Raw genomic sequence first — 127093 nt, forward strand, 5'->3', positions numbered from 1 at the left:
TGCGAAGTTGCGCTGCAGTCTTCGACCGCCTACCGTGACGGTGCACAACACCAAGAGGAGCACAAGGCATGGCACCTAACTGCGTCACAGCCGACACTGGCACAGCAACTGACTGTCCTATTCACATACTGGTTCTGTAAAGGAAAAAAATCATCATTAGTGCAATAGATGTGTGAATATGACCCTCTGCTCACCGTTTTCTTCCATAGGCTTCAACCGCTGAGGCTGAATATGAGATGGCGACATCCTCCGGTGTACATCCTCTGATGGACCTTGCGACAATGGAGGACAGACACATTATCCTAACCTACAGATTTGATCGGGCCACAATCCAAGAGCTGTGTGCCCAATTGGAGCCAGACCTGATGTCAGCTATCCGCCAGCCCACAGGTATCCCCCCTCTAGTGCAGGTCCTGGCAGTGCTCCATTTCCTGACAATTGGTTCCTTCCAAACAACAGTGGCCATGGCATCAGGGATGTCTCAGCCAGTGTTCTGCAATTTGTTGGCCAGAGTGTTGTCAGCCCTGCTGAAACACATGCGCAGCTACATCGTATTCTCCCAGGTGGAGGATTTGGCCACAGTGAAAGCTGACTTTTACGCCCTGGGACATATTCCCAACATCATTGGTGCCATTGATGGTACACGTGTGGCATTTGTCCCCCTCCCCCCCAGAGAAATGACCAAGTTTACATGAACAGAAAAAGCTATCACTCTATGAATGTGCAGATGGTGTGTTTGTCAGACCAGTACATCTCTCATGTGAATGCCAAACATCCTGGCTCTGTGCATGACACCTTTATCTTGAGGAATAGCAGCATCCCATATGTGATTGGCCAACTCCAGAGGCACTGGGTGTGGCTAATAGGTGAGCCCAAGGTCCCCACACAGTATAAGTAGGTGTCTGGGTATGGGGTTGTCCCTAAGGGTTAGTGTGTGTCTAACAGGTATCCCTCGATATTTGCAGGTGACTCTGGTTACCCCAACCTCTCATGGCTACTGACCCCAGTGAGGAATGCCAGGACAAGGGCAGAGGAACGTTACAATGAGGCACATGGGCGTTCAAGGAGGATTATTGAAAGGACCTGTGGCCTCCTGAAAGCCAGGTTCCGGTGCCTCCATCTGACAGGTGGATCCCTGTACTACTCACCCAAGAAGATGTGTCAGATCATCATTGCATGTTGATGTTGCACAACCTGGCCTTGAGACGGCAGGTGCCTTTTCTGCAGGAAAATGAGCCTGAAAAAGGTCTTGTGGCAGCGGTGGAGCCTGTGGACAGTGAGGAAGAGGAGGCAGAGGAAGAAGATGTTGACATCAGAAGTAATATCATACAGCAGTACTTCCAGTGACACACAGGTAAGACAATGTAACTTCACTTAACTTTTCAGTTTTCTGTTGGACATTGTACATGGCAGCTTGATTTCCCTATGTCTATGGTCACTTACTGTACCCTTTGGCATCTCTATTTTCAGACCTCTGTGTCCCACTCTGGCTCCTGCTATGTGTACTGCTGCCCACCAAAGGGCATTCCAAAGTATATTTAACTGTACATATGACTTGCAATGCTTTGATAATGTAGACTTTCCAAAGTATATTTAACTGTACATATGTCTTGCAATGCTTTGATAATGTAGAACTAATACATATTTCAATCATTTGACAGACTCTAGATTTGTATTTGTTTCAAGGGTGTTTATTTAAGTGCTCATACGTAGAGGGGTGTGTGCAATGGGCTGGGGTGATGGTGGGGGAAAGTCCAGTGTAGAGTTCAGTCTCTTGGTATCACAGGTGCATTGTCCAATGGGGCATAGGAAGGGGAGTAATGGCAGTTCAAGTTGGACAGGGTGACAGAGTGGGACAGAAGGGTGACAATAAGGAGAGTCTTATTTCCTGGCGGGGATCTTGGCAATGTTCTCTGGCTTCTGCCTGGATCGCAGGGACCGTTTGTGGGGTGGTTCTCCTTCTGCAGGGAGTGGGGTGCTGGTGGCCTGTTGGTCTTGTGGTGGGGCCTCCTGTCCACTAGTGCCAGCAGAGGTGGAGGGCTGTTCTTCAGTGTGGCTAGTGTCAGGGGCCCGTTGTTGTGCCACTGCCTCCCTCATGGTCTTGCCCATGTCAGGTAGCACCCCCGCAATGGTGACCAGGATGGTGTAGATGTTTTTGAGGTCCTCACTGATCCCCTGGTACTGTCCCTCCTGCAGTCGCTGGGCCTCCTGCAACTTGCACAGTATCTGGCCCATGGTCTCCTGGGAATGGTGGTATGCTCTCAGGATGTTGGAGAGTGCCTCCTGGAGAGTGGGTTCCCTGGGCCTGTCCTCCCCCTGTCGCACAGCAGTCTTCTCAGCTTCCCTGTTGTCCTGTGCCTCTGTCCCCTGAACCGTGTGCCCACTGCCACTGACCCCAGGTCCCTGATCGTCCAAGGTTTGTGGGGTTGCCAAGGGTCCCTGTAGTGGTGGACACACTACTGATTGACGTGTCCTGGAAACAGTGGCATGGGCCTTCTGGGTGGGTGCTGTGCTGGTGTTTTCTGAGGGGGTGAGGCCATGTGGTGGGTTGGGACTCTGGCAGGGTAACCGACTGTCCAGGCGTCCCTGATGGACCAGGTTGGTCACCGTGATCCAGGCATGCAGAGCTGCTGTCGTCACTGTGGGCCTCTTCTGCGGGGGGAATGGATGTAGCTGGCACTTCCTCTCCGGTGACGATGAGTAGGGGTCCTTTGAGGATGCAAAAGCAGTGTTATTGTATCTGCGTGTACCATCTTGTGCATGGGTGTGTTTCCCTGTATGATTGTGATTTCCCTGTCAGCTTTGCCTTGTGTGTGTGGTGATTTTGTGGGCTGGGTGAGTCTCTCTACTGGGCATGCTGTGGTGATGGGTGTCCATGCAGGTCTGTGATGGGGGTCCATGCATTGGTGTTACATGCAGTGCTGGGTACTGGGATGGGTGGGTTGTGATGGTGGGGTGTATGTGAGGTGGTGGGGTGATGGGGGTGAGGGTGAGGGTAGGGGTATGGATTGGCATGCAGGTAGGGGGGGATATAATAGTAAAGATTTGACTTACCAGAGTTCTCCTGCTACTCCTGCAAGGCCCTCAGGATGCAGTATTGCCAAGACTTGCTCCTCCCATGTTGTTAGTTGTGGGGGAGGAGGTGGGAGTCCACCGCCAGTCCTCTGTACGGCTACCTGGTGTCTTGCACCCACGGAATGTACCTTCCCTTGTAGGTTCCACCTCTTCCTGATATCATCCCTAGTTCTGGGGTGCTGTCCTGCGGCGTTGACCCTGTCCACGATCCTCCGCCATAGCTCCATCTTCCTTTCAATGGACGTCTGCTGCAGCTGTGATCCAAATAGCTGTGGCTCTTCCTGGATGATTTCCTCCACCATGAACCTTAGCTCCTCCACTGAAAATCTGGGGTGTCTTTTGAGTGCCATGGATGTGGTATGTGTGAGGATGTGTGGGGTGATGTGAAGGGTGTTGTGTTTTGAGGTGCGTGGATGGTGTATGGGTGCTGATGTATTGTGCTTGCTATCTTTTTTTTTGCTGTAAGGGGTGGTGGGTAATGTGGGTGTGTGTTTTATAGTGGTGTGGGTGTGTGGGTATGGTGTGTATGTGTGTCAGGTTTGTGTAGTATGAATTGTCCAATGTGGGGGTGTCTTGTAAGTGTGTGTGTATTTTGAGCGCGACGGTGTGTACCGCCAATGGTTTACCGCGGTTGAAAGAACGCCGCAGTGATTCATGGGTCGTGATACTGTGGGCGTATGCCTGTTGGCCTAACGGTGTGGGTTTTGGTACTGCCAGTTTATCACTGACCTTTGGTCTGGCGGACGTGTGTGGGTGTCTGTATAGTGGCAGATTTCTTAGTGTGGGTCATAATACCCGTAGCGGAATACCGCCGCTGTCACGGTATGTTGGCGGGCGTCGGCACATCGGTAGGTGGCACTTACCGCCAGGGTTGTAATGAGGGCCTATAAGTAGGAGAGTGTGATACCCCCAAAACGTTGTCATCTGTTATGCAGCCAGATGGGCTGTGTGAGGAGGAGAAGCCCTCTAAGCAGCGGTGGCTGGTGACTGATGAAAAGGTTGGGGCGTAAAAGTCATCTCCGAATTTCACGAAGTGGAACCAATGGATCCAACAAGGTTTCAAGCTGAAGGTCAATGTCTTCACATTCATTATGCAGGCACATTTATGCTATTGGTCTATACACTACCATAAACCCACAACATAACTCTGAAGTTTTGGAACAAGCAATATTGAACAGCTTGCATAGGTAAATGATGGATAACTTTTATTCCTTTATCATACTTAACCCATTTATTACATGACTAAGGGGGTCATTCTGACCCTGGCGGTCCAAGACCGCCAGGGCCACGAATGACGGAAGCACCGCCAACAGGCTGGCGGTGCTTCCAAGCCCATTCTGACTGCGGCGGTAAAGCCGCGGTCAGAAAACCGGGGCAGGCGGTTTCCCGCCGTTTTTGCCCCGGCTGGGACCCCCTTACCGTCAGCCTGTTTCTGGCGGTTTTCACCGCCAGGAAGAGGCTGACAGTAAGGGGTGTCCTGGGGCCCCCTAACAGGGCCCCATGAAGCTTTTCACTGGTTGCGTAGCAGACAGTGAAAAGCGCGACGGGTGCAACTGCACCCGTCGCACTGCCGCAACACCGCCGGCTCCATTCGGAGCCGGCTCCTGTGTTGCGGCCCCCATTCCCGCTGGGCCGGCCGGCGCTAACTTGGCCCAGCGGGAATGTCGGAATGAGGGAAGCGGTATTTTGGCCGCATGGCGGCCAAATGCCGGTTCCCGCCTGACGGGCGGCTACCGCCGCCCACCAGGGTTGGAATGAGGGCCTATGTGAGGGCATGCAGGCTATGACCAGCTTGGTGTGTGGAATAGGTTTCTCCAGGCACGCTCCTAAGTTCAGTCCACAGAGACCCTCCTAGCATATGGGGTTGCCAATTCAGTCTGGCGCATGGGCTGCAGGCCGATCGGTGCGGGATGGAATCCTCATACCTCGCACAGGGAGTCCCCTCATCAGGGCTCCCTTCTGGACCTCGCTCACTCCAGCTCCCTCCCCTTCCTCACAGGCACACCAGTCTAGGGGGGCAGGCGCAGGTGCGGGTGCTCAGGCTCCAGGGCAGGTGATCTCAGTTTCCCTAGATGAGGCTCCCTCACCCAGCAGGGAGACAAGCAGACTTGTGCCTTTAGTCCTGGTCACAGCCAGAGGTCTTGCAGACAGAGGGGGTTCCTCCTTAGGGGTAGAGGGGCATTGACCTACTACCTTGGTCACCTTCCACCTTGGAACTAAAGCAGTCTTCTTTGAACATTTAAATATTAAGTGAAAATATACAATTCATGTTTGGCAGGCCTTCTTACTGCAGGAAGTCTGGGCTGTAATCACTTGTATTGTTATTGTGGACGGAGGGGACATGGCTGATGTCCCAGAGATCTTCAGCGCTGTGTAATTAAAGTGCATGTGACAGACTGACCGACCTGTGGACTCGGCCAGCCTGACATCTTCAGGATTGTGAGTTTGAATCCACTGTGTGTTGATGGCGGGGTTGGGGCAGCAAATACATCTCTCCTTACTTTGCTTGGGCACTGGGATGCTTCGTCCTGCCAATCCTGATGCAGCTCTCATGCAATTTCATACAATAAACTTCATACAAGCTGCGTCGGCATTGGCTCATTGCGCAAAGCAACTTCCCCAAGCTCGAGAAATGTGGACCGAGACAGTATGGGAGCGGGAAGAGCACATTTATAGTCGTGGCTTTATTTTGAAGTGTACAATGATTTCATTATTGGCTGCCAGGGATTTCTTCATTCAGCTAGTAGGCGCGAGCCAGGAAGATGCCTGCTAAGAGGCCCATGCAGACATCTGAGATGTCTGTCCCTAGCACTTACCTCAGTTTAATGCTACACTAAAGTGGCACTATAGACAAGGAAGCTACTGCTGCAGGAATAAGGAAGCACAAAATGGGTGTTTTAAACAGCTGATTCGGACAGCCCGGTACAAAAAACAGCGTGGAAACATACATGTTGCAAAATCCCTTTAATATGAACGTGTCCACATTTAATAACCAATTATTTTGTTAACTTCAACGTATCATAATCCTAAATTAAACAATGGTGATGAGATGCTTATAGCTCACAGACTCAGAAAGTCTTTATTTACCTAAGGCATTTTGTTCCAAGGGACAGAAAATAATCTGCACACTGCAGAAGGAAACAAGATTCTTTCAGAACTCTACAACAGAAGTAAAGTGCTCATTTCAGAGGTAAAGGCAACCTTTTAATATTTCTGTATGAGGCTATGTGCATTTTAATTCTTACACATGTCACAAACCTTTCCTAGTTGTAGCTGGCTTTAGTCTGTGGTCTTAGGATGTAATAATTACACCGGCTTTTAGAGTATTAGAGTATGGACAATCTGCTCACACTATACTTGTAACGGGTATGCAAAGAACATGCAAGTGAAATGACACTACCATAGTCATGTAATAAATGGGTTAAGTATGATAAAGGAATAAAAGTTATCCATCATTTACCTATTCAAGCTGTTCGACATTGCTCGTTCCAAAATTTCAGAGTTATGTTGTGGGTTTATGGTAGTGTATAGACCAATAGCATAAATGTGCCTCCATAATGAATGTGAGGACATTGACCTTCAGCCTGAAACCTTCTTGGTTCCACTTGGTGAAATTCGAAGATGACTTTTACTCCCCAACCTTTTCATCAGTCACCAGCCGCCGCTGCTTAGAGAGCTTCTCCTCCTCACACAGCCCCAATGGCTGCACGACAGATGAAAACTTCTTGAGGTCTCACACTCCCCTACTTATAGTCTTTTTCTAGGCACAAGATGTAGTTTAGTGTCTGGATCTTTTAAGTTTTAGGTTGGGGTTATGCTTCTTTGAAGTGGACATCTTTCCCCTTCCTTCTTCCTCCTGAAGGACATCTGACGCAGCCAGCAGGAGTCTGAGGCTGATTAACCCACAACACGATACATGGGAGTGACCAGAGTTCACACCTGGATGTCAACCACAGTGATATATGCATCAAAAGGCTAATCCTGGGCCCTCAATCAATCAATTGGTCATTTTGAGAGGTCCCAACTTACCCATAGAGTCTCAGGAAGCTGTCAGGTATGTCCTCAGCGTTCGGTCGAAGAGCCCTGTGTTGAGGTCCTTCTTGAGTTGAGGTAGCGATGGAGACTGTCTGAAGTGAAGAGGTAAGGTGTTCCAACATTTTGCCGCAAGGTAGTTGATGATCTTCCTCCAGCTGAGGGCTCTTTATGCAAGGCCCAGTGGAGAGCAACTACTGGGAGGAGCGGAGAGGTCTGGGATGGGAGTACCAGGTGATGCGGTGGTTGAGGTTGCTGGGTCCAAGGTTGTGGAGGACCCTGTAGGCATGTACGAAGAGTTTGAAATTGATCCTCTTCTCGATGGGGAGCCAGTGTACTTCTCTCAGGTGTCCTGTGATGTGTTCTCGAATGGGGAAGTTGAGGACGAGCCTGGCGTGGCATTCTGGATTTGTTTGAGCTTGCTCAGGTTCTTCTTGGTTGTTCCGCAATAGAGGGAGTTGCTGTAGTCAAGTCTGCTTGTGATCAGGGCGTGTGTCATGGTTTTGCTGCAGGCGCTTGGGATCGATCTGAAGATCTTCCGTAGGACTCGGAGGGTGTGGAAACAGGTGGATTTGACAGAGTTGAGCTGTCTTGTCATGGTAAGCGCTGAGTCGAGGACAGCACTGAGGTTGCGTGCGTGGTCTATGGGGGTGGGGTGAGCAGCCAAGTGTTGAAGGCCACCAGGAGTCATCCCAGGCTGAGGAGATGTGTCCCAGAATGAGGATCTCGGTCTTGTCAGAGTTCAGCTTAAGGCAACTATCCTTAATCCAGGTGGTGGCTGCTTCCATCCCGTCTTGGAAGTTCTTCTTGGCCGTGGAGGGGTTTTCAGTCAGGGAGATGATCGGCTGGTTGTCATCAGCTTAGGAGACAATGTTCAGATGACTGGAGTGAGCAGGGCTATGTAGATGTTGAACAGCGTGGGTTCAACGAGGATCCTTGAGGTACTCTACAGCTGACCTCTGTAGATCTGACAGGTGTGGTGGGAGCCTGACTCTCTGCGTTCTGCCTGTCAGGAAGAAGTGTATCCATCGAAGGGTCTTGCGCGTATGCCTGTTGTGTGGAGTCTGGTGCATAGGGTGCGGTGGGACACTGTGTCAAAGGCAGCCGATAGGTCTAGTAGAAGTCATCAAGGAGAAAGCCAGTGTCATCTGTGGCGGCGAGGAGGGCGGTCTCGGTGCTGTGATTAGTGATTAGTACATCGCCCTCAGCCACATTCTTTATGATTCCCTTATGAGATGTGTTCAGGTCCCTTCCTTGTGTTCTGTCTTTGAATCCAAGAGCCCTTTAAAATGCACATGGAGACCCTGGCTCCCCCATCCTCCAGTGCTTGTCCCACACAGCTTACAGGAATGCGGCTATGCACAAATCTGTCTGGGGGATTTTCGAAAGTGGGTTATTGGCAAGAGCAACGAGGTACCTACACTTAGCAATAGGCCACAGCCCCCCACTAGGTCCAGTAAAGGTTTCAATAAATTAATCCTTGCTCAACCCTTGGTAGCTTGGCCCACGAGCAGTTAGGCTTTACTTGGGAGCTGGTGTGCAAAGCATTTAATATCAACAAAACAGTGGATAAGTGTAGAAAAGTACCATCTTGCCTGGCATGTTACCCCCATATTTCACTGTATATATGTTGTTTTAGTCTATGTGTCACTGGGTCCCTGCCAGGCAGGGCCCCAGTGCTCATAAGTATGTGCCCTGTATGTGTTCCCTGTGTGATGCCTAACTGTCTCACTGAGGCTCTGCTAACCAGAACCTCAGTGGTTAAGCTCTCTCTGCTTTACAAATTTGTCACTTACAGGCTAGTGACTAAATTTACCAATTCACATTGGCATACTGGTACACCCATATAATTCCCTAGTATATGGTACTGAGGTACCCAGGGTATTGGGGCTCCAGGAGATCCCTATGGGCTGCAGCATTTCTTTTGCCACCCATAGGGAGCTCTGACAATTCTTACACAGGCCTTCCACTGCAGCCTGTGTGAAATAACGTCCACGTTATTTCACAGCCATTTACCACTGCACTTAAGTAACTTATAAGTCACCTATATGTCTAACCTTCACCTGGTGAAGGTTGGGTGCAAAATTACTTAGTGTGTGGGCACCCTGGCACTAGCCAAGGTGCCCTCACATCGTTCAGGGCAAATTCCCCAGACTTTGTGAGTGCGGCGACACCATTACACGCGTGCACTATACATAGGTCACTACCTATGTATAGCGTCACAATGGTAACTCCGAACATGGCCATGTAACATGTCTAAGATCATGGAATTGTCCCCCCAATACCATTCTGGTATTGGGGGGACAATTCCATGAATCCCGGGTCTCTAGCACAGTACCCGGGTACTGCCAAACTGCCTTTCCGGGGTCTCCACTGCAGCTGCTGCTGCTGCGAACCCCTCAGACAGGTTTCTGCCCTCCTGGGGTCCAGGCAGCCCTGGCCCAGGAAGGCAGAACAAAGGATTTCCTCTGAGAGAGGGTGTAACACCCTCTCCCTTTGGAAATAGGTGTCAGGGCTGGGGAGGAGTAGCCTCCCCCAGCCTCTGGAAATGCTTTGATGGGCACAGATGGTGCCCATCTCTGCATAAGCCAGTCTACACCGGTTTAGGGATACCCCAGCCCTGCTCTGGCACGAAAGTGGACAAAGGAAAGGGGAGTGACCTCTCCCCTGACTCGCACCTCCCAGGGGAGGTGCCCAGAGCTCCTCCAGTGTGTCCCAGACCTCTGCCATCTTGGAAACAGAGGTGTTTGTGGCACACTGGACTGCTCTGAGTGACCAATGCCAGCAGGTGACGTCAGAGGCTCCTTCTGATAGGCTCTTACCTCTCTTGGTAGCCAATCCTCCTTCCTTGGTAGCCAAACCTCCTTTTCTGGCTATTTAGGGTCTCTGCTTTGGGGAATTCCTTAGATAACGAATGCAAGAGCTCACCAGAGTTCCTCTGCATCTCCCTCTTCACCTTCTACCAAAGGATCGACCGCTGACTGCTCAGGACGCCTGCAAAACCGCAACAAATTAGCAAGACGACTACTAGCAACCTTGTATCGCCTCATCCTGCCGGCTTTCTCGACTGTTTCCAGGTGGTGCATGCTCTGGGGGCAGCCTGCCTCCTCCCTGCACCAGGAGCTCTGAAGAAATCTCCTGTGGGTCGACGGAATCTTCCCCCTGCAACCGCAGGCACCAAAAGACTGCATCACTGGTCCTCTGGGTCCCCTCTCAGCACGACGAGCGTGGTCCCTGGAACTCAGCAACCCTGTCCAAGTGAGTCCCACAGTCCAGTGACTCTTCAGTCTAAGCTTGGTGGAGGTAAGTCTTTGCCTCCCCACGCTAGACTGCCTTGCTGGGTACTGCGTGATTTGCAGCTGCTCCGGCTCCTGTGCACTCTTCCAGGATTTCCTTCGTGCACAGCTAAGCCTGGGACCCCACAATCTATCCTGCAGTTCACAACCTTCTGAGTTGTTCTCCAGAGTCGTGGGACTCCCTTTTGTGACTTCGCGTGGACTCTGGTTCACTTTCCTTCCAAGTGCCTGTTCAGGTACTTCTGCGGGTGCTTCCTGCTTCTGTGAGGGCTCCCTGAGTTGCTGGGCGCCCCCTCTGTCTCCTCCTCCAAGTGCCGACATCCTGGTCCCTCCTGGGCCACAGCAGCACCCAAAAACCTCTACCGCGACCCTTGCAGCTAGCAAGGCTTGTTTGGGGTCTTTCTGCAAGCTTCATCATGACGTGGGACGTCCGTCTTCCAAAGGAGAAGTCCCTAGCTCTCTTCTTTCGTGCAGAACTCCAAGCTTCTTCCATCCAGTGGCAGCTTCCTTGCACCCTCAGCTGGCATTTCCTAGGCTCCTGCCCACTCTCGACACTGTCGCGACTATTGGACTTGGTCCCCTTGTCTTACAGGTACTCAGGTCCGGAAATCCACTGCTGTTGCATTGCTGGTGTTTGTTCTTCCTGCAGAATCCCCCTATCACGACTTCTGTGCTCTCTGGGGGTAGTAGGTGCACTTTACAACTACCTTTCAGGGTCTTGGGGTGGGCTATTTTTCTAACCCTCACTGTTTTCTTACAGTCCCAGCGACCCTCTACAAGCTCACATAGGTTTGGGGTCCATTCGTGGTTCGCATTCCACTTTTGGAGTATATGGTTTGTGTTGCCCCTATACCTATGTACTCCTATTGCAATCTACTGTAATTCTACACTGTTTGCATTACTTTTCTTTCTATTACTTACCTAATTTTGGTTTGTGTACATATATCTTGTGTATATAACTTATCCTCATACTGAGGGTACTCACTGAGATACTTTTGGCATATTGTCATAAAAATAAAGTACCTTTATTTTTAATGCTTCTGTGTATTGTGTTTTCTTATGATATTGTGCATATGACACCAGTGGTATAGTAGGAGCTTTATATGTCTCCTAGTTCAGCCTAAGCTGCTTTGCCATAGCTACCTTCTATCAGCCTAAGCTGCTAGAAACACCTCTTCTACACTAATAAGGGATAACTGGACCTGGCACAAGGTGTAAGTACCTCTGGTACCCACTACAAGCCAGGCCAGCCTCATACAATAAGTAAAACTCAACACACAATAAAAATCAGATACCAATTTATAAACATAGGAGATATTTTTATCTTCAAAATGACACCAAAATGCCAAATATCTAATGTAGGGAAGCAGAGCTATTACTTTGTAAAGATTAAAAGTAAAACTAGCGCTTAGAAGCAAATAACACTCAAAGGGTCGCACTAGACTGGGACAAAGTACAGAGTTCAAGTCACCCATGATGTAACGCTGTTACACCTGCTTTCAGAAATGTTTCTTGATTCAGGAAAGTGGTCCACAGAACCAGCCAAGGGTTCAGAGGCTCTGGTTTGCCTCTTGAGGAATACAACTCCCACAAAGCACCTCTTCAACTTATGGAGTGTTTTACAGCAGTTGCTTCAAACTTCTGGATCTTCTTTGAGAGGTCCTTTTGGGTCCCTGAGTGTCCACAAACTTGATCCAAGTTTCCAGAAGCTCTGACTTGCTCCTTGGGAGTTGGGACTATAATTTCCAGAATGCACCTGGTCAGAATCCTCAAATGGCCACTCAGCGCTGGTCAGGTGGGCTCTTCTTGCAGGACTTGATGCAGGGGACTCTGGCCAGCTCATTTGTACCTGTCGCTTACAGGTAGTCTGCTTCTGGAGTTGCACAAGCAGGGCAAAGTTATTTTCTTGGTGAAGCCCAAAGTATGCAGCTGGTGCAGTCCTTGTGAGTGCAGTTCTTCAGGTGTAGACCAGGGATTCAGCAGGGCAGTGCTTCTTCTCCAGTATCTTTTTTTCCAGCAGGGATCTGAATTGTGGGGCAGCTCTGCCATATTTATCCTTGCCCTCCAGTGGCATGGGCAGTGCAGTTGCCCCCAGGGGCATGGGCAGTGCAGTTGCCCCCAGGGGCCCCACGACACCCGTTCCCGCCATCCTGTTTCTGGCAGGAACATGATGGCGGGAAGGGGGTCGGAAGTCCCATGGCGGCGCCGCCATGGAGGATTCCCTGGGCCAGGGGTAAACCGGCGGGAAACCGCCGGTTGCCCTTTTCTGACCGCGGCTTTACCGCCGCGGTCAGAATGGCCCAGGAAGCACCGCCAGCCTGTTGGCGGTGCTTCCGCGGTCCCCGGCCCTGGCAGTCATGGACCGCCAGGGTCGGAATGACCCCCTTAATTTGATATATGTATCTCCTCTTTGTCAGAAATAAGACTTATTTTAAAATAACGTTTTCCAATATTAGCCTATGGAGCCCTTTGGCTACAATGGGGAAAACATATGTGGCTGTTTTTCTCCCCACCAAAACATATTTTATAAAGTCTCTGCTTCTATTTCCACTGCACCCAACCATTAGAGCACCTATGGCAGACCTTAGGGGTGACTTAGATGAAAAAATAAGGTAGTTTGAGACTTTGGAGATACTGTTAATTCCAAGGTCGAATTTGGGGATCATTTTAACTTAAAAGCAGCCAGCAAGGCAGGCCTGCCTTTACAATGACACTGGACACCACAGCAGTGCATTTATGGGTGCATTAACTATACAGGGGTCCCTAAATCTACATGCCCTACCATGTACTAGGGACTTGCAGGAAGGATGTCAGATCCCAGTATAATTAGGTCTAATTTGCATATGCCATTTTAAACAGAGCATTGGCCCTGGGACTAGTTAGAAGTGCCCAGGGCACAGTCGGAATCAGAAAACACCAGTATCAGCTAAAACTGGAGGCAAAAGTGAGGGGGCTTCTGCAGTCACCCAGTTTTCCCACAGAGGATTCCTCTACTCCTCGTATTTTCACCAGGCAGGCCTGGGCTTCACAAAACGGAACCCAAGGTCCTCCATTTAATGTACCATTGCAGGTACTTGTGCACTCAGTGTGCGATCACAGCACACTCAGTACTGTTATCCCCATGTATTATGCCACCGCTAACATACCAACATGCAGCTCACACACTCTGTGCACACTGTTCAGTACTGTAGTGTCTATGTATTGTACCACAGTGTGTTATTTTAAAACCGCACACAGCCTCTCCACACATTTACCATGTGCACACTGTACCACACCACAAACCTGCGAGAGATACCCTAAATCGCCTAAAGAGACAGGGTCTGCTTACATCCAAAAAGAAAAGAAATTCCCTTTTGTACGTCTATTTTGAATGGGATTAAGTTTCCTCCCTAAAAGCAAACAGAAATGCACCAAAACATCAATTTATTAACTTTGAAACCATATAGTAACACCTAATTTCAAAAACAAAACTCTATACTGCTGTGTACAATAGGATACTTGTTTTTATTGTATAGTCCATATATATATAGTTTACACAAATCAGTCACAAATGTAAAAACCCATCACACATTTTAATTTACATATACATTTCTTATACCACACATCAAACTTTCGTGTAGTGTGTTTTTTGCGAGCACACACGCACTCAGCACATGTTTCTACTACGCGTGCACTTCCACATCAACCAGATGTAGGGCAGAGGAGAGTAAACCACACAGCAGCAGAACTTTTAAAAAGGTGAATGAGCCTGTAGCCCGCACTCCAGTGGCAGGGGAAAACAAGGACCTCTTCACTACTAGTGATCACTACACGGTATGTGGCCACCACCGTGCTTGTGCTGAGTATCTCCAGGTGGAAGTGGGAGCCTTCCACCACTATGAGGGTAGCTCTTTTGGCACCCCTCCCAGTCCAACAAGACCACAATATGTGAGGTAGGTCTATTTTATGGTGCACATGCATGATCCGTGTTCACCCATGACAAAAAGAAAATAAGCATTAGAGATCCAGACAACACAGTCGGGCACTCAGGGCAGTGGTAGACGTCGCTCACCGTACAGAGGACCTTTCTGCCCCCCACGGAGTGAAATTACAGCTGCAGGTTGTTTGTAACTTGACAGATTCATGTGTCATGAGGGTGGGACAAGTAAACCTGTGTCTATCTGCAGTTGGGTCATGTCACAGTCTGATATGCCATTGGTAGTAAGAGATTCTTCTGTCAATCTTTGTAGGAGTACAGTCGATGCCAGAAAAATATTGAGACGCGAGCCAGTCCCATGGACGCACAAGGTAAATATATTGGGCCTGATTACAACTTTGAAGGAGGTGTTAATCCGTCCCAAAAGTGACGGTAAAGTGACGGATATACCACCAGCCATATTACGAGTCCATTATATCCTATGGAACTCGTAATACGGCTGGTGGTATATCCGTCACTTTACCGTCACTTTTGGGACGGATTAACACCTCCTCCAAAGTTGTAATCAGGCCCATTGTCTCTTTCCGTTGGGTGTAGCATCCTCTATGGGTTTAATAGTGTACGGTCAGCCATGATATCTTGAAGTAAATATCTCTCTTTGGTCATGTCTAATTCTCGTCTCCCTGATCTATCCATCAGGGGTCCCAGGACCATAATGCAGTCTCCTCCTGTTTGCAGCTTTGTGATACCTACAGCATATAAGATTCCTGACAGGTCAGATAGGAAACCTTACTTGTCACCAAGTGGCACTTAAACAGACCCAATTACAAGACCCAGTCCCTGTACTTTAATAATGAACAACACCAGGTGTCTCTTGGGATCTGACTGTTTGATCCCACAGACAGAGATTCACTGACTATGGTAGCCTCCACTAACCTAATAAAAGGTATCACCAGATAGTGCTTTATATTATATTGTTTAAAAACATAACATTGTACCCCAGAATATATGATTGTAATTTTTATAATTGAAATGCATAAACCCCAAAAGCACATTTAAGTATTTCATATTACAAAGAACATATGAACCAAAGAAAATAACCTTAAACACACCACCCGAAATGTTACTCATGATCTACAACTAGAATTTAACCAAAAGTAAGAATGAAACATGCCCTAAATAAAAAAGTAAACTTAAATATAATGATATTGAAGCAAACAAACACAACGTCCAGTATATAAGAGCCCGTAGACTGTTGAGTGCCAGAAGTTCCAAATGTATTTGTTGGATCCATTCTGTGAATAGAATTCTACACAAACATTGGCATTTATTCTTACATTAAATTTGGCATATACCACCGCAGATGTACCAGCATATGACCACTCGTTTACGATACGAGAATGTATAATGAGCATTACTTAGGAGTATTTTGACTTTGGTTTAGTCACAGTTCGGGATGCGCGATTACTAGAGCATGGCTACCAATTCTGCATAGTTAAAAACCAAATATACATCTGATCCAACTCCAAGAAACCTATGTTGTTTAAGTGTGATTTACATATAACAAGATAACATGCCCCTACTATTAACTTTTGGATTCCAAAAATAATTTATGAAAATAAATAATGAAATTCAGTTACTCATTGCACCTATATGTGAAAATATCTGGTGGGTTTGCAGCTTTATAAAAGCCTCTACAAGGTGATTAGAGGCTGAAAGTGACCAAGATGGACAGACCCTGGAACCACTTTTAATGCTATATAGTGACTGCCCATCTCCACCCTTTGATAGCTCAATGGGTAGAGCAGAGGACTGTAGGGGAAGAACTGACATCCTCAGGTTGTGGTTCAAATCTGACTCCCCGGGCGTTTACAAAGTCTGCTCTTTTCCCTCTGCTTTCCAATCCCAAGCAGCTCCTTTCTCAGCTACTCGGAAACTTTGGCTTTTCCTGCCTTCTCTCCTCCCTTCCCCTTTTCAGTCCGGCTCCCTCCTCCAGTTGGGGTGGGTGGGGGTAGAGTCTCCCCTAAGTCTCTTTGTGCAATCCCCCCCCAAATCAGACAGAGATGGGGGCCCCTGGGCTGAAGAGCCGGTGCCCCCCAAGCCCGGCTGAAGCAGCCCCGGAGCTGCTTGTTGTGAGTGTGGAAAGGTGATGCTGCTGGGAGCGCTGCTGAGAGCGTCTCCTGGGAGGTGAGAAGGTTGTTGTGAAGTGTTGAGGAGCAGTGGGTTGTGTGTGTGTTTTGTGTGCAGTGAGACTGTGTGTTTGTTGAGCCTGTGGCCCTCTGTGTTGGTGTGAAGCAGCTGTGAAATGTGAAGGATCAGGCACTGGTGAGGACAGAGCGGGGAGAAGGACAAGACGAGGAGCTACACAGCAAAACTCACCTACCTGCTTCTCATTAGTATAGTGGTCAGTATCCCCGCCTGCCACGTTGGAGACCGGGGCTATTCTCCAACGACTGGCAGTCTGTCCCCCAGGAGTATTGGGGGGAGGAAGCACAGTCCAGATGACGGGGCTGTGTTTTGGGCTACATCCACTAAAGGATGTAGCCCAAGAGTTATATAGCCGCCATGTTACAGGGATAGCCACCATTTTGTGTAAGAACACACAGTGGCAGCCTTGTTCAGGAGTCCATGACGAGTTCCTTAGCGGAGTCCATGAAGAGTTCCCTTGCAAGAGTTGGCTTAGCGATGTCTTCCGCAGACGAGAAGGTCAAGGAGGTCATGCGGCTGTTAGCCAAGGCCAGCAGGTGAGCACCCCGCGTAGGTTGGTGACAGTCTCACTGGGGGGAGTTGCCTGACACAGTAGGGCCCGTTCCGCCAGCCTGAGGAGTCACGACAGAAGCACGGAACATAACTACAGGAAGGACTCGGTCAGGTTATCAAAGAGCGATGGAGTGTCACCCCCAGGGGGGAGGGGAAAGTGTCACGTGAGGCGGTGGGCACAAGTGATACCAGGTCCCTGGGACAGGACAGGGGCTAGGAGGAGCCCAGAGGCAGATATGGCGCGGAAGCACCAGGGTGCGGATGCGAAGATATGGATATGGATTATATGAAGGATAGTCCAGAGGAAGGGGAGATTGTAAAAGGAAAGAGTGATAAAGAGGAAGGGCAAGGGAAGGCGGGGTGAGGGGTGTAGCTAATGTTGTTTGTCATAGTATTTTTCAAGGCAAAGGGAAGCAACGGCAGGCAGCCACAAACGGCCTCACGGGCACTGGCAAGGTGGCAGGCTTTGGAGTGGGTGCCGACCTTGAGGCCAGGTAAGCAAAAGCAAAGCGGGAATTGAGACCAAAAAGGAAGTGAGGTTGGATGTGGGGGAGCCTTGATGAGATACGACTCAGGCATGGTACTTACCTCAGGGACACAGGTGTGGGTCCTGATAACAAAGGCGAAGAGGAGATTTTGTGGGTACAGGATTCGGAAGCACAGACAGAGGGCCAAAAGGACGAGGGGAATTCTGCTGAGGGAACGAAGGGCAAGGAAGTAAGGAAAGAGGGAGCAGAGCAGGGAATAGACAGAAAAGAAAGTAAGGAGGTTATAGTGAAAAAACTCCCAAATATGGGGGCTACAAAACCTTTGGGGGCACATTTGATGCCAACTACGAAGGAAAAGATTTGCAAGGGAGAATTTGTGGAGGTACTGAAATTGTTACACGGAGAGGTAATGGCAAAGGAAGGCTCGAAAGAAGAGGAATTTGAACTGGTGAAACACCCAGGGGTGCCAGTGACCATAGAACTATGACTTCAGCTTTTCTTACATACACAATGTTCTGCTAAAATATATGGATGTTATTAGGAAGGCACAGATTCCATTTGGTGGGAACTCATGGGCTCAGTATGATGAGGAGGTCAGGGAGAGAATGGTAGCTGACCCAGAAGTTAAATAGGAGGAAATAGATACGGGTTTGTGGCAGCAGACAATGGGCCTAGCAAAGTTTGGCAAGACGGTGTTTGCAGCCAGTGGCCTGCCTATACAGCCCTTTCAGCAGCTTCCCACCCAGGGTGGGGTGGGCTGGAGTCAGGAACCAAAACACAAGGAGGGATCTTGGGGGCATGTTGGGACTTCAATAAAGTACTCCGCACGAGAGAGTACTGCAAGTTTCGACATGAGTGCTCCAAGTGCGGGGATAGGCACGCATTGGTGCAGTGGTATGGCAACCAGGGGACAGCTCAAGCGGGGCAATACAACAGTGGGGGACAGCAGCTGCCTGCCACACGGGGATGGCAGCAGGGAATTCAGGGGAGCTTTGTGGGGGGGAAGCCAGGGCCTTGGAGGTAGGGGCTCTTACGCCGGTTAAAATACACAGGCTATGCTACTGGTTGCAGCTGTACCCTAAAGGGGTGAAGGCTGCACAGTTGGCGGAAGGGTTTACATGGAGTTTCAGGATGGGCTACGAGGGACAGAGGCAGAGGCGCTGGGCTGAGAATTTAAAATCTGCCAAGACATATCCACAGGTGATGAGGGGAAATCTAGCAAAAGAGGTAGCTGAAGTTAGGATGGCAGGACCTTTTCAGGATTGGCCAATGGACCAACTTATTATTTCTCCCATTGGAGTGGTACCCAAAAAAGAAAAAGGACAGTTCTGGGTGATACAATATTTATCCTGGCCAGAAGGACAGTCTCTCAATGACTTCATCCCGGGGGAAGTGGCAGGTGTTTCATATTCATCAGTAGACGTGGCAATGGCATTAGTGGAGCAGGCAGGACGAGGGGCACGGATGGCAAAATGTGATATCAAGTCAGCTTTTCGGTTGCTCCCGGTACATCCGGATGCTTTCCAGTTGTTAGGTACACAATTTGAAGGCATGTGGTATGTAGATAAGGCCCTTGCCTATGGGGTGCACGATATCATATGCCTTGTTTGAGCTCTTCAGTTCTTTTTGGGAGTGGCTGTTTACGTATAACACGGGCCACAAGAAAGTCACGCATTACCTGGATGATTTCTTCTTTGTCACACCTTAAGGTTCAATGGGCTGCCAGAGGTTGCTGGGCAGCTTTCAAGAGCTCATGGAAGATGTAGGAGTGCCTTTGGAACTGGAGGAGACAGTGGATCCTGCCACCTCCATTTCTTTTTTGGGGATCAAGTTGGATTCCCTGATTATGGAAGCCCGATTGCCACTAGACAAGAAAGTAGCGATGAATTTGTTGTTGGACAGGATGTTGGCTAGACAGAAGGTCACAGTTAAGGAGGTGCAAGCTCTACTGGGCCACCTGAACTTTGCGTGTAGGGTAGTCAGAGCAGGCAGAACTTTTTGCAGGAGATTAGGGCTGGCATTGTCAGGATTGTCTTTGCCTTATCATCACCTGATTCTATCAGCGGGTGTGAAAGAGGACCTGCGCATGTGGCGCGTGTTCTTGGAAACTTTCAATAGCATCCTGATGGGTACTATGCTGGAAATGGAGTGGGAGGCACAGAAATCTTTGGATGCCTCGGGTGGCATTGGTTTTGGTATCTATTGGCAAGGCAAATGGTGCGCAGCGAAGTGGCCAACGGGGTGGAAAAAGGGAGGATGGAGTATTGCCTTTCTGGGGCTCTTCCCGCTGGTGGTAGCAATTAAATTGTGGAGCCCCTTATTGCAGCATGAGAGGGTTCTTTTTCATGTGGATAATTTGACAGTAGTACAAGTGGTGAATAGGCAGTTAGCCAGGGATCCACAGGTTCTGAAACTGCTGACAGTGTTTGTCTCAGCGTTTTTTGCACTATGAAATCATGTTTAAAGCAAAGCACGTGCCTGGGCTGGACAATGACATTGCAAATGCTTTGTCTCATTCACAGTGGGAGAGATTCCAAGTGCTAGCCATGGACAAGGACATGCAACGGAGTCACATGCCACAGCATTTTTGGAATGTAGGCGAGAAAGGATGCTGCAGCTGGTGGTAGGGTAATTGGCGCGGTCGACAAGGAAGGCGTATAAGCTGGCCTGGAGGGAATTCATCGGGTCAGGGGCGGTCATAGGGGAAAGGGGTAGTGACAGAGTAGAAGATGTAGTACAATTCATTTTAAAATTGATAGGGAAAGGGCAGTTAAAGGTGACTATTGCAGGTAAATTAGTGGGCATAGCTTTCATGGGTAAACTATTATGGGGCTATGCACCATCAGCGGGAGAGCTGGGTGCTCGTATTTTGGAAGGATGGATAAAGGAACAAGGTCTGGCAGGCAAGGAGGCCCTTGAATTTAGAAGTGTTGAAAGGGGTGCTGCAAAAGTTGGCACAGATTTGTTATACAGAGCAGGAACACATACTTTTTGCGACATTGATGGTGTGGATGTTTTTTGGGGCATTTCGTGTGTCAGAACTGCTGGGTTCCAAACGAAACAAGGGGCTGCTATGGGAGGAGGTTTTCATGCAAACCCAGGGGGTGGCAATTTTCCTGAGGCCTTCCAAGACAGATCAGAGGGCGCAAGGAGTGCATGTATTGCTGCCAGAGCAAGAGCATAGTGGGGTTTGCCCCCGGCAGTGGTGTTTGAGGTTGAGGAGGCTATAGTCTGAGAAGGTAGGGGCAGTTTTCATGCACATGGACGGCAAGAGGGTAACAGCCTTCCAACTGTTGAGCATATTGAGAAAAGCTATAGCATGCATGGGGTTGCAACCTAGGGATTTTGGGACCCATTCCTTTTGGATAGGAGCAGCGACGGAAGCAGGGCGGCGGGTGGTCTAGGGAGGGAATAAAGCAGTTGCGAAGATGGTCTTCCGAGTGCTTTCAGAGACATGTGCGTTAGATTCTAAGTAGAGGCATGATCAGACAAGGCTTGCCGTTAACATTTGCTTCTTTTGTAGGTTCCATGCCGGGTCCCCTGTTGTCAAAATTAAGCATGTGGATTAAGGGGCATTCTTTCGTCAGGAGGACGGAGCAAGAAGCCAGGAAATCGGATGCAGTCAATTTGGGACTGAGTAAAACATGTGGGGGGGGGGTCACATGGCATGGTAAGGGGGGGCATGAGGTGGAAGGAATTGCTGCCAACATTGGTTATGTTACAAAGGGGGGGCGGTGTGCTCTGATATCTTGATAGTGCACTTTGGGTAAAATGACTTAGTGCAGGAGAAAGGTTTGGCACTGGTGGAATGGATGAAGAGAGACTTGTTGGAGATAAAGCAGCAGTGGGCAGGTTGTTTTTCAGTGTGGATGGAGTTTATATCTAGGAGACGTTGGAGGGGGGCATACAAGCCAGCAGCGATAGATAGGGCCCGCAGGAAGCTGAACAGGGAGATGAGGCGTTTTTGTAGGGAGCGAGAGGTAGGTTGCATTGTGCACTCGGATATACGATATGATGCTGTGCAATTTTTTCATGCGGACGGGGGGCATCTGTTAAGATTTGGCATGAGGCTGTACTTGCTGGAGATTAGGGAGTTTATAGCAAGGACGCTGAGAGGAGTAGTGTAGGGGGGCAGAAAAAGGTAAAGGATCCTGTTTTTCAGGGGGCGAGTGCCCAGAAGGTTGGAGGGCCCTCTACAGAAGGTCAGTGGAGTTTACAGAGGGGAACCAGGCCCTAAGAAAGGAGGAAACAAGTTAGAAACAGAAAGAGAGCAGGGATTAGGGTTATTTACACAGGAAGTTGGCATTTACGAATAGGCATGAGTTAAAGGTTAAGCAGGGAAGTTCAAGTGTTAGGAATAACAGAAGGTATTTGGACATTGGGTAATTTGCAAGGTTAAAGTGAAGGGTAATGTTTTAGGGGTGGTGGGGTAGGTGGCAGGCAGATGTTGGCTGTATAGTGAGGTATATAGGCCCTCATTCCAACCCTGGCGGTCATGGACCGCCAGGGTGGAGGGACACGGAAGCACCACCAACAGGCTGGCGGTGCTTCCAGGGCCATTCTGACCGCGGCGGTAAAGCCGCGGTCAGAAAAGGGGATCCGGCGGTTTTCCGCTGGATTTCCGCTGGATTTCCGCTGGCCCGGAGAATCCTCCATGGCGGCGCTGCTTGCAGCGCCGCCATGGGGATTCCGACCCCCTTCCCGCCAGCCTGTTTCTGGCGGTTTACACCGCCAGAAACAGGATGGCGGGAACGGGTGTCGTGGGGCCCCTGGGGGCCCCTGCACTGCCCATGCCACTGGCATGGGCAGTGCAGGGGCCCCCTAACAGGGCCCCAGCATGATTTTCACTGTCTGAATAGCAGGCAGTGAAAATCGCGACGGGTGCAACTGCACCCGTCGCACCCCTGCAACACCGCAGGCTCCGTTTGGAGCCGGCCTCTGTGTTGCAGGGCCTTTCCCGCTGGGCCAGCGGGCGCTCCTTTGGTGGGCGCCCGCCGGCCCAGCGGGAAAGCCAGAATGGCCGCCGCGGTCTTTTGACCGCGGAGCGGCCAAATGACGGTAACCGCATGGCGGGCGGCTACCGCCGCCCGCCGCGGTCAGAATGACCGCCATAGTTTTGTAAGGCGGGACGCCAAGGGCTGAATTGTGATATGCACCTGTTTCAATAGAGGCCTTTTGCACACAAAAGATGAGTAGTGGTCTGTCTGGGCTCATTTCACCCAACTGAAGCTTTTTTTGTTTTCAAAAGTATTCTTATTTTATATATTCTATATGCTGCTTATAATATAATAATGTGCAGCATTGCGTGTTTATTTCAGAAGTGTTTTAGTTTAGTATATTTTTAATACAACCTATGTTGAAATAATACTGACTAGTTCCTGTTTCAGTTGGTGAACTCCCCATGACAGCCAATGTAAGAATTAAGGCATATTTAGTATTAAAGTCTGCAAGGTGTTTAGAAATCCAACAAGTTTTGGAAATAATTCAAGTTTTGGGAAAGACTTTATACCAATTTATAGTAAGCCGTTGATGACTTTTCTTGAAAATAAAAGTCATGGACCAGTTCACTGCCATCTTGCTTGCTGACCACTTGATATTTGATTTAATCTTATTACAAGAATTTTGTTTTACTATTGATGGAATTTTAGGAATACACGAGAACTGTTATTTAGGAAAAAACACTTTACTGTGTGTTAAATAAATTATATCGTCAAGGACCAGTCAGTGTGGATAAACACGGTTCCCTTTACAAAGTCATGCATAGCTACTAATCACCAAATTAAATTTCACTGTGCTCTTTCTTGGGTCTTGCTGTGTCTTCAAGACCTTTTGTTTTGCAACAGTGCTTACAGGCTGCCAATTACTTACCATTGCTTGACTGAATTGTCACTCTTATATGCTTGCTCCTTACTGGTCAGCTACCCTAGGCTTCCCTCCTCTTTGTGTATTTGTCCCTCCCCTGGAGCATAGACCTTGTGGACCATGTGTCTATCCAATGATCATGTTTTAGGCACTGTTTGTTCTTTATGTTTAATCACCCTAGCATAGTGTGTCTTTTTCAACTGGCTCCCTCGTGTACTCCTCCCCCTTCCTTCTTCCTGTTAGTTGCCCACATCTGTCACCTGGCCTTCCCTCATCTGTGTTGTTGCTCGCCCCCAACCACCTTACCCCCTCCCTTGTATGTGTTGTTGCTTGACCCAACCCACCCTCCCTTGTCCATTTTGCTGCTTGACCTCAACAGCACTGCCTCACTACCTCATCTGTATTGTTGCTTGCCCCCACCTGCCCTCCCTCACTTGTCCATGTTGTTGCTTGCCCCCACCCGCCCTCGCTTGTCCATGTTGTTGCTTGCCCCCACCCGCCCGACCTTGTCCATGTTGTTGCTTGATCCCACCAACTCCTGATCTCTCGCCTTTGTTGTTGCTTGGCCCCAGTCTCCCTCCTTCGTCCATGTGGTTGTTTGCCCCTACACTCTCTCCCTCCCTAATCCATGTTGTTGCTTGCCCCATCATCTGTGTTGTTTCTTTCCCCACAGCCCTCGCTCTTCTGTGTTCTTGCTTGCCCCCACCAACTTCAACAAAATAACTCTTTATGATGTGGACACCCCTGGTAGCTTCATGGCACTTTTTCCTTCCCACGCCCACTGCATCTTTTTGTTGCCTCCTCTGTCCCCTGCGTTGCCTCCCTCCTACCTTCATGTTGCTTCTCACACAACTCTCCTTCCGCCAGAAATAAAAAAGCGCTATGACTTGTCCAGCAGTGGCCACGTCATACAGTTCTTTTTTACTTTCAGCCATGCTGCACGGAAGCCGCGCTGCTGCACAACATGGCTAAACATTGGAAAGCCAATAGGTCTAGTTTTACAGACAAGACCTATTCTCTTTGCCAATGCTTATTTTTTATGATGTCTGCTTATGTTTTGAGGGTTATTGTGGCCTATTTAAACTGCAACACAATGCATTATGCACCCTAAATAACTGACATCCTGAGCCTGGCGTTGAACGAAGAATTATTTTATGCAAAGATAAAACTTTTCTTCTCCGGGCTGATTTAATGACTCTTTTAATCACCTTTAGTCCTACTGTAAGGAGCCTGAGGTCTCAGGGGAGTTACTGCCCTCCTACAGGGAGCACTGAGAGAAGCTGCAGTCCACCTGCAAGGAAGCTTGAGAAGAGCTCCTGAACCTTCTGCATGGAACCCCTAAACAAGCAGTGTCTCCTGAGAAGTTCTGCTGTCCTCCAGCAGCAACCCCAGAGAAAAGCAGCAAAGCCTAAGAGGAGCAGAGGTCCTTCCACAGGGAACCCCGAGAAGCACTACTGCCCTCCCGCAAGGGGCTCCTACATGAGGGGCCCCTCAGAATAGCTGCTGTCTTTAGTGTCGGACTGAGAACCCAAAGCAACCCTGGCAACCTTTGTCAGACCAGTCCCCATAGGATGCATAACTACAATTGGGCTTGAAAAGGCTCTTCCCCTAAGAAAATTTGGCAATACAATGTCAAAAACTGTGCATTCTACAACACATTTTTCATTATACATTCAAGTGTATTAGTTTTTGAAGCATAGTAAATGATGACCTTACAGTGCACCAGGATACACCAATCTTTATTGGGGGTCCTCAGCGATACCCTCTAACAGTGCCCATCATCTCCCAATAGCCGCTCTCTCAGTTTCATTTGTTTTATAGCACCTCTCTTACCAACATGGGGTGTCGGAGCACTTTACATAATACACACAAACAGAAACAATGAATCAAAATTGTGTGTAAATCTGTGTGTAGAAAATGTTACGTAAGACAAAGGGGGCTGCAAGGTGCCGGATTCAAGTCATCCATATTGGTGGGCAGGGCCAGATGGGATCACATTTAGGCTTGGGCACTCCCAAAAAAAGCGGCATACATTCCCAGATCGTCCTGTTCATTGCTTAGTCTCATTGGATTAATCTTTAGAGAAAGGTTAAGTTAAGCATTTGAAAGCTGACAGAGCCAGTAAAGTTGGTGTAAACTAGAAGCACTGTAGTTTGGCCAGGCTGGTGAGGTGAGATTAAATGGCCACAATCTCGTATCTGGCTAGGGTTCCCACCTGGCTGTTTTTTTACCAGCGTGACCAGTATTTTTATGTCGTAGCTGGTATGCAAATGAAAGCCAAAGCTGGTATTTTTAATTCTCGTCATTACGTACTTTATCAGCAAATGTAATGAAAAACCACATTAAACATTTTTCTTAAAGGTGGGGTCACCTAGGCAAAGGCAGAGAAGCCATTTTAAAAAGGAATATGGATGTCTTATATAAAGAGTCCTCATTATTTATCATGGCTTTGGCCTTTGCAGAATCTGGAGGTTTATTTTTTATTTGTGTAGTTTTACACACCGTGACCTCGGCCCAAAAGTAATGGAGCGTTTTGCAAGAGCACTAGTTACATAACACAAGACAAATTCATTTTTCTTTAGGCCTCGGTAAATTAATTGATTTGCCCATGCTAGCTCGCCTGGTCCACAGTAAGTAAACTTACAAGGGGAAGCGTATAGGTCGATGAACCTTTTGAATCGCATGGAGTATCCTAGTCATGCGGTGAATACTAATCCATTAATCAACATTAATAAATCAATGTCAACATTCAATAACTAAGAACAAACCTTAACTAATAAAAATAGCCATCACTCTCAGGAAAAGATTAATAGTTTTTATTCCCTATTGTTACAATTCTAATCAAAAACCTTTATTTGGCATTATTATTAATCAAGCTTTATTAATCATTATGGAAACAATACTCATCAAAGAATCACAAATAATCAAAGCAAACATTAAGCTAATAATTTCTCACCCATTTATGTAGGAATTCAGCAAAGCAATTTCGTCAGTCAATAGTCACCGTCAATGTTATCCCTGTCAGCCTACCTAACCAAGATTAGCATCAGCATGTGGGTCTTCATGTGAAAACAATTTGGATAAAACATTAATTTGGAAAACTCTATCTAAATGAGAAATTCTGTAAAACAGCGCAGTTGGTACCTAGAAGAAAAGGCAAAAGTTAATCAGTCGCACCATTATAGCTACCTAACCAAGATGGGCCAGCAATGAGTCAGTCTTCGTCTCCAGGTCATCAGAAGTCAGCAAAGTATCAGGATCACAGAATGAAAGCCCAATTATCAGCACTTCGGACAGCGTCTCCGGACGTCATCAACTTTCTCCTCTCCGCTCTGATTTCGCTCCCCTTGCCATGACTTTTTATTAGGGTCTCTCAGTCCATCCCACTAACTGCTAATTGGCCAACCTTATCAGAAGTTATGACTCTAACCTATAGTTTTTGTTTACCGCATCTACTCTTCTACTTAGGTCTTAAGTTCCATTAATTTGATTGGTTCATCTGTTGATGAGAACATCATCCGGCTCTTCAGGTAATGAAATTGTTTCACGTGAGTCTTTGGTCAGTGGTTCCATTGTTCAAGTCCTGGGAAAGTGCATTTAGCCTACACTACACATAATTGTATCAAATTGCCTTCATCATCTCCTGTCCACTGGTACATTTGCAGAATGTTCTAGCAGAGCCATCTGAACTCTGCGCAGTTCAAGGTCCTTTGCTCCGGTTACCAGTCCTCACAAGCCTTGTCGCGTCTTCACGTTATAAGCAGGCAAGGCCCAGCAAAACCAGGCCTTTAGTTCAGCTAAGTTAAGAATGCAAATTAACACAAAATATAGGTTATACCTCTAAGTATGACATATTAAGACAATTTACATGAATATTTCTCATTATTCAGCATCACATTAATCATTAGCATATCTGCTCCATCAGTCCCTCCTCTGATGACTAAATATGTCATCACACCTTTCTTTGTCAACATTTCATAGATTGGTTTCAGCTATGTTTTGGCTTCTTCTTCTTGTATTTTCTGTATAAATTCTTCTCCTGGGTTGTTCCTCCCTCCTCTGATCATTTTTACCCCTTTTTAATTTCACTTTTTGCCACATTTTACACGTACCCCATAGTCCTAATATAATAACAATCACAATTAATATTCCTTGGACAATTTTCCATAGTATCCCACTCCAAATTTGACTAAAACAATTTCCCACAGTAAAAAATCAATTTCCAACCTTTTCCCAAACTCCTGGTTCCTTCAATTCTTTCAAATCCTTGCTTGCATTAGTTAAGTTAGTAAGTAAATCTTTTATCTCTTTATTGTTTTCAGGGATATACGAACAACAGTGACGAGCATTAATCATTTTACAGACTCCTCCGTCTTTCGCTAATTTTATATCCTAAGCGGCCTATTTTGAAGCGCCATAGCCCTATCCGCAGCTAGTTCAGTGTTTAATAAAAGTATTGCTCCTGTAAAGTTTGTTAGCATCTTATCCACAATAGTAGACAATTTTCGTATCTTGTTTGCATTTAATATAACTCCTACAGAAGGAATTATTGCCCCAAAAATATCCCCTACAATTGCAGAGGCGGTTTCTCTTTTTCGTCGTATTTGGTGTAATTCAGTCACTTTTGGTATCTTCTTTAAATCAGCTATCTGATAGATCTTAGGGAAAACTATTCCCAAATACCATGTTCCATACCATCCTCTAGGAAGATGGAAATAGGCATTAAGTCCACAAATATAACAAATCCCAGGAATCACAGGGTCTGCACCATTCAGCATAAACGTCCGCTTACTCTGAAACAAGAACACATGTCTACATTCACTCGTTCCCACAAACAAAGTGTCCGTGCGTGATTTTGGCCTATATATACAAAGCTTTCCTACATGTAATGCATCTAAAGCTAATTTCCCTTGTGTTTTAATAGCAGTATAAGCATAATCATTTTCATAAGTTCTTTTCTCTAGCCCTTTTTCCAATTTCTCCTTTAATGCTTTTCTCCTATCATCAGTGTGCCCTATAAAGCTCTTTTCCATTGGTGTTAGTAAGCAGGTTAAATTATTATGATACGCATAAGCCGTTCCAAAGGTTAGGGTTGGCTCAAAGAATCCTCTAACTAATACTATATCATGCTGCTTAGCTATCTTACTCAAATATCTAATAATAGGAACAAAGGAAAACACCACATCGTGGTTAGAATAAAAATATTGAATATACTCTTGGTTATAGAATCGGGTTAGTAGCAAGCTACAAGTTATGACATAAGTTAGAGGTAAACTATGGTACGTAACCCCTTCTTCCACAGAGGAAGGAATTTGCATACACACAGCACAATTCTTCGCATCCATCGTCTCTACATACTCGCTCAACAACCGATAGAAAACATTAGAAGACAGCTCTCCTCTTGCATTAGTATAGTCATGCAAATATTTTTCATCTAATTTGAACCTTTCTAAAGCTGTTAGTGTGGTAGTCTCATGAACAGGAATAATAACAACTTCTTTCATTTCATGAACAGACATTCCTACAATCATTATTATAAACATTATTCTACACATAATTGCCATTCCAACACTCAAATATCTACAATACCTAACATTTCTAATGTTATTATTTAATTCAGCCATGATCTGTAAAGAATCAGAAAACCAGAATAACTCTTAAGTAAGGTGCAACAGAAAAATTGAAAATTGAAAAATCCAAAATATACTTCTTTCTCACGGTTCAGATTCATACGCAAGAACTCTTTTTCTGCCTTTGTCAAATCGGTTAGCAGCTTGTCACATTCAGATTTTCGGATGTCATATCAGGTTATCAGTGTATCTTCCGGTTTTTATTTCAACAGTCTTCTCCTCTTTTACTCCTTCAGGTTACCTCAACAACTCAGTCTATTGATTCCCTTCAGGTTGCATCAAAGTACTGACTCAGAACTTCTCTGTCAAAGCAAAAGGACATAAACTCGTTTGCCATTCACTTGTTGCTGCATATGCCCACTCAGGACCTGCGTATCTTCGACTTGCTACTCTCTTTCTTTTCAACTTTCGTTTTCCTGCTAACTCTCCTTCACTTAGTTCGTCTTTTCTTGTAGTGTCTATTTCCTCCTCTATTGTCTCATTTATAACCAAGTCTTTCTTCTTGCCTATTTGAGATTCAGGCCAGTTGTGTCCTTTTCTTGCTCCTTCTGTCAATAATCTTTTTAAGATCGAACTTTTCTCTTTTCCTTTATCTGTGGTGTTTTCTTTTGATGGACCTGCAACGGGTTCTGGAGGACTCTTATCACTTTGGCTTTGATCTGCCTCAGCTCTTTCCCCCTCAGGGTCTGGCACTTGGGGTCTTTGTGCTTTACCACTGTCTGCATCTGGGTGAACCTCCCCTGTGCTTGAGTCTCCAGTCACCCTTGTTGGATTAAGCTCTTGCTCTGTTTCTTGTGCTCCTACACTTTCGTCTCTTACTGGTGTAACTGATCCATCTTCCACCAGCTCTGGGTCAACTTCAGGTTCAGCCTGCTCCGGCTCAGGTTCAGGAAGAACCACTTGCTTTGCTGCTGTTGGTGCTCTCAACAACACTTCTTCATGGTCTTGGGGACTCACCACTCTCTTGGTATGGCTCGCGTGTATCCGGCAAACCGGCACATTTCACAGCTGTTGTAGTTGTCAACACCACTTGGTATGGATCCTTCCATCGTGGCTCTAGACAAGTCTTTCGCACATGCTTTTTGATCACGACGCAATCTCCAGCTCTCAAGTTATGACCTGGGTCATGGATGGGTGGCAGTGTAACAGCTTGTACCTGCTGAGAGAAAGATCGAACCACATCAGCCAGCCCTTTGCAGTAGTCCAATACCATATCATCTCTAATATTGACAAGAGCATTTGCTGGTATTGCTGGCAACCTCATTGCTCTACCCATGAGAATCTCATGTGGAGACAGTCCTGTTTTTCTGTCAGGGATATTTTGCATAGACATCAACACCAAAGGCAATGCATATCGCCATTTCAGGTTTGTTGCAGCACACATTTTGGCAATTCTTGACTTCAAGGTACAATTCATTTGCTCTACAAGTCCTGATGCTTCTGGGCGGTAACTGCAGTGTAGCTTCTGTTCACTGTTTAATGCTGCACATAAGAGTTTAATCACTTTGTTATTGAAGTGCGTTCCTCTATCTAATTCTAAAGAGATTGGAAATCCGAACCTTGGTATTAATTCTCCAAGCAATAGTTTTGCAACTGTGAGACTGTCATTCCTACGTGTGGAGTATGCTTCAATCCAATGACTAAACACGCACACAATCACCAACACGTACTTCAGTCCACCACATGCAGGCATCTCAATAAAATCCAACTGCATTCTGCTGAATGGTCCTCCTGCTCTTCCAATGTGGCTCAATTTCACCACTGTCTCTTTTCCCACATTTAGTTGCTGACAAATCACACACCTCTGTGGCATACTGCTTCTGCTGCTTGCCTAAATTTTGGATTAAACCACTCAACTTTGAACAACCTGACCATGGCATCTCTTCCAATGTGTGCCTGACCCTGGTAATACTGGGCCATCTGAGTCAATAAACTGTTTCATCTGGTCTTTGTACACATTTTAATTTCGACCAAAGCTTTTTCTCTTCCTTGTCTGCATTTTCTTGCAATGTTTTTAACTCTTCTAAAGTGACAATTATTTTCAAAGCAAAACTTGCACAATTTGTCTCTTCTTCTGGCATTAGTTCCCACTTATCCTTGAATGATATACAGTTCAATGCACAAAACCTTGCGACTTGATACACATATCCATTTCTCAAAGAACCTGGAAGCCATGAAGCCTCTAAGGTACCTGTAATGGTGCACACAGCATATCCTGCTCTCAGTGTGCCGGTTCCGTCTCTGAGACATGAACCATCAACAAAGAGAATTTGATTATTTTCTTCTAAACGTGTGTCCCTAATGTCAGGCCTTGGTTTTGTGCACAATTTAGCCACCTCAAGACAATCATGTTCAATATCCTCCTCTGTTTCAATGTCAACAGTATAACTTGGAAGTAATTTTGCTGGATTCAACACTGTACATCTTTTTAATGTTACATTTGGAGCACCCAAGATGCTCGTCTCATACCTTGTCAGTCTGGCCCCCGTCAAATTTTGTGTTTTCGTCCTTGTCAGTAAAATCTCAACAGAATGTGGTACCATTACCGTTACAGGGTATCCCATGACCACCCCTTCACATTGGGAAAGACTTTGACCAACTGCGGCTACTGCACGCAGACAACCTGGTAAAGCTGCTGCAACCGGGTCCAAGGTAGCTGAAAAATAGGCTACTGGGTGATAAGCACCTCCATGGACCTGTGTCAAAACAGACAAAGAACAAGCATCACGTTCATGGCAGAACAATGTGAAAGGCTTTGTGTAATCAGGCATTCCCAACACCGGGGCTCCTCACAAACTCTCTCTCAATTCAGTAAATGCCCTCATCTGGTCCTCATCTAAAATAATGGGATCTGTAACTCCTTTGTGAGTCAACTGCTGTAGGGGTTTGGCTATCTCAGCAAAATTTGGAATCCACTGTCTACAGTACCCCCCCCCCATTCCCAGAAACATTCTAACATCTTTTTGGGAAGTCGGGGGACTTCTCTGCAGAATCATTGTTATCCTTTCTCTGGAGATTCTTCTCAACCCTTTCTCAATCTGATGGCCCAAATATTTGACTGACTTTTGACAATACTGTAACATCACAGGTGAGACTTTATGGCCAAATTCTCCCAAATGGTTCAACAGGGCAATCGAGTAATGCTTACACTCGTCCCTTGTTTTGGACGCAATCAATAAATCATCAATGTACTGCACTAGAGTCGATTGGCAGGGCAATTCCAATGACTCCAGATTCTTTTTCAGGATCTGATTGAACAGGGATGGTGACTCCGTGTACCCTTGTGGAAGCCTGCACCAGCTGTAGACTCTGTCTAAGAATTTGAAACTGAAAAGAAACTGACTATCCTCATGAAGTGGTACAGAAAAGAAAGCTTGTGACAAGTCAACCACTGTGAACGACTCTGCATCGCAAGGTATCTGAAACAGTATCACTGCTGGATTGGGCACAATCGGACAACACTTAACCACCATGTCGTTCATTTTTCGCAAGTCCTGGACAACCCGTACCTTCCCAGATGGCTTTTTCAAGCCCATTATCGCTGAATTACATGGGCTGCTCAACACTTCTTTGAAGACCCCTTGCTTCAGAAAATCTCCGATTATTTGTGCCACCTTCATCAAAACATCCTGCGCCATGTTATGCTGAGGAAGCTGTGAAAATTCAACATTCGGTTTCAAAGTAATTTTGATCGGTTCCACTCCCTTAATCAGACCCACTTCCTTTCCTGTCAAGCCCCAGACTTTTTCCTTTACAGTTCCCTGTAAATCTGCATGCAATTCTTTCACGGTAAACATGGGGAAAAATTCACGCAATGAGTATTCTTCATAAGCATTATTGAGCACCATTGCAGATGCCTGTTCTTCCTCATCATCACTATTTGTTTGGACTTCTATCCCTGCATCTGTACAATTTATAGAGCATTTGGTTTTGCACAAGTCTCTACCTAATAAGGACACGTGGCTTGAATCACACACCACAAATCTATACAGTCCCAAGTAATTTCCAATTTTAACCTGCACTGGTTCCGTGATGGGGTTTGTCAACTGTCTATTCTCTACTCCCACAACTTGAACTGTCCTGCCTGAAAGAGGTAAATTTGTTACTTCTATGCTCCTTACTGTAGAGCGCGTAGCTCCTGTATCAACTAAGAATGAAACCTTGTGACCCATCACCTTTCCCTTTCCAAAAGGCCCTCTCTGATCTACTTCTAGGGAAGCAGCAAGTATACAGGCTCCTTCATCTGAACCGTCACTCATCCATTCTTCGTTTATTTCATCCTCTCTGTGAAATGGGAACTGGTGTACTGTGTTATTACTATTGTTTTGTCTTTGACCCATGACCTGTTGAGTAAGCATAACCTGTTGCTGTTCCATCGGTGCTTGGGGTAATTGCATTTGCTGTCTAGGTACCATAGAAACCTGCTGCTGTACCAGTGATAGTGGAGAGAATTGTGCACGAGGCACCTGCATCTGCTGTACGGGAAAGAAATTCTGTCCTCGATTCTGAGTATTAGGAACTATGCCCCTCATTTTCGGGACCTTCACAGTTTGAAATTTACTGACGTCACCTTGCTGAACCACTCCATCCTGCACCATCAATGGGCACTCCCGCTTCCAGTGTCCCATGTTTCCGCACAAATGACACAGTAAAAAAAATGTCATGCCCTGCACATCATTCTGAACAACCACAGTTCCCAAATTTGGACCGCGCATCATATCCATTCCACGCCCTCTACCCCTTACTTGAGGTTGAAACATGACAGCTCTCTGTTGCGGCGGCATCAGCAGCACTAAAGCTCCTTGCGCTCCTGTTTGAGCTGCCTTGATCTGCATCACCATCACTTTTTCTTTCAATTTCTTTTGTTTCAATTCAATCTCATCCCTCCAGTATTTAGCATATTGCAACACCTCGTCAATCGGTTTTGCCTGCCAGCAAATTAAATGACTCTTAATCATCTGTCCCACTTCTGGTCTCAACCCTTCGACAAAAGCTGAACACAAAATGCAATATGTCTTTTGGCTCAATTGTTTCCTTACCACTGTACTCCTTGAAAGCTTTCAACAATCTCTCGTAGTAAGTATGTATTGACTCTCTAGACTCTTGGATGGTTCTATCAATCTGCTGCCAATCAATGTTTTTGGGAGAGATTCTAGTCTTCAAGAACTCAATCACCTTGTAATAATTCTTCATTACCTCGGGTGACGGAGCTCCTGTGACCTTGTCTGTCTCTGGTTCACTCCTTGGCCAGTCTACTGCCCTCTTACACTCGACCCATAGGTCACCTGGAACAACTATCTCCAGTAATGTGTTCAAGTCTTCCCACAAACATTTGGAAAGCTTCACAAATCTCTCAGTCTGTTGATACCACTCAATTAGCTTCTCCCTCAACTTGGGATAATCATTTGTGAAAGATAGTATGTCACTCCTGTGCCACGGTACATGAACAAATTGACCCCCTGGGATTTCCCTCATTGGCAGCATTTTGACTGATTCCCCTTTGTCAACTCCTTCCGCCCCTTCTTGAGAATTTTGTTTCCGTTTCTCTTTTTTCTTGGTCCATCTACCTTCCCACTTCTCTAATGCTCTCCAAATCTGTGCACTCTGCAACAAATCTCTCAAGCGTGCCTTCATCCCAGCTGATCTCATGTGTTCAAAATCCTTTGCTTCAAAATCTAGTCTGTTACTTCGCCTTAGATGCTTCCTCATCTTGAGGTCAATGTCATGTTTCTCTGCTAATTCCGCTAGTTTGTGATGTATTTTTCCCGTCTCTTTTGTAATTCTTGGGCATAAATATCTCAGCTCTTCCTCCGTGTAAGACTCTAGTCGGTTCAGCCCCATTGTTCCTTCAACTAACTCATTTGCTTCTATATTTAATCCCACTCGATTTATTTGGTCTTCACCTTATGATACATTCTGAGGAGTATTTAGACTACATAGCCAATTATTCAATTGTTGAGCTGTTAACCCTTGCAATGAGATGTTACTTGCATTCGGGGCTGAAAACTGTTGTGCCACTGTACCTGAAGCTTGCGGCGTCAGAAGTCTCAGATTCTGACTTGCATTTGAGACATTTACTGCATCTGGAAATGGTACAAGAGGACTAAGATTCATAGAAGGTCTAGGTTCATTGGAAGCCTGTCCTGTAGACGATGTCAATTGCGCAGAACCTCCCACTCCCCTTCTCACAAGACTCTGTGACATGTCATTCTGTTCTCCTATCTCTGATTTCTTTTGTGCATATAGGGGTACCGCTGGACCGACAGTAATCGGTAGCGGTATTGCATCTGGGGCTGCTCTAGCACCTGCACCTTGTGTGAGTGCTGCTCCCATTGCCTGGTTCATAACTGGTGTGAGATCAGTTTGTGTTCCTGTCAGTGGTGTCAATTTTAGCAAACCCTGCGCTTGGGCTGAAGGTAACAACATTGGTGTCGGGTCTGTCTGAATCAACATTGGCTTCGGAAGCACCTGCTCCCTCTGCACCATGATATTTGGCACAGTCTCAAGAACTGGTACATCTGGATACATTCTCTGTACTGAAGGTGGATGCATTTGTGCCTGAGCTACAGTACTAGCTCCTGCAATAGGTGTACTCTGTACTACCCCTGGCAATTGTCCGCCTTCTGCCTGCACAGCTCCCTCAGCTCCCTGGGGTTGTGCAGGAGTAGCCAGAGGGGCTGCAGCATTAGTACCCGGACCCCCTGCATAAGTTGTTGAAGGAGGAGGTCTGTCTCTTAACAACTGCGTAATGATATCCTCAAAGTCTGAATCATCATCATCTACATAGGGCTTTTTCCTTTTCTTCTTTCCTCCACTCTCTTCTTCCTTAGCACGATCTCCTTTTTCTGCCTCGTCCCCCTCTGTAATGGCAGGGAACATTTTAATCTCCTGCATTGTTGCCATTCTCCATCTCTTTTGCTCCCAATCCCATCTAGCTTCTGCTAATGATTTTTCCACTTTGCTCACTCTTCTATTAAACTTCAGCTCCTGCTGCTGTCTGGCCACTAGCTCCCAGACTGCTAAAGCCTCGAACTGTGCTGGTCTCGGTAATGGCTTCATATCATATAGGGACATTTGCAATTGATCCAAAGCTCTCAGATTAAATGTTCTGTGTTCCGGAAACGCTAAAGTCCCTTGATTTTTCATCAACTTGCTCCATTGCTTTAACCAAAGACACGGTGCTACACCTCGCTCTGCCATCACAAAATAAGCTGGAGAATCCTCTGGGGGGGTCAGCTCCCCCACTGATGCCTTAATGTATGTATCGCCCCTCATTGCACTCTTAAATGCCTTGAAAAACGTATTTTTGCCAGTTCTTGTTTACGTTTGATTCAACAAATGAAATTACTTTTACTCCCAAGATTCCCTTCACCTGCTTACTCGACCAATTGCCTCTTACAGACGGCTGCCAATCCGGTCGTGGCTCTTCTTACTAACTGACCTATCCCAGCGCAGCACACTCTGACGTCACACTCACACACAGCGGCTGACAAAGTCTTGCGGCTCGTCCTCCTCAACTCGATTCACTCAACTAATGCAATTTATTTGTGAGCTCCTTTACCAACCAATAACTAAAACAAACCTGCTGGTTTACTACAGGAAGGGACACAATCGCTTCAGGGACCTTACAGATTTTTCAATTAATGGCTCTTTTGGCTCATCTTTTGGCTATTCCTCTTTCTCGATCCCCCTGTATTCGCAAGCAAAATTCGACCCGCAAATTTTACTCTCAACTGATCAATGGGTCTGTCCTGGTGCACATAGGACTCTCCAAATCTCAGTCGAAACTTCTTTTGCTCAATTATCGCACACACAGACTTGTTGATCACGCCAGATCAACCTATTAAACCAGACAGATTACAACATATAACCAAGTGTCTCCTACACCTGTCAACCTACTCCGGAGTCTTAGACCACGCAGGGCCGTACATCACCAACAACAATGTGGATAATTTTTTAGCACAAAGCGCCACTCACATATGAAGTTCGACGACTTCCCTACTCTCACACTGTGGAGTACGCACACTCCTACTAACCTTGACTGGAGTATGCAGACTCCCTACTTTACCTCACGTACATCACAATTCACCTGTGATTTGCTTAAGCCTTGTGCAAGCACAACCTACCACTTTCATACTACCTCAAAATACGCCAAGAACATACCCAACCTACTAACAGGATCCAGGATCTGGGAAAGTCATTTCTGGGCTTAAGGGGACATCATCTTTGCTACTATTGTCATTTCAGAAAAATAAAATTCAAACCTCATAAAATACAAACAACTAATCCTGACTTAAACTACTACCATAACCAGTAATTACCACATAACTGTCCTTCAAGGAAACTAACCATCAAACTGCTACCAAAAACTGCTAGCGCCCCTGGTCCTTAGTAAGTAAACTTACAAGGGGACGCATATAGGTCGATGAACCTTTTGAATCGCATGGAGTATCCTAGTCATGCGGTGAATACTAATCCATTAATCAACATTAATAAATCAATGTCAGCATTCAATAACTAAGAACAAACCTTAACTAACAAAAATAACCGTCACTCACAGGAAAAGACTAATAGTTTTTATTCCCTATTGTTACAATTCTAATCAAAAACCTTAATTTGGCATTATTAATAATCAAGCTTTATTAATCATTACGGAAACACTACTCATCAAAGAATCACAAATAATCAAAGCAAACATTAAGCTAATAATTTCTCAACCATTTATGTAGTAATTCAGCAAAGCAATTTTGTCAGTCAATTGTCACCGTCAATGTTAACCCTGTCAGCCTACATAACCATGATTAGCATCAGCATGTGGGTCTTCATGCAAAAACAATTTGGATAAAACATGAATTTGGAAAACTCTATCTAAATGAGAAATTCTGTAAAACAGCGCAGTGGGCAGAAAAGGCAAAAGTTAATCAGTCGCATTATTATAGCTACTTATCCAAGATGGGTCAGCAACGAGTCAGTCTTCGTCTCCAGGTCATCAGAAGTCAGCAAAGTATCAGGCTCGCAGGATGTAAGCCCAATTATCAGCACTTCGGACAGCGTCTCCGGACGTCATCAACTTTTGCCTCTCCACTCTGATTTTGCTCCCCTTGTCATGACTTTTTATTAGGGTCTCTCAGTCCATTCCACTAATTGCTAATTGGTCAATGTTGGACCTGGCTTTTTGACAGGGACATCCCCAAACTTTTTGCCTCCTTCCTCCTATTTGTTCTGACCTGTTGTTGTTGGCTTTTGACCTCTGGGCACTTTACCACTGCTAACCAGTGCTAAAGTGCATATGCTCTCTGTGTAAATTGTACTACTGATTGGTTTATCCATGATTGACTATTTAATCTACTTGTAAGTCCCTGGTAGAGTGCACTACATGTGCCTAGGGCAGGTAGATTAAATGCTACTAGTGGGCCTGCAGCACTGGTCGTGCCACCCACCTCAGTAGCCCCTTAACCCTGTCTCAGGCCTGCCATTGCAAGGCCTGTGTGTGCAGTTTCACTGCCACTTCGACTTGGCATTTAAAAGTACTTGCCAAGCCTAGAACTCCCCTTTTACTACATATAAGTCTAATGTTGCCCTAGGTAACCCCTAGAGCAGGGTGCTGTGTAGGTAAAAGGCAGGACATGTACCTGTGTAGTTATATGTCCTGGTAGTGTAAAACTCCTAAATTCGTTTTTTACACTACTGTGAGGCCTGCTCCTTTCATAGGCTAACATTGGGGCTGCCCTCATACAATGTTGAAGTGGCAGCTGCTGATCTGAAAGGAGCAGGAAGGTCATATTTAGTATGGCCAGAATGGTAATACAAAATCCTGCTGACTGGTGAAGTCGGATTTAATATTACTATTCTAGAAATGCCACTTTTAGAAAGTGAGCATTTCTTTGCACTAAAATCTTGTTGTGCCCTTCAATCCACGTCTGGCTAGGTTTAGTTGACAGCTCCTTGTGCATTTACTCAGACACACCCCAAACACAGGGTACTCAGCCTCACTTGCATACATCTGCATTTTGAATGGGTCTTCCTGGGCTGGGAGGGTGGAGGGCCTGCCCTCACACAAAGGACTGCCACACCCCCTACTGGGACTCTGGCAGACAGGATTGAACTGAAAGGGGGCTTGGTGCATTTCTTAGAGACTCTTTGAAGTCACCCCCACTTCAAAGGCACAACTTAGTATAAAACAGGGCCTCTGCCCTACCTCATCAGACACTTGCTGGAGAAGAAACCTGAACCAGAAACTACATACTGCCAAGAAGAACTGCCTGGCTGCTCAAAGGACTCACCTGTCTGCTTTTCTACAAAGGACTGCTGCCTTGCTGTTGGCCTGCTGCCTTGCTGAACTCTTGTCTGGCTGTAAAAGTGCTCTCCAAGGGCTTAGATAGAGCTTGCCTCCTGTTCCCTGAAGTCTCAGGACCAAAAAGACTTCTCTCTTCCTCTTGGACGCTCCGTGCGCCGAACTTTTCGACGCACAGCTTGTTCCACGGCAAGAAAAACGCCGCACACCGACGCTGATCAACGCGACATCTTCGGGACGACCGAAACTTTGACGCACGGCCTCGCAAGGACAACGCCGCCCGACTTCCCGGGAGAAATCGACGCGACGCCTGCCGTGAGATCAAAACTTTGACACACGGCCTCACAAGGACAACGCCGCCCGACTCCACAGGAGAAATCAACGGGACGCCTGCCGTGTGATCGAAACTTTGACGCACGGCCCCGCAGAACGACGCGCAGCCGGAAAACAAGCAGGAAAATCCACGCACAGACCCGGGACATCTGGTAATCCCCGCGACCCACAGAAAGAGACTGTCCGCGCGCCGGAAAACTACGCTCGACTTCCCCGCGTGGAAAATAACGACGCAAGTCCGTGTGTGCTGGGGAGAAATCAATGCACACACCCTTTTTCCACGCATCTCTTCCTTTGTGGCCCTCTGAGGAGATTTTCCACCAGAAACCAGGTACTTTGTGTTTGTACGAGACTCTGTTTACTTTCTAAAGACTTAAGACACTTTATATCACTTTTCAGTGATATCTTTACAAATTCATATTGCAACTTTGATCGTTTTGACCTGAAGATACCCAGATAAATATTATATATTTTTCTAAACACTGTGTGGTGTATTTTTGTGGTGTTATGCTATGGTGTTGTATGATTTATTGCACAAATGCTTTACACATTGCCTTCTAAGTTAAGCCTGACTGCTCGTGCCAAGCTACCGGAGGGTGAGCACAGGCTGATTTTGGATTGTGTGTGACTTACCCTGACTAGAGTGAGGGTTCTTGCTTGGACAGAGGGCAACCTGACTGCCAACCAAAAACCCCATTTCTAACAGTCAACCTTATCATAAGTTATGACTCTAACCTATAGTTTTTGTTTACCGCATCTACACGTCTACTTAGGTCTTAAGTTCCATTAATTTGATTGGTTCATCTGTTGATGAGAACATCATCCGGCTCTTCAGGTAACTAAATTGTTGCACATGAGTCTTTGGTCAGTGCTTCCATTGTTCAAGTCCTGGGAAAGTGCATTTAGCCTATGCTACACATAATTGTATCAAATTGCCTTCATCATCTCCTGTCCGCTGGTACATTTGCAGAATGTTCTAGCAGAGCCATCTGAACTCTGCGCAGTTCAAGGTCCTTTACTCTGGTTACCAGTCCTCACAAGCCTTGTTGCGTCTTCACGTTATAAGCAGGCAAGGCCCAACAAAACCAGGCCTTTAGTTCAGCTAAGTTAAGAATGCGAATTAACACAAAACATAGGTTATACCTCCAAGTATGACATATTAATACAATTTACATGAATATTTCTAATTATTTAGCATCTTGTTAATACACATGGTGATCACTCCCAGTGGGCACATTTTGCTTACACACGTTATTTTCAAATATTTGTTTCTTTATTGAATTTTCTTATTAATAAACACACATTAATCATTAGAAATTTCTTACATTAGCATATCTGCTCCATCACCCACAATCACAGAGTGTTGAGTGGATGCTGGGACTTGAAAGTAGTTTACAGCCTCTCCTATTTTCTCTCTGGGAAAGTCCTCACAGTGTGGCCTACGGAAATGTACTCCTCTCACCAGGGCCTGAAGGCCACTGGGTGCAGGGGTGAAAACATCTGGCCCTCTGCATACACCCTCCTCTCCTGCTCACCAAGGCCAGAATGTCTTGCCCCAGAGGGGAGGCATCAGACACATGGAGGCTCCTTGAGGTGAGACTGGCCCAAGAGCCAGAGTTACACCTGACCCCAAGCCTGGCTAGGGTGGATGGAAACATGGCCGAGATGAATACACCTTACAGTGGCCTGGCAGGGGCCTGCCAGACTTTAAGGCTCTGTGGGCTGGGTGACCCTGCAGCACCGGCCCATTGCCCAGCTCTCAACTGTCCATCTTCCCAACCCGACCCTGCTGCTAGGCATTTTTGAAGAGTGCTTGGTCTGAAGGAGCATAAACTCAGGATTCAGAATGTAACACAGTGGTTAGGATTGACTTAACGAATCATTAATTTCTACCAAACAAACCCTTTTTAGCAAAACTAGGATAATCAAAGACTGGAAAAAAAACATAACTTTCTAACATGTACCATGCAATTTGCATGCAGCTCTTTGATGGCGGTTGATAGCCCACTATGCTAGATTATAATTGAAACTTATCAGATAGATGTGCAGTACCAAAAGGATCTCTGTGATAAAAGCAGTAACCCGCTGAGCAATGCACTTAAAAATCAGTTCTGTAATTTGCATAGAACAAGTTCTTTGCAGCCAGTATATTAACCCTCTGAGCTACCTTAGATGAGTCAAAACCACCACTAGACAAAACTCCAATCTGTCTCCAGCAGGCACATTAATCACCAGAGTTATCTTGGAACTTTAATTGTTGCCTGAAAACTGATGGATATACAAGGGAATCTGCAATGCTTATAAAACTGCTTTACTACTACAAAACCAGCCCCCAGTAACAAAAGCGGCCTTCGCCCTTTCAGCCTCCCAGGGAAACTCCCAATGCCTGGTACAGCCAGTTCGGCCTAGGCTGTCTTTCCGCAGAGAGCCTTGAGTGAAGCTTAAATGGTCCTTCAGGGAGTCCTGATAACAGCAGCTTCACTGCTGCAAGGGGCCTTGAGAAGATCTGCTGTCCTCCTGCAAGGATCCCAGACAAGATCTGCTCTCCTCTTGCATGGATCCCTGAGAAGCTCTGATGTCCCCAAACAGAAATCCCTGAGAAGATCTGCTGTCCCCCTGCAAGGATCTCTGAGAATATCTGCTGTCTTCCTGCGGGGATCCCTGAGAAGCTCTGCTGTCCTCCTGCTGGGATCACCGAGAAGATCTTCTGTCCTCCTGCAGGGATCACTGAGAAGATCTGCTCTCCTGCAGGGAGTATGAGAAGATCTGCTGTCCTCTTGCAGGGATCCCTGAACAGATCTGAAGTCCTCCAACAGGGACCCCTGAGAAGATCTGCTGTTCTCCTGGAGGGACCCTGAGAAGATCTGCTCTCCTACAGGGAGTATGAGAAGATCTGCTGTCCTCCGGGAAGGTGCTCAGCACTCTTTACCCCGAGGACTGGCACTTCCCTCCTAGAACGGTACTTCTATTTTTCGTGGTGAGCAGTTCTACGTCTAGCCGTGTGATGTTCACTTCTAAGTGTTGTACCAGCTCGCACCACGGTCACCTTCTGTCTTCAGTGCCACTAAATGCAGCTTTTAGAGATTGGTACTGAGCGGGCACTTTTCTACACTGAGAGGTGAGTTAAGTTGTGCTAACCAAGAGACGACAACTCAGTGGTAGTACTGGTTATTGATGTATTTACCTTTCAGCATTGAAGAGCGTTACCACAGTCTGCCCTTCTGGAAACCTAGAGAGGTTGCAATCTATGCAGTTTGCAGTGAGTCACTGTGCATCACCCTCTGAGTGAAGTGTATCTTCTATGTCTAGGCAGGTTTTCTTTCTGTTGGTAAACACTAGTGTTAGTATTATGAGGACATTTTCAAGTATGTTGGTAGGTGGAAATGAACAAATATAAAACTACACCCTTTGCACACTGCATACGCTGACCGTAGTGGGTCTGTGTGAAATAAGGCAGCTCCATCACTGTGATCACGCTCCCTGGTGGTCTAGTGGTTAGGATTCGGCGCTCTCACCGCCGCGGCCCGGGTTCGATTCCCGGTCAGGGAAGATGTTATTTTATATTTTTCTGACAAACCAATTTGCTTCTAATTATAAAACTATGCGTGCTATCACTTCTAATTATTTATTTTTCTTAAAAAGATACCAGCAAATATGTTAAATTCCGAAGAGTGACTCAAATGACAAAAGGAGACCTGGTTGATGAGAAATACGATCTCCAGAAGGGGGGGTGTGTTTACGTTTATGCAGGTATTTCTTTTCGCTACAAAAACGTACAGACACATTCTGGCAAGTGAAATGTTTTCCACGTGACATCTCTTGTAAGCAGACTAAGGGCCAGATGTAGAAAAGTGTTTGCGCCTCGCAAACGGCGAGAAACGCCGTTTGCGAGGCGCAAAAGCCTCTCCGCTATGCAGAAATGCATTTTGCGAGTCGGATCCGACTCGCAAAATGCATTTCCGACTCACAAATAGGAAGGGGTGTTCCCTTCCTATTTGCGACTCGCAATGCTAGGCAATTTCATTTGCGACCGCAAAAGCGGTCGCAAATGAAATCGCAGTTACCATCCACTTGAAATGGATGGTAACCCAGTCGCAAACGGGAAGGGGTCCCCAGGGGACCCCTTCCCCTTTGTGAATGGAAAAAAATAATATTTTTAGGACCACTGCCTGCTCTGAAAAATACCGAAACAAAAGGTTTCGTTTTTTTTTCTAAGTGCAGCTCGTTTTCCTTTAAGGAAAACGGGCTGCAGATAAAAAAAAAAAACTGCTTTATTAAAAAGCAGTCACGGACATGGTGGTCTGCTGTCTCCAGCAGGCCACCATCCCCGTGGGTGCCCATACTCGCAATGGGGTCGCAAACTGCGACCCACCTAATTAATATTAATGAGGTGGGTCTTTGCGACCCCATTGCGAGTTGCAGAAGGTGTCTGAGACACCTTTCTGCATAGCAAATTGCGACTTGCAATTTGCGAGTCGCACGGACTCGCAAATTGCAAGTCGCAATTTGCTATTTTGCTATTTTGCTACATCTGGCCCTAAGTCACTGGGACCAGCTGCTGCTGCCTCTCTCCATCACCGGTAAAGTTCACCCCAGAGGTACATAACACCCCCTCTTAAGCCTTGAAGATTGCAGCGGGGCGAGGGCCCCCGTGAGGCCGAAGAGGGGACTGAATACTCCGAAGGTGCTTGTCTGCAGTAGTGTCCCGTCGGCGCCGTGACGCACCGTGTGATTTGGGGCACATTCAGTGCCAAGCTCCGGTCAGGGCGGGGTGTGAGTTGTCCGCCCGCCACACTCCATGCCCCCCGTATGGAGGGGTGTGACTGTGGCACTGGTGCCAGGAGCAGTGGCATGGTGCAGGTTGGTGCACAGCGCTCCCCCGATGCGGGTCATGTCTGCGGGGCACAGAGCGGGCAGGGCGGCCTCTGGGGGCCGTGGGGCTCGCAGGGGGCATCCTCGGTTCTACCAGTGACCTAGCGGGACAACCTCTCACTTTCTTCAATGTGAGCTGGCACCAACCCTGGGGCACAGCTGGCTCCATAGCTCAGGGGTTAGAACACTGGTCTTTTAAACCAGGGGTCGTGAGTTCAAATCTCACTGGGGCCTTCAACTCTTTTCTATTTGCACACAACTGTTTTTAGCTTCAGCTTCCCGTAGAGCTATCAAAGGCCAGTATGTAGACCATACAATAAACTTACAGTGGGCTTAGAACCAGCCCACTGCTTACCACTGGATGGCTCTCCTGCCACTCACATTTGCTTGCCTCCTATTGGATTGCTTGCGTCTTCCTGTCTTTTTCGCTTTCATGGAGCACACCTGTTTACCATGCTTTTGATTGGGTAACTTGTCTCCTTCTATTGTTGGCATTTTGGAGACTACGTTTTTTCTTATCCATTAATGTAGATTTTCCTAGTAAATTTATGAAGGAAAGTCTTAATTTTATTAAAGACACGGAGGCGAGTAGTATGCTTTTCTTTTCTTATTTAATTAAACAGCAGCTGTAGTGAAGGACTACAATTCCCATAAGGCAACAAAAAAGTGGCCAATGGGAACCAAGAACTAGTCACAGTAACACACCAATCACCGACAGAGTAGCCCTATAATACATATCTTGACTGAGAACAGCCCTCATTTCTTATGCAAGCTTAAGAGGTAAACAGTGGAATAATAGTACAACAGATACATAGGGGGTTATTACAACTTTGGAGGAGGTGTTAATCCGTCCCAAAAGTGACAGTAAAGTGACGGATATACCACCAGCAGTATTACGAGTCCATTATATCCTATGGAATTCGTAATACGGCTGGTGGTATATCCGTCACTTTACCGTCACTTTTGGGACAGATTAACACCTCCTCCAAAGTTGTAATAACCCCCATAATGCCATGAACACCGACAAAAGTTCTTGAACCACAGTCAAAAGTCCAGATATGGAACGTGGAAGATCTTGAACCCTGGGATCCTGAAACTTGGAATCGAACGCCGTAGGAGAGGCGGTACCAGAAATGTGGTGGTGAACGTTGAAATCCTTAAGAGGAAGTTTGTGGAGTCGAAGATGTTGCTGGGAGGGAACAAAAATAATAAGCATTAGAATTTGTAGAGGCGGGATAATACTCGCCTCCGTGTCTTTAATAAAATTAAGGCTTTCCTTCACAAATTTACTAGGAAAATCTACATTTTATGACAAGACCGGAGGCTCCTATTATGCTATTTTAAAGCAAATCAGTAATATCTAGAGAAACATGGTGAACAGGCTGGCAATAAAACATTCTGAATACATTATCATTAGACCAGTCATCCGATCTGAGAATGTCCTCCAGATGGGAGGCAGCCCAAAAAGCTTTGGAAGCCATAGCTCCCCTAGCGGAATGAGCCCCGAAAGCGGACGTAACAAGACCTGCCAGGTTCATAATCCATCTGACCCATCAAGCTAGAGTAGGAGAGGATACAGGTTTGTAAGGCTTCCTGAAAGAAATTAGGAGTTGTGACGAGGAAGAAGTCCTCAAATCGGATGTCTGATTCTCATAGACCTTTAAACACTGGCCAACCCATAATTTGGGGTGGTCTGGAAAATAAGGATAAAAGACTGAGGAAAGACCAGTTTTTGTACATCCGTGAACATTGAATAGAACACCTGTTGGAGTAAAAGACCGTGCTGTAATATCTAGTGCTCTAACATCAGAAAGACGTTTAAAAGAAACGAGGCACAACAACATGGCTAGCTTGGCCGATAATCTTTTGAGAGGTAGCAACTCATTGTCCGGCCAAGACGAAAACAAATTAAAGACAACATTTACATCCCATAAAGAACTGTATTTAGGTTTAGGTGGATTATAAAATTTTACTCCCTTTAATAGGCGACATACCAAAGGATGCTCTCCGATTGATTTTCCGTTGCTGAAAATGTGTGAAGAAGATATAGCAGACCTACATGAGTTAATAGTACGATAAGTCTTACCTTTGCTAGCTTCTGCTGCAAGAAAATTGACTAGGAAAGTTACATCTGCTGTAATGGGATCAATGTGTTTTCCCAGACACCAGCTATGCCAGAGAGACCAAGCTGATTTATACACCTTTTTTGTTCCAGGAGCCCAGGGAAGCTTGATGAAGTTTGAAGCCTCTGCCAAAATAGAAGGGAAAGAGTGGGATTCCCTGATATTTTCCATACTGAAAGGGTTAGGAGATTGTCTAGGATGAGGGGATGAGGAAGACCGAGGGGGCTGGAGAGTAGATCTGGGAAGGAAGGGATAAGAAACGGGGATTCGATTGATAGTTCCAGAAGAGTGGGAAACAATACTTGAGACTGCCAAAAAGGGAGCAACGAGGACTAATGTAGCCCGTTGACGACGAACCTGCACTAGCAGACGCGCAATCAACATGAAAGGAGGGAAGGCATAGTTGAGGGAGGTTGACCAATCCTGAGAAAAAGCATCGAAGGCTAACGCTGAGGGATCCGGGCACCAGCTGAAGAACTGCGGCAGTTGCGCATAGAGGCGGGACGCGAACAGATCTACGTGAAAAGGCCCCCATCTGTGGAAGATGGATTGTAAAACATTGCGATGAAGTTTCCAGTCGCTTGAGTCTCGAAAATGACGAGAATGCCAATCTGCCACCGTATTTTGATAGCCTGGTAAGTATTCTGCTTGGACTGAAATTTTGTATTGAAGACAAAAATCCCAAAACCCTTTCGCTAATTCCGCTAAAGGTTTGGACTTTGTTCCTCCTAAATGGTTTATGTAACGAACCGCTGAAATGTTGTCCATTCTGAGCAGAATTGAACAACAAACTTTGGGGGTCATTCGGACCCTGGCGGTAAAATCCGCCAGGGCCGGGGACCGCGGATGCACCGCCAACAGGCTGGCGGTGCATCCCTGGGCATTCTGACCGCGGCGGTACAGCCGCGGTCAGAAACGGGAAACCGGCGGTGTACCGCCGGTTTCCCGCTGCCCTGGGGAATCCTCCACGGCGGCGCAGCTTGCTGCGCCGCCATGGGGATTCCGACCCCCTTACCGCCATCCTGTTCCTGGCGGTTTTGGCCGCCAGGAACAGGATGGCGGTAAGGGGTGTTGTGGGGCCCCTGGGGGCCCCTGCAGTGCCCATGCCAATGGCATGGGCACTGCAGGGGCCCCCGTAACAGGGCCCCACCAAGATTTTCAGTGTCTGCCATGCAGACACAAAAAATCGCGACGGGTGCAACTGCACCCGTCGCACCCTTTCCACTCCGCCGGCTCCATTCGGAGCCGGCATCCTCGTGGAAGGGGGTTTCCCGCTGGACGGGCGGGCGGCCTTCTGGCGGTCGCCCGCCCGCCCAGCGGGAAACTCAGAATAACCGCGGCGGTCTTCTGACCGCGCAGCGGTATTCTGGCGGCTCCCGCCGGCCCTGCAGTTACCGCGGCCGGCGGGAGTCAGAATGACCCCCTTTGTCTCTTGCAAGGCTTTTGATCGCAAAGGACCCGGCAAGCATCTCTAAACAATTTATGTGCAACTTGGACTCCTCTAGAGACCATGTGCCTCCAGTCGAGATTGGACCACACCGGGCTCCCCAACCCAGCAGACTTCCATCTGATTCTAATACAAGATCTGAGGCTGACGCAAAATAGTCCTGCCGTTCCAAGCGTCTAAATGGTCTATCCACCACTGCAATTCTGTACATAAGTCTTGATCAAGGATAACAGGATCCGAATAAGCCAACTCTTTTCGAAGATGACAAATCTTTAGTCTTTGGAGAGCTCGATAATGTAATGGGCCTGGGAAGATGGCCTGAATTGAAGAGGATAGAAGGCCTACAATTCTTGCTAGGGACCTGATGGAAAGGCGAGAACTGCGTAAGGTCTGAAGAATTTCTCATTTGATAGACTTTATTTTTTCCGAAGGAAGAAGAAAAATGGCAGACACAGAATCCACTAGGAAACCTAAGAACTCGATTCTTTGGACTGGAATCAGGGAAGATTTCTCGTTGTTAATAATAAAACCTAGATCGGATAGAAGCGAAGAGGTTACATGAACGTGATGGAGGAGGGTTGAGTGATTTTGGTTCATAAGGAGGATGTCATCTAGGTAGATAATTAGTCTGACTCCCTGAGCTCTGAGGGAGGCTACTACTGGTTTCATAAGTTTTGTGAAACACCAAGGGGCGGAAGACAGGCCGAACGGAAGGGACGAAAAGTGATACATTTGACCGTGCCATTGGAACTGCAAAAACTTTCTTGAAGTTGGATGCATGGGCACAGTTGAGATAAGCATCCTGGAGATCTAAACAAACCATCCAATCGCCTTGAAGAAGAGAATCCCTGAGATGTAGGATGGTTTCCATCTTGAAGTGACGGTAAATAAAAAATTGGTTGAAGGATTTGAGATTGATCACCGGACGCATCTTCTTGTTTTTCATCTGAACTAGAAAAACCGAACTGACAAACCCCGAAGGATTGAGGGAAAAGGGACAATAGCTCGCTTTTGGAGAAGAGATTGAATTTCCATGGAGATCGTGTTTTCCATTTCCAATGAGAACTGGGGCGGATGAGGGAAGTTTGCCTGAAAAGGCTCTGAACAAAGCTCTATAGTGTAGCCCTGAACTCAGTGCTTAATTTGTGCTTGTTGTTTCCGGTGCTGAGCACCGGCACTTATTTGTGAGGGCCGGGGCTTACTCTTATGCCTCAAGCATTTGCTTCGAGCAAAAGACACGTATGGGAAAGACGGAAGAAGGAAAAACTAAAAAGCATCATAAAGGGAGAAAGTAGAAAGTTGCAGGATGAGCTGAAGGGGCAGGGGTGGCCGTAAATGGGTTTAAGAGGCCCGAGATGGCTTCAGGATTATGCTGCCTCAGTGTTCAGTGCTGGCAGATTTAATTACAGCAGCCACGTGTTTAAGAAAAGGGCTTTGAGCACCGGCACCTCCAAATTTACAAATTAAGCACTGCCTGAACTGTGTTCAATACCCAGGGATCTACTGTGAGAGACTGCCATTTTGGAAGGAAAAAAGCAAGGTGACCTCCCACCGGAATAATAATGGAATGACTTACCGGGTTGGGAAGAGAAACGGGAGCCTCTGCCGCCCCTGCTCCTGAATCCTCGGTTCTTCTGAGGGTAAAACTGAGGTTTGTATTCCTGGTAAGCGCTGGCGTAGGCACCACGGGAAACTTGGTTGCTGTATGATCGGCGGGCAAAGCGGTTCCTGCCTCTGCCGGCCCTGGAGAAACCCCGACTGGAAAACACCTTTTTTAAAGATTGCTGGGCTTTGTCCAGGGAAGCGAGCGTGGCCACATATTTACTGAGTTCTTTGATGAACGAGTCTCCAAATAGGCATCCTTCCGCTTTGACTCCCGGGTCTGAGGTTGCCAGGCTGACGAGCTTAGGATCCAACTTGAGTAACAATCCTTTCCTATGCTCGTGGGTTATGGCGCAATTAGCGTTCCCTAATAAACAAACGGCCCGTTGTACCCACATGACAATTCAACAGGATCAAGGATAGCATTGTCCAAGCGGGCTGCCTCTACCATATCAAAAATAAGTGATAAGGGACCCACCACATCCAAAAGTTTATCCTGGCAGGTAGACCAGGCCTTGTCAACTCCCTTTCGAGGGTCCTTTCCGAATTTGGAAAAGAAGGTAATGAGGGAAGTGTCTATAACAGGAGCAGTTGTAATCTTTGAAGGAAGGGAAGGACGGGGATACTCCGACCTGAGCTTTGACCTGACCTGTTTGTCAAGGGGAGAGCGTAATTTAGAGGTCAGATATTCTGCCACATGATCCGCAGGCAACCACTTGGTAGAGAGCGGGTGCTGAATGTCATTGGGATCAAACATGGGTTCACCCTCAGAGTCAAAAACCCTACTTGTTTTGGAACCCAAAAGGGTTTGTGCCTTCACTTTTTTAGGAGGAGGAGAAGAGACGGAGTCTCTATTGTCTTTGTCGGAAAGATCCGAATCCGGATAATTGTAATGCGCATCATCATCATCAGTGTCCAACATTTTACAAATTACAATGGGCGTAATGTGTTTTGTTTTGGTTGCACATTTTTTTGATGATTTTTTTTAAAAGTATCCCCTCCTTTAAGGGAGGCTTTTGAGGAACTGCTTCCTCCGCCTTGTGTGAGGAATCCTCACTATTTAAAAGCGTTGTTTTATTTTTTTTAATTCCCCGACGCTCTCTGCTTTCCCCCGCAGAGTGGGCCAACATCGTCTTAGACATTAATTGTACAACTGAATTCCCTAATGTCTTTGATAATCTATCAATAGAAGCACAGACTGCTTGTTCCACTGAAGACTGGATAAAATAATTGAGATTTTCCCTAATTATTTCTTCCTCCTCCGTGGCAGCATGGGAAAATGGGGAGCTATCCATATTAAGCAGTATTTATAGGTATAAACTGGCTGGAGTAGAGAATGGTGCTGACAGGTTAATTTTTTTCTTCAGGCCGGCTGGAGAGACTAAACTCCGCCTCTGGGCGGGGAAACCAGGCACCAGGAAATGAACTGCAGGGAATAGACAGCCCCTTAGAAGCCGTCAGAAGGTCCGGGTGATCAAAAACCGGAACCGGCAGCCCGAAAAGGAGCAGGAAACACTTTATTTATCTGTGAGGCAGAGAAACACGAATTCTGACTGTTCAGCGCGATCGCCGTGTAAAATGGTGGTCGCGCTGAGGAAGAAACGGAAGAAAACTAACGTTGGGCAGCGCACGGCGGGGAAACAAATTGCGGCTACAAGCCTACTGAACAAGGGAAATGAAGCACGATGCGATAACGCGCGTAGAACCTACAGCAAACAAGCGAGGAACCGCTGCTGACACATACCATGCATACAATTTACTGTATAGTGAATAAAGAAACAAATACTTATCTTGACTGCGAGCAGCAAGAAAAGAGGGCTGTTCTCAGTCAAGATAAGTATTATAGGGCTACTCTGTCGGTGATTGGTGTGTTACTATGACTACTTCTTGGTTCCCATTGGCCACTTTTTTCGTTGCCTCATGTGAATTGTAGCTCTTGACTGCAGCTGCTGTTTAATTAAATAAGAAAAGAAAAGCATAATAGGAGCCTCCGGTCTTGTCATAAACTTACTCTATGAGAGTGCATGCGTTTTCATGCCCTATCATGTGCTGAGCTCCCATTACATACCCGCCCCCAGGTGCTTCCCTCTTGCAGGTTCCCTGCCTTCTGACATTGCTCCCCCACCCTCTTGACCTTTTTCAATAAGTTTTCTTTCTATTTTTAATTTGTATGTTCTTTGACAGCTAAACAGCTGTTTTTTGCTGCCGGGCTACTCAGTATTTAAAACAGCTTTTACACAAATAACATCCAACCGATATGCAATAGTTCTTTTCAATTTTATTACAAGTCCGGAGGCTCATATTATACAGTCTTTTCTTGCTTTAATTATACAGCAGCCAAGCAAGAACTACGCTTCCCAGAGAAACAAACATAAGAACTATACGATGATATCACAATGGTAACAGCTATTAGAACATCAAGTGACACAATAATTATGTTGACTGTGAGTGACAAGTCCTCTTTTCTTGCTGCTCACAGTCAAGTTAAGCACTTTTCATCCCTCCTTTTCTAAATCTTTTTTCATTGTACATATTGGGGCTCTATGTTATAATCATTCTTACTGTTCGTGCACGTACATTTTTTCTTTCTGCATTCGCGAGCTCAACGTCACGCACTCCCTGGGTTTCTCCCTCCTGCTCATGTCTCATAATGGTCATTAATCTGCCGTTACGGGCCGCTAGGCACAGCTGTTCCTCTTCGTGATGCCTATTCACTTCACATCCCAACCAGTGGCGGCTCCTCCGCTATGGCGGAGGAGCGTCGCCCCCGCCAGCAGCAACTACTGCAAATCCTTCCTCTAACAAGGAAAGGATAATAAACCAGGTAAAAGAGGCGGGGCATGTGGGATGAAGAGCACTGAGGGGAGTGCACTGTGCACTCTCCTCAAAGTGCATTTGTGTTTGGCCGGCCGTCTCGGGCCGACCAAACATACATGCGCAGTGTGCTCTCTCCAGCCTGGCACTATGTTGCCGGGCTGAGAGAGCAGGCACAGGCTCCCAGTCTGCCTGGGAGCACCCTGGCTGGGCACTTCCAGCCAATCCTAATGCTGCTTTGAGCAGAGTCAGGATTGCCGAATGGCAGGCTCGGAGCCTGTGCCTGACTTGTCTAGTGCGGAGACGACGGAGGATCTGCGGTGCGGAGGTAAGTTTTTTTTTTATTTCAATTTTTTTATGTTATAAATGCCCACTTTTGTCCCCCCGCGCACCTCCCTGTAACCCCCGCGAGCCGTGACTGATCCTAACCCATGTTTGCTTCCTCTGCCTCCGCGCATCCTCCCTGATGCTCCGGTCGAAGTCTTCAGACACGGAGTCTTTGAGGTGGAGCCTTCCCTGTGGTGTGGCTTCTCTTTCCTCACCTTCAATCCACAATACCATTTGTCATTAGCTTTTGCTACCCTCCCCTTTCTCTGTATCCACGCCCTTCCTGCATAGCCCTAATATGCTTATACTCATCTCTAAATTTGGTAAAAACCCTAAAAAAGGAGTGGGGAGAGCGTGATCTAATTTCCAGGATAGGATGTTGGATTTGGTGGGTCCTCTCACCAGAGTTTTGGATTTGGTGGAAGAGGCCAGGAAGGAAGACTCTTTGGTTGACCCAGTCACTCTTTCTAATTTGGCCCAACGGGCGATTTGCATTCTGGGGAATGCAGATGCTCACATCTCTGGAAAAAAAAAAGAACCTCCTGCTGAAAATCAACCCTAAACTTGGTTCTTTGCCTTCCAAAGAAGAAGGTCGTGTTGTGGAGTCAGGAAATGAAAGAACGACACAACTCTGTTTGGCAAATAATATGAGCATTTATGAATGACGGCCGGGAGGGCAGCGCAGCTCAGTGACTGATACTGCACTCCACTTTGTCATCACAAACAACATCTTTTATAGTCTCTAAGGGCCAGATGTAGCAAAAATAAAAATTGCGACTCGCATTTTGCGAGTTGATGCGACTCGCAAAATGCGAGTCGCAAATTGGAATGCCAGAAAAAAAAGCGATCCGATTTTGCGACTCGCAGCCGGACTCGCAACGCTGTGTGCGAGTCCGCAGTTTGCGAGGTCGCTGTTTGCGAGTGTGCAAAAACGAACTCGCAATTAGCGAGTGGGTGTCGCAAATTGCGAATACCTTCAAAATTGCTTGCAGATGCAGCAGAACACTCCAGAAAGCATACCAGAACACCCTGGAAACACTTCCTGGCACATGATGATGACATCACAGCCAGGAAGTTAACAAATACACCTGGGAGGAGGGCTCAACAATGAGCAGTGTCTCTGCCACTCACAGTAGGGTGCTGAGGAGTGGTAGGCACAGCACCATGGACGCAGCAGGGACCAGCCAGGCTGGCAGGAGGGGCAGGAGATCATAGATAACAGCCAGGACAGATTCATGTGGCACATGGCGTTAATGTGCCACATGACTGGTTGGCATTTTCCTGCCCATGGACAATTTCAACTTGTATATAGTTTCTTCATGACATTAATAAAACAGTTATTTTTGTTCCACTTAACAAATGGTTAATAGGTGAGTATGGTGGGAGTTGACACGTACCGTCCAGAATATTGCGTTGCAATGTGGTCCCGTCTCAGTCTGCCTTGATTAGCTAGACTCCTATCCCCATGATGGCGATGTGGTTGTTCTTGCTCTTCATCATCAGGATCTGGGTCTGCAGGGGTGAGAGGTAGCCCACGTCGGGTGGCTATGTTGTGGAGGATGGCGCATGCGACCACAATTTCGAAAGCGGTAATGGGGGTGTATTGGAGGGCGCCTCCACTGCGGTGGAGGCATCTGAATCTTGCCTTCAGCAGTCCGAAGGTGCGCTCGATCAGGTTCCTGGTCCTTTTATGCGCACTGTTGTATTGCCTCTCTGAATCATTGCTGGGTGTTAAAAATGGAGTCATGATCCATGGCCTTAGAGCATATGCACTGTCACCTGTTGGGCACAAAAGTACACTGTTAGTAAGTCCAGATAGTCGTGCACAGTGACCTGTGTGTATGTCTGCAAGGTGTATGCAGCTCTACCTAGGAGGTATCCGTCTCCAAACTCCCCACGTTCCAGGCGTTGATGTATCCCACTATGTCTAAAAATGTATGAGTCATGGGTACTGCCTGGAAACTTAGCTACGATGTCCGTGATGACGTAATGGGCATCACAAACAACCTGTATGTTGAGTGAGTGGGTACACTTTCTGTTGCGGAAAATATGTTCCAGATTAGCGGGGGGCATATTTGAATGTGTGTCCCATCTACACATCCAATGACATGGGGGAAGTGGGCAATGCGGTAAAGGTCCAGCTTGGTGCTGTTAATTTCTGCCTCATTCCTTGGTAAGTATATGAACTGAGACCTGTGCGCTACTAAGGCATCTAGGAATGCCCTGAGGAACCTTGACACTGCACTTTGGGATACCCCACCTGCCACGGCAATGACCCCCTGATAGCTCCCTGAGGCCAAGAGGTGCAGTGCGCATAGTACTTGCACATGCGTAGGGATGGCGCAGCCACGCAGAGTCTTGTGTTCTAGCTGTGGTTTTAGTAAATCTATTAATTCTAGTATGGCTGCGCTGCTAAGGCATTATTTATCATAGATCTCCTCTTCAGTTTGCTGGAAAAGGGTCTGCCTTGTTCTATATATCTTCTCCTGTCTGTGGCCCCTCCTCCTCCTCTGCTGGGCTGCGTAGACTCTCCTCCTCACTGCTATCAGGTATATCTCCGCCATCTTGAGTGACCCAGATGCCTTCTGGGTCTCCTTTTATACTTTGGTAATGGTTACCACCTGCTCTGAGTTAGTGGTAAATGGGACATGCAAACTGGGCTTTTTGCGACTAGTCGCAATTTGCGAGTTGCAATTGCATAAGGTTTGCGACTCGCAAATTGCGACTTGCAATTTGCGGGTCGCAAAATGGGGTCGCAACGGATGCGACTCTCAAACGGGTCCCATCGCTTTTTGCGAATCGGAAATTGGCTTTTTGCATCCCATTTCCGATTTTGCACTGTCGCAAATTGCGAATCGGCCCGTTTGCGAGTCGCAAACGTTTGCTACATCTGGCCCTAAATGCCTTGCCTGCGTCTTATCATTAGCCATGCATATTGTTTTACGTGCTTGCTTGGTACATTGTTATCTCTACTTACGTTAGCACAAAGCCACATTTCTCCTTGGGAAAGCATCTAATTACACATTTACAGAAAAGTGAAGGTTACACATCTGTCATGGACACATTTGCTAATAAACCACAGTGCCTTTTGATCTCACGTTCTGAACCCTATCAGTGCGTCCTTCCTCAGCTAACTCCGCGCTTGGAAACATTTCTGTCTATCCTCCCTTGCACAGCTGCTGGCCTTCATGCATCAAAGCTTATCGTGTTCCTTTACCAAAATCACCATGGTGTACACTTTCCCTTGTGAACGTGGATCGGAATGTGCGCCCTCACTGTGCGTGTGTTATCAAGTTATGGCTTAAGCTTTCAATGGACTTCTACTTCCAGCTGCATTATGAATAAATGTTTCTGCTTGTCTCTGTCCTTGCACCCCGCATCCTATCCTGGGCTCTCTATTTGGACATCATGAACATTCTAGGCCTGTATTCTTTTCTGATCATGTACGATTCTGCACATTTTTCTCCTAATTCATGCATTAGCAAAAGTGGGCCTTCTCCTTTTTCCATATTTACAGTAACATTCCCCTTTTAGTTGAACTTTCAACTACTTCCCCACTTTCCCTGCTACATACATTCATTAGTGTGTATACGTTGTCCTCGTCCTCCTGCACTTTCCTGACCCCCTAATAGTGAACATCCCACTCAACTTCTGGCTAACCCTCTTACAGAATCCTACCACTACATTTTTTAAGAGGGCTTGGTCTGCAGGAGCATAAACTCAAGATTCTGAATGTTACACAGTGGTTAGGATTGACTTTGCGAATAATTTATTTCTACCAAACAAACCTTTTTTTATCAAAACTAGGATAATCAAAGACTGGAAAAAAAACATAACTTTCTAACATGTACCATGCAATTTGCATGCTGCTCTTTGATGGCGGTTGATAGCCCACTGTGCTAGACTATAATTGTAACTTATCAGCTGTGCAGTACTAAAAAGATCTCTGTGATAAAAGCAGTAACCCACCGAGCAATGCACTTAAAATTCTATTCTGTAATTTGCATAGTACAAGTTCTTTGCAGCCGGTATAGTAACCCTCTGAGCTACCTTAGATGAGTAAAAACCGCCACTAGACAAAACTCCAATCTGTCTCCAGCAGGCACATTAATCACCAGAGTTATCTTAGAACTTTAATTGTTGCCTGAAAACTGATGGCTATACAAGGGAATCTGCAATGCTTATAAAACTGCTTCACTACTACAAAACCAGCCCCCAGTAACAAAAGCGACCTCCGCCCTTTCAGCCTCCCAGGGAAACTCCCAATGCCTGGTACAGCCAGTTCGGCCTTGGCTGTCTTTCCGCAGAGAGCCTTGAGTGAAGCTTAAATGGTCCTGCAGGGAGTCCTGATAACAGCAGCTTCACTTCTGCATGGGGCCTTGAGAAGATCTGCTGTCCTCCTACAAGGATCCCAGACAAGATCTGCTGTCCTCTTGCATGGATCCCTGAGTAGCTCTGATGTCCCCATGCAGAAATCCCTGAGAAGATCTGCTGTCCCCCTGCAAGGATCTCTGAGAATATCTGCTGTCATCCTGCTGGGATCCCTGAGAAGATCTGCTGTCATCCTGCTGGGATCCCTGAGAAGATCTGCTCTCCTGCTGGAAGTATGAGAAGATCTGAAGTCCTCCTGCGGGGATCCCTGAGAAGATCTGCTGTTCTCCCGGAGGGACCCTGAGAAGATCTGCTCTCCTGCGGGAAGTATGAGAAGATCTGCTGTCCTCCTGCGGGGATCCCTGAGAAGATCTGCTGTTTTCCTGGAGGGACCCTGAGAAGATCTGCTCTCCTGCGGGGAGTACGAGAAGATCTGCTGTCCTCCAGGAAGGTGCTCAGCACTCTTTACCCCGAGGACTGGCACTCCCCTCCTTGAACGGTACTTCTATTTTTCGTGGTGAGCAGTTCTACGTCTAGCCGTGTGATGTTCACTTCTAAGTGTTGTACCAGCTCGCACCACGGTCACCTTCTGTCTTCAGTGCCACTAAATGCAGCTTTTAGAGATTGTAATGAGCGGGCACTTTTCTACAGTGAGAGATGAGTTAAGTTTTGGTAACAAAGAGATGACAACTCAGTGGTATTACTGGTTATTGATGTATTTACCTTTCAGCATTGAAGTGCGTTACCACAGTCTGCCCTTCTGGAAACCTAGAGAGGTTGCAATCTATGCAGTTTGCAGTGAGTCACTGTGCATCACCCTCTGAGTGAAGTGTATCTTCTATGTCTAGGCAGGTTTTCTTTCCGTTGGTAACCAGTAGTGTTAGTATTATGAGGACATTTTCAACCATGAGGTGGAAAACAACAAATATACAACGACACCCTTTGCACACTGCACGCACTGATAGTCGTGCATCTGTGTCAAATAATACAGCGCTGTCACTATGCACGCTCCCTGGTGGTCTAGTGGTTAGGATTCGGCGCTCTCACCGCCGCGGCCCGGGTTCGATTCCCGGTCAGGGAAAATTGCTTTTTCTGACATTAAACCAATTTGCTTCAAATTATAAAATTATGCGTGTCATCACTATTTTTGTTAAAAAGATACCAGCAAATATGTTACATTCCGAAGAGTGACTCACATGACAAAAGGAGACCTGGTTGATAAGAAATACGATCTCCAGAGGGGGCGGGGGGGGGGTGTTTACGTTTACGCAGGTATTACTTTTCGCTACAAAAACGTACAGACACATTTTCGCGAGTGAAATGTTTTTCGCGTAACATCTCTTGAAAAGAGACTGAGTCACCGGGAGCAGCTCCTGCTGCCTCTCTCCATCACCGGTAAAGTTCGCCGGAGGTACATGACACCCCCGCTTAAGCCGTGCAGGTTGCAGCGGGCGAGCGCCCCCGTGAGGCCGAAGAGGGGACTGAGTACTCCGCAGGTGCTTGTCTGCAGCGGTGTCCCGTCGGCGCCGCGACGCACCGTGTGATCCTGGGCACATTCAGTGCAAGCTCCGGCCAGGGCGGGGTGTGAGTTGTCCGCCGCCGCACTCCGTGCCCCCCGTATGGAGGGGTGTGACTGGCACCGGTGCCAGGAGCAGGGGCACGGTGCAGGTTGGTGCCCAGCGCTCCCCTGATGCGGGTCATGTCTGCGGGGCACAGAGCGGGCAGGGGCCTCTGGGGGCCGTGGGGCTCGCGGGGGGGGGCATCCTCGGTTCTACCAGGGACCTGGCGGGACACCCTCTCACTTCCTGTAATGTGAGCTGGCACCGACCCTGGGCACAGCGGGCTCCATAGCTCAGGGGTTAGAGCACTGGTCTTGTAAACCAGGGGTCGCGAGTTCAAATCTCGCTGGGGCCTTCAGCGCTTTTCTATTTGCCCACGACTGTATTTAGCTTCAGCTTCCCGTAAGACATGTTTTCAAACTGGGGGGCTAGGGGTCTCGAGTGATCACAGGTGGGGCGCCAGGCTCTGGCCCAAAGAAGCATTAAACTTATAACAGTGTTTTGTTTTGGGCAGAAACATGTTTTTTGCATTTTTAAAAAGGGAACAGTACTTAACTGCAATGTTCAAATACCTCTTGACATATTTACACATTGCCCTCTGTATAAAATATTTGTGATAAATTCTGAAGGGGAGGGCAGTGATTTTTATTTTTCAGTTGGGGGGGGGGGAGGGGGGGATGCGGCATTAACATTTTTGGAGACCACTGCCCTAAAACAATCTGTAGTCAAAGGCCCTATGTAGACCACGCCATAAATTTACAGTGGATTAGATCCACCCCACTGCTTACCACTGGATGGCTTTATTGCCACTCACATTCACTTGCCTCCTATTGGATTTCCTGCTTCCTGTCTTTTTTCCTTTCCTGGACCACACCTCTTCACCATACTTTTGATTGGCTTACTTGTATCCGTCTATCGCTGGCATGTAGGAAACTACTTTTTTTCTCTTTCATGGATTACTCCATGAGGGTGCATGTATTTTCTTGCTCTATCATGTGCCGAGCTTCCATTAAATACCAGCCCCCACCTTTTGCCATTGCTCCCCACACCTCCTGACCTTTCAATAAGTTTTTTATTTAATTTTTTATCTGAATGTTTCTGGACAGATAGACAGCTGCTTTTTGCTGCCAGGCTGCTCAGTATTTCAAAAAGAGCTTTTACACTAACAACATATTTTGTATTTACCAATCCAAGTGGCACCTGCCATCTCAAAATTGTAAATATAAGCAAGCATTGGCAAAGCCAATAAGTTTCGCCTTTGTTTTTTTATTTCTAAGTGAATTGTAAAATATTTGAAAAATGATATATTCATTTTTGTTTCAAATTTGATAAACCGTTAATAGCTTATCAAATTTTGAAACAAACATTATTATAAAATTTTTGTAATATTTGTATTCCAGTTAGATAGAACAGAGAAACAAACGCAAAACTTATTGCCATGACGCGAAGAAGAAAGAGAACCAGCTCTCCGTATTGTAGTACCGATACACTTTAAGTGCTCTCAGTTCGTGCCTCCCTGTATCGTAGTACTGACACACTTTAAGTGCTCTCAGTACGCAGCTCCCTGTATCGTAGTACTCACACACTTTTAGTGCCCTCAATATGTGGGTCCCTGTATTGTAGTACCAATACATTTTAAGTGCCGTCAATACGCAACTCCATGTACTGTAGTACCTTGTACTACTGATACCCTTTAAGTGCCCACAATACGCGCCAGAACATGAGAAAGAGAGCGAGACAGAGAGACAGAGAAAGGGGTGTAGGTAGAAGTAGGTGTAGAGGTAGGTAGAGGTACAGGTAGATGTTGGTGAAGGTAGGTGTAGGTAGATGTAGGTAGAGGTGGAGGTAGAGGTAGGTTTAGATGTAGGTAAGGTAGGTAGAGGTAGGTAGGGGTATAGGTAGGTGCAGATAGAGGTAGAGGTAGGGAGAGGTAGTTGTAGGTAGAGGTAGGTCTAGGTAGAGGTAGGTGTCAGTGTAGATAGAGGTAGGTGCAGGTAGAGGTAGATGAAGGTAGGGGTAGGTAGAGGAAGGTGTAGGGAGAGATAAGTGTAGGTAGAGGTAGGTGTAGGCAGTGGTAATTGTAGGTAGAGGCAGATAGCGGTAGGTGTAGGTAGAGGTAGGTGTCTGTGTGGGTAGAGGTAGTAGTAGGTAGAGGTAGATATAGGTGAAGGTAGAGGTAGGCGAAGGTAGAGGTAGGTGTAAGTAAAGGAAGGAGTAGGTAGAGGTAGGTGTAGAGGTAGGTGTAGGTAGAGGTAGGTGTTGGTAGAGGTAGGTGTTGGTACAGGTAGGCGTAGGTACAGGTAGGTGTAGGTAAAGGGTATTGGTAGAATTAGATGTTGGTAGAGATAGGTGTATGTAGAGGTAGGTGTAGGTACAGGTAGGTGTAAGTAAAGGTAAAGGGTATTGGTAGAATTAGATGGTGGTAGAGGTAGGTGTTGGTAGAGGTAGGTGTAGATGTAGGTAGAGGTAGAAGTAGGTGTCAGTGTAGGTAGAGGTAGGTGTAGGTTGAGGTAGGTATAGGTATAGGTAAAGGTAGATGTAGGTGTAGGTAGAGGTAGATGTAGGTAGAGGTACATATAGAGGTAGGTAGAGGCAGAGGTAGGTGTAGGTACAGGTAGGTGGAGGTAGAGGTAGGTATAAGTGTAGGTATAGGTAGGTAGAGGTAAGTGTAGGTAGAAGTAGAGGTAGGTGTAGGCAGAGATAGAGGTAGATGTAGGAGTAGGTATAGGTAGGTATAGGTGTATGTAGAGGTAGCTGTATGTAGAGATAGAGGTAGATGTAGGAGTAGGTTGAGGTAGAGGTAGGTATAGGTGTAGGTAGAGGTAGGTGTAGGTGTAGGTAGAGGTAGGTGTTGGTAGAAGTAGGTGTGGGTAGAAGAGGAGGTGAGCAGAAGTAGAGGTAGGTGTATGTAAAGTAAGGTGTAGGTAGAGGTAGGTTTAAGTAGAGGTCTGTGTAGGTAGAGTTAGAGGTAGGTGTAGGTAGAGGTAGGTATATGTAGGTATAGGTATGTGGAGGCAGAGGCAGGTGTAGGTAGAGGTAGAGAGAGGTAGAGGTAGAGAGATGAGTGCAGACATGAAAGAAACTGACAAGAAACAGCGGCATGCCCAAACAACATACCACCATGGAGCCCGATGCTCAATAAAAAAAAAAGAAGTACCTTCAATGTGGTAGCTAGAGGGGAAGGACACTGGCCTGGGTCTAATGGGAAGTGACTGGAAAGAGTACTTGGTCCAGAGGCAAGCCCACGGCAGAGAAGACAAATAACACAACAGGAAGTGAAGCAGGACTATGTGTACGAGAAGTTCTGCTGTCCCCCGGGAAGGTGCTCAGCACTCTTTACCCTGAGGACTGGCACTTCCCTCCTAGAACGGTACTTCTATTTTTCGTGATGAGCAGTCCTACATCTAGCCGTGTGATGTTCACTTCTAAGTGTTGTACCAGCTCGCACCACGGTCACCTTCTGTCTTCAGTGCCACTAAATGCAGCTTTTAAACATTGGTGATGAGTGGGCACTTTTGTACACTGAGAGGTGAGTTAAGTTGTGCTAACCAAGAGACGACAACTCAGTGGTAGTACTGGTTATTGATGTATTTACCTTTCAGCATTGAAGTGCATTACCACAGTCTGCCCTTCTGGAAACCTAGAGAGGTTGCAATCTATGCAGTTTGCAGTGAGTCACTCTGCATTAACCGTCTGAGTGAAGTGTATCTTCTATGTCTAGGCAGGTCTTCTCTCCGTTGGTAACCAGTAGCGTTAGTATTATGAGGGAATTTTCAAGTATGAGGTGGAAAACAACAAACATAAAACTACACCCTTTTCACACTGCATGCACTGATGGTCGGGCATCTGTGTCAAACAAAACAGCTCTGAGGCTGTGAGCACGCTCCCTGGTGGTCTAGTGGTTAGGATTCGGCGCTCTCACCGCCGCGGCCCGGGTTCGATTCCCGGTCAGGGAAGATATTTTTCTGACAAACCAATTTGCTTCAAATTATAAAACTATGCGTGCTATCACTTCTAATTATTTATTTTTGTTAAAAAGATACCAGCAAATATGTTACATTCCGAAGAGTGACTCACATGACAAAAGGAGACCTGGTTGATAAGAAATACGATCTCCAGAGGGGGCGGGGGGGGGTGTTTACGTTTACGCAGGTATTACTTTTCGCTACAAAAACGTACAGACACATTTCCGCGAGTGAAATGTTTTTCGCGTGACATCTCTTGAAAAGAGACTGAGTCACCGGGAGCAGCTCCTGCTGCCTCTCTCCATCACCGGTAAAGTTCGCCGGAGGTACATGACACCCCCGCTTAAGCCGTGCAGGTTGCAGCGGGCGAGCGCCCCCGTGAGGCGGAAGAGGGGACTGAGTACTCCGCAGGTGCTTGTCTGCAGCGGTGTCCCGTCGGCGCCGCGACGCACCGTGTGATCCTGGGCACATTCAGTGCAAGCTCCGGCCAGGGCGGGGTGTGAGTTGTCCGCCGCCGCACTCCGTGCCCCCCGCATGGAGGGGTGTGACTGGCACCGGTGCCAGGAGCAGGGGCACGGCGCAGGTTGGTGCCCAGCGCTCCCCTGATGCGGGTCATGTCTGCGGGGCACAGAGCGGGCAGGGGGCTCTGGGGGCCGTGGGGCTCGCGGGGACCCTCGGTTCTACCAGGGACCTGGCGGGACACCCTCTCACTTCCTGTAATGTGAGCTGGCACCGACCCTGGGCACAGCGGGCTCCATAGCTCAGGGGTTAGAGCACTGGTCTTGTAAACCAGGGGTCGCGAGTTCAAATCTCGCTGGAGCCTTTCATTTATGCACAGGGCTGTTTTTTAGATTTAGCTTTCCACAGAGCTATCTGTAGGTGAAATCCCTATGTAGACCATGCAATAAACTTACAGTGGACTTAGAACCAGCCCACTGCTAATCACTGGATGGCTCTCCTGCCGCTCACATCCCCTTGCTTCTTACTGGATTGTTTGCTTTCCTCTTCCTGTCTTCTTCCTTTTCCTGGACCACACCCCTTTACCATGGTTTTGAGTGGCTAACTTATATCCTTCTATTGCTGGCATGTAGGAAACTACTTTTTTCCTTAAATATTCCAGTTTTTTCTTGCCTTCTCATGTGCTAACCTTCCATTATACCAGGCCCCACCTGCTTCCCTCTTACCGGTTTCTCACCTCCTGCCAATGCTTCCCCAACCCTCTTGACCTCTCAATAAATTTTTTATTTTATTTTTAACTGTAATGTTTTTCGACACCTAAACAGCTGCCTTTTCCTGCCGGGCTGCTCAGTATTTCAAAAAGAGCGTTTACACAAATAACATATTTTTTGTTTACCAATCCAAGTGGCATCTGCCATCTTAAAATGGTAAACAGAAAAAAAAGAAACTGCTCTAGCGTCATTCAGCTTGCCTGCACTTACTAAATGATGTTGCCACCGGGGCCGACCCTCTCATCGCAACCTTTCTCTCTTTTTTTGCTGACGTTGCACATGAAAAACACATTAGCAAAGTCAATAGGCCAACCAAGCGCGGCCTATTGGCTTTGCCAATGCTTGTTGCATTTTGTTTTTGAACCGTGTTGCCAACGCAAATTTAATTGCACTCCAAAAAGCAAAAAAGGCAGTTTCCAAGGACGTTAACTGGGTAATTTATTTTATGCCTTCCTTCCACAAGATAAAGATTTGCAGTGCCCACTATTAACAATGAAATCAAAATTCATTTTCCAATCCGTTTGCTTGTTATTTTAATAGTACACAGTTGCCAATATTTATTAAATGACTCACAAGAGAACCTTCTCTTCTCGTATATATAACTTCCATCGATGCCTGCGTGGCAGAGATTCTCATCCACCAGGAGCCTAAAGTCAGCCTCCGTGGTATTCAAACATTATAGTGCGATCTATAACTGTGTTTAGCCGCTGTTGTTGGCTTAACACTGCAGGCCTGGTTCAGGGTTTTGTGGACAGCTACTCTGTCACAACTGTAACTGATAGCTTATTCACCTTATTGCAAGTTATTATAAGTGTATTAGGATATAGCACAGATATCCTAATGCACTTGTAATAAGGCAGACAAGATATCTGACACATTTAGAATGAAGTACGTGTCTGCCAAAATCAGGCCCTAAATTCTCAGCAGGAGTTTAGCGTTCTTTGGATGTAGACTACAATGCTTAACAAGCATTAGCAAACTCAACAGGTTTGGTGCTTGCTGACAGACGTTTGGCGTTGTCAATGCTTGTTTTGTTTTGTCACAATTTTTGCAAAACGTAATTGTTGTGGATTCTGCTGTGCACTGGAATTTTTTTTTGCTAAAGTGCAAATATAATTTGGGCTCAAAAAGCAGAGATTGAAGTCTTTGGCACTGGAGAGAACGATTTTGTGTATGTGAACTATACTGACGTTAGCCAGTCGCAGAAGTGGGCTGACCCACTGCCCCATGTTGTGCAATCGTAGGAGGAAGAAAATATGTATCACACAATAACATGCCAGTGGGCGAAGTGGGCTGAATGAGAGCATTTTATATATATAACTTTATTAAATCCAAAAGGCCTTGTCTTATGCCGGATGTAAAATATATATCTCAAAGGAAGGTGTGAGTGGCCACTGCCCCACAATTATTGCTGTCTTACGTCACAAAGGGGATCGGGGTCCATTTCCTTTCTAGCATTAGGGCCCACCATGACTGTGTACACTTGCTTCAGACTTTAAAGTTTTGAAGTTTATTTTTATTTATTTTATTTTTACAAAGGGCATGACAGCCTACAGGCCTTGGAGCAATTACCCACGGAAGGGGATGGAAATCCTAGAGTACCCAGGCTGCTTCGCAGAGCCGTATGTATCATTGGTGCAGCAGGTGCAGTGTCACCGAGGCTTGCATTTGGAGACAAGGCACCCTTGCTGCACTAGTGCTTGGCCTCGGAGGAATGACCCATCGGGAAGTGAAAACTGAGGGTGAGGGGGCAGAAGAGAGAGCCTCCAGCGCAGGTCAGCAGCTATCATTAGTACAGGGGGCAGATGTGTGAGGGGCCCACTGAAACCCAACTATGGCTGTTTAACTTCACAGAAAGGGAGCCGGATCCTGTTTTCCATGCTAGCATTAGCTCCCAGGGCAATCTTGCTGGGAAGAGGGGTGCAAGTTGATGAGACATATTGTTTTCTCAAAGGGGTACAGGCAGCTTCAATTGGGTTTCGAAATAGCCAAGACTAAGGGAAGGGAGCAACTGCTTCATGGCCCATGCAAGTAATTCACGCAGGACGTGCAGCTCCATTGGGGTCCAGGAGCACGCGGGGCTCACTGCACACCAGTGTCTGGGGAGCAGTGGTTTGTGGTCAATATCTCTTTTCATTTGATGCATTTGCTTTATTTAAACACTCACATTTACTGTGGATTAGAGGCTACATAAAAAGTTGTCCCCAAGTGAAATGGTTTTAAAGCTCCCACTCTCTGCCCTGCCCCTCCCTTATCATTACATTTTGCATTGCACCCAACTTCAAAACATTTTGCTTGGGGGACTCCTAACAAAAAAAGTCTGAAGACCTCTGATTTAGAGCCTCGAACTGTGATTTCAATCTTGAGAAAATCAGATAGTAACTTCCAGCCTTGAGAGCCTCGGAGTACGACTTCTACCTTAACAGCCCCGCAGGCCTCAATGCATGATTCTCGCTTTAGAGCCTCAGCGTGTGACACTTACTTTATAGCCTCAGAGGTCTCAGAACATGACGTCTACCGCTAGAGTCTCAGAGTATGACTTACACTTTTGGAGCCTCAGAAGTGTTAGAGCATGATGTCTACCTTTAGAGTCTCAAAGTAGGTTGTCTATCTTTAGAGCCTCTGAGGCATCAAAGTATGAGGTCTGCCTATAGAGTCGCAGGGTACAACTTACACCTTTACAACCTTGAGGCCTCAGATCATGACTTCTACCTTCAGAGCTTCAGAGCAGGACTTCTATTCCAGAGCCTCAGAACATGATGTCTACCATCACATCTTCAGAGTGTTAGCGCGCCTGGTCCTTAGTAAGTAAACTTATAAGGGGACGCGTATAGGCCGATGAACCTTTTGGATCGCATGGAGTATCCTAACCATGTAGTGTCCAGTGTATATCAATAAATCAATATATAATCATACACGACTAAAGGAAAACATCTAATCAACTGTTAATTTCATCATCAATTCATAAATGACCACAACTCAAAATACGTTTTAACAATGTTTATTCCCTATTGATTACAATACTAAAGCATGAGGTTGATTCAAACTTTATTTATTCAGTTCAATATCAGTTCGTTAATGACCTCTAATAACATAATCTAATCAATACTTGTGAAAACATCCGCTCTAGAGCCTCAACATAAGCTAGCAAAACTGAATAAGCAATCATTAATAGCAGAGTTCAGCAATCAGTTCGTCAATCATTTGTCACTGTCAGCGTCACCCAGAACAACCTTACATTACCCAGATTAGCATCATCATGTGGAACTTCATGCGAAAACAATTTGGAAAAACATGAATTTTTGAAAACATCTAACTAAGTAAAAAACTATAAAACAGCGCAGTTGGTACCTAGAAGGAAAGGCACAAAAGTAAATCCGTCACATTGTCATAGCTACCTATCCACAGAATGGATCAGCAACAAAGTCAGTCTTTGTCTTCAGGTCAGCAATCGATCAGCAACGCATCAGGCTTTTGAGCACATAAGCCCAATGACAGGATCTCGGAACGTGTCGTCTGACGTCATTAATTCTCCCCTCACATCTACCGCATTCTGAAGTTTTTAGCCCCTTGTCCTGACTTTGTATTAGAGTTTTCCAGTCCATCCCCCTAATTCCTAATTGGTCAAATAGTCCTCCATATGTGACGTTACACAATATATTTTATTTTACATATCTATGAGTTCTAGTATTTCGTCTTTCACAGTTCATTGATTGGTTCACTGTACGATGTTCTCATCATCCGGATCTTCAGGTATCGAAAATGTTGCATCTTCTTCTTCAGTCAGAGTCTCAATTGTTCAAATCCTTGGAAAGTACATTTAGCCTACTCTAGTAATAATTGTATCAAATTATCTTTATTATCTCCTGTCCGTCGTTACATCGCAGAAAATTCTAGCTAAACAACATTAACATGAGAGGCTTCAGTACAGACTTCAGTACAGACTTCAGTACAGTGCGCAATTATTCTGCTTCGACATGAGGCCTGGCAAACTAGGCCATAACTCCAGCTAAGTTAACTCTACGATATAATGCAAAACATACGTTATATATCTCATTATGACATATTACTACATTTTTATACAATCATTTTCATTATTTTCATATATTTCAATTATTTTTAGTATAATTCATGAGCATTGGCAGCCACTCTTCGTGGTCACATTTTTAAACATACACATTAACTTTTCTAACTATTCATTGTCACATTTCTTTTCATTAGTTAATAATGCATAACACTCATAAATAATTTTAATTAGCATATCTGCTTCAGCAAGAGTAAGACATACTTTAGAACCTCGGAGGTCTCAGAACATGGCATTGGGAGCTTCAGGGTACGGCTTATAGTTGTGTAACCTCAAAGCACGAACTCCAGCCAGTAGAGCCTTGTGGTTTCATTTCCAGCTTTAGAGCCTCAGAGTTTGATTCCCACATTTAGAACATGACTTCTAATTTTATAGAATGGCTTACAGCATTGAGAGCCTCAGGGTGGGCATTTCAGTCTTTAGAGGGTGTGAGTACAACTTCCACTTTTCAAGCCTCCAAGTATGACTTCCACCTTTGTCTACAATTAGAGCCTCATAGAATGACTTCTACAATTAGAACCCCAGAAAGTGACTTCTACTTCTAGAGCTTTGGAGTGTGACATCCAACTCTGATGTCTCAGAATATGACTTCTAAGGCAGAGTAAGCCTCTGAGCTTCATACTCTCAGAGTTTGTCTTCCAGCCTTCAGAGCCTTAGAAATTGTCATGATCAATTGACACCAAGTTCTAGTTTTCTTTCATCATCTACGTGAGTCACTCCTTGTAATCTCACTGCTTTGTTTGACCTCTTCTGACTCCTACAGTCTCCTCCGCTTTCTGATCTCCTCCAAGAATAGGTGACCATTACATCAAGCCCTGTCTACTTTGAAATTATCTATCACCCAATCTTTCTGAATATGGTAATAAAACCTTCAAACATAAGATTTTGAGAAAATTCTGTGACATTGAAAGTAGACCAATATTACTCCATCATGAAGGAAAACCTTAAAAGTAACATACTACTTTTCACGCTCAACATAGCCTGTTGGTGAGAACACTTCTTAAGGTCCTGAATAGGTTACCTTTTTGGAATGTAAAATATGGCCACTAGCATGCTATGCCTCCCACCATGAGCTTCTGTCGGGAATTTCAAATCTCTAACCTGGTGTTGGTCTCCTGAAGGAGCGATGTAAAGATGAATTGATTCAAGAAGCGTTTCCCTAGCTCCATTACCACGCTAGACTCTTCATGGTAGAACCAGGAAGACAGGGGAAGGTGGCTGGACAACAGAAAACAAAGTCACAGAGTTAAACTTGGGTGTGGATCCTTTGGTATGTGGTGGGTGACCTCTGATATGATGCCTGGGTACTTCTAGCGATGACTGGCTGGAGTCATTTCCTGAAAGAGTAAGCAAGCATCAGACTATGTGTAATTAATTACTATGCGCACTTGCTATTAAATGCTAAGCCCCACTGGTCCCCATGAAAAATGTATAAAATAAACAAGTTGGTTTCACGCAAGGAAGAGTTATGAGGTGTTAGAAACTGGGATACTGGTTAGCTGGGGTGTGAGCCTTGGTCAAGCAGCAACCACAGTCCTAGTCAGGGTAAGGCATAAGCAAATCCCAATTAACCTATGCTCAACACCCTGGTAGCTGACACAAAGCAGTCAGGCTTAACTTAGAGGCAATGTGTAAAGCATTTGTGCAACACTTCAAATAGTAAAACAGTGAAAACACACCACAAAAAGTTTCCACACCAGAATAGGAAATTAAAGATTGATTTAATAAATAAAACAAGAACAAAATGACAAAAGTCCAATCAGTAGAACTGGAGTTATGAATTTTTAAAGAATAAAGTGTAAAATGGCACCTAACAGCACAAAGAACCAAACACGGTAATCTGATCGCTCTGGACTGGGTCAAAGTAAAAAGTTCAGGCTGACCGCGATGAAGAGTGGGTTGGATACTGTTCCAGATTAGTTCCGCTGAAGTTTTACCTTTTAAAGTTTTGTTCCAAGATTCCTGTTTGCATTGGAGAGGGTTTGCGGGAGGCAAGGAGAGCATCGCAGGAGGTTGTTGGTGTGGCAGGAAGAGCAGGCCAGGCGTCACGGACTGGTAGACTGGAACTTCACGTTAGGGTCCTCCATGGGTTGTTGATGCTGCTGTGCAAAGAGACAGGCTGGTGGAGGCTCACGCTCTCTGTGCGAACAGGCCCATTCGCAGTTGTGAAGAGCCTGCAAGCCACACTAAGGGTCCAGGACCTGAGAGCCACCACTTAGGGGTAAGGAACTCGCAGCAGTTGTGTCCAGGACTTGTTGAGGAGCTTTTTATGTCCCTGAGGCTCAGATCACGAGGCCAGCAGATTAACCCTTGGAGTCACTCTGTGGTCCTGCGTTCAAGATGAAGTTGCAGGTCCAGTTCTTCTTCCCCAGACAAGAGGGTTGCAGGCAGCAGGTCAGCACAGCAGGGCATCAGTTCCTTTAGAGCAGCAGTCCACCAGAGTGGCAGTCCTCGTGGCAGCACAGCAGTCCTTCTTCCTGGAAGAGCATCCATAGGTCCAGAAGTGTTCTTAAAAGTTGGTGTCTGAGGTCCAATTGTTATACCCTGTTGTGCCTTTGAAGTGGAGGAGAAACGTCTAGAGGTTCCCCTTTGAAGTCCCCAGGCACCCTGCCTTCCCTGTCCAATAAAAACAAACTCAGCAAAAATAGAAGGAGGAAGACGAAATGTTTTGGGGTGACCCTGAAGTGAGGGCCAGGTCCAACACCAGGCAATAAGCTTTTTCACTAGAAATGTTCTCGATAAGCTGAATCCACAACAAAAATTAAAGGCACCTGACTTCTAAGGAAAAGTTTGTACTTCGTATTCAACCAGTTCCAAAAATATTTCACCCAAAATAACAGGATTTCACTTAATAAAAGTTTCCGAAAAACAATAACTTCTCTTCTTTGTAGATTTCCTGCACCTTGTAGAAAGAAAAACAGTCTTTCAAGAGTGCTCCTCAAGTGTCAGAAATAACATACCTGCATTAAATATTTAATTATTTTCTTCTCTCTAGCATTGATTTATGAACTTCCACAGAGATTTCTTTTGATAAGAACAGTTTTTCAAAATATAAGCTTCTGTACCTTACCTTAAAATTCAGGCAAAACACCAGAGATCTTAATGTCAGCTGGGTTGTCTGTGACTACAAGCTGCTACGAAAACACTGGCCTTCAGAGGCTCTGGTAGAGCTGTTGGGTATAGTTAAAGGTAACATGAGTCTCAAAGGCTTTGCTCCAGAGTAGCAGCGGGAAGCGCCTGCTCCCTCATGGACCTTGTCAGCACGAGCACAGGTGAGGCGCAGCATAAATACCCTATCCACGCCAGTAGCGTAACAAAACTTGAGGGGGCCTGCTTGCAAAATACATGAAGGCCTACCCCTCCAGACTTGGAGGGCCCACCTACAGACTCACTCAGGAGCTCTCAGGCCAGGGTGCTGTGCTGAGGGGGCCCCTTGAGCTCGGTTGCCCCCTTCACACAGCAGGGGCTGTGGGGGCCTTTGTTACACCACTGATCCACGCCCAACTGCCTTTGACGCTTTCTAACCTCTGAAAGTCTTCGTAATCCTACTTGAAGCCCCAGTCCTTTCCCTGAAACACGAGCAGTAACAACAAAATACAAAAATATAATTTTAGCACCAATTCAGCCCTCACATTATTTTAATTAAGATTCCATTTTCTTATAAATGTACTTCCCCCCCTCCCCCCCAAGGCCTGACTAACCTAACCTGCTCCCCAGAGATTAGGATCACAAAAGCTTCAGTGGGAATTTTTCCATTTCTATTGTTAACAATTGATAAGATCATGATTCAATTGAAGGATGAGAATCTGGCTTTGTTTAGTTGTCTCTTTCAACCCCTCAGTCCATTTTTGATTCTCCTTTGTCTGGTCTTAAAACCCTGCTTGCGCCAATTTAATTGAATTCTGAAAGTACCACTGCTTGTTCCTCCCTCTATTGTCTCTCTCTCTAACCACTGCTGTAGCATTTTCCTTCTCAGGATAATGCTCTGAACAGCGCTAATAGATCATTTACGCAGTGTTGAGGACGTGGAGACATAGACATCAAAACTTCATGCACATCAATTAAAAAACTGTATGACCGAGTTGGCCACACAAGGAAAACTCTAGTGTAAATAAAGTCCAAGGGTGTTTCTTACACATTTATGCTCAAAATAATGTAAATAATTCTCAGGACGAGACTAAAAAGATACAGAATCATAATAGGTTGTCCAGATCTTCGGAAAAACTCAAAACGAATTAACATCAAAAACACCAAACATTGTATAGCTGTGATATACAGTAACAACACAAATATCTGGAAAGGAGGAAACATTTGTTGTCTAACCCTGTTCATCATCTAGCAAATTAAAGTCTAAAAGTGGATAAACTACACAAGACGTAGCCCTTCAAATTTGCAAATCCATTTAACATGTGTTAAACAAAACTCGTGGGCAAAAAGGGAAAAAAAGAATTTGTAAAAAGGAAATCTGGAGAAAAAACTAGCTTGGATTGGCAACAAGTAAGTTAAAAGCAAAGGCGTCAGCATCACAGAAGCTCGGTCAAGAGTCTTCTATGTGTCAGGAGAAAAGTCTGACTCAGCAAAGCATCACAAAGGGTAAGGCAGGGAGGACTTTACCTCTCAGGGGCTCGAGGGAGTCAGCGAGACAGCAATAGTGGGGCCATCTGCTGTGGGGAAAGTACAGAGAGCGCTTCAGCAGACTGCTTGAAAGACTGCTGAGGGACGATTGCTTGAAGGGAACTAACAAACCAAATGGGGAACCACATAATAAAGTTCATACGGAATGACGATTCGTCCATCCATCACTCCACATTACGCATAAGGCATGATTGTCCAATGGGGTGCAGTCATACAACACAGACTGCATCATTTATGAAGATTCTCATCAGTGGTATGTGGGAAATGGCCGTCTCGTTGGCATCCACTCGGGTTGAAACAATTGTATCGCCATGGATTCCACGTTCCTGGATGTACTGCTCTCAAGGTTGATTTCCAAGCCTTACGATGTGTAAAACAATACAATATCGATTTCTAAGCTACCATACTCATGAGAATGAGTCCCGAAAAAATGTCACATTGACAAGAATGACTAAACATTTTCTGCAGAATCAAGAAACAGGGCCTTCCAGGCCTTACTTAGACTATGCAAATTGCATAAAACAATAATGAAATTAATGCACATATAACATAGCCTAATTATGAATTCTTCATTATTGAACACTGTCAGTGTTCATTATTACATTTAGTTCAAAACAAAATTACTCAGTTAACACATTAATGAAACTATAATAGAGAACTACTTTTTCTACATTTACATTATTTATTTCTTGAAAGAAAAACATTTTCGTTTTAGTACAAACTACTAATTAACATCCTAAAATATAACATAAAGGCAAATTAATTGATTATACATGAAGTTTAAAAGCTATACCACCACACTCGAAACAACTATGCTACAGTGCATGCACATTAACACAAATTTCCAGTTCACCTCTTAACAGCGAAGCAACTAAAATGTATATATTATTATCACATATAGATGATTACCATAACTTCAGGAACAATGCTGAAACTTCTGTTACATCACTACCCTCCTCCCTACTACTTATTACTATGGAGTAGTTCACATGAGGCCAACAGTGTTGGTCATACATCTACACACACATCCTCTAACCGCTCCCAAGCACAGAGTTGTCATTCAATCCTTCTTCTGCCCTCTTCACCCACTGTAGCTCCATCTACCACTCCCAATAGTTGCTCACAGCAACCAATCCCCTAATTCCCTTTTCCTCTCTCCCTCCCCCTCCCAAATTCCTTCTCACTGTACATCCTTCAACATTTCCCTGGTGTCTTTGGCCATTCAGCACCACATTTCTACTGGCTGCTTACATAGTCACGCCTTCCCATCACTTCTTTTTCAAGGCACCACTTCTTCTTCCCTCCTTTTCCTCCCCAGCCTTCAGTATTCTCTCAGCCCTCTCATGTCCATTTGCGAATACCAGGCCAAATTTACTAACTTTTCACACAACGAGTAGAGCAACCAAAGTTGCTTCACTGCATTGCATGAACGGGAGAGAGCACAACAGTTCCATATCTACTAAAATATAGTGCTGTTTCTGTCGCCGCCTGGGGTGGCGCGCTTTAGGCCCGTTTCCCGTTTAACTCCCGTTTTCCACCCGCTGCCTGTATTATGAGTTTCCGCTGGGCTAGAGGACGAAACAGCGTTTCCGCTCGCTGGCTCAGTGGGAAACTCACTACAAAATTGACGCCGGCACGTAATCGAGCCAGCTGCAATGTTGCGGTGAGTCAGGTGCAACAGCATCCATCGCGCTTTTCATTGCCTGTAAATCAGGCAGTGACAAGCACAACGGGGCTGCCCATGGGGACCCCTGCATTCCACATGCCAAGTGCATGGGCAGTGCAGGGGCCCCCATGGGGCCCCGGTCAGCCTGTCTCCGCCAGCCTTTGCATGGCAGTGGAACCGGCATTACAAAATCTGGCGGACACGAGAGTCGTAATCCCCAGAACAGCGCTGCCCAGGCAGATTAAGACCGCCAGCACCGCCAGACCGTCGGCCAGCCTAAACGTGGAGGTGCCACACTTGTAATGAGGGCCTAAGTGTATTTTGTGTGTATTGATCATTTTATTGTATTTTTATAATTGGTGTATTGTTTTAAATGCCTAATGGTCTGAACCACTGCTGAACTGAACCTGGATTCCCTAGTCTTTGAAGAACCTGGCGTAAATATACTACACACAGGGGTCTTGACCTCCTTCGCCCTCTGTATTACCCTGTTCTCCAATGTGACCAAGAAGACAGACAGGATGGTGGAACAGCAGTTGTTGTAGAAGGGCTCTTACTACTGACCAATACCACTCCTTTCAGTGCCTTTCTCCAGAAATGTCTATATTTAATGTCTCAACAGTCGGGCAGCCCATTATCTATCAGCCTTCAATCAACAGTAATACATTCATCGAGGATAGCATGGCTATTACCAAGCAACTGATAACATCTGAGTACAACATTTTCTTTGAATACTTTAATCTGAAATTTACTCTGTGTTCCTGCATGAAAATGATCTGCAACACTCCATACTTGACCTGATCATCACAAAAGGTATACATACTACTGAACATTGAGGGCCCTATCCTAGTTTATTGGTCTGTCAATCTGCAGATCCTGTTTGTTAGCCTTGGTCCACTTTAAACAATAGGCCCAAAAACATGATCTTGCAAATATGGCTCAGATGAATATTCTTCCTTCTGTAACTCAACTAGACATCCTGGCCGTCAGGGCTATTTATGGTTTCATGAATAAGCTTGTTGATGAGTGTGCTACTCTGAAGAAGAAAAGACCTAAACCTTATGCTCCACGGTTCTCAAAAGACGTATATGAGGAAAGGAAATCACTGAGAAGACTTCAGATTAAAGGGAGAATATCTGGAGACAATCCCCTTCCCTCTGATTTGACCCAACTTTGAGTTGCCAGGGTAAACACAGAAATCACATCCACTTGGTGAATTCCACATTTGAAAGCCCCATTGGATTCATGCAAGAATTACTCAAAACACAATGAATCATTCCTCTATTCTAACATCTATTCGCACCGCTGACATCTCAAAATCTAAATGTGAAGATTTTGTACAATTTGTTGATAGGGAGGTAAAGTCCATTGGACAATCACTTTTTCTTACTTTCAATCCTTCAGCCAAGTACAAGGTAAACCTCCAAGTTCAGACAGCTTGGTTCCATTTTACTAAAATCTTGAATTATGAGATTCTTGAAATGTTAACCAAAGTCAAAGCGTCAAACCACACTTTAAACAGAATTGGTTGTTTGTGCAGGACAACATTTTGAAAAATGGACAAGTCTTACTCATTATGAAAAAAACTCTCCACTGACACCAATGATCATAATACCCTTGCCCTTATTTCAGGACTACCTTTCTGTAGGAGGCTGGCCTGGCTTATAGTGGTACCAAGAGGTACTTACACCCTGTGCCAGGTCCAGTTATCCCTTATTAGTAGATTAGAGGGGTTCTAGCAGCTTAGGCTGTTAGAGGTAGCTATAGCAGAGCAACTTAGGCTGAACTAGGAGACATGCAAAGCTCCTACTATACCACTTATATCACTTAGCACAATATCATAAGAAACACAAACCATATACTCCAAAAGTGGAATGCGAACCACGAATGGACCCCAGGCCTAGTGTAGTGTGTAGGGGGTCGCTGGGACTGTTAGAAAACACTAAGGGTGTCCAAGATACCCAACCCCAAGACCCTTAAAAGTAGGAGTAAACTTACCCTACTACCCCAGAAAGACAGAAAAGTCGAGATAGGGGATTCTGCAAAGACAACAACTGACTGCAGTGCACTGAAGATGGATTCCTGGACCTCAGTACCTGTGGAAGAAGGGGACCAAGTCCAAAAGTCACAAAGGTGTCTAGGGGGGGCAGGAGCCCACTAAACCCTGGATGAAGGTGCAAAAGGGCTGCCTCTGGGTAGAAGAAGCTGAAGATTCTGCAACAACAGAAGGTGCCAGGAACTTTTCCTTTGGTCAGAAGATGTCCCACGAAGAGCTGGAGGATGCAGAGTTGTTTCCATGCAGAAATACCACAAACAAGCCTTGCTAGCTGCAAGAGTCACGGTTGAAGATTTTGGGTGCTGCTGGGGACCAGGCAGGACCAGGATGTCGCCCCTTGGAGGAGGAGACAGAGGGGGCACTCAGCATTTCAGAGAGCCCCTGCGGAAGCAGGCAGCACCCGCAGAAGTACCGGAACAGGCACTTAGAAGATCTGAGGACAGCGGTCGACTCAGAGTCACAAAGGAGGGTCCCGCAATGTCGGAGTCCAACTCAGCGAGTTGGGCAATGCAGGACGTAGTGCTGGGGACCCAGGCTAGACTGTGCAGAAAGGAAACCCTGGAAAAGTGCACAGAAGCCGGAACAGCTGCAGATCACGCAGAAGTCAGGATTGTCATCTGGCGTGGGGAGGCAAGGACTCACCTCCACCAAACTTGGAATGAAGGACCACTGGACTGTGGGAATTACTAGGATCCAGCTCCTATGTGCCAGGGACAACGCTCGTCAACATGAGAGGAGACCCAGAGGACTGGTGATGCAGAAGTTTGGTGCCTGCGTTAGCAGGGGGAAGACTCTGTCAACCCACGGGAGATTTCTTCGGGATTTCCAGTGCAGGGTGAAGGCAGACAGCCCTCAGAGCATGCATCACCAGGAAGCAGTCGAGAAAGCCGGCAGGATTAGGCGCTACAATGTTGCTGGTAGTCATCTTACTACTTTGTTGCGGTTTTGCAGGTGTCCTGGAGCAGTAAGCGGTCGATCCTTGGCAGAAGTCGAAGGTAGAAGTGCATAGGAACTCTGGTTAGCTCTTGCATTCAGAATCTGAAGAATAGGCCAGAGGAGAGACCCTAAATAGCCAGAAAAGGAGGTTTGGCTACTAAGAAAGGAGTCTTGGCTACTAAGAGAGGTAAGCACCTATCAGGAGGGGTCACTGACGTCACCTGATGGCGCAGGCCACTCAGAGATGTCCATTGTGCCCCAGTACCTCTGAATCCAAGATGGCAGGGGTCTGGGACACACTGGAGGAGCTCTGGGCACCTCCCCTGGGAGGTGCTGTTCAGGGGAGTGGTCACTCCCCTTTCCTTTGTCTAGTTTCGCGCCAGAGCAGGGCTGGGGGATCCCTGAACCGGTGTAGACTGGCTTATGCAGAGATGGGCACCATCTGTGCCCATCAAAGCATTTCCAGAGGCTGGGGGAGGTTACTCCTCCCCAGCCCTTCAAACCCATTTCCAAAGGGAGAGGGTGTAACACCCTCTCTCAGAGGAAATGCTTTGTTCTGCCTTCCTGGGACTGGGCTGCCCAGGCCCCAGGAGGGCAGAAACCTGTCTGAGGGTTGGCAGCAGCTGCAGCTGCCAGGAAAACCCCAGGGAGCAGGTTTGGCAGTACCCGGGTTCTCTGCTAGAGCCCCAAGGATGCATGGAATTGTCACCCCAATACCAGAATGGTATTGGGGTGACAATTCCATGATCCTAGACATGTTACATGGCCATGTTCGGAGTTACCATTGTGACGCTACATATAGGTATTGACCTATATGTAGTGCACGCGTGTAATGATGTCCCCGCACTCACAAAGCTCGGGGAATTTTCCCTGAACGATGTGGGGGCACCTTGGCTAGTGCCAGGGTGCCCTCACACTAAGTAACTTTGCACCTAACCTTCACTGAGTGAGGGTTAGACATATAGGTGACTTATAAGTTACTTAAGTGCAGTGAAAATGGCTGTGAAATAACTTGGACGTTATTTCACGCAGGCTGCAGTAGCAGGCCTGTGTAAGAGTTGCCTGAGCTCCCTATGGGTGGCAAAGGAAATGCTGCAGCCCATAGGGATCTCCTGGAACCCCAATACCCTGGGTACCTAGGTACCATATACTAGGGGATTATAAGAATGTTCCAGTGTGCCAATGAGAATTGGTAAAATTAGTCACTAGCCTGTAGTGACAATTTTAAAAGCAGAGAGAGCATAAACACTGAGGTTCTGGTGATGCAGAAGTTTCAGTGATACAGTTAGGCACCACACAGGGCACACATACAGGTCATACTTTATGAGCACTGGGGTCCTGGCTAGGAGGATCCCAGCGACACAGGCAAAAACAAACATACAGATGAGTAAAAATGGGGGTAACATGCCAGGCAAGATGGTACTTTCCTACACTTTCCTAAGAGAGGTGATTGAAAGTTGTGTAGCTTTGCAACTTTCTCGTCACATTCAGTCTAACAAACATGGACAATTTTCAGTGTGGCTTCAGACAACTCTTCCAACTGGTGCTTTGAGACTTATCAGCAGCCCTCGATACCTCTCTAATGAACATCTTGAAAAAAACACATGGGCATCGAAGAAGTAGTCTTAAATTGATTCTCCTATTTGTCAAACCATATCCAGGTAGCTAAATTTGTAACTTTGTATCTAGCAAGTTGAGTCTGCAACAAGGGGTTCTTCAAGGCTCCAATCTTTTACCAACACTGTTTAGTCTTTATTTGGAACCACTTGAGATTATACTTAGTATTTGTGGGCATATGCCGATTGCTGCCCAATATGTCTTAGGATCTTGTTTCCTATGTCATTTCCATGCTCTCCAATATCCTGGAGAATGTCCAAGATGGAGAATGTCCTGAGAATGTCCAAGTTGGATGTCTAATCATTGCCTAAAACTCAAACCCTCAAAAAACAGTTTATTTTAATCTCCCTCAAAAAATTCTAACTGCCTGTTTGAAAGAAAAGCTTTTCCCCAAAATGTAGACAGCCTAAAATGTCCATAATTGAGTTCTCCCACAGTTTACTGGATCAGAGACAATGTTAAACCTCAATTACATGAGACAATGTGTCCCAGCATTTAGGCACCTACTCAAACATCAAGTTGCCATAATAAAACTATTTAACAAGGAGTGGTGGCATTAAATAATTGTGTTCTAGGCCAATGGAAAGTTAAAGGGTTTTATTACAAAAATTCAAAATTAAGTAATGCAAAGTAAATTCCATGAAGACTCTCCAATGCAGAGTTAAACAGAGTAGGTAAAAAATCAGCAAATATTCCAAGTCCCAAATGATCACCCAAATCAGAAAGAAATTATGCCACATTCTGGGTAGAACAGGTAAGTCTCCTGGCTCATCCCTAAAATCAAGTTTTTTTTATACACTATACTTACATAGAATATTAGTAGTTCTGCAGATTCATCGAGGGTGTTAGCAAATGTATCCTTTCTTTATCAAATCAGAACTCTAATAAACATCATTACTTAACATATATGCACCAACCCAATGTTTTGATTTATTATCAAACACCCTCTATGCTAATGTAATACAGAAACGTTTGAATAAATATGAAAGTTTGACAATAACACTTTCTTTGAATGAATATGTCCAGCGAAGAAAAGTTTGTTAAAAAGCTACACGTAACAAATTTACATTTGCACCATGGAAGATTGAACAAAAACAGGACCAACAACAGCAATGGAAATAAAGTATTATGACATCGGTTTGACTAGATACTACATAGCCCATGGGGAGAGGGTGTGCACAGGGTGGGAAAGTATGAATGAGTGACAGAGATGGCTTCCATCTTGTTCAAAATGGAGTTTTACATGCATATGTGACCACAAATTTTCAAATGTAATCATGTCAATTCTGTCTGTAGGTATAAAATTATGTGTGAAAGTGTGTAGTACACCATTATTGATACACAAATATATAAACCCGCAAAACTTTTCTACACCAGTTCAATTGTGGATCACTTCCTGTACTCTCCTTGATGTAAACAGGCTTTTGTGGATAGTACCAAATCCCTAGATGTCATCTTTGCTTACAGACTTACCCTCAGGACAAATCTTTGTTGTGTCTAAAAGCTCTAAACCTAACCCAAAAAGCTATGTAGTGTCAAGCAGGTTCCTCCTGAACAAAAGAGACACTCCACAGGGCAGACACTGGGGGGAATATTTACAAGAAAGTGGCGCATCAGCATTGATGCGACCCCTTAACAATACCACAATAGCATCAACAATTTGGCGCTATTGTGGTGCTTTGCTTCACTAGTGCCAACAATTTTTATGCTAGTCCAGCAAAGCACATGGAGGCCCATAGGAGATTGTGGGTGCGTTGTTTTAATGCCTACTCTGATCAGGCATTAAAAATGATGCAAAAAATTGTGCAGCGAAATCTACAAAATTTCACTGTGCCATGTTTTGGGCCTCCCCTGCGTGTGAACGCCCCCCTTGCATACATTATGCCTGCTGCATAATGTGGCTCAAGGGTTTACAAAGTGGCACAATGCATGCATTGCACCACTTTGTAACTATAGCGCATGGAAATTGACTCCTTATCTCCACATTAGAGCAAGGAGGTGCTAGGGGCTTGAAAATATGCCAGACTGGGTTATGGGAAATTGCTTCTTACTGGTTTGACCTGTGTTACATGTGGTCGCTCGCCTTGTTTCTGGATGTAAGGAACGTGGCCATATTATTATTTAGTTATTAATTACCATTAAAGCAAGAGTGCAACTTAAAATAGCTATGTGGCTGAGGAACTGAAAATCTCTCGCAGTCTACAAGGACTTGTAGTGCCGAATACCTTCTTCTTGATTGTTCTATTTTCAAACAATAACAATGTATGATGCAATCCTTCTCTACGTCTAGAAACAACTTAAGATGCTCCTGTCCCAAGACATTTTGGATGTGGCTGAGATCAGCTTGTACCCCTCCATTATCTAAGGCCTTACTGTCACTTACCCCAGATTGGGCCTGTTCAGATTCTCCAAATAACGCCTTGCTTCCCCAGCCTTTTCTCTGCCTTCTGATTGGGCCAGCCCTTTGGAGTACCACTTTTGTGTTCCACACTTTCACTGTTCCTGGTTCTTCCTAGTATCTTGCCATGCTTCAACTCTCACTTTCTATCCCACTGTCTAACTTATTTTGTTGGCTAGCTGTTGCACCTTTGTTTATTTGCTGTAACCAGTTATTGGAGTGCATACAATATATGGAACCGTGATCCTGAGTGCAATGAGGCAAGGTCATGAGTGTGTGGGCAGGACAAGAGATGTCACTGAAAAGAACAAAATATACTGCAACTATTTTACTTGTCTTTCACCTTCAGGTAAATACATATACAATATAACACATGTTAGCGCATCAGAGCCTTGATAAGTAAACTTACAAGGAGGCACGCCCACGTACGAGATGTCTTTTTGGCATCACAGATCAATAGATCAATAACCCAATCAATAATCACAGTAACTAATTAACAAGATAATCAATAACATTCAATACAAATCAATAAGTTGAACACACCATGGCCTTTCAGTCATGAATAAAAACACCAATTTATTTGAGTGTTAAGATATTTATTTCCCTATTGGTTACAATCTAATGTCATTTCTGTTAATCACATTAGCAATCAATCTCATTAGAAACTCATCTAATTAGTACTTAGAACGCAAATTAATCAATGCATACAGAATATTCATTCAGTGTTTAGGCACATCACTAATGTGAAGCAACTCAGCAAAGATTTGTTAATATATGATTCAACAAAGCAAGAACTCAGTCATTTGTCTATTTGCGTCCGATATTTGTGAACACCTTAACTAGCCTCAAATTAGCATCGGCATGTTGGTCTTCATGCAATTTTTTTTAGTAAACATGAATTTAGAAAACATCTAACTATGGACTCTATCAAAGAGCAGTTGGTACCTAGAAAGAAAAGGCAAACAGACAATTACAATTTTGCATTAGATGGTTACCAGTACAACAGATCAGCAAACAGCGTCAGTCTTCGTCCTCAGGACATCAGTCGTCTTCACCATCACTAGAGATAGGAACGGGCAAAGTCTCAATATAGCATAGCTAAGAAATAGGACCTTCCCTCATAGGGAGGAGAAGTAGGTATCAGGTAAGGAAACAGGTAGAGGATGGTTTAAAGTATCAGGCAAGGCAACAGGGTGAAAAGTCTCTGAGTAAGTGAAGTCTAAAAGGTCTCTCTGTATCTGCATGCATTTCTTCTTGGGTGACTCTGTTATATCAAAACTGTCTAATTAGCCCTTAACTCTTCATTGGATCATAATTGGTGCATTGTTATCTCTGTCCAATAATTCTCCACGCACTTCACCAGAAATTTCCACAAACCACAGTTCTCATGTCGCTGTTTGGCCCATGTTATTGACGTCTTCATCGGTTGGAATGTCAGGTAAGAAAAGTTACACTTTACGCTCCTGTCAGTGTCTCCATTGTTTTCTCCTACTCCAGGTAGCCTTGCACCTGTTACGAATTACACTGTTGCATTCAGCAGGAATGTCTCCTTGAGCAAGTCGGGTCTCATGAGAAAGAATTTACTACGGCTACACACACATAACTTCTGGAAAAGTACAGCTTTGTGTCCTTCAGAAAAACAGCACAGTGCACGTTAGAAAAATACAGTTTAATATGAGACCAGGCAGCTAGGCCCAGACCCTCGCTAAGCTAAGGCCTATTGACTTAATAAGCAAAACTTCTAATACAGGACCCTAATTATGATATGCTAATACAAATTCAAAACATTAGTACATAATTAATTCATAATTAACAACTTTCATTAGTCTTCGTATACATTGGTAGCCACTCCCCGTTGGCACATTTCAAACGTGTGCATTATTTTCTATGTTAACACATTTTCTATGCAGCTTCATCACACAATACATTGCAAGCTTTTCATGTTAATATTAATTTTAAAAGACACCTCAACAATCCCTCCTCTGATGACTCTTGTCATCACACAAATCCTTCCCCACAAATTTTACATCCTAAAATTCCCTCATCTCAATCTCTTCTCTTATTTGCTTCCCCTTTGATTTTGCCCTATACAACTTTTCCCTTTGTTTTTCTTTTCTCCTCTTATTATTTTTCGCCATCTTCAATTTTATTATTTTGCTAATTTTACATGCCACCCACAATCCAACTAAGCAAGCTATAACATTCACTATCCCCTGTATTAGTTTATACAATATCCCATGCCAAATGTTACTAAGCCAGTTTCCCACTGAAGCAAATCCCTTTCCAACCTTTTCCCAAACGCCTGGTTCTTTCAATTCTGTCAAGTCTGTCCTATCCCTAGTCAAGTTAGTAAGCATACTTCTAATCTCATTACCATTATCTGGTATATATGCACAACAATGACGGTGATTAAGCATTCAACAAACTCCGCCATTTTTCGCTAAAAGAATGTCTAAAGCAAGCCTGTTTTGAAGAGTCATAGCCCTCTCCGCAGCAAGTTCAGTATCCATCAGGAGTATAGCCCCTGAAAAATTTGTCAGCATGTTATCCACAATAGAAGACAACTTTCAAATCTTTATGGAGTTTAAGATAACTCTCACTGAAGGAATTATCGCCCCAAATATGTCTCCTACTACACCAGCAGCACTCTCTCTCTTTTGTCTAGTACGATGTAATTCAGACAATTTCGGAAACCTTTTCAAATCGTCAAGCTGATATATCTTTGGGAAAACTATCCCCAAATAACATGTCCATACCATCCCTTTGGAAGACGGTAATAAGCATTTAGTCCACATATATAATAGATCCCAGGGATCGCAGGATCCTGTCCATTTAACATGAACGTCCATTTACTCTGAAACAAAAACACATGCTTACATTCACTCATCCCCACAAACACATTGTCATAATATGACTTCGGCCTAGATGTGCAAAGCTTCCCTACATGTAGTGCATCTAAAGCTAGCTTCCCTTGTTCTCTAATCGCACCATAACTCTCACTACTAGCAAAAGCCCGCTGCTGCAATCCTTTCTCTAGTTTACCCTTTAATGCTCTTCTTCTATCTTCTGTGTGATCTAAAAAGCTTTTCTCTACAGGTGCAAGCAAGCATGTCAAGTTATTGTGGTGTGCATAAGATGTAATAATCGTTAATGTCGCCTCAAAGAATCCTTTAACTAACTTTATACTATAGTACCTAGCGACCCCACTCAAATCTTCTATTATAGGCACATAAGAAAACACAAGGTCATAGTTTGAGTAAAAGTATTGAATCTCTTCCTGGTTATAGAATCTTGTTAGTAACAGACTACAACTAATCCCGTAGGTTAGTGGCAGACTATGATAGGTAACCCCCTCTTGTACCGAAACAGGAATCTGTGTATATACAAAACAATCTTTCGCATCCATTGTGTCAACATACTCACTCAGCAAGCGATAGAAAACGTTAGTGGAGAGTTCCCCTTTTACATTAGTTCCCTCATGCAAGTATTTTGTATCGCTCTCAAACCTCTCCCAAGCTGTTAGTGCAGTGGTAGTCTCAGAAATTGTTGCATTGTTAGTCCCACTCTTATCCGTTAGTGTCATACCCACAACCACAACCATGATGAATATCACACACGCAACACCTAAACCAACATCCAAATATTTACAACGCCTACTGCCTCTATTATCCTCTCTATTGTTAGCCATGATCTGTAAAGAATCAGAAAGTGAAGGATGGTTAATTCAAACAACAGATGATGGTTAGAGAATTTTCTTCTTTTTTTTTTTTTTCACAGCAAAGTCAAAACAAGCAATTATTTACAGCTTTCAGTTTCACTCCCAGGGTCCTTGTCAATTAAGATTAGCAGCTTGTCAAAAGCGTTTTTCAAAAGTCAATTCATGTTTTCAAAGTCTCATCTGGTAAATTCTCAGTCTCTTTTCTCAATTTTTTCTTTTTACTTTAATTCGATCATTATACCAATTCAGGGGGTCATTCCGACCCTGGCGGTCCATGACCGCCAGGGCTGGGGACCGCGGAAGCACCGCCAACAGGCTGGCGGTGCTTCCTGGGCCATTCTGACTGCGGCGGTAAAGCCGCGGTCAGAAAAGGGCAACCGGCGGTTTCCCATTGGTTTACCCCTGGCCCAGGGAATCCTCCATGGCGGCGCTAATGGGGATTCCGACCCCCTTCCCACCATCCTGTTCCTGGCGGTTTTTACCGCCAGGAACAGGATGGCAGGAACGGGTGTCGTGGGGCCCCTGGGGGCCCCTGCACTGCCCATGCCACTGGCATGGGCAGTGCAGGGGCCCGAACAGGGCCCCATAAAGAGTTTCAGTGTCTGCTTTGCAGACACTGAAAATCACGACGGGTGCCACTGCACCCGTCGCACCCCTACAACTCTGCCGGCTCCATTTGGAGCCGGCTTCATTGTTGAGGGGGGTTTCCCGCTGGGCCGGCGGGCGGCCTTCTGGCGGTCGCCCGCTGGCCCAGCGGGAAAGCCAGAATGGCCACCGCGGTCTTTTGACCGCGGTGCGGTCATTCGGCGGTTCCCTCCAGGCGGGCGGCTCCCGCCGCCCGCCAGGGTCAGAATGACCCCCTCAGTCTCTTCAGCCAGACTCAGGTGCCAAAGTACTGACCTGGAATCTCTCGATCAAGGCAAAACGCCAAGAACTCTTGTTGCCACTCAGCTGTCGTTGCATACGCCCATTCAGGACCCACGTACCTTCTGTTTGCAACTCTCTTTCTTTTCAACTTGCGATCACCTTGCAACTCTCCTTCACTTAAATCTTCTCTCCTAGTTGTATCAACTTCTTCCTTTATTGCATCTTCAACAACCACTTCTCCCCTTTTCACTTGCAATTCTGGCCACTTATCTCCTTTCAGTGTCTTTCTGGTCTTTGATCTTTCCTGTGGCAACCCTTGGCCCTCCTCTGGCTCTATGGTGTTTTCTCTTGAGGGACCTGCAATTTGCTCAGGAGGAGTTTGGACCCTCTGACTCTTTTCCACCACAACTCCTTCACCTTCTGGGCCTGACAAATGCTCTAGATCATTCGCATACTCGTCCACTTCTGGGAGAACCTCCTTCTGATTAGGCTCCCCTGCTGCCTCAGTTGAGATGGGCTCACCGTCACCCCTCTGGGTCTCTTCTCCTTCGTCTCTCACTGGAGTGACCAAGCCGTCCTCAATGGGCTCTCCTTCTGTCTCAGTTCCCCTTCGATCACTCTCCGGCCCTGAGACTTCCTTCTCTGTTGTTGGTACTTTTAACAACTCAACTTCCTCATCAGTTGGACACATCACTTTTTTCGTGTGACTGGCATGGATCCAGTTCAGAATTCCTGCACACTTCACAGCAGTAATAGTCGTTAATATCACTTGGTATGGCCCCTTCCAACGTGGCTCCAAACACGTCTTCCGTACGTGTTTCTTGATGACAACCCAGTCACCAGCTTTCAGGTTGTGTCCTGGATCATTTATCGGTGGCAGGGTGGTAGCTTCCAACTGGTGAGAAAAAGAGCAGATCACATCAGCCAGACCCTTGCCGTAGTCCAACACCATATCATCTGTGATATTCACAAGAGCATTCGCAGGCACTGCGGTCAGTCTCATAGCTCGGCCCATGAGAATCTCATGAGGGGACAGTCCTGTTTTCTTATGAGGTGTATTTCTAATTGACAGCACCAAAGGCAATGCATTGGGCCATTTCAAATTCGTGGCTGCACACATTTTTTCTATTCTCGACTTCAGGGTACCATTCATCTGTTCCACTAGTCCTGATGCTTCAGGGCGGTAACTACAATGCAACTTCTGCTCAATGTTCAATGCTGCACACAATAGCTTAACCACCTTGTTGTTGAAGTGACTTCCCCTATCTGATTCTTTAGAGATCGGAAAACCGAAACGTGGTATCAACTCCCTAAGCAGCAGCTTCGCTACTGTGAGGCTGTCATTCCTGTGTGTAGGGTACGCTTCAATCCAATGACTAAAGATACACACAATCACCAACACATACCTCAGACCTCCACACACAGGCATCTCTATAAAATCCAATTGCATTCTGCTAAATGGACCTACAACTCTCCCAATGTGGCTCAAATTCACCACTGTCCCTTTCCCTGCATTCATCTGTTGACAGATGATACACCTATGGCAAATCACTTCTGCAGCTTGTCTGAACTTCGGGTTAAACCAGTCAATTTTGAACAACCTAATCATGGCATCCCTCCCAATATGTGCTTGACCATGGTAAAACCTTGCAAATTGTGACAAAAGACTGTTCGGCAAGACCACTTTCCCTTCATCTGAGACCTATAAGTCATCTGGCCTTTGTACGCATTGCATCCTAACCCAAGAACGCTACTCATCTTTGCTGGCACGTCCCTGCAACAATCTCAATTCTTCTAACGTATCAATCACCTTTAATGCGTAACCTGTACATGTCTCATTTTCTGTTTCAGGCAACAATTCCCACTGATCTTTAAACGATATACAGTTCAATGCGCAAAACCTTGCGACTTGATCCGCATATCCATTTCCCACTGAAACAAAGTCTTGTGACTTCAGGTAGGCACTGCATTTCACCACGGCAATTTCATGAGGTAACTGAATCGCATGCAGCAACTCCTTAATTCTCTCACCATTTTTCACTGCCGAACCAGAAGAGGTCAAGAAACCCCTCTGCAACCACAGTTGGCCAAAATCATGGACAATTCTGAATCCGTATCGGCTATCAGTATAGATAGTCACTCTCAGCTGGGCAGAAGCATGGCAAGCTCTAGTAAGAGCAACCAGTTCAGCTACTTGGGCAGAATATACTCCCTGGAGCCAAGATGCTTCCAGGATGCCAGAAATCGTGGATACAGCATATGCTCTTAACACTCCTACTGAGTCTCTCAAACATGAGCCATCGACAAAGATAATTTGGTCATTTTCTTCCAATTGGGTATCTTTAATATCAGGCCTCGGTTTGGTGCACATTTCTGTTACCTCAAGACAATCATGTTCTACATCTTCCACATTTTCAACCTCTGTGTTTTCATTTGATAGCAAAGTTGCCGGATTCAACACTGTACATCTCTTCAACGTTACATTTGGTGACCCCAATATAATCGTTTCATATTTAGTCAATCTTGCATTCGTCATGTGCTGCGTTTTAGTACGGGTCAACAGTATTTCAACTGAGTGAGGAACCATGACTGTTAGAAGATGTCCCATCACTATCCCTTCACACTGTGTGAGGCTTTGTCCAACTGCTGCTACTGCACGCTGACAACCTGGTAAGGCTGCTGCAACTGGGTCCAAAGTAGCTGATAAATATGCTACTGGTCGGTTTAAACCTCCATGGACCTGTGTCAAGACAGACAAAGAACATGCATCACGTTCATGACAAAAAAGAACAAAAGGCTTCGTGTAGTCAGGCATACCTAAAGCTGGAGCCCTGCACATGCTCCCCCTTAACTCAGTAAACACTTTCATTTCCTTCTCTTTAAACACTATGACATCTGGACCTTCTTTGACTGTCAATCTCACCAATGGCTTGGAGATGACTGAAAAATTTGGGATCCACTGACGACAGTAACCCACCATTCCTAGGAACATCCTAACATCTCTCTGTGTTGTTGGGGGATTCATCTGTAATAGTGCAGTCACTCTTTCCCTGGATAACTTCCTCGACCCTTTCTCAATTTGATGACCAAGTACTTCACCTCTTTCTGGCAATATTGCCATTTCTTTAGGGACCCCTTGTGTCCGTTCTTTCCCAAGTGATTCAGTAAGGCAATTGAATCATACTTGCACTCGTCCCTTGTTTTAGAAGCAATCAACAAATCATCAATGTACTGCACTAGAGTCGATTGAAAAGGCAATTCCAATTACTCCTAATCCTTCTTCAGTATTTGGTTGAATATGGAAGGTGATTCCGAAAACCTTTGAGGAATTCAACACCAACTGTAAACCTTGTCCAGGAATTTAAAACTAAAGAGAAATTGGCTATCCTCATGAAGAGGCACAGAAAAGAGCGCTTGGGACAAATCGATTACTGTGAACCATTCTGCATCACATGGAATCTGGAACATAATCACAGCTGGATTGGGCACCACTGGGCAGCATTTCACCACTATGTCATTGATCTTCCTCAAATCTTGGACAATCCGAACCTTCCCACAAGGCTTTCTCAGTCCCATTATTGGTGAATTACATGGACTGCTCATCACTTCTTTCAAGACTCCCTGTTTTACAAAATCTGCAATTAATTGCCCACCTTTATAAGGACATCTTGCGCCATATAATACTGTGGTATCTGGGGGAATACAGCATGTGGCTTTACACTGACTTTAACTGGTTCTACTCCTTTTATCAGTCCTACTTCTTTCCCTGTCAAGTCCCACACCTTCTCTTGGACTGTTCCCTGCAAGTCTGCCGGGAGATCAGCCACTGTGAACATCGGGAAGAAGTTAATCAGAGGATATTCCTCGTCTGTAGTCTCAGTTTCAGGCTCTGAAACCTGCTCCTCTCCTTCATCATCACTGTTTGTCTGGATCTCAATCCTCTCATTGGAACAGGTGATTAAACACCTTGTCTTGCACAGTAAGTCTCTTCCCAGTAAGGACATGGGACTTGAATCACAGACCATAAATCTGTGCAATCCCTGGAAAGTGCCAAGCTCAATCTGAACCAGATCTGTGATCGGGTTAGTCAGGAGTTGATTTGCTACTCCCACTACCTTAACCGTACGTCCCGAAAGAGGCAGTTTCGGAACCTCTGTACTTCGGACTGTAGAGCGTGTAGCTCCTGTGTCAACCAAGAATGAAACCTTGTGGCCCATCACCTTCCCCTGAACATAGGGCCCTTTCTGATCTACCTCTAAGGACGCTACAGGCCTACACTCCTCACTATCTGAACTCTCATCCGACCATTCATCGTTTATTCCATTCTCACCACGCAATGGGAACTGTTGCACTGTGTTATTTTGACTCATCCTTTGACCTCTGACCTGTTGAGGAAGCATCACCTGTTGCTGTCCATTGGCACTAAAGGCACTTGCATTTGCTATCTAGGTACCATGGGAACCTGCTGTTGCATTTGTTGTAACTGCATCAGCTGTATACACAGCATCTGCACCTGCTGCATGGGTTGAAAACCCTGCATCTGATTCACATTATTCTGAAAATTCGGATTAGGACCTCTCAGCCTTGGTCCTTTCACATTTTGAAATGAACTGACATCATTGTTTTGTTGAACAACACCCTCCTGCACCATCATCGGGCACTCCCACTTCCAATGTCCAACGACCCCGCAAGCATGACAAGGTAACATCTTCTTCATTCCCTGTACATTGTTTTGAACTACTACAGTGTTCAAATCTGGACTCCGGTTCACAAAACCTCCTCGACCTCTGCCTCTCACTTGCGCCTGAAACATCCTGTTTCCTTGCGGCTGTTGCACCATCTGCTGTAGACAACCTCCCTGTATTCCTGACTGTGCTGCCTTAATTTGCATCACCATTGCGTTCTCTTTCAACTTTCTCTGCTTTAACTCAATCTTGTCACTACAGTACTTCGCATACTGCAACACCTTGTCAATCGGCTTGGCTTGCCAGCAAATCAAATGACTCTTAATAATCTGACTGATCTCAGGTCTCAACCCTTCAACAAATCTAAACACAAGGTGATTCATGTCCTTCGCCTCCACAACCTCTGTACCACTGTAGTGTTTGAACGCCTTCAACAACCTCTCATAACAGGCATGTATCGACTCCTTGGCTTCCTGAGCCGTCCGATCAATCTTTTGCCAATCAATATTCTTCGGCGAAACTCTCGATTTTAGGAACTCAATCACCTTATAATAATACTTCATCACCTCAGGAGACGGTGCTCCTGTGATTCTGTCCCTTGCCGGTTCCTCGGTCGGCCAATCCACGCTCCTCTTGCACTCAAGCCACAAATCAGCTGGAACTATGATCTCAAATAGAGTATTTAGGTCTTCCCAAAGACATTTCGCAAGCTTCACAAACCTGTCCGTCTGCTGATACCACTCTATTGGCTTCTCCCTCAGCCTGGGAAAGTCATTTGTAAATGACAGATATCACCTCTAGTCCACTGCACATGGACAAGAACCCCTCCAGCCGTCTCTCTCATTTGTAACATCTTTACCGTACCAGCATCCGGTAAGGCTTTTGCTGGCTGCTCTACACAGTCACTCTTCCTCTTGTCTCTTTTCTTCGCCCATCTGCCTTCCCACTTCTCTAAGGCTCCCCAAACTTGTGCACTCTGTAATATTTCCTTGAGGTGTGCCTTCATCCCAGTAGACCTCATATGTTCAAAATCCTTAGGCTCAAAGTCTAACCTGTAACTCCTCTTCAAATGTTTGGTATTTTCTAAATCTATGCCATATTTATCTGCCAAATTTGCCAACCTCTGGTGCACCCTGCTCACTTCTTTAGTTATCTTTGGACACAAGTATCTCAATTCTGCTTCCGTGTATGACTCTAACCTTTCGCTCCCATGCTCCCTTCAACAAGTTCATTTGCCTCCGTGCCCAACCTCACAAAATTCAGGTACTCTTCTCCTTCCGTTCTCCCTGCTGCTGCAGGAGTAGTCTGTGGAGTATTAACCTTATCTAACCAGTTGTTCAGCTGTTGTGCTGTTAAACCTTGTAATGAGGTATTCCCAGCCTGCGCTAAAGGTGTCTGCGGTATATTCACACTCTAGATCTGCGGAGTTAACAGTCTCAAACCTGTCTGTCTCATGGTCTCTGGAGGAGACCCAATCGGACTGAAGTCTAACAGGGATCTAGATCCTTCGAATGTCGGTTCCCCTGGAGTCATTCCTTGGGAACTTCCTACGAGCCCGCCTCTTGTCATATCTTGAGTCATTACCCCTTGATCGCATACACTTGGCTTCGCCTGCGCATACAATGGTAGTGGTGGACCAACTGTAGTAGGCAAGGATACGGCGGCTGGCGGCTGTCTATTTCCCAAACCCTGTGGGGGATTAACTCCCATACTCTGGTTCATCACTGGTGCCATGGTTGACTGCGGTCCTGTGAGCAAAGTATAATTCAGAATCATTGGCTGCTGTACCTGGGGCAGTAAAGGTGGAGTGGGATCAGTCTGAATCAACTTTGGTCCTCCATATACTTGCTCTGTCGGCACCATAAGATTCGTTGTAGTCTCTAAGATTGGGACACCAGGGAAAAGTCTCTGAACCTGTGGTGGTTGCAGCTGAGATTGCATACCGTGGGCAGTGGACACGCTAAAAGTACTCTGTACCGGAACTGGTGTCAAAACAGGACTAACCTGTATCGGATTCGTTGTCATCTTCTCTTGGGTTGAACCTGCAGGACATGTACTAGTACTCGGTCTATTGTCATCTATTGCATATGGCGGTGGTCGGTCATTCTTTAACTGATTAAAGAACTCATCATCGTCTGAGTCATCTACCTCTGACCAGGCTTCGTAGCCTCTTTGTCTTTGGAGGGACTTTTGTCAGACTTACAAGTAGCTTTCCCTCCCTTTTCTTCACCCTCTTGAGGTATCGCTGGAAACAGCCTGACCCCATCTATCGTCTCTCTCCTCCAAACTCTCTGTGCACTGTCCCACCTAGCCTCCGCTAGTGTCTTTTCTGCATTCCTCATCCTCCTCTCAAATTTCTGTTGCTATTGTCGTATTGCCATCAGTTCCCAAATTGCTAACGCCTCAAACTGTGCTGGCCTCGGAGGTGGCTTCAGCTCATTTAGCACCCTCCGCAAATTTTCCAAAACCCTCAAATTGAACGTTCCGTGCTCTGGAAATGCAAAACACCCTTCTTTCTCTGTCGCTTTGCATCATTGCTTTAGCCAAAGACATGGCGCGACACCCTTTTCCTCCATTACAGCATAAGATGGGGTATCCTCTGGCAGTGTAACCTCCCCTATACTCGCGGTGATATATACGTCTCCCGTCAAAGCGCTCTTTAAAGCCTTGAAAAGTTTCATTTTTGCGTCTTTTATTTTGTTCACAATCAAATCAGGAAGTGACATTAATTCCCAGAACTCTCTTCGCCTACCTTCTCAACCAATTGTCTCTCACCGACGGCTACCAATCCGTGCGCGACCCTTCTTACTAACCAACCTATCCCAGCGCGGCTCCAAATGACGTCACACTCGCACACACTGCGGCTGACAAAGTCTTGCAGCTTGTCTTCCCACTCTCAAGTCACACAAAAACGAATGCAATATATTGCGAGCACCAACAAAAACAAACTCAAATTTGCTGGTTTACTACAGGAAAGGGTAACACAGTCGCTTCAGAACTTTACAGAGATTTCGCTTAGCCTCGGCCGCTACTCTCTCCTTCTAAGATCCCGCACTCGCAAGCAAAATTTTACCCTCAAATTTTACTCTCGACTTGTCAATGGGTTGTTCTAGTGCACTTTCGAACTCACCAAATCTCCATCGAAGTTTTAATTCACTCACTTTGACTCAAACTCGACTCGTCGATTTCACCATCGACCTATTAAACCGCGCAAATTACAACATAAACCAAGTGTCTCCTACACTTATCAATATACTCCGGAGTCTTAGACCACGCAGGGTCCGTACATCATCAACAACCATGTGGACAATTTTTTAGCACAAAGCGCCACACTCACATGAAGTTCGCCGACTTCCCTACTCTCATTCTGTGGAGTACGCACACACTCCTACTAAAACATCATCATCTGGCCTAAAATCCTCACAAACTTCACAATTCACCTGCAGTATATATAAGCTGTGCAAGCGCAAAACCTACTTCATTCACACTATCGCTAGAACGCCGAGGAACATACTCAAACTCCCTTCAGCAGGCTCCGAGATTCCGGGAAAGTCATTTGGGATTTAGAGGCACATCATCTCTCCAATTTGCATTCTCGATACACCTTGCTTACTTCCAAACCAGACCTTTTGAACCATCAACTCTATCAAACCGTAGTCCCTCACACTGGGGCCCCAAAGGGCCAAACCATCCGCACTGCTACCTAAAACTGTTAGTGCGTCAGAGCCTTGATAAGTAAACTTACAAGGAGGCACGCCTACGTCGATGAACCTTGGACCACGTTCGGGGACTTCCCAGTACGAGATGTCTTTTTGGCATGACAGATCAATAGATCAATAACCCAATCAATAATCACAGTAACTAATTAACAAGATAATCAATAACATTCAATACGAATCAATAAGTTGAACACACCATGACCTTTCAGTCATGAATAACAACACCAATTTAGTTGAGTGTTAAGATATTTATTTCCCTATTGGTTACAACCTAATGTAATTTCTGTTAATCCCATTAGCAATCAATCTCATTAGAAACTCATCTAATTAGTACTTAGAACGCAAATTAATCAATGCATAGAGAATATTAATTTAGTATTTAGGCACATCACTAATGTGAAGCAACTCAGCAAAGATTCGTTAATATATGATTCAACAAAGCAAGAACTCAGTCATTTGTCTATTTGCGTCCGATATTTGTGAACACCTTAACTAACCTCAAATTAGCATCGGCATGTTGGGCTTCATGCAAAACAATTTAGTAAACATGAATTTAGAAAACATCTAGCTATGGACTCTATCAAAGAGCAGTTGGTACCTAGAAAGAAAAGGCAAACAGACAATTACAATTTTGCATTAGATAGTTACCAATCCAACAGATCAGCAAACAGCATCAGTCTTCGTTCTCAGGACATCAGTCGTCTTCATCATCATCAGAGATAGGACGGGCAAAGTCTCAATATAGCATAGCTAAGAAATAGGACCTTCCCTCATAGGGAGGAGAAGTAGGTATCAGGTAAGGAAACAGGTAGAGGATGGTTTAAAGTATCAGGCAAGGCAACAGGGTGAAAAGTCTCTGAGTAAGTGAAGTCTAAAAGGTCTCCCTGTCTCAGCATGCATTTCTTCTTGGGTCACTCCGTTATATCAAAACTGTCTAATTAGCCCTTAACTCCTCATTGGATCATAATTCGTACATTGTTATCTCTGTCCAATAACTCTCCACGCACTTCACCAGAAATTTCCACAAACCACAGTTCTCATGTCGCTGTTTGGCCCATGTTATTGACGTCTTCATCGGTTGGAATGTCAGGTAAGAAAAGTTACACTTTACGCTCCTGTCAGTGTCTCCATTGTTTTCTCCTACTCCAGGCAGCCTTGCACCTGTTACGAATTACACTGTTGCATTCAGCAGGAATGTCTCCTTGAGCAAGTCGGGTCTCATGAGAAAGAATTTACTACGGCTACAAACACATAACTTCTGGAAAAGTACAGCTTTGTGTCCTTCAGAAAAACAGCACAATGCACGTTAAAAAATACAGTTTAATATGAGACCAGGCAGCTAGGCCCAGACCCTCGCTAAGCTAAGGCCTATTAACAACTTTCATTAGTCTTCGTATACATTGGTAGCCACTCCCCGTGGGCACATTTCAAACATGTGCATTATTTTCTATGTTAACACATTTTCTATGCAGCTTCATCACACAATACATTGCAAGCTTTTCATGTTAATATTAATTTTAAAAGACACACCCCAACACACACACAACTTAAATGAAAAATAAATGCAACTTAAAATTATCAGCGGGAAATGCACTTGCTTACGTTATGAAAGATGAGTTGGTTGATGTGCTCAATGCAGATGTCTGTGTGGGTACCAGTGGGTCATAGAACTGAATCATGGTTGGTGAAGTGGGGAATAGTGACCTGTCTATTTATAATGCTGCAAGGACCCAGGCTGAGACTGAAATCATTACGTATATGCAATTTTTATTTTAAAATTGTATTACATACAGTATAAGATAGGCTGCCTCAAAAGAGTTAGGGCCTGATTAAGAGTTTGGCAGATGAGTTAAATGTGGCGGATATCCTATCTTCCCACGATTTCTGTCCCTCTACCCTATTGTTCAATCAGATTTGTCAGCGGTGGGGATGTCCAGTGATGGATCTGTTGACATCGCACACAATGCTCTGATTCCCACATTTTGTCCCAGGATGAGGGAAGTCTCAGCTTGGGAAATAGATGCTCTGTCCTGCCCATGGCCAGAGGGTCTTCTGTATGTGTCCCTTCTATCTCTTTGAAACAGCGGTTTCTGGTCAGGCTGAGGAGGGAGGGTGGTCATGTGATCCTTGTTGCTCCAGCCCTTCCCTGGACATCCTCATTTCATCTTCTGGTAGCGATGAAGATGGACCAGGAGTGGCTACTACCAACAGTCTTATCCCCTCTGGTTTCTCAAATTCTTCAGGAGGAGTCTCTTGTTGATTTCAATGTGATGGTCTAGAGGCTGAGAGGGTAAGGTTGAGGTCCCAGGGAATATCCAGTTCAGTCTCCTCTTCCATTCAGGCCTTGAAAAGACCATCCAGTAAAGCCTCCCATGCAAGACACTGGATGTCTTTTAGGAGTGGTGTGTGAGGAGGCAGCTAATGTCTCTGTTTCCAGATCTTCCACGCATTTTTACAATTTCTTCAGGATGAGTTTTCTTTGGGGCTTTGCTCTTCGACCTTGAAGGTATCAGTGGGCAACAATAAAGCCCTTCAGGGCTCCTTGGGGAAATTTAGTGGATACACAGGGATTGGTGCAGAAATTATTCAAGGGATTTTCTATTCTAAGTCCTGCTCTATCATTGTTCTGTCTGGCCTGGGATCTTCCTCTGTTCTTACAACCCTTGAAGTATCAGCCCTTTGGGCATAGCCACTCAATTGATGTTAAGACACTGATGTTAAGTGTTTTTCCTGGTGGCCATTACTTCAGCCAGGAGGTTTGGGAAGCTGGATGCACTGTCATGGTGGGCCAGGTTCCTGAAGATTGTGTTAAGACTGGGCCCGGAGTTAATTCCCAACAAGAAGTTATTTTGCCAGTGTCTTTTCCAGATCCTCGGTCTCAGGGTGGAAGAGTTCAGGCAGGCCTCTTCTTTATTTTAATTTTGGACCTCCCAGGAAAGGTCTAAAACCTTTCACCTGAACTCTAAGCAGGTGTGTTCAGGCCTTGATTTCTGTACTCTATAAACAATACTGGGTACCTTTTCTTCTAGGGATCCAGGCCAGGTCAACTAGAAGTTTATCGACTTCTCTGGCGAAGTGCCAATGGACCTCTTTTACTGATATTTGAAGAGCAGCCACATGGGCAATTGTGTCTCCATTTATCAAACACTACAGAGTAACACAAGTCCCAGCAGTGTAAGATATTTTGGTGTCTACGTTTCTGTCTGCTGTGAAGTAACAGTAGTTTGAAGTATGGCAATAAATGAAATTTGGTTCTGCAGAGCTACTAGTTGTCATGGCTTTCTTTTAGCTTGGTGTACATCTGAAATACATAAGAAAGCTCAGCGAGAGGGACAAAGGGGTAATGCTTTGATTACTGACCAGTAGAGAAAGAGGGGAAATGAAGACAGCAGGTCGTAAATGTAAATTAAAAGGAGCTTTCTCAGCTCTGCCAAGTATCACGCATCTAGAGTTAATATAACGCACATCACAGCACTAGAATGCAGTGTCACACATATGTAGCTCCTCCTCGTTGCACGAGGCAGGGCTACACTTTGGTCTCAGCGCTCATTGTATGAGGCCAGTGCTCGTGCACCAGATCTTTAAAAGTGCCCCAGGCAGGGTGAGGGAGAACCAGAGAAGGGTGGACTCTGGTTGCCTTGGTTACAAGGTGACCTATGTCAGCAGTGCGGCCGGAGTTCCTGTTTACTTTTCATAACAGTGATGTTTCTGCAGTTGTTTGTGTTTTTGTTTTACATGGATGTGTCTCTTGTACCAGTGCATAATATGAACTGGGGCGCCTGTAGATGCCTCGGTGAGTTCAGATCCTTGGTGGTTTCTCAAACCTGGGCCGGATTAAACGCGGTGGAGCTGGGGTTTAAAGCTTTGCAGGGTTCTCACAGCGCCTGTCGGTGGGATTTAGCCCTGGGTTTAAAATGCAGTAGGATTCCGCCTGAGCCCTGGCCACACAGCTGTATTTTATCATTCATGTCATTTAATCCACAAATTGTAAACACGGAAAACAAGGAGCCACCTCGGTTTGCAAAAAAGTGACATTACTTGGCAAGTGTTACACCTGAAGGTGGTGCCTCCCATTCCTGTGAAAGTTGAAAGAGGCCCTGCGCATGTGCAGTGGGGATGAAATGCAAAGAGCAGACTCCAGTCTGTGGGCAGAAGCCTGGATAAACGTGAGGTACAACCGGTGACGTGACCCAGGTCAGTAAAGAGCTCTGGGTCCTGTGTGGGCAGAAACCGAGGGACTCGACAACAAATCCAGATAGAGCGTAAAATCCGGGGACTTGTCACTGGAGCCCTTAACGTTCCATAGAAAGAGACGCTACCGCTATTCTAAAGAGCCCGGATAGCTCAGTCGGTAGAGCATCAGACTTTTAATCTGAGGGTCCAGGGTTCAAGTCCCTGTTCGGGCGGATGCTCCTTTTTTAACCCCTTTTAAAAAGTAGGAGTATTTGTAGTTTCTTCTTTAACGAGTACATTCCTCTGAGCAATTAGCGCAAACTCTTTACTTTTGAATTGCCTCCGTTCTCCTGATACGTGGCACGCGGTGTTCACGCCTCTGGGGCGCCTCCTGCTGGCTTGCGCGGTGCATCGCGTTCTGTGAAAACAGGGAAATGCTTTGCTGTGCAGACAAATCCCAACCTGACTCGGGATTGTGATGTCTCGGGAGTATTTTGACATTAAATCACTGCTCTCTGACATCTCTGGTCTCTGTCAGATCCATCTGCGTGTAGCCTATACATATAACGAAATGAACATGTACATGTTATTATTAATTTAGAAACGGCCCCGTGCTAGAGGAATGCATGATGTTATTTCTTCATTTAATGTGTTCATGCTCTGAATAGTTTGAAATAAAAGTAGGTGGAAATCATCTTTATGAGGTCACTGCGTGTGTCTTGCACCTCTTCCCTTAAGAGTCTCCCTGTCTTACCATTCCAATGATGGATACACAACTGATGACCACAGGTCAGACATCCCACAGCATATGAATCCCCGTGGACACTACTGGTCACTGCGGCTCGTTGGTCTAGGGGTATGATTCTCGCTTTGGGTGCGAGAGGTCCCGGGTTCAAATCCCGGACGAGCCCTATTTTCTTTTTTCCATGATTTTAATTGAAACACTTTACGATGACTAAATATCTTTTTTTTAATTGTTTATATAGGACATTTTCCTAAAAACTTTAAGGAAAGAAAAATTTGGGCTCGTCCGGGATTTGAACCCGGGACCTCTCGCACCCTAAGCGAGAATCATACCCCTAGACCAACGAGCCTCCGTGAGATCACCGCTGAGAGTCGTCTTCTTGGCGCTGAGAGCCGCTCACTGTGCAGTGATCCGTGTTCTCGTGGCTGTTTAAAGGGACCGCTGAGTTAAAACCCACTCACTGCACAGCACAGAAGGTGTCACCTCCACAAACCAGAGGCCCGGCTGTGGGGGGCTTGTCTCTCTGCTACCCATCTTTACAGGGAAATCACACCCCAAAGACCCCTTTTTACTACCAGTGTCTGAGACACTGAGAAGTGCAGACTCTAACCACAGGAGGGCAGAGACCCCGCAGAGAGAGGGAGGGGGTGCTATGTGAGGGGCGGGCTACAAACACCCTTAATAGACCTCTTCTGTGCAGTCATTCCGGGGCCATTATCATGTCAGTGACTGACCAGTGGTGGGATTTCTGGGGGGTTGTGCATCCTCTGAGTGCGGCCCTCGTCACTTTGTAGTGGACTAAACGGTTGTTACTTAAAATCGATGACATATCTTTTCGTTTGAGACATATCCCTCGTTAACCGGAAACAGCATCGTTGGAACCCCAAATTCTCCACACATTACCATCCTTATTGGGAAGAGCTGTGGCCATGAAATAGAACGGTATATACTAAGTAATGTAGATTTTCCTAGTTTTAATGACGGAAAGTCTTAATTTTATTAAAGACACGGAGGCGAGTACTATGCGTTCTTTTCTTGCTTTAATTTAAACAGCAGCAAGTGAATAAACTACAAATCCCATGGGCGTAGAGAACACGAGCCAATGGGAAACAATTTGAAGTCCATAAACAATAACCAATGACATAAGTGTAAGGGTATTATGACGTAAATGGACTGCGAACAGCCCTCTTTTCTTGCGCTTGACAATCAGCTGGTACGAAATAAAGGAAAAATAGAAACCAGAATGAGAACAGCCATAATAAAAGATAACAATTCGGAGCAAAAGTTCATAAGTCCAGGAAACTGATGGGGGAGAGCCGCACACTGGTGATCCGCCAGGCTGAGCAGAGGATAAGGATATATGGAAGATGTTGATGGAGCAGCCACACTCTGACTGTAAGGATTAGGTAGCAGGTTGAACCGCCGATGTTGACACTAAAGGGATGGGAAAAATAAAACAGAAATAGTTACTACAATCAGGGTGGGATAATACTCGCCTCCGTGTCTTTAATAAAATTAAGACTTTCCGTCATTAAAACTAGGAAAATCTACATTTTATGGCAAGACCGGAGGCTCCTATTATGCGAGTTTAAAGCAAATTAATGACATTCGAAGAAACATTATCTACTGGTTTACAATAAAAGACTCTAAAAACATTATCATTAGACCAATCTGCAGATCTAAGAATGTCCTCAAGACGGGAACCCGTCCAAAATGCTTTGGAAGCCATAGCACCTCTGGAAGAGTGAGCTCCAAAAGTGGAAGTGTCAATCCCAGCCAAAGACATAATCCATTTAACCCAGCGAGCCAATGTGGCCGAAGACACCGGCTTGTAAGGTTTCCTGAAAGAGATAAGCAATTGAGTAGAAGAGGACGTTCTTAGATGAGCAGTCATGAGTTCATAAGCTTTTAAACATTGAGCTACACATAATTTAGGCCGATCCGGAAAATAAGGATAAAAAACAGAGTGTAAATTTGATTTTGTTCTTCGAGACACAGTAAAAAGCACACCAGACGGAGTAAACTGTCTTGCAGAGATATCTAGAGCTTTGACATCAGAAATTCGTTTAATAGAAATAAGGCACAACAACATGGTGAGTTTAGCCGACAACATCTTTAAAGAAAGGGAAGAATTGTCAGGCCATGCTAGGAAATTTTTTTTGAACTACATTAACATCCCATAAAAAACTGTACTTAGGTAACGGAGGATTGGCAAATTTTACTCCCTTTAAAAGACGACAAATAAGTGGGTGTTCACCCACCGGTTTTCCGTTGACAAATTGGTGATTAGAAGAAATAGCTGACCTGTACAGATTAATAGTACGATAAGCTTTCCCCTTACTGGCCTCAGCGGCAAGGAAATTCACTATAAAGGTGACATCTGCTGAAAAGGAATCAATGTGTTTTCCCAGACACCAGCTATGCCATAAAGCCCAAGCCGATTTGTAAGCCTTTGTTGTTCCGGGAGCCCAGGACTGTCTGATATATTCCGAAGCTTGTGACGAAATGAGAGGGAAGTGTTGGGAACTCCAGAAATTTTCCATGCTGAAAGAGATAGGACGTTGTCGAGAATGAGGTTGTGCGGACATGCAGGGGATCCAAGAGAAGATCTGGAAAAGAAGGGATGAGAAAAGGAAAATCTATGGATAACTTCAGAAGAGTTGGAAACCAAATCTGGGATTGCCAGAAAGGGGCGATAAGAATTAAAGTAGCTTTCTGACGACGGACCTGAGCTAACACTCTGCTGATCATAACGAAGGGAGGAAAAGCGTATGAGAGGAACTTGGACCAATCTTGGAGGAATGCATCGGAGGCCAGGGCCAAAGGATCCGGACGCCAACTGAAAAATTGAGGTAGTTGTGTGTTGAGACGAGATGCGAACAAGTCGATCGTCATGGGCCCCCAATTGTTTTGAAGAAAATTGAAGATCGTGGGATGTAGCATCTAATCGCTTGAGTCGTGGAGGTGACGAGAGTGCCAATCGGCGACAGAGTTGAGAGTTCCCGGAAGATATTCTGCATGAACCGAAATTTGGTTTGTAAGGCAGAATTTCCAAAAGCTCTTTGCTAATTCTGCTAGGGGTTTGGATCTCGTACCTCCGAGATGGTTTATGTAACGGACCGCTGAAATATTGTCCATCCTGAGAAGGATAGCGCAACAGACCTTGTTCTTTGCAAGGCTTCTGATTGCAAAGGAGCCTGCAAGCATCTCTAAATAGTTGATATGCAACTTGGACTCCTCTAATGACCATAAACCTCCAGTCGAGATTGGACCACAATGGGCCCCCCAGCCGGTTAGGCTTGCATCTGACTCTAATACAAGATCTGGGGCTGATGGAAAGATAGTTCTCCCGTTCCAGGCATCTAAATGGTCTGTCCACCATTGCAACTCTGTACGGGAATCGTAGTCTAGAGGAATAACGTCTGCATAAGAAAGCCCTTTGCGTAAATGTTGAATCTTTAGGCGCTGAAGCGCCCGATAATGTAAGGGACCTGGAAATATGGCCTGAATGGAAGATGAGAGGAGACCGACGATGCGAGCGAGGGTTCTTAGTGAAATGGACGAATGACGTAAGACTTGGAGAATCTCTGACTTTATAGATTTTATTTTTGCCGGAGGGAGAAGAAGGGTGGCCGAAACTGAGTTTATTAGAAAACCTAAGAATTCTATACTTTGGGTAGGGTGAAGAAGAGATTTCTCCTTGTTGATAATGAATCCCAAATCCGATAGGAGGGCACAGGTTAGGTTGAGGTTTGTTATGAGTAATTGTGGCGAATGACTCATGAGAAGAATATCATCTAGATAGATGAGGAGTCTTACACCACGAGCTCTGAGGTGTGCTACCACTGGCTTTAGGAGTTTGGTGAAACACCATGGCGCTGAGGAAAGACCGAAAGGTAGAGATGTAAAGTGGAAGAATTGATCGATCCATTGAAATTGGAGAAACTTCCTGTGTTCCAGATGTATAGGGACGACCAAGTAGGCGTCCTGCAAATCCAAGCGAACCATCCAATCGTTCTGCAACAGGGAATCTCTGAGATAGAGAATGGTTTCCATCTTGAAGTGGCGGTAGATAACAAACTGGTTGAAAGACTTGAGATTGATAACCGGTCGCATTTTCTTGTTCTTCTTTTGAACCAAGAAAATGGAGCTGGTGAAGCCCGCAGGATCTGGGTGGGTGAGAGCAATGGCTTGCTTCTGGAAAAGGGATTGAACCTCCGAGGAGATAAGAGCGGACATTTCTGTAGAGAAATGAGGAAGCGGAGGAGCTATGCATTGTACTGGGATTGAATAGAATTCTATCATGTAACCCTGAACGGTGTTTAAAACCCAAGGGTCTGAGGTGATTGACAACCAATTTGGTAGAAAATGGCGGAGACGACCGCCCACAGAGACATGAGAACGGAACAAATTTACCTGTTTGGTTGGTATTTCTGGTATTTTTGAAGCCTCTGGAGCGGAAGCCTCTGGTCCTTTACGGATAAAACTGGGGTCTGAAATCTTGGTATCCTGTGTTGAAATTGCCACGGGAGACTTGATTGTAGTATGGTCGGCCGGCAAAGCGGCTCCTGCCTCTGCCGGTACTGACAAAAACCCATTGATGAAATACTTTCTTCAGGGACTGTTGGGCCTTGTCGAGCGATGAGAAGGTGGCAACGTATTTACCTATTTCTTTAATAAAATTATCACCGAACAAAAAACCCTCTGTTTTTATCTGAGGTTGTAGAGTGGCAAGGTGGACCAATTTGGGATCTAATTTGAGGAGAATGCCTTTGCGCCTTTCCTGGGAAATGGCCGAATTAGCGTTTCCTAGAAGGTAAAACGACCTCTGGACCCATAAAGACAGTTCTTCTGGATCAATAAAAGACCCGTCAATCCTGGCCGATTCAGCCATGTCAAAAATCCTCGTGAGAGGACCAATAGTATCCAGTAATTTATCCTGGCAAGAGGACCAGGCTTTATCAATCCCTTTTCTAGGATCTTTGCCAAACCTAGTGAAGAATGTTAAAATGGGTTGGTCTATGACAGGGGTAGTAGAGGACTTGTGTACCAATGAGGGACGAGGACACTCTGATTTGAGCTTGGCTCGAGTCTGCTTGTCCAAAGAACTAAATAATTTGGCTGACACGTATTCTCCAACATGAGCTGCTGGATACCATTCGGTCGAATTGGGATGTAAAATAAAGGAGGGGTCAAACATAGGCACACCTTCGCAATCTAGAAGTGGATTTTAAGTGCCTGCGTCAGAAGAGGAAAGTTTGGACTTTTTAGGAATGGGCGAGGAATCGACGTCATCATGGTCAGATAGATTAACATCTGAATCTGCGTCAGGTACGTCATCATCGGTATCAGGAATAGAAGAAATAATTAAGGGAGATATAACATGTTTGGTTTTAGCTTTGCACTTTTGCGCTGCACCTTCTGAAATTTTATTCTCCTTAATCGGAGTCTTTTGAGGAACGCGTCCTCTGCCATGGGTGAGGGAACCTCACAAGTCTTTTGCGCCGTTTGTTGTACATTTTTTGACTTAGGAGAAAGGCGCTGTCTGCAATCCCCTGCAGACTGGGTGGAAAAAGTCTTGTTAAACATCTTTAATACAGAACATTCCAGATTTTTTGATAATTTATTCATAGAAGTATTGACAGCTTGTTGTACCGAATTTTGAATAAACATATTAATGTCTTGTTTGATGGCAGACACTTCCTCCTGGTCAACCTGAATTGAAGTGGGACTGCCAGACTCCATTATTACTGAGTAAAACTAAAGGACAAAGCAGACTCAAATAAACTAGTCAAAATGGGAGCTTGAGGGTTAATATGCGAGGATTGGAGCTGTGTAAATCAATAAGCCCCGCCCCGGGGTGTAACCTGGGACGTCTCCGAAGAACGCGAGAGAAGGCAGGGGAACCACGTCAGGACGAAGGAGCAACTTGGATAATGTGGACCCTTCACGTGGAGAAGCGCTGACTGAGGCGCGCTTCGACAGAATACTCCAACTTGGATAATGTGGACCCTTCACGTGGAGAAGCGCTGATTGAGGAGCGCTTCGGCAGAATACTCCTATCTCCTCAGGCGCGAGCCGAAATAACGGCTGAACGCCCGGGGAGTCAGGTAAACCGCCGCAGCGGCGGAACGCAGCGCGCGCGCGCGAGGCAACAGCGCGCGAGTTAAAATTGAAATAAAATAAGCAAACAAACGTGCGGCAACTTGCCGACTGGGTAACAAGGACAAAGGCAGCAATAAATAGCGTAGCACGCGTATAAACAAAGCAAAATACTAAGTCAAATTTACAATATCTCACAGAATAACACGGAGAAAAAAGGAAAATGACTTAACTGGCTGCGAGCAGCAAGAAAAGAGGGCTGTTCGCAGTCCAGTTACGTCATAATACCCTTACACTTATGTCATTGGTTATTGTTTATGGACTTCAAATTGTTTCCCATTGGCTCGTGTTCTCTACGCCCATGGGATTTGTAGTTTATTCACTTGCTGCTATTTAAATTAAAGCAAGAAAAGAACGCATAATAGGAGCCTCCGGTCTTGCCATAAAATTTCATTGTATAGATTCCAATTACAATATTGTGAGGAACAATACACCTAAAATTTACAGTTTGTCCAAATTAATGTCATTTCAATCTAATATTGAAAGACATTAAAAAATATACCTCCCGTCGGGGAACGGTCTCCCACGTGACAGGCAGGGATACTGACCACTATACTAACAAGGAACTGCTGGATAGTTTCCTCCCGTGTAGCTCCTCATCCTGTCCTTCAATCCGCTCGGTCTTCACCCAACGCCAGTTTTTTTATATTTTATATATTTTTATATTTCCCAGCCCCTTCACAGGGGGCCACAGGCTCAACAAACACACACACACACACACTCTCACTGCACAAAACACACAAACAAACCCGCTGCTCCGAAACACTTCACAACCTTCTCACCTCCCAGCAGACGCTCCCAGCAGTATCACCTTCCCACACTCACAACAAGCAGCTCCAGGGCTGCTTCAGCCGGGCTTGGGGGGGCACGGCCTCACTCTTCAGCCCAGGGGACCCCGGCTCTGTCTCATCAGGGGGGATTGCACAAAGGGACCAAGGGGACACTCTCCCGCCCCCCAGCTGGAGGAGGGAGCTGGACTGGGAGGGGGAGGAGAGGAGGCGGGAAAAGCCAAGGTGTCTGAGTGGCTGAGAAAGGAGCTGCTTGGGATTGGAAAGGAGAGGAAAAAGAGCAGACTTTGGAAAAGTCCTTGGAGGCGGATTTGTGACCTGAGGATGTCCGCTCTTCCGCTACAGTTCACCAACTGAGCAATTGAAAGCTCCTAACGGCCATGGACGTGGCATACAAGAGGTGTCAGTGGCTGCCCATCTCTGCAGTTTTCTCTTTCTAATCACCAACTTAAAGGCTCGATAAAGCTGCAAACCCAACAATTCAAAGTTTCCTTTTCTAAGCAAAGCCCACAAAGAAAATGAAACAGGCCTCCTGAGTTTGTTAATGCTTCTACAGTCCTGTAACACATGTGTTAGTGCACAATGGAGCAGTCAGATCAGACACAGTTACAAATTACCTTACAAACGCCTCTGAAGGACGGCTGTCAGTGGTGCCCCTTATCCCCCCCTCACCAGCCCCCAGGTAGAAGGATGCCCTCTCCACCGGGGGACACCGACTCCAGGGTCCTGGATCCACCGCTTGTGAGTCCTGACACCGCCAGGGCTGGACCGGCCATACAGGTGAAGCCCCCACTGGACAGAGAGGGTATTTTAATTAAGCTTCCATTTACTTATAAATGTACTTACCCCCCCCCCCACCCCCCACCCCCCTCCCACCCCCAGGCGTAACTACACCAACCTACTCCCCTGGGATTACGATAACAACAGCTTCAATTGAAATATTTCAATCTCCATTTTTAACAATTGATAAGATCATGATTCAATTGAAGGTTGAGAATCTGTCTCCCTTTAATTGTCTGTTTCAACCCCTCAGTCCATGTTTTTGATGCTCCTTTGTCTTATCTTAAACCCTGCAGGCACCAACTTAAGTTAAACCTGCAAGTAGCACTGTGTGTTCTTCCCTTTGTTGCGCTCTCTAGCCACTCTCCTGTCTCCCACCCACCCCTAGTCTGTTGACCTGCTCCTAACTTCTATGGAGTAGTTCAAACGAGACCCGCAGTTTTGTCCATACGTCTACACACACGTCCTCTACCCATGCCCAATCACAGAGCCCAAGGGCAGATTTAAGAAACGTGGTGAGGCATTCCTTGCGCCCCTCAGCGCCCCACTACTGCCACCATGTGTGCGCTGTATTTAAACTACCACACACCATGGCCCAGGGTAGGGGGGCAATAGCATTAGAATTTCTGATGCTATTGATGTGCTGTTCAGGGTTAGCGCCAACATTTTGGCGCTAACCCTGAACAGTTCATAGGGGTCCATTGAAAACAGCGGTGTGCCCCCTTTTAACACCTGGTCTGAGCAGGCATTAAAAATGCCGAAAAAATGGCGCAAACGGGGGAGCAGGCATTTAAGTGGCACAAGGGTTTCCAAAGTGGTGCAATGCATGCATTGCACCACTTTGTGAATATGGCGCTGCGATTTTGGCCTCGTTGGGTCACACTAGTGTAAAAAAAATTACACCAATGTGGTGCAAGCAGGCGCTAGGGGTCTTGAAATATGCCCCCATATTTATGGTGAATTGGCGTAGCACAGCACCGCAAGTCTTATTACTGCACTGCCCTACGCATATGTGAAGGTGCAGGAATGCACTTAATTTATGAAATTCCTGTCCTTTCCCATTGCACTGGCGCACAATTTGCTGCCTAGCGCCAACCCAGGCACCCTTGCACTATGGTGCAAGGATTTCTATGTTGCATGCAGGATTGCTTTTGTGCAGGAAGGGGCACCTTCCTGCACGTAAACAGTCCCGAGAGGTGTTGGAAGGTGGAAAAAATGAGGAGAAATACACATATTTATTCTCTTTATGTCTGCTGAAATGAAATGTAGATTTATATAGTACGGCTTATTACCTGTGAGGGTCTCAAGGTGCTGGCACGGGGAGATTAAGTGATTTGCCTAGAATCACAGGACGTTGAGCAGAGGCTTGCACCTGGATCTCCGGCTCTCGAGGTGGTCGCGCTGACTGCTGCACTACATCGTAAGGTTTTGGCACTGCCCCAGCTTTCTATCATTATGTAAATTTGGGGCAGCATCAAAATCCATGGGTGGTGCATGGGAAAACCGACCGCAGTGCCCATGGCACGCCTCCCTGGTGCAAGGTAGGGCAACGCAGCGACTTGTGCTACTTTGTCTTAATCCATATCTATGAGGTCATTCGAAGCCACGCAGAGTGTCTTTGCGTGGCCTCATAGATATGGTTGAGAGGTTTCTGCTGCCCGAGCTTCAAAGAAACTGATGCTCCGGGGGTGCAAGCCCCTCATAAATATGCAACAGAGTTTTCACTCAATTCTCCTTCAGCCCTCTTCACCCAATGAAGCTGCATTGACCACTCCCTCTGGTTTCTCACAGAAACCTATCCCCTCATTCCCCATTCCTCTCTCCCTGTCCTCCCAGATTCCTCCTCCCTCCCTGCATCCTAAAGCCTTCCCCTCGTGTCTCTTGCCAGTTGTCTTCCAGTTTCTACTGGCTGCTTGCATAGTCACGCCTTCCCACCACTTCTTTTTCCCAGGCCCCTCTTCTTCTTCCTCCCTTTTCCTCAATTCAACCTTTAGTATTCTCTCAGCCCTCTCATGTCTCTTTGCAAACACCAGGCCAAATGCACTAACTTTTCACAAAACAAGCACAGCAACCACAGTTGCTGCCCTGCATTGCATGAAATGGAGAGAGCACAACAGTGCCAACTCTACTAAATATAGCGCTGTTTCTCGCACCCACTACAGTGGTGTACGTCAGGCTGCCTTGCACCAACACACACATACTCTTAAACCATAGTGCAAAGGGGTGTGCATGATGTCAAGTGTAATTTGTTTACTGGAAGGGTAATCTTCCAGTACAAAGTGCAATGTTTTGGCATAGCTTTACACTTTTTCCACTTTCAATGTGTGGTGTATAGTGCAGCACACATGAATAACTGGAAAAGTTTTCAGTAAATAAACTTCTCGCCCAATTTTATGCTTTCCTCAGTCAGGGGTACATTTTTGGCTCATATCCCTGTCCTCCGATGTTAGTAGACAGGGATTTGCATCGAAACCCAGGAGTAGACCTAAGGGAACATCCATGCGTCACTCTTGCATGCCACCTTGACACAAAGTGGTGCAAAACAGAGGATAGCACGACTTGCGTTACTTTAGGCTACTTTCCAATGCAGGTCAAGATTTGTGTTGTAAAGTAAATCCTAAAACAATGAATGGGTAGTGTTCATTTTATGAAGGAAATTGACTGTATTTTGGATTAATCGGTCATTTGATTGTGGTTTTATAATTGGTTTGTTGTTTTCCTTGTTTTAAAGACCCAGTGATCTGAATAAACTTATTTTTTGAACGAATAACTGATTGAAAAAAAATCCTAAAACAAAACATTGCGCTGAGTTTGTGTAACATTTGTGATGAAAACCTGCTGCAAAGTGTTAGTAAAATTCCACTGATGTCATTTGATGCCTAGTGGAACAGAACAGCCCTGAGATAAATACAACTAAGGATGCAGACTCTGATAACTCCTCCCACTACAAGAAATCTACTACCAACATCATAAACAGTTCTCTTTGGCAGATCCCTAAAATGAATTGGGAGTATTGTGAATCTCATTCATAGACATACTCATTCCCCACTCAGCAATCATGACCACCCTGGCTCAAGTTGCAGAGCAAACTGGTTTTCTTACAAATGCTGCTAAACAGGCATCGAACAGTTCTAACAAACTCAACAGATGTCTTCCCCTGATTTACCAAATGAGTTGCTTGGCTATGAAGAAGAACCATGGGTGGGCGAGGGCACTCCGGTACAATTGCCGTCCTCACCCTTAAGAACAAGGCCCTATCTCGACGATCGGGACGTCAGAAATTTGTTGCAAGCTTTGCGCCTGAAAATGGTGAATCCAACCTTAACCAAGCCAAGCTTCTGGAGACTTTCTCTATCACCTTGTACTTTTCAAATATCCAAGAAGGTGGAACATAATAATCTTTCCAAGTACAATTTGAACTGCCAATTCATACCTTTTTCCATACCAGCTGCTCCTTTTTGCATTGTCTTTGGCTTAACTGCTGATTAGTAGTAAAACACTGTCTGGAGGTTTCTGAGACCATTGCTGACCTGAACCTGAATCCCCTAGTCCTTACTGAAACCTGGCGCAAGTATACTGCGCATGGGGTTCTTGACTCCTTCGCACTCTGTATAACGCTACTGTCCAGTGTGACCAAGAAGATAGACAGGATGGTGGAACAGCATTATTCAGAAGAATATGTTTGTTGTAGAAGGGTTCCTACTGGCTAATACCACTCCTTTCCATGCCTATCTCCGGAAGTGTCTATGTTTAATGTCTCAACAATCAGGCAGAACATTATATGTCAGCAACAATAATGCATTAATTGAGGATATTTTGATGCTCTTGACTACTACTTAAAGGAATCCACCACAACCAACTCAACTGGAGGACATCTTTATTATGAACATTGTTTTGAGTGCTGCGGCTTCTGTGCTAAATTTCATGCTTCGTGTTTCTTTGAAGCTCTACCATATGCTCTTGGGTAGTGGAGCATCTTACCGCATAGCACCGTAACCCACCCCATGTTTGCACGATTTTCGACATGAACTACTATTGACTATACTTGCTCAACGTGTGGGTAGTGCACCCCTTTCTACCACCACTACCCACCCCCTTTCTTTCCTAGTGAAGGTGACTGAAAGTTGTGTAGCGTCCCAACGTCCTCATCACATCCAGTCTAACAAATTTAGAAAGTTTTCAGTGTGGCTTCAGAGAAGCCTGCAACAGGATACTGCACTTTTTCCAGTTGTTGAGGAGGCTCTCCTCTTCCTTGACTTGGGGAAAACCTTACTGAACGGGTGCTTTGGGACTTATGACCAGCCTTCAATACATCTCTGATGAACAGTGAACATCCTGAAAAAACAGATGGGCATCGAAGAAATAGTCTTAACTTGATTCTCTTATCCGTCAAACCATAACCAACTAGCTCCATTTCTAACTCTGCACCTATCGAGATGAGTCAGCACAAGGGGGTTGCTCAAGGCTCCAATCTTTCACCAGCACTGTTTCATCTTTTTTGGAACCACTTGAGAATACCTTTAACATCTTTTTGGGGGTATTCTGTCATCAATATGCTGATTGCTGCCCAATATGTGTTTGGATATATTGTCTCCATTTCCCTGCTCAAAAACATAGTTACTTTTAACCTCCCTAAAAAAATTCAACCTGGCTGTCTGGGAGCAAAACTTTCTCCCAAAATTTAGAAATCCCAAAGTTTGCCTAATTCAGTCCTCCCAAGGCTTACTGGATTGGTGACGGCGGTAAACCTCAATTTAATGAGGCAATATGTCACAGCGTTTAGGCACCTACTCACTCATCAAATTAGCTCAACAAAACAATTAAACAAGGAATGGTACCATTAAATAATTGAGTTCTACAACAATGCAGAGTTAAAGGGTCTTATTACAAAAAATCTGAATTAAACAATGCAAAGTAAATGCCATGAAGGGGTTCAAATGCAGAGTTATACAGAGTAGGCAAAAAAAAAATCAGCAAATATTCCAAGTCCCACATGATCACCCAAATCAGAAAGAAATTGGGCAGCATACTTAGTAGAACAAGAATGTCTTCTGGCTCACTCCCACAATCAAGGGTTTCTTATACACAATTCTATATAGAATATTAGCAGTTCTGCAGGTTCATGGTAGTGTTAGCAAATGTATTGTTTCTTTAGCAAATCAGAACTCAAGAAAAATAAACATCATTACTTAATGTATAAGCAACATCTCAATTTCTTGATTTATTATTCAACACCCTCTATGCTAATGTCATCCAGAGAAGTTTCAACAACTATGAAACATTTTACAATAAGCCTTTCTTTGAATGAATAAGCCCAGTGAAGAACAGTTAAAAATGCTACATGTAACACTTTTACATCTGCACCATGGAAGATTCAACAAGAACAGGACAACAGCAGTGGAAATAAATGATTGTGACATCAGTTTGACTATGTACTTCAGAGACCGTGGGGAGAGAACGTGCGCAGGGTGGGAAACATGAGTGAGTGACAGAGATGGCTTCCATCTTGTTCAAAATGGAGTTTTGCACAGATACGTGGCCTCACTAAATCACATTAAAGCTTCTATACATCATAAGAAATTTGACTCAAATGCGATCATGTTAATTCTGTCTGCAGGTACAAAATTGTGTGTGAAAATGCACAGTACACGTTGTTAGTGATGCACAAAAATATAAACTCACGAAACCTTTCAACACCAGTGTAATTGTGGATCACTTCCTGTCCTTTCCTTGGTGTAAACCAGCTATGGTGGATATAACCAAATCCCTAGGATTCACTCTTGATAAAAGACGTGGCCCTCAGGGACAAGTCTTTGCTGTGGCCAAAGCTTGTCACCTAACTCAAAATGCTTTGCAGTATCAGGCAGTTTGGTCCTGAACAAAAGAGACACTCCTTAGGGTGGACACTAATTCTTTCCAGACTTGGGTAAGGGATTTTGCTTCTTACTGGTCTACCTATAGTTCATCCCTTCTCCTTCTTCTGAGTTGTGCTATATGTGGTCGCTCATCTTGTTTCTGGATATAAGAAAAGTGGCTGTATTATTATTTTGCTAAGGCTTACCATTAATGCAAGAGCGCAAATTAAAACAGCTATTTGCATGAGAAACTGAAAGTCTCTAGCAGTCTACAAGGACTTTGTAGTGTTGAATACCTACTTTTTGATTCTTCTGTTTTCAAACAAGAACATTGTATGATGCAATCCTTCTCTGTGTCTAGAAACAACTTAATGGTCCTGTTCCCAAGACATTTTGGATGTGGCTGAGATCAGCTTCTACCCTCCGTTATCTAAGCCCTTACTGTCACTTACCCCAGATTGGGTCTGTTCAGATACTTCAAATAACACCTTGCTTACCCAGCTTTTACTCTGCCTTCTTTTTGGGCCGGCCCTTTGGGGTGCCACTTTAGGTTCCACACTTTCACTATTCCTCATTCTTCCTAATATCTTGCCTTGCTTCAACTGTTGCTTTCTATTCCACTATTTTCCTTATTTTTGGCAACCGGTTGTGCCTTTTTTTATTAGCAGAAACCAGTGGCTGAAGTGCATAAAATATATGGAACTGTGATTTTGAGTACAATGAGGCAAGGTCAGTGAGTGTGTGGCAGGACAAGAGATGTGGTTGAAAAGAACAAAACATGCTGCAACCATTTTGCTTACCTTTCAGCTTCAGGTAAATACATACACAATATAACACAAACATTAAATGAAAAATAAATGCAGCTTAAAATAATCAGTGGGTGTGAGAGAACAGGGCTGATTGCAGAGGCCCCCTAACTTTTTGCCCCCATTGTCTTCCTTTTGCTGGTGTTTTCCTGACTCTGATGGTGCCCTGGGTACTGCTAACCAGTCCCAGGGCCTGTGCTCTGTGTAAACTCAGTATGCAAATTAGGCTAATTATAATTGGCTAAGTCACCCTACCTATAAGTCCCTAGTATATGGTAGGGCATGTAGGTTTAGGGACCCCAGCATAGGTAGTGCACCCATAGGTGCGCTGCTGAGGTGCCTAGTGTCATTTTAAAGGCAGGCCTTTAAAATGGGGAGCTACTTTTAAATTAAAGTTACATGCAAATTTGACTTTGGAATTAACAGTAGTTCCAAAGTCTTAAACTACCTTATTTTAACATATAAGTCACCCCTAAGGTGTGCCCTATGTGCCCCTAGGGCTGGGTGCCATGTAACTATAAGCAGGGACCTTATAAAAGCACTGGTGAGGTAAAACAGCCAAATTCGTTTTTTCTTCCTTGTAGTGAATGGCCTCCATAGGCTAGAATGGGGAGACTTTATTTTAATTTTAAAAGTCCCCTTAAGTAACAGATACCAGAAGTTTGGTATCAAATTAATTGTTATAATAAATCCCACAACTTCCAGTTGTGGGATTTAATATAACTTGTTCAGCGAAAGAGTTTTAAACTTTACCTGAAAAGTTGTCATCTTCAGCCCTGCAGTGTTTTTGCTGCTGTGCTCTGATTGGCCAGGCTGCCTTGATGAGGTGTGAAGTGGCCTGGCTCCGCACAAAGAGATGTGCCTGGGGGAGGAGATCTCCCCTCAGCAGATGGTGAAGCAGGAAGTGGGGGAGCTGCCCAGCAACACCTTCACATCCTGCAAACCCAGACAATTAGGTGCCCCCTTGATTAGATTAGGAGAGGGCAGGAGGGGGGGGTGTTTAGGATTTTTAGCCACACCAGTGGGTGGGCTCAGCCAGATGTAACCTCCAAAAACCACTTTCAGCCATGATGGATTTTTGAGGAATGTTGCCTCTTGGGATTGATTTTTGCCACACTTCACAGGAAGTAGTCATCACAGGGGGAAGGACCCTGCACCTGATTGGAGAACCAGGACCCCCCTGTGTTTCACCCAGGAGCAGGGATACAACTGGAAGACCTGCTCCCACACCTCAGATCCCTATCAGATTCCAACAAGGAAGAACTACAGGAGAAGAAGGGCTGCCCTGCTGGACCCCTGGCCTGCACCTGGAACCTGCACTCAGAAGGACTGCACCAGCTGCATACTTGGGCTTCACCAGTAAAAGGACTTTACCTGTCTTCTACTGCTTCAAGATGGGGCTCCCTGTTTGCTACAGATACAAAGGAGCTGCCCAGAGTCCCCTGCATCAGGTCCTGCAAGCAGAGCCCAGCTGACCAGCGTCCAGTGGCCATTTGAGGATTCTGACCAGGTGCATTCTGGGAATTGTAGTCCTAACTCCCAAGGAGCAACTCGGAGCTTCTGGAACTTTGGATCAAGTTGTGGACACTTCAAGGACACAAAAAGGACCTCTGGAAGAAGATCCAGAAGTTTGGAGACGTTTGGACAACTCCATAAATTGAAGAGGTGCATTGTGGGAGTTGTAGTCCCAGGCCCCAAGAGGCATACCAGAGCCTCTGAACCCTTGGCTGGCGCTGTGGACCACTTTCCTGAATCAAACACTTCTGAAAGTAAGTGTGACAGTGTTACCTCGTGGGTGGCCTGAACTCTGGACTTTGTTCCTTTCCAGTGTGACTTTTTTTTTTGTTAATCCTTTGAGCGCTAGTTGCTTCTATGTGCTAGAAAGCATTAATTCTTTAAAAATTCATATCTTCGGTTCCCCTTATCCGAATTTATTCGTTTTGGTGTCATTTTAAAGATAAAAATATAATCTATTTTTATAAATTGATTTTGGATTTTTAAACAGTTTCCTGTGTTTTATTTAATTACTGTTTTGTGATATTTGAATGCTTTACGCTTTGAAGATCCAAGCTGCGACTGAAATCAATTCCAAATAGGCAAGTTATTTTTTTAATTGTATTACACACAGTATAAGGTAGTTTCCTCTTCCACTCAGGCCTCGAAAAGACCACCCAGTAGAGCCTCCTACGCATGACACTGTCGTTTTTTAGGATTTTAGGAGTGGTGTGTGTCTCAGGATGGGTATTTCCTTGGGGCTTTACCCTTCGATGCTGATGATTCAGTGAGCAGCAATGAAGCCCATTAGGGCCCCTTGGGGAAATTTGGTGAATGCACAGGGACTGGTGCAGAAATTAATCAAGGGATTATCTAGTCTCTGTCCTGCCCTATCATTTGTCTGCCTAGCCGCAGATCTTCCTCTGTTCTTACAGCGCCTGAAATATCTGCCCTTTGAGCATAGCCACTCAACTGATGTTAAAACACTGAGGTTAAAGGTGTTTTTCCTGGTGGCCATTACTTCAGCCAGGAGATTTGAGGTACTGGAAGCACAATCAGGTAAGGCCAAGTTCCTGACGATAGTGTTAAGACTAGGCCCAGAGTTCATTCTTGGAGTAAACCCTTCTTCCCATTCCCTACAAGAAGTTATGTTGCCAGTGTCTTTTCCAGACCCCCAGTCTACTGAGGAGGTCAGTCTTCTTTCTTTAGAGATCTGGAGGGCAGTTCTGGTATATCTGGAGAGGGTGGAAGAGTTCAGGCAGGCGTCCTCTTTATTTTGTTCATTTTGGACCTGCCAGGAAAGGTCTAAAATCATTCATCTGAACTCTAAGCAGGTTATTCAGGCCTTGATTTCTTTAGTCTATAAAGAATACTGGGTACCTTTCCTTCTAGGGATCCAGGTCAACTAGAAGCTTGTCGATGTCTCTGGCGAAGTGCCAATCGACCTCTTTTACTGAGATTTGAAGAGCAGCCACATGGATGGTTGCGTCTCCATTTATCAAACACTCCAGAGTCACACAAGGCCCATCAGTGAAAAATATGTTGGGCAAGATCTACAAGAAAGTGGTGCAGCGGTCCACATGCAGTACTTTTCTTGCTCTGCCCCACCTAATGACACCAGGGTTGCCCCATATTTACAATACGGCGCACCATGGCACTACTTTTTCACAGTAGCGTCATTGTTTATGCACTAAGGGTGCACATAGGAGATTATGGGTGCATCACTTTAGCACCTGCCCTGAGCAGCTGTTAAAAATGATGCCAAAAATGGCGCCGTGAAATCTAGTAAATTTCACTGCACCCGTTTTTCGGAGCTCCCTGTGTGGGAATGCTCCCTAACACATACATTATGCCTGGAGGAGGCATAATGTGGCGTAAGTGTTTACAAAGCAGTGCAATGCATGCATTGCGCCACTTTGTAAGTATGGCGCAGGGAAATTGCCTCCTTGAAGCCACATTAGTGTTAAAAAATGACACTAGTGTGGCGCAAGGAGGCACACGGGGCTTGTAAATCTGCCCCACAGTATCTTCCCTGTCACACTGATTTTTCCAACTAACTTTGGCACTCGAAATTCCAGGACTCTAACTTCTTCTAGGCGCCTTCATAACTCTGCTTGTGTTATTGTAGCACAAGCACTTCACTGAAAATATTCCTTCTTTTTAATTCTTCTGTTTTTAATTTTTAATTCCGCCAGCAATTAAAAAGGGCCATTGAAACAGGTTCTCATTGGGCCCAATATCCATGTCCTTAACTTTACAGGTAAAAAAACACTCAGTGATTTCTGAACAATGATTGTAAAAAACATTAAGGTACTGCATGGCAGTGACACAGTCCTTTTTGTATTTCTGTAAAAGAGGGTGCGCTTTTTCCTGCAGGTTTTTATTTTTATGATGCATATTACTCCTGTATCATGAGTACTGTGAACTGAGTAAATTTTATGTGAGTTCAAGTGGTGGTGGCTGGGTGTTTACAATGTGGCACTAAAAGTTCTGGAGTTGAGGCTGAAGGCACTGCAAGCTTCCCACAGGGCCTGTCTGTGGACTCTAAAGGTGTTTAGAATACATGCTCATTCAATCCTTGGCCTCTCTGCGGATCTCATCGAGCACGTGTGCTTTTTTGATTGGGATTCTATGCAAAAGTGTTTGAAGGAGGCACACAACTCTCAGACGTTGGCAAGAAGGAAGTAAAAGTAAACCCTGTGCTAACAGGTGAGTGTGTGTAGTGTGTGGGGTGGGGGCGCTGAAGTGAAGGCGATGCAAGGAAGTACATGCAGGAGAAAGTGTAAAGAGGATGCTGAAGAGGAAGGAGATGAGATGTGAGATGTGCATGTGGAGCATTTCAGAAAGATGTGGGGAGGAGATGCCATGTTTAGTGGAGAGACCACAGAGGGAAGTGAGGGAGCCACAGGAGTGATCGAGACCCGCCGAAGACCTGGTTATTTTGCAGCCTCGCATTTTCAGAATTTGAACATTTTCAACTGTAATTATTCACACCGAAATCACTGTTGTGGCTCATTCGTCTGAAACGGATAACAAGCATTGGCAAAAGCAACAGGTTGTCTCAGTGATATCCATTGCTGAGTAATATTTTTAGATGCAAGAGCAGAAAGCTTAGAGACAGGCACCAAAATACTGGTACCATGGCCCACCATGGAAAGTACACTGCCTAGAATCTTCAATTTATTACAAATTCCCACCTTGTAGCCAACCTCTTTGTAGGTTCCAGCTGGTGTTTTGCATTCAAAAGATGGAGCCAGGGTTGCATGCAGAAAGCCAGACAGAGACCTGGAGCACCAGATGAGAAGCCGTGTAGGAATCAATAGGTCAGCAAGCGCCTTGACAGCAGCTCCAACAAAGGTTACATTGAAAAAAATCACAACCACTCACAAACTTCTGGCTACTGAATTCTTTACAGAAGTATTCTGCTGCTGTCCTGCTCTCTCAATTCTCCTTGGCATTTAAGTTCAGGACACCTTATTAAGCCAGGCAGGTGCAACTTGTCACATTCAGCTAGTTCTGCCTTTTTAGCCCATGACCAGTTCTTGCAGTGCCAAAGAGCGCGACCTCAGGTGCCAGAACACACTTTGCTCCTGGGTAAAACAGCAGCAATGATTAAAAGGTTGTGGGACAGCTTTGTGTGCATGCTTACACTCCCAGTGTACAGTGGGTCTGGGCAGAATTTGCATTACACCAGAGTAATCGGAGAAATTTCAGTAATTCTGCATTACTCCTTGACACTGATTTACCGATCATCATACAATTACCCCTGCTTGTATAATTGAGAGTATTTTGGAGGAACAATCCTACCGGAAGAGCACATTTCAGTGGAGTAAAGAAACTTTAGTGCCCCCCCCTGCACAGTACATGGAGGGGTCCCCTTCTCTGGACTCACTCGGGAGGTCCTAGGCCAGTGTACTGTGCTGAGGAGGCCCCCTGGAGCTTCCCCTCCCCCCCCACACTGCAGGGGCTGCGGGGACCTTTGTTACAGCACTGGCACATTTATCTAGCACAAAATATATCCTCGTGTCCAAAGTGGATTGAAGCAGCGGCGGCTCCTTCATTAGGGCAGAGGAGGACCCCCCCTTGCCAGCAGCGGCAAAACCTTTTAAAAAACTATAATAAACGGTGTTTATTCTCGTTTTCTTGAAAAGGGGCAGGGCATTGGGGTGACAAGCACTTGAGGGGAGTGCACTGTGCACTCCCCTCAGAGCGCATGTATGTTTGGCCGGCTGTCTCGGGCTAGCCAAGCACACATGCGCAGTCGGCTCTTTCTAGCCCAGAAACACAGTTGCCGGGCTGGAGAGAGCCTGGTTGGGCGCTTCCAGCTAATCCTGACGCTTCCCTGAGCAGTATCAGGATTGGCTGCAGGGCAGGCTGGGAGCCTGTGCCTGCAGCGCCAGCAACGAAGCAGAGAAGCGCGAAGCAAAGTGTTTTTTTATTTTTATTATATAATTTCATGTGTCACTGCCCCGCCCCTTTTGCGACCTGCGAGCCGCGACTGGATTCAAGGATGCATTTTGCATTAAGAAAATAGCATTAAATGACAGTAGTAAGTTGGAGGGGGGGATCCTACTAGAAGAGCACATTTAGCAAGTGTGAGTGGTTTATTTGCTATTTGTGTTCTATTGTGTTTAGCGCTATTTCTTAGTGCACATGCATCCTTTAGTCAATTTTGTACTCAATGGGCAATTATTGCAGAGGATGGTGTTCATGGGCAAAATGAGCATCGCCCGGCCATCCTGAAGGGACTGCAAGAAAAGAATGCAAGCCGCTAAAAAGAAATTCCTGTTTGCTGCTGTCGTATTTACAATGGGGAGCTGTAATGTACTTTGCGGACGTCTTGCTGCGCATGTGCCAGCCGGGCGAGGTATTCCTTGACCTGCATGCACGAGCCTCAGCAGTGACATCATGGCAGAGGCTGTGCCGAGTTACAATGCCACGGATGAGGTTGCTGTTTGGGCGCTTACACTATGGCCCTGGGAGGAGTTCACAGAACTCTATTCATTTCAATGGCAGGGGGCGGGGCAGGCTGCGAGGCAGAACGAGGTAGTGGGAAGTACAATTTAACAGTCATGACGAGAAGGGGTGGGCTGGACGAGGACTGCATTTGGCTGTTCTCTTCCTTCCTCTCTGTCGTTTGCTTAGACTTTTCAAAAGGATATGTTGCTGATGGTGAGCCAGAGCCCTTTCTCAAAGGTATTGGCACACATGACACACATTACATGAGCACCCCAGCTACATTACACAAGATCAGATATTTATAGGCCAGGAGGCGAAGCGATTTGCCCAGAATCACAGGATATAGCGCTGGCAATGAGACTCAAATTGCTTTTTTTTTCTGAGAGCAGATACTAAGGTCGAGCTGTGCCTATCACATCCTTTCATTTTTAAAACTAGAAAAAGTACTAACAGCAGCGGACACCCGAGCCTCAGTGCTTAATTTGTCAAATAAATGTGCAGGTGCCGAAAACTCTTTTCGTAAACACGCAGCTGCTGCAATTAAAAGTACGAGAGCGGGATACTGAGGCAGCGTAATCCTGATGCCATCTCAGACTACTTTAATCCATTTACAGCCACTCCCTGCCCCTTCAGCTCACTCTTGCAGCTTTCTGCTTTCTACCTTTCTGACACTTTTCCATTTTTCTCTTCGTCCGTCTTTCCCATATGGGTCTTTTGCTCACAGTAGATGCTTAAAGCAGAAAAATAAGTGCCTGCCCTCAAAAGTAAGTGCTGGTGCCACTCACCCCCCACCTGCCCCCTTACCGGAAACAACCGCCTCAAATTAAGCACTGCCAAGCCTCCATTGTCTCAATCTGCAGAGAACTTGTTCTGGGCTTCCACTTCATTTCTGGAGTGAAATACTGCATAAATCTCGTGGAATGGCCACAGTCAGGCAGTAGTGTGTCAAGTGTGAAGTTATGAAGTAATGAACAGTGCCTGGTTCGGACTAAGTCCAAGAACAGGCAGCAGAGAGAAGCAACTTCAGGGCCACTGCCAGGTGCTCACATTCAGGGGGCTGCTTTTAACATGTGTGCTGCACGTACACACCCTCCTCACACGGATTGAGCATTGATACAAACAGAACAAGGAACAAAACTGTTGTGCATCACTTCCTGCAGTTGCCCTTTTTAGCTCCATTTTACTAAGTCAGCAAGATATATTTGCTATATGCATCAGGTGCCTGCGTGAGAACCAAGGGCCTGATTTATGAAAAGTTAGCGCTGCCTTTGCGTCATTTTTTTACGCACAAGCGGCACAAACTTACAAAATATAATTATACATAATTATATTTTGTAAGTTTGTGCCGCTTTGGCGACAAAAATTACACAAAAACATTACAAAAAAAGTATAAATTAGGCCCCAAATGTCTAAACTGAGTACATAGAATACCAAAGCACACAACTACATGCAAGAGATATATTATGACGCAAAGTCAAAGAGCTGGTTTATTATAGTGGATTTTAAACAAATGGACTACATTATCTATAAGTAAGGTGACGCACTGACAAACATCATCGTAATTCCACAGCTATGAAGTATTCCAAGAGGCACTGGAATGCTCTATAAATGACTGAGTTTATATTTTATCCCAGTCTCACTAACCTGTCTCGTTGGCAGGTAGCTGATGTGTAGCTGGTTCCCACACACTTAAGTTGTTTTAATGAGTGAGAGTTTACGTTTTCTTTTGTCACTGTGCTGACTTACAGAATGTGAGCAGTAGACGCCTGGTAATCAGTTTAACCATATCTGCCTATGTGTTCAGTGCTGCATTTGCGTCATATTAATTAATGTGTTTCGAATGTTCCATCCATTCTTGGACTACTTGCCCTGTCCTTGTTCTAACCATGTGTAAGATTGTTTGGAGAGACCCTGAACGGTTAATTCTGGAAATAAGTGAATATTAACACACACTGGGGCATGTTCACAAAAAAGTGGAGCATCAGTCCCGATGCGCCACTTTTCTTGCACGCCCTTACCGCCACCTAACGACACCATTGTTGCGCAGTATTACAATACCACGCACCATGGCGGTCGTTAGATCAATAGCGTCAACATTTTTTACGTTAGTGCAGCAAAGCACAGGGAGGCCCATTGATTTCAATGGGTGCGTCATTTTAATGCCTGCCCTGAGCAGGCTGTAAAAATGACGGAAAAACGACGCAGTGAAATATTGTAAATTTCACTGCGCCATTTTTTCTGTCCTCCTAGCGGGGAAACGCCCCCCCCTTGCATACATTATGCCTGGTGCAACCTTAATGTGGCGCAAGAGGTTACAAAGTGGCTCAATGCATGCATGGCCCAAATTTGTAAATATGGCGCAGGGAAAAAGGTCACCTTAGCGTCAAAAAAATGACACTAAGGCAGTGCTGAGGTGTGCAAGGAGCTTGTAAATATGTGCCAATGTGTTCATGCAACACAGTGGAAACCATCCACTGCATGGTACGTAGCCTTTTAAAAAATCAAAAAAAGTGTCTTTTTTAACATGCAGAGGCATTCACCACAGTACTTCAGAATGATTTTATCAATGCTTTGAGTGCCATTTAATAAAAGTGGAAGTTTTCAGACATAAACCTACTAGAAACATCTGGCCTCCCCACGCAACAATGCCATTACTGAAATAAGAGGCAACTCAGTGGCCATGTGCATCCCATATGTGGTCTAGATTCCTCTTGCATTTTCAACAAATTATTTAACAAAATTAGCTTTAGAATGCACCATCTGCCCTTTTTTCTTTCAAACATTTTCAGGGGGAGAATTCCTACCTCCGAAACCACCCTTATGAGTGTAAGGTTGACTTGCTAAGTCAAAGTCAAACTCGCCCCCAACTTCTAGGCCCCACCACTTTGAAAAGTCACAAGCCACCACTGAATTTTTGTGCTCAGAAATATCACAAAATGCAGAATTACTCTTCAAACATAATCTTGCAGAATATTTAGGTAATTCCTTGTGATTATGCTACTTGGAATTACTCGAGTTACTCCCACCCCTAGTGCAATTATGATACTCGCAATTCTTTTTTGGCTGATTTCTTTGGCTAGAAAATGGCTTCATTTTAGCTTTTGTCAATTCAAAATTCCCACCACTCTATTGTTAAAATGGAAATTAATTTCCCCAATGTTTATGGGTTAACGACCTTGCATAAGAACTTTATGAGTCCTGCAGCTTTTGTTAACATTTTCAAGAAGGCTATTTAGAGAAATGTAACTCACTTCAACATTATAATTGCTTCAGTTTTCTTGTCATAATGTTTCACTCAAACTGTCACACAAAAGAATTTGAAGTATCACACATAAGCAGACTGAAAACATCAATCAATCAATCATCATTTATAAAGCGTGGCTTATCACCCACGGTGATCAAGGCGCTAGCTGGGGGAGGTGGGTCAGTTGAAGAGACAGGTGTTGAGGTCCTTCCTGAACTGAGCCAGGGATGGGAACTGCCTGAGGTGGAGCGGCATCATGTTCCAGGTCTGTGATGCGAGGTAGGAGAAGGATCCTCCAGCAGTGCTCTTTCCGATCCTGGGGACGGGGGCGAGGGCCAGTTGAGCAGAGCGGAGTTGACTGGAGGGTGTGCAGAAGGAGATGTAGTGGTTGAGGTAGACTGGGCCGAAGTCATGGAGGGCCTTGTGTGCGTGGGTCTGGAGTTTGAAGGTGATGCGTTTGTTGATTGGGAGCCAGTGCAGGTGTCTCAGGTGGGTGGAGATGTGGCTGTGGCAGGGAATGGAATGTCCAGGATCAGTCTGGCTGTGGCGTTCTGAATTTTCTGTAGTCTTGATTGGAGTTTGTAGTGTTGCCGCGTCCTCGTGACTCCTGTTCTACGTCTCGAGCTCGTGATAGAGAGAGCTCGAGACACTCGGAGTCAAGAGGACGGTTGAGGCTGTAGCTGCGACATCGCAGCGGTCTATATATTGATTAAAAGATCTTTACCTTACTTACGCTTGTAGTCATGATTACTACAAGTATTTCTGGCGACGAGTAGACCGCTGCATCGGACCCATTTTCCTCATCAAAACCAAGCAGGAAGTACAGCTAGTAATAATAACGTCAATCTGAGCTCATGATTGGTTACTTATTTTTTGTTTTCAAGAAGAGCTGAAGCAGTTACTTTGAATTTTTGGTCCAACTCTGCCATCTCATGGAATTGAGAGGTACTGCACTTTAATTTTTGACAGTTCGTTTTTTTGTTTGCTGCTTATATTACAAGGAAACTTCAGTGTTCTTTTAACTGTGATCTGCTGTGGATCTTATATTGATACTGGCGTGAAAGTAAAGAAGGTTAAGTAAAAATTGTGGCTGGGTTTCTTCAGCTTTCATTGTCTTCTGCGTCACACACCCTGTGATATTACTTACCTTCTGCACTTGTACAGTTTTAAGAATGCAGTCTGTGAATCCACCTCCATTTTTTTTGGAAACACCGGGTAACCCTCCAATTCCATGGAAAAATTGGTATGATGCATTTGAGATGTACTTAGGAGCAATTGGTGCAGCACGCTTCCGCCCTGAAAGAAAAAAAAATATTTTACTCCATTCCCTGGGATTTGAAGGGAGATCTGTTTTTAAATATCTTCCTGCCTTGGTATTGGAAGAAGGAGAAGAGATTGATGAGTATGCCGAAACAGTAAAAAAATTGGAACTGAGGTTTGACATACAACCCAGTTTAGTCATTATTAGACACAAGTTTTTCAAAAGAGAACAAAATCCTGGTGAAGACGTGGATACCTTTTGTATCAGCACTGAGAAAACTTGCAGCTGATTGCCAATTTCAGGCGTTTAGTGACCAGCTGGTCAGAGACCAATTTATTGCTAAATGCACGGACAAGACTATCCAACAAAAACTTTTTTCTTTGAGCAATCCGTCACTGGATGAGACATTACGATTGGCAAAGAGCATTGAGACATCTAAAGTGTCTGTGAAGGAACTGGAATTCAGAACGACCGAAAATATAGGATTGGTGAATTCTCAGGATGGAAAAATGTTAAAGTCAACTAAGACTTTTTCCAAACCATTTTTTAAGCAAAGCAACATTTGTTTTCGGTGTGGTAATCTGAACCATATTAAGAGTGGCAGAGGATGTCCTGCTAAGAATGCAACATGCAGGAAGTGCAACAAAGTTGGACACTTTGCCAAAGTGTGTCAGAGTGGCACAATGAGTGTTGGTTATCAACAGGGTTCAGGGAGGTTTCCAAATGGTTCAGGGGTGGCGTATGTTACAGAAGTAGATGATAATGATGTAGATAGAATCCAAGAAGAATTCAGAGACATGGTGATGATTGTCACAGAGGATCACATAGTAACTGGAGATCCTACTAGGTGTGTGTATCCTTATGTTGAAATTGGTGTTGGTGACAAAGTGATCAAACTTTTGGTGGATTCTGGAGCTCGGATCACAATGATTACTCAAGAGCTGTGCAAGGAGGTTTGGGGAGAGAGAACTCTCTGTGCACCTGACAGAGCACCTGTCTCCTATGAAGGGAGAAAGATTGAATTGGCTGGTTATTTCGAAGATGTACTTGAGTTCAAGGGAAGAAGAATTATTGGCAAAGTTTATGTGGCGATAAAGGGACTAAACATTTTAGGTTGGTTCCATCAAGGTTTATTCCAAATGGTTTTGAGACCAGGCACTAAGGAACAGGTATCTGTTGTAGAATCAGGTGATTATGCAGCCAGTCTGATAAAGGATTTTCCTTTGGTGTTTTCTGAAACGTTGGGCACCATTGAAGGATTTGCTCATGTGATAAAAGTAAAAGAAGGAGCCATTCCAGTGAAACACAAATTTAGGAGTGTACCATTCAGTGTGAGGGACAAATTGGAAAAGGAGTTGAAGGACTTGTGTATGAAAGGCATCATTGAACCTATAGATTCCTCTTTGTGGTTGTCTCCCTTGGTTATTGCAAGGAAGAAAAATGGCGATTTGAGGGTATGTGTGGATTTGCGCAGTTTGAATAAACATATTTGGGTAGACTCGCATCCTTTACCTAATATTACGGAAATGCTGGCTACTATTGGTGAATCAAGATGGTTTTCCAAGTTGGATCTAGCTACAGCATATCATCAGATTGTTCTAGACCCGGCCTCAAGGCATCTTACTGCTTTTGTTTCACCTTTAGGCACATTTCAGTATTGCAGGATGCCTTTTGGGTTAGCCTCAGCAGCAGCTGTTTTTCAGCGAGTAATGTCTCAGATGTTAAAGGACATAAAAGGGGTAGCTGTATTCCAAGATGATGTGTTGATCCATGCAGCGTCCAAAGAGGAACATGATCACATTGTAAGGAAAGTGTTAAGAATCATGCAAGAGAAAGGAGTGGTTCTAAAAAGTGAAAAATGCCAATTTTTGCGTAATAGAGTCGAATATTTAGGACATGTTGTTTCTGAACAAGGGATTGAACCCAAACCAGGGTTGGTCAAAGCGATTATGAATGCTTCTCCACCATCAGACAAAACAGGATTGAAGTATTTTATTGGTTTGTGTGAATTTTATTCACGGTTCATGAGTGATTACGCTACTAAAACTAAACCCCTAAAGAATTTGTTAAAGAAAAATGTTGTTTTTGTTTGGAGTAAGGATTGTCAGGAAGCGTTTGAGTGGATTAAGTCACAACTAGTTGGGCCTAAAATCCTGAAACCTTTTGATCCAGACGTGCAGTGTATCATAACTGTTGATGCAAGCAGTTTCGGTGTGGGTGCTGTGTTGACTCAGGTGAAAGAAGGTACGGAAAAAACTTTGGGATATGCATCAAGAGTTTTGAGAGGGTCTGAATTAAACTTTTCTGTTATTGAGAAAGAATTGTTGGCATTTTGGTGGGCTATAATGAAGTTTCATCCGTATGTCTGGGGAAACAAGTTTGTGTTGTGCACAGATCATAGTCCTCTTATTCCTATTCTGACTGGAGACAAAATCAGAGAATCAACACCT

The 127093-nt window shown here is 45.4% G+C and overlaps 9 non-coding genes across 9 annotated transcripts; 8 read left to right on the forward strand and 1 right to left on the reverse strand.

Annotated features, from left to right (window-relative positions):
• The first annotated feature begins 43163 nt into the window (after window positions 1–43163).
• Window positions 43164–43235, forward strand: TRNAE-CUC (transfer RNA glutamic acid (anticodon CUC)). The gene has a single exon. It is a non-coding gene; the product is annotated as a tRNA-Glu (tRNA).
• Window positions 43236–44719: 1484 nt separating this feature from the next.
• TRNAK-UUU (transfer RNA lysine (anticodon UUU)) lies at window positions 44720–44792 on the forward strand. The gene has a single exon. It is a non-coding gene; the product is annotated as a tRNA-Lys (tRNA).
• Window positions 44793–58251: 13459 nt separating this feature from the next.
• On the forward strand, window positions 58252–58323 carry TRNAE-CUC (transfer RNA glutamic acid (anticodon CUC)). Its single transcript has one exon. It is a non-coding gene; the product is annotated as a tRNA-Glu (tRNA).
• Window positions 58324–59083: 760 nt separating this feature from the next.
• Window positions 59084–59156, forward strand: TRNAT-UGU (transfer RNA threonine (anticodon UGU)). Its single transcript has one exon. It is a non-coding gene; the product is annotated as a tRNA-Thr (tRNA).
• Window positions 59157–62685: 3529 nt separating this feature from the next.
• Window positions 62686–62757, forward strand: TRNAE-CUC (transfer RNA glutamic acid (anticodon CUC)). The gene has a single exon. It is a non-coding gene; the product is annotated as a tRNA-Glu (tRNA).
• A 759-nt stretch (window positions 62758–63516) lies between these two features.
• TRNAT-UGU (transfer RNA threonine (anticodon UGU)) lies at window positions 63517–63589 on the forward strand. Its single transcript has one exon. It is a non-coding gene; the product is annotated as a tRNA-Thr (tRNA).
• Window positions 63590–98709: 35120 nt separating this feature from the next.
• Window positions 98710–98782, forward strand: TRNAK-UUU (transfer RNA lysine (anticodon UUU)). The gene has a single exon. It is a non-coding gene; the product is annotated as a tRNA-Lys (tRNA).
• Window positions 98783–99388: 606 nt separating this feature from the next.
• On the forward strand, window positions 99389–99460 carry TRNAP-UGG (transfer RNA proline (anticodon UGG)). Its single transcript has one exon. It is a non-coding gene; the product is annotated as a tRNA-Pro (tRNA).
• A 111-nt stretch (window positions 99461–99571) lies between these two features.
• TRNAP-AGG (transfer RNA proline (anticodon AGG)) lies at window positions 99572–99643 on the reverse strand. The gene has a single exon. It is a non-coding gene; the product is annotated as a tRNA-Pro (tRNA).
• Between the last annotated feature and the right edge of the window lie 27450 nt (window positions 99644–127093).

This window comes from Pleurodeles waltl, chromosome 4_2 (assembly GCF_031143425.1).
Source record: "Pleurodeles waltl isolate 20211129_DDA chromosome 4_2, aPleWal1.hap1.20221129, whole genome shotgun sequence".
Lineage (NCBI taxonomy): Eukaryota > Metazoa > Chordata > Amphibia > Caudata > Salamandridae > Pleurodeles > Pleurodeles waltl.